General features: G+C 45.7%; 1 protein-coding gene and 3 long non-coding RNA genes across 7 annotated transcripts; 1 reads left to right on the plus strand and 3 right to left on the minus strand.

The window, feature by feature from the left end:
* Nucleotides 1-7945: 7945 nt before the first annotated feature.
* Nucleotides 7946-68148, minus strand: LOC310922799. 4 transcript variants are annotated; one of them, XR_014592495.1, is made up of 6 exons: nt 67936-68148; nt 66962-67034; nt 64928-65834; nt 64634-64824; nt 64514-64554; nt 63913-64428 (listed from the first exon to the last, which is right to left on the minus strand). It is a non-coding gene; the product is annotated as an uncharacterized lncRNA (long non-coding RNA). The 4 variants fall into 4 exon arrangements; XR_014592493.1 differs by lacking the exon at nt 63913-64428 and adding an exon at nt 7946-8045 and having other exon boundaries at nt 64634-65834; XR_014592496.1 differs by having other exon boundaries at nt 64634-65834.
* LOC310922802 lies at nt 42526-44862 on the minus strand. The gene is made up of 3 exons (XR_014592498.1): nt 44756-44862; nt 43590-43798; nt 42526-42609 (listed from the first exon to the last, which is right to left on the minus strand). It is a non-coding gene; the product is annotated as an uncharacterized lncRNA (long non-coding RNA).
* A 16539-nt stretch (nt 68149-84687) lies between the features above and the next one.
* LOC310922801 lies at nt 84688-91929 on the plus strand. Its single transcript, XR_014592497.1, has 3 exons — nt 84688-84749; nt 87819-87950; nt 90799-91929. It is a non-coding gene; the product is annotated as an uncharacterized lncRNA (long non-coding RNA).
* A 1980-nt stretch (nt 91930-93909) lies between these two features.
* LOC310923126 (alpha-protein kinase 2-like) lies at nt 93910-112839 on the minus strand (the record flags this gene model as incomplete). Its single annotated transcript, XM_083884258.1, has 10 exons — nt 93910-95461; nt 99028-99076; nt 99913-100130; nt 100378-100466; nt 100587-100861; nt 101823-101858; nt 101955-102082; nt 102751-102898; nt 104843-107684; nt 111469-112839. The coding sequence occupies 10 exons, from the start codon at nt 112837-112839 to the stop codon at nt 95227-95229; spliced, it is 5391 nt and encodes a 1796-aa protein (XP_083740384.1). The 3' UTR covers nt 93910-95226.
* Between the last annotated feature and the right edge of the window lie 7821 nt (nt 112840-120660).

Raw genomic sequence — 120660 nt, forward strand, 5'->3', positions numbered from 1 at the left:
CCCTAACCCTAACCCTAACCCTAACCCTAACCCTAACCCTAACCCTAACCCTAACCCTAACCCTAACCCTAACCCTAACCCTAACCCTAACCCTAACCCTAACCCTAACCCTAACCCTAACCCTAACCCTAACCCCACCGATAACCCTAACCCTAACCCTAACCCTAACCCTAACCCTAACCCTAACCCTAACCCTAACCCTAACCCTAACCCTAACCCTAACCCTAACCCTAACCCTAACCCTAACCCTAACCCTAACCCTAACCCTAACCCTAACCCTAACCCTAACCCTAACCCTAACCCTAACCCTAACCCTAACCCTAACCCTAACCCTAACCCTAACCCTAACCCTAACCCTAACCCTAACCCTAACCCTAACCCTAACCCTAACCCTAACCCTAACCCTAACCCTAACCCTAACCCTAACCCTAACCCTAACCCTAACCCTAACCCTAACCCTAACCCTAACCCTAACCCTAACCCTAACCCTAACCCTAACCCTAACCCTAACCCTAACCCTAACCCTAACCCTAACCCTAACCCTAACCCTAACCCTAACCCTAACCCTAACCCTAACCCTAACCCTAACCCTAACCCTAACCCTAACCCTAACCCTAACCCTAACCCTAACCCTAACCCTAACCCTAACCCTAACCCTAACCCTAACCCTAACCCTAACCCTAACCCTAACCCTAACCCTAACCCTAACCCTAACCCTAACCCTAACCCTAACCCTAACCCTAACCCTAACCCTAACCCTAACCCTAACCCTAACCCTAACCCTAACCCTAACCCTAACCCTAACCCTAACCCTAACCCTAACCCTAACCCTAACCCTAACCCTAACCCTAACCCTAACCCTAACCCTAACCCTAACCCTAACCCTAACCCTAACCCTAACCCTAACCCTAACCCTAACCCTAACCCTAACCCTAACCCTAACCCTAACCCTAACCCTAACCCTAACCCTAACCCTAACCCTAACCCTAACCCTAACCCTAACCCTAACCCTAACCCTAACCCTAACCCTAACCCTAACCCTAACCCTAACCCTAACCCTAACCCTAACCCTAACCCTAACCCTAACCCTAACCCTAACCCTAACCCTAACCCTAACCCTAACCCTAACCCTAACCCTAACCCTAACCCTAACCCTAACCCTAACCCTAACCCTAACCCTAACCCTAACCCTAACCCTAACCCTAACCCTAACCCTAACCCTAACCCTAACCCTAACCCTAACCCTAACCCTAACCCTAACCCTAACCCTAACCCTAACCCTAACCCTAACCCTAACCCTAACCCTAACCCTAACCCTAACCCTAACCCTAACCCTAACCCTAACCCTAACCCTAACCCTAACCCTAACCCTAACCCTAACCCTAACCCTAACCCTAACCCTAACCCTAACCCTAACCCTAACCCTAACCCTAACCCTAACCCTAACCCTAACCCTAACCCTAACCCTAACCCTAACCCTAACCCTAACCCTAACCCTAACCCTAACCCTAACCCTAACCCTAACCCTAACCCTAACCCTAACCCTAACCCTAACCCTAACCCTAACCCTAACCCTAACCCTAACCCTAACCCTAACCCTAACCCTAACCCTAACCCTAACCCTAACCCTAACCCTAACCCTAACCCTAACCCTAACCCTAACCCTAACCCTAACCCTAACCCTAACCCTAACCCTAACCCTAACCCTAACCCTAACCCTAACCCTAACCCTAACCAAACCTAACCCTAACCCTAACCCTAACCCTAACCCTAACCCTAACCCTAACCCTAACCCTAACCCTAACCCTAACCCTAACCCTAACCCTAACCCTAACCCTAACCCTAACCCTAACCCTAACCCTAACCCTAACCCTAACCCTAACCCTAACCCTAACCCTAACCCTAACCCTAACCCTAACCCTAACCCTAACCCTAACCCTAACCCTAACCCTAACCCTAACCCTAACCCTAACCCTAACCCTAACCCTAACCCTAACCCTAACCCTAACCCTAACCCTAACCCTAACCCTAACCCTAACCCTAACCCTAACCCTAACCCTAACCCTAACCCTAACCCTAACCCTAACCCTAACCCTAACCCTAACCCTAACCCTAACCCTAACCCTAACCCTAACCCTAACCCTAACCCTAACCCTAACCCTAACCCTAACCCTAACCCTAACCCTAACCCTAACCCTAACCCTAACCCTAACCCTAACCCTAACCCTAACCCTAACCCTAACCCTAACCCTAACCCTAACCCTAACCCTAACCCTAACCCTAACCCTAACCTAACCCTAACCCTAACCCTAACCCTAACCCTAACCCTAACCCTAACCCTAACCCTAACCCTAACCCTAACCCTAACCCTAACCCTAACCCTAACCCTAACCCTAACCCTAACCCTAACCCTAACCCTAACCCTAACCCTAACCCTAACCCTAACCCTAACCCTAACCCTAACCCTAACCCTAACCCTAACCCTAACCCTAACCCTAACCCTAACCCTAACCCTAACCCTAACCCTAACCCTAACCCTAACCCTAACCCTAACCCTAACCCTAACCCTAACCCTAACCCTAACCCCTAACCCTAACCCTAACCCCCTAACCCTAACCCCCTAACCCTAACCCTAACCCTAACCCTAACCCTAACCCCCTAACCCTAACCCCCTAACCCTAACCCCCTAACCCTAACCCTAACCCTAACCCGCTACCCTAACCCGCTACCCTAACCCTAACCCTAACCCTAACCCGCTACCCTAACCCTAACCCGCTACCCTAACCCTAACCCGCTACCCTAACCCGCTACCCTAACCCGCTACCCTAGCATAATTAATTAGTATAATACTAATTAATTTAATTATTTTGTATTATATATTTTATATATATTTTTATATATTTATAATAAATATAATAATTATATTTATAAATTATAATGTATATTATATTATAAATATATTTAATATATTTATATTATAAATAAATATATTTAATATATTTAAATTTATATAAATATGTATATATATTTATATAAATATATATTTATATATTTTTATATATATCATATATACTAATTAATAGTATAATAATTACTAATATATATAATTAATTAGTATAAATAATTAGTATAATTAATATAATTATAAATTATAATTCAACCCTAATTGAATAATTAATCAGATCAGCTGCATAATTAATTGAGTTATTTGCATATCTGTGGGTAATTAATTGATCATTTGCATAATTAGGGTAATTAATTATGCAGCTGGCTAATTGGGTCATTAGTAGTCCAGGTGGGAGGGGGTGGGGGTGTGGTGATTAAGCAATTAGCTATAGTCACCTACTCCCACCTGGAGGACTAATTAGGGGGGTGGGGGTGGCTATATAGGGGGTGTACTATGTGTATAGGGGGCTATATAGTGGGTATACCCTGTATATAGGGGGAGTATAGGGTGGGTATATCCCCTATATAGGGTGTATATATAAATAAAAAAGACTAAAAATAATAAGTCTGGTGCAGTGGTAGGAATTTTCATGCGGCCAGGGAGTAAATATTTTTATTTATTTAAAGTTTTTTTTAATATTTATTCCCTGGCCGCATGAAAATTCCTACCACTGCACCAGAGTTAGAAATAAAGTTAAACTTTATTTCTAACTTTTAATTACAAAGGAAGAGAAAGAAAGAGAGAAAAACAGAGAGAGAGAAAGAGAAACAGAGAAAAACAAAGAGAGACAAAGAGAGAGAGAAACAGAGAAAAACAAAGAGAGACAAAGAGAGAGAGAGAAACAGAGAAAAACAAAGAGAGACAAAGAGAGACAAAGAGAGAGAGAAACAGAGAAAAACAAAGAGAGACAAAGAGAGAGAGAGAAACAGAGAAAAACAAAGAGAGACAAAGAGAGAGAGAAACAGAGAAAAACAAAGAGAGACAAAGAGAGAGAGAGAAACAGAGAAAAACAAAGAGAGACAAAGAGAGAGAGAGAAACAGAGAAAAACAAAGAGAGACAAAGAGAGAGAAACAGAGAAAAACAAAGAGAGACAAAGAGAGAGAGAGAAACAGAGAAAAACAAAGAGAGACAAAGAGAGAGAGAAACAGAGAAAAACAAAGAGAGACAAAGAGAGAGAGAAACAGAGAAAAACAAAGAGAGACAAAGAGAGAGAGACAGAGCGAAACAGAGAGAGACAGAGAGAGACAGAGCGAAACAGAGAGAGACAGAGCGAAACAGAGAGAGAGCGAAACAGAGCGAGACAGAGCGAAACAGAGCGAGACAGAGCGAGACAGAGCGAGACAGAGCGAGACAGAGCGAAACAGAGCGAGACAGAGAGAGACAGAGCGAAACAGAGAGAGACAGAGCGAAACAGAGAGAGACAGAGCGAAACAGAGAGAGACAGAGCGAAACAGAGAGAGACAGAGCGAAACAGAGAGAGACAGAGCGAAACAGAGTGAGACTTCGAGAGAAACAGTTGTTAGAGTGAAAATATAAGAGAAACAGCATTAGACTGAAACTGAGACAGAGTGAGCGTGAGACAGAAACAGAGAAACAGACTGAGAGACTGAGAAAGAGAAACAGACTTAGACTGAAACAGAGTTACAGTGAAACACAGGGAAAGAGAAACAGAGCTAGAGAGAAACACAGAATGAAAGCAAAAGAGAAACAGCTAGAAATAGAACAACAGAGGAAGATAAAGAGTTTAGAGAGAAAGAAGCAGAGTGAGAGAGAAAAGGAAATAGCGTGAAGATATAGAGAGGAAAATAGACTTACCTGGAAATAGGGAAATAGAGTGAAGGAAAGCAAGAAATAGAGTGAGAGAAAATGACTCAATGACACCAAATAAAGACAGGAGCCAAAGGGGGGCAGAGGGGGCGGGGGGGAATCTTTATTAGGGTGAATTCAACTTTTATTGAATGAATATTTTTATTTACACTTCAGCAAAACACATGGAAACAATATATACAAATGCAAGTACAGATACAACCCATACACACGCTGATAACAGTACAGCTTCGTACAGAGCGATACATGGACACACAGCAGCAAATGCAAATACGGAACAATACGGGGAACCACAATCCAAATACATATTGAGACAATAGAACAGTTTTTCTACTTTTGAAACATTCATTATATCTCATTTTATTGGTACAGGAAATGCAAAACAAAAGCAGCACGTGTAAAATAGAACAGTCATCCACCACATGCACCTCCTTCAGCTTGCACGCAAACTCATCTCACCTCTCATCTCAACCGCTCAGTTACACCCCAGCCCTCGCTGGTCCTCGGGAACGTGGTTCCCGGGAGCCTCGACACAAACCGGCCTGCCTGACGAAAACCCCGGTCCCTAGGCCGTCGGCACCCAAACTTTGGCGATGAACATCGCCTCGCAGACCGGCCGGGACCGAGGAAAAAAAAACCCAGCCGGGGGGGAAAATTAAAAAAAACCCCCCCAGCTGGGGATTTTTTATTCTAAATTTAAAATGTGTTGAAAAACCTGAAAGGCAAAAGTCACGCACACAAGGTTAGAACCGGTCAACACATGCACCTCCTTCAGCTTACACACAAACCCACCCTCGCTCTCACCTCAAAGCACCTCCCAACCATCGACACACACTCGCAGCACTCCTCGGGAACGTGGTTCCCGGGAGCCTCGACACAAACCGGCCTGCCTGACGAAAACCCCGGTCCCTAGGCCGTCGGCACCCAAACTTTGGCGATGAACATCGCCTCGCAGACCGGCCGGGACCGAGGAAAAAAAAACCCAGCCGGGGGGGAAAATTAAAAAAAACCCCCCCAGCTGGGGATTTTTTATTCTAAATTTAAAATGTGTTGAAAAACCTGAAAGGCAAAAGTCACGCACACAAGGTTAGAACCGGTCAACACATGCACCTCCTTCAGCTTACACACAAACCCACCCTCGCTCTCACCTCAAAGCACCTCCCAACAACCCCCAACCATCGACACACACTCGCAGCACTCCTCGGGAACGTGGTTCCCGGGAGCCTCGACACAAACCGGCCTGCCTGACGAAAACCCCGGTCCCTAGGCCGTCGGCACCCAAACTTTGGCGATGAACATCGCCTCGCAGACTGGCCGGGACCGAGGAAAAAAAAACCCAGCCGGGGGGGAAAATTAAAAAAACCCCCCCAGCTGGGGATTTTTTATTCTAAATTTAAAATGTGTTGAAAAACCTGAAAGGCAAAAGTCACGCACACAAGGTTAGAACCAGTCAAACCAGTCAGCACACACACACACACAGGGGCAAACACAAGCAGACACAGACAACTCTCATACACACACAGTCACTCTTCAGCGTATGTAGTAGATTCCAGGAAACTTGTAACATCAGCAACCGCAGAGATGCTAATCCTCCTCAGAGACCTAGAAGACAATAAGAGGTGGTCAACAAGGGCTTATCTGACAGCAAGTTATCCCCACTCCAGGCCCATATCTCTTATGCCCAAAACTCCACAGAAAAGAGGTGAACTGTGAAGTTTTACAACTGTTCTACCTCACTAACACTATGTGCCAGGGCAGGGCAGCTCATACATAAGTGGCATAAGATAGCCTGGTACAACATAGTCACATACAATAGGATACAGCATAGTCACATACAATAGGATACAGCATAAGCCAGCATAGTATGATACAGCATAGTAACATACAGTACAATACAACATAAGCCAGCATAGTATGATACAGCATAGTCACATACAGTACAATACAACATAAGCCAGCATAGTAGGATACAGCATAGTCACATACAATAGGATACAGCATAGTCACATACAATAGGATACAGCATAGTCACATACAATAGGATACAGCATAAGCCAGCATAGTATGATACAATATATTCACATACAATAGGATACAGCATAGTCACATACAATACAATACAGCATAAGCCAGCATAGTATGATACAGCATAGTCACATACAGTACAATACAACATAAGCCAGCATAGTCACATACAACATATTCAGATACAATGTAGGCACATACAATATGAACCAACATAGTGAGATGCAATAGACTCAGATACAATGTAGGCACACACAATATAAGCCGACACTGAGAGACGCAATATTGGCGCATTCAACGTTGGCACATACAACATGAGCAGAGACAGGTAGAATACAAGTGCTGACTTCAGATAACTCTGCAAGATACTGCAGGCACATGAGGGGAATCTAATACCCTCCCTATAAAAGTCCAAGAGAATGGCATCTGAAAAGGCAGTGCTACCGAAGCTGAGAATAAAAATGGATGAGAACGCTCGAGTGTACATGTGCCGGCCTCGAAAAGTCAAAATGTAACGAGGCCAGAATAAGGATGATCCGGGAAAGTACACAAGGAGAGTATGGCCGACGTTGGCCGGAAGGATGCAGATAAAGCGTCTGGATGTAACAAAGGCCTATCACACAGAAGATGAGGGACACAAGCGACATAATGCAGACGCAGACAACACAGCAGACACAACTTGAAACTGCCAGGCAGCTTCACCTTATGGACCCAAGACTCCTAGCACAAGATGAGCCACAGGCTGATGACACCAAAAGAAAGAAAGCTTTAAGGCAATAGCACGTGATGATGAAACAGAACTCCTTACAAGAACTAGTGCCTAAGTTGTTAATAGGATGCTCGAGAAGCTGGATAGGCTGAGAGAAGGAAGCGATGACTGCCAGGTGACGGTGGCAATAGCTCTGGACCTGAAGGCGAGCTCCTCGGATGAAAACGTCCACGAGGATGTTGAGACTCGAAGACTGATGACGGCGCAAAACACGCAAGGACGCGGAACTGCCCTGCCCGGCAAAGCCTCCGGTGAGGCCGAGGTGAAACCCTCTCCCGTTACTTCCCACTAGGGCCCTCTCCTCTAAGCTAACTCTGAATTGCCTCCTTTTGCAAAGCTTTTTCCCCTTAACCCAAACACCAGCCCAAACACTTATCTTTCACAAGATGAGCGGACAAAAATCCATCTTCAATGAAAAAGAACACATCCACTTCAGTGCTGCCAGATCCAATCTTGGGCTCCGCACCTCACGGTACCTAAGACAACAAAACAGAAAATGTGACAATTGCCTGACAGAAAACATAATCCCCAGGCTTCCCTTGCACCACTACCCTGGCTCACCTCAGATAACCATTTGACTCCTGAGGCTGCCCGGAGGGTACCTGCAAAAGGAAAAGGTACACATTTAGCGTGCTGTTAGACACAGCTCACCTGAGTCATCCTGCCAAAGTGTCAACTCACCTGCTTGCCTCTCTTCCCTGGTATCTGTAGGGCCGCAGCAGCGCCTACAAAGAAACAAAGCAAAAAGCAGGCTGAGTTACTGTGAAAACACAATTGCTCCAGTCTGACAGAACTCTGAAACATGTATATCTTAAACTTGTACCCACCAAGCTGCTGGGATCCAGGACTGGAACACCTTGCAAGTGGACCACCTAAAAAAAAAAAAAAATCATCAACAGTGTATGCTTAGAGTTGCACCAGAAATTGAGACCTGAGCAACAACTGCTTCCATCCACCAGTCAACACTCACCTTGTCTGCTTCACCTGGACTGCCAGTATCCCATGTTACCTCCTAAAAATAAAGACAAAGAACAATGCTGTAACAGAGGCACCATGTACACGGCCACTGCAGAGACAAACAAGGACTGACTTAAACTCACACCCACCTGGGCACCAGCATCCAGAACCAGGACACCTCACACACGAACCACCTGAAACAAAAAAAACAAGAGGGGATGATTAGAATTGCACCAGAAATTGACACCACAGCAATAACAACTGCTCCCATGCAGTGTCTCACCTTGCCCTCCTCACATAGACTGGCGATATCCCGCTTGACCTCCTAAAAATAAAGACAAAGAGCAGTGCTGAAACATAGCCACCATTTACTCCTCCCCTGCAAAGACCAAATAACACTCACCCTCTCAGAGCTATGGACTCCACCAATACAGAGTGCCCCACTTTTAATCCATCTGACTTGATCCATCAGCAACTGAAAGAAAGTTAGGAAGAAAGTCAAAGTGCTGCAGGATAACTTGACAGCTCCAGGCATCTTCTGTCAACCTACAGATACCACCGATAATCCAATGGACCCTACAACTCAAATTTCAAGACCCCTAAACCCAGCTGGGCGGCAGGGCAGAGCAGCTCGGGGCCAAATATCACCAACACCTGTGACACAGGAGACAACAAACAAGGAGACACAACAGGGACAAAAACTCTGAGCCAGAAGAATGACCATGAGAACTCAGAATGAGATGACCAATGTAAAGACTAATGGCAAGCTGACCAGGCTCAGAAAGCCCTGCAGGAAGAAGATGAAGCCAACGGGATGACTTGTCCCAAAAATCACAAAGATGGACGCCTGAGAACACTCCAGTTGCAATCTTCTACCTCACTTTGCAGTCTTGCAAGACCTAATCCGCCGGAATGGATCGTTGCGGTGCACGGCTGTCGATACAGCTCAGAACAAGACCTGGAATGGTATCTGTCTGGATGCTTCTGAAGAGACATACAATTCCCATGCCTACCTCAGCTCCCAAGTAAACTGTTCAATGGTATCGGCACTTGGCCAATGAAAGGAGGGACCGGAGATGCTCAGAATGATGTCAGGGTTTTTGACGCACCCCTTGAAGGGCTAAGGGAAATGACATGAAACACTGAGTGCACAACAAACAAGTGACACGACAACCACCGGGACTGCTCTGCCCTGCACACCTCAGCATTGACATCAAAAGTGAGACTTTCCCTTTATGCAGCCTAAAGGGGCCACTTCTTGGACAGCCCCGTCTCCAAAGCGGACTCAAAAATCCCTCTCAGCCACAAGCCAACCCAGCACCCCGCTTCCATCCCCTCTGTAGCTCATTAGCAGTCTACTTATCTCTGAGACAGCTGGAGATGCAAAGTCCCATCCAGTGCAAAAGAAGGCTGATGGTCCCTCTGGGAAATTCCTGCTATCACCAGGCTGCTCTCCCTTAGTCAGCTACAATAAATAAAACCAAACATCACTGCATGCTCTTAGCAGCACATTGCCCAAAACCCAACAACTCTGCTACTCACCATCTCCTAAGAACACCCAGGTCCTCAGGCCACACACTTCAGCCAGGTTCAGGAGGCCGACACCAAGGTCACAGGGTATACCTGGGTTTAAGTGCAGACAAGGTAATGCGGCATTGTTGAAACTTGAGAGGACCTTCGTTCCTACTCCCTACCTCCCCAACTCCTCAGCTGTTAGCAAAGCCTACCTGGAAAAGCACCTTCAAATGGAGAAGATCAAGGCTTCAGCACAGAGTCCTGTAATGCTTCCAGAGGGCTCACACCCAGGTCCATCCTCTCGTTGGTGGGGGGAGTTCAGCACAATGAGAGTGCACTGTCTAAAACACACAATAATAGAGGCTTAGAGTGGCACCAGAAACTGACACCACCACAATAACAACTGCTCCCATCCACTGGTCACCGCTCACCTTGCCCTCCTCAGATTGACTGGCAACATCCTGCTTTACCTCCTAAAAACAAAAACAAAGACCAGTGCTGTAACATAGCCATCATTTACACCTCCTCTGCAAAGGCCAAATAACACTCACCCTCTCAGAGCTATGGACTCCACCAATACAGAGTGATCTGTTTTCAATTCATCTGATTTAAGCCATCTGCACCTGAAAGAAAGTTAGGAAGAAAGTCAAAGTGCTGCAGGATAACTTGACAGCTCCAGGCATCTTCTGTCAACCTACAGATACCACCGATAATCCAATGGACCCTACAACTCAAATTTCAAGTCCCCAGGCCTTGTTCTATTACCCCTACACCCAGCTAGGCGGCAGGGCAGAGCAGCTCCGGGCCAAATACCAGCAACACCTGTGACACAAGAGACAACAAACAAGGAGACACAACAGGGACAAAAAACTCTGAGCCAGAAGAATGACCATGAGAGCTCAGATTGAGATGACTGAGGTAAGAACGATGGCAAGCTGACCAGGCTCAGAGAGCCCTGTAGGAAGAAGATGAAGCCAACAGGATGACTTATTCAAAGGACTGGAAAGATGGATGCCTGACAGTGCTCTGGTCAAAATCCTCTACCAAGCTCTGCAGTCTTGCAGGACCTAATCCGCCGGAATGGATCGTTGCGGTGCACGGCTGTTGATACAGCTCAGAACAAGACCTGGAAAGGCATCGATCTGGATGCTTCTGAAGAGACATACAATTCCCATGCCCACCTGAGCTCTCAAGTAAACTGTTCAATGGTATCGGCACTTGGCCAATGAAAGGAGGGACCAGAGATGCTCAGAATGATGTCAGGGTTTTTGACGCACCCCTTGAAGGGCTAAGGGAAATGACATGAAACACAGAGTGCACAACAAACAAGTGACACGACAACCACCGGGACTGCTCTGCCCTGCACACCTCAGCATTGACATCAAAAGTGAGACTTTCCCTTTATGCAGCCTAAGGGGCAACTTCTTGGACAGCCCCATCTCCAAAGCCAACTCAGAAAACCCCTCTCGGCCAGAAGCCAACCCAGCACCCTGCTCCCATCCCCTCTGTGGCTCATTAGCGCTCTACTTATCTGTCAGACAGCTGGAGATGCAAAGTCCCATCCACCACAAAGGAAGGCTGCTTCTCCCTCTGGGAAATTCCTGCTATCACCAGGCTGCTCTTACTTAGTCAGCTGCAAGATAACTTGACAACTCCAGCAATCTTCTGTCAATCAAACAAATCCAAACATCAGGGCATGATCTTATCAGCAAAACCCAACAATTTCTTTCTCAAAACCCAACAATTCTGCTACTCACCATCTCCTAAGAACACCCAGGGTTCAGGTACCTCAGGCCACACACTTCAGCCAGGTTCAGAGGCCAACACCAAGGTCACAGGATATACCTGGGTTTAAAAGCAGACAAGGTAACGCGGCATTGCTGAAACTTGAGAGGACCCTCGCTCCTCCTCCCTACCTCCCCAACTCCTCAGCTGTTAGCAAAGCCTATCTGGAAAAGCACCTTCAAATGGAGAAGATCAAGGCTTCAGCACAGAGTCCTGTAATGCTTCCAGAGGGCTCACACCCAGGTCCATCCTCTCGTTGGTGGGGGGAGTTCAGCACAATGAGAGTGGACTGCCTAAAACACACAATAATAGAGGCTTAGAGTGGCACCAGAAACTGACACCACCACAATAACAACTGCTCCCATCCACTGGTCACCGCTCACCTTGCCCTCCTCAGATTGACTGGCAACATCCTGCTTTACCTCCTAAAAACAAAAACAAAGACCAGTGCTGTAACATAGCCATCATTTACACCTCCTCTGCAAAGGCCAAATAACACTCACCCTCTCAGAGCTATGGACTCCACCAATACAGAGTGATCTGTTTTCAATTCATCTGATTTAAGCCATCTGCACCTGAAAGAAAGTTAGGACGAAAGTCAAAGTGCTGCAGGATAACTTGACAGCTCCAGGCATCTTCTGTCAATCTACAGATACCATCGATAATCCAATGGACCCTACAACTCAAATTTCAAGTCCCCAGGCCTTGTTCTATTACCCCTACACCCAGCTAGGCGGCAGGGCAGAGCAGCTCCGGGCCAAATACCAGCAACACCTGTGACACAAGAGACAACAAACAAGGAGACACAACAGGGACAAAAAACTCTGAGCCAGAAGAATGACCATGAGAACTCAGAATGAGATGACCGAGGTAAGAACGATGGCAAGCTGACCAGGCTCAGAAAGCCCTGCAGGAAGAAGATGAAGCCAACGGGATGACTTGTCCCAAAAATCGCAAAGATGGACGCCCGAGAACACTCCAGTAGCAATCTTCTACCTCACTTTGCAGTCTTGCAAGACCTAATCCGCCGGAATGGATCGTTGCGGTGCACGGCTGTCGATACAGCTCAGAACAAGACCTGGAAAGGCATCGGTCTGGATGCTTCTGAAGAGACATACAATTCCCATGCCCACCTGAGCTCTCAAGTAAACTGTTCAATGGCATCAGCACCTGGCCGAGGAAAGGAGGGACCGGAGATGCTCAGAATGATGTCAGGGTTTTTGACGCACCCCTTGAAGGGCTAAGGGAAATGACATGAAACACTGACTGCACAACAAATAAGTGACACGACAACCACCGGGACTGCTCTGCCCTGCACACCTCAGCATTGACATCAAAAGTGAGACTTTTCCCTTTATGCACCCAAAGGGGCAACATCTTGGAAAGTTGCATCTCCAAAGCTGACTCAAAAACCCCTCTCAGCCAGAAGCCAACCCAGCACCCTGCTCCCATCCCCTCTGTGGCTCATTAGCCCACTACTTATCTCTGAGACAGCTGGAGATGCAAACTCCCATCCAGTGCAAAAGAAGGCTGCTTCTCCCTCTGGGAAATTCCTGCTATCACCAGGCTGCTCTCCCTTAGTCAGCTACAATAAATAAAACCAAACATCAGTGCGTGCTCTTAGCAGCACATTGCCCAAAACCCAACAATTCCACCACTCACCATCTCTTAAGAAGGCTGAGGTCCTCAGGCCATACACATCAGTCAAATTCAGAGGCCAACACCAAGGTCACAAGGTATACCTGGGTTTAAGAACAGACAAGGTAATGCGGCATTGCTGAAACTTGACAGGGTCCTTGTTCCTCCTCCCTACCTCCCCAACTCCTCAGCTGTTAGCAAAGCCTATCTAGAAAAGCACCTTCAAATGGAGAAGATCAAGGCTTCAGCACAGCATCCTGTATTGCTTCCAGAGGGCTCACACCCAGGTCCATCCTCTCGTTGGTGGGGGGAATTCAACACAATGAGAGTGCACTGTCTAAAACACACAATAATAGAGGCTTAGAGTGGCACCAGAAACTGACACCACCACAATAACAACTGCTCCCATCCACTGGTCACCGCTCACCTTGCCCTCCTCAGATTGACTGGCAACATCCTGCTTTACCTCCTGAAAACAAAAACAAAGACCAGTGCTGTAACATAGCCATCATTTACACCTCCTCTGCAAAGGCCAAATAACACTCACCCTCTCAGAGCTATGGACTCCACCAATACAGAGTGATCTGTTTTCAATTCATCTGATTTAAGCCATCTGCACCTGAAAGAAAGTTAGGACGAAAGTCAAAGTGCTGCAGGATAACTTGACAGCTCCAGGCATCTTCTGTCAATCTACAGATACCACCGATAATCCAATGGACCCTACAACTCAAATTTCAAGTCCCCAGGCCTTGTTCTCTTACCCCTACACCCAGCTGTGCAGCAGGGCAGAGCAGCTCCATGCCAAATACCAGCAACACCTGTGACACAAGAGACAACAAACAAGGAGACACAACAGGGACAAAAAACTCTGAGCCAGAAGAATGACCATGAGAACTCAGAATGAGATGACCGAGGTAAGAACGATGGCAAGCTGACCAGGCTCAGAAAGCCCTGCAGGAAGAAGATGAAGCCAACGGGATGACTTGTCCCAAAAATCGCAAAGATGGACGCCCGAGAACACTCCAGTAGCAATCTTCTACCTCACTTTGCAGTCTTGCAAGACCTAATCCGCCGGAATGGATCGTTGCGGTGCACGGCTGTCGATACAGCTCAGAACAAGACCTGGAAAGGCATCGGTCTGGATGCTTCTGAAGAGACATACAATTCCCATGCCCACCTGAGCTCTCAAGTAAACTGTTCAATGGCATCAGCACCTGGCCGAGGAAAGGAGGGACCGGAGATGCTCAGAATGATGTCAGGGTTTTTGACGCACCCCTTGAAGGGCTAAGGGAAATGACATGAAACACTGACTGCACAACAAATAAGTGACACGACAACCACCGGGACTGCTCTGCCCTGCACACCTCAGCATTGACATCAAAAGTGAGACTTTTCCCTTTATGCACCCAAAGGGGCAACATCTTGGAAAGTTGCATCTCCAAAGCCGACTCAAAAACCCCTCTCAGCCAGAAGCCAACCCAGCACCCTGCTCCCATCCCCTCTGTGGCTCATTAGCCCACTACTTATCTCTGAGACAGCTGGAGATGCAAACTCCCATCCAGTGCAAAAGAAGGCTGCTTCTCCCTCTGGGAAATTCCTGCTATCACCAGGCTGCTCTCCCTTAGTCAGCTACAATAAATAAAACCAAACATCAGTGCGTGCTCTTAGCAGCACATTGCCCAAAACCCAACAATTCCACCACTCACCATCTCTTAAGAAGGCTGAGGTCCTCAGGCCATACACATCAGTCAAATTCAGAGGCCAACACCAAGGTCACAAGGTATACCTGGGTTTAAGAACAGACAAGGTAATGCGGCATTGCTGAAACTTGACAGGGTCCTTGTTCCTCCTCCCTACCTCCCCAACTCCTCAGCTGTTAGCAAAGCCTATCTAGAAAAGCACCTTCAAATGGAGAAGATCAAGGCTTCAGCACAGCATCCTGTATTGCTTCCAGAGGGCTCACACCCAGGCCCATCCTCTCGTTGGTGGGGGGAATTCAACACAATGAGAGTGCACTGTCTAAAACACACAATAATAGAGGCTTAGAGTGGCACCAGAAACTGACACCACCACAATAACAACTGCTCCCATCCACTGGTCACCGCTCACCTTGCCCTCCTCAGATTGACTGGCAACATCCTGCTTTACCTCCTGAAAACAAAAACAAAGACCAGTGCTGTAACATAGCCATCATTTACACCTCCTCTGCAAAGGCCAAATAACACTCACCCTCTCAGAGCTATGGACTCCACCAATACAGAGTGATCTGTTTTCAATTCATCTGATTTAAGCCATCTGCACCTGAAAGAAAGTTAGGACGAAAGTCAAAGTGCTGCAGGATAACTTGACAGCTCCAGGCATCTTCTGTCAATCTACAGATACCACCGATAATCCAATGGACCCTACAACTCAAATTTCAAGTCCCCAGGCCTTGTTCTCTTACCCCTACACCCAGCTGTGCAGCAGGGCAGAGCAGCTCCATGCCAAATACCAGCAACACCTGTGACACAAGAGACAACAAACAAGGAGACACAACAGGGACAAAAAACTCTGAGCCAGAAGAATGACCATGAGAACTCAGAATGAGATGACCGAGGTAAGAACGATGGCAAGCTGACCAGGCTCAGAAAGCCCTGCAGGAAGAAGATGAAGCCAACGGGATGACTTGTCCCAAAAATCGCAAAGATGGACGCCCGAGAACACTCCAGTAGCAATCTTCTACCTCACTTTGCAGTCTTGCAAGACCTAATCCGCCGGAATGGATCGTTGCGGTGCACGGCTGTCGATACAGCTCAGAACAAGACCTGGAAAGGCATCGGTCTGGATGCTTCTGAAGAGACATACAATTCCCATGCCCACCTGAGCTCTCAAGTAAACTGTTCAATGGCATCAGCACCTGGCCGAGGAAAGGAGGGACCGGAGATGCTCAGAATGATGTCAGGGTTTTTGACGCACCCCTTGAAGGGCTAAGGGAAATGACATGAAACACTGGGTGCACAACAAACAAGTGACATGACAACCACCAGGACTGCTCTGCCCTGCACACCTCAGCATTGACATCAAAAGTGAGACTTTTCCCTTTATGCACCCTAAAGGGGCCACTTCTTGGACAGCCCCGTCTCCAAAGCCCACTCAAAAACCCCTCTCGGCCAGAAGCCAACTCAGCACCCTGCTCCCATCCCCTCTGTGGCTCATTAGCCCACTACTTATCTCTGAGACAGCTGGAGATGCAAACTCCCATCCAGTGCAAAAGAAGGCTGCTTCTCCCTCTGGGAAATTCCTGCTATCACCAGGCTGCTCTCCCTTAGTCAGCTACAATAAATAAAACCAAACATCAGTGCTTGCTCTTAGCAGCACATTGCCCAAAACCCAACAATTCCGCCACTCACCATCTCCTAAGAACAGCCAGGTCCTCAGGCCACACACTTCAGCTGAGTTCAGAGGCTGACACCAAGGTCACAAGGTATACCTGGGTTTAAGAGCAGACAAGGTAATGTGGCATTGCTGAAACTTGAGAGGACCCTCGCTCCTCCTCCCTACCTCCCCGACTCACCCCAATGCCTTGGCTGTTACCAAAGTCTACCCAAATGACACCTTCAAAAGGGAAAGGATAAGGCTTCTTCAGACAGTCCCTGAACGCTTTCAGAGGGGTCATGAGAGAAGCCAACTGGGTCTGTTGGCCAGTTGATGAGGGGGGTCTCAGTGTAATAGGATTGGACCACCTAAGACACACAAATGACAAGAAATTGTTAGACTTACACCACAATGTGGTCCTATCATTATATCTCCAGACTGTGGCCCCTGACTTATCTTTGAGGTGAACCCACTTTGGACCTGAAATGAGTCTGCCTCAGAAGACCCCGCGCTCGCCGGTTAGCCTCAACCGGCTACAAAAAAGAAAGCGAAGATCAATGTACAAATTTAGTGGCATGTGGGCCAAACCGCAGTGAGGTGGCTACTTGCCCTCTGCTAAGTGTGCCTGGGCCCTTGAGTCTGTGGTTTCACCCCACTTTGAAGGCGAGGGCTGTTAGAATGTTTGATACCCAGGTTAGTGAAGGGCAAAATTGCACAGCACTTCTCTGAACATGGTGGATGTGCTGTAAGACACATCAACAAACCTGCTGTTTCTTGTGAAAAAGCCTTGGGGGAGGCCCTCAAGTGAACACCCTTTCTCACTTTGTGGTCTTCAAAATCCCCGAACTGTAATTCCTAACCAGGTACCCAGCTCACAATCCTTGACTTACCTATTAGAAGCCTTGATCACAAACATCACCTTTGACACAAACCCTTTTGTGGTAATGAATCTGCTGAAAGAATCTGAAGTATCATACTTGACACAACCTGGAATTTCAGGAGCTGCACTCCTCCTAAAAAAAAAAAAAAAAACAAAAAAAACCCAGAAATTACAAAAGCACCTTACCACCCCTGAACACACAACCCAAACCCCTAAACTTAAATACTCCCTGTATTCAATGGTGTCTTCTTCATGGAGTCTTCAAAGCCTCCCTTACTTGCAGGTGCCCAAAAGCACCTACTGAAAAGAAGCTGAGACAAACTGAAAGAGCCCCTTCACTGAAAAGAGAAGAGAGCTCTTATCCCAGCTGATCCCCAGGAGGGAATGAAGCCCTTAGCAAAAGCTGGGGTTTATATACCCCTGTTGGGGGGCCGCCTCCCTTTCCCACAATTCCCTGGGAAAAGGGAGGAGACAAATCCCACCAGGTATAAAAGCCTTGGGAAAGGCTGTTGTTGTTTGGCTCCTCTGACTTAAATTCCAGGTGAGTAAAGGGCCCCATGTAGTGATAAACTCTTCAGAGAAATAATAGTGCTTTCTTTTTTGCTGGAACAACTTTGAGCAAAAGGGCAGAAAATGGGTGAAAAAGAAAGCTTTGTGTTTTGGTAAGGTAGCTAGATAAATTGGATAACTTGTTGCTGACTTGTGTTATTATTCCTAAGTGATTACTAAGTGGTACTCCACATGTGACTAAATAGGAGGGAGAAGATTAATGCTGATAAGAATGGTATAAATCTCATTAGGACTTTTAATTAGGGTCCCCTTAGTTGTATCTACATTATAGAAAAAAATAAGAAATAATAACAGACTCCCAGGCAGCATTATGTGCCGGACTCGCTCCCATCTGAGATATTTGGGACCGGGCTGTGGGTAAAAGTGCCCTGAAATGCTGTTTTAAAATGCTGAAAAGGGACACCTTCTTCTAACTGAACCCATTAAACTGAGGAAATGGGGGAGATGCCCCCCTTAAACTGACACAATGGGTGATAAAAGGCTTCTCCCCTTTGCTTTAGTCCCCTAAAATATTGGCAAAAGAGGAGTTTTCCTGTGGGAAGATAACTAGGAGTAATGCTAAAGGCAATCCTAGCTCTGCTACACTGCAGCTGTGTTAATTATCAAAGAGTGGGAACAGTCTAGCCCTCCCAGTTATGGGTGTGATAGAGAGTGAGTTAGCTGGGAGGGGGGTCAGTTGGAGTCTGCTAGCCGTGCTGTGCGGAGGAAAGGACGGGAGGTCTGTCGAGGGAAAAATGACATAAGCTACTGTATAAGGGACAGAAGGGGATAGGCAGGTGTGCTAGGGACAGAAAGGAGTTAGCTGGAGAGCAGAAGTCCCTCTCACCTACTGGTTCCCTGTGTGGGCAGGCAGAGGTAACCCCTTAAAAATGACCCCTGGGGGACCCGGTGCCTTGTAATCCTTGCAAATCACACCTGGAACTGCTTGAACTTGGATGGCTGGGGAGAGGTAAAGAAAAGTCCTGGAGGTCATTGGCTTCGCTGCACAGCCTGGTGTCTGCCTCTAAAGCTTGAGGGCTCTGGGGTGTCCACACCATGGAAAACAGCTGTCCCTTGGGTCCAGGGGTGATTTAGAAAGATTTGGGAAGGACATGCAGTTGCTGGGATAATTTCAGTGGTTTTAGGACCAGGTCTGGGATGCTTAAGCTTTTTAGGAGCTGGTGGAAATAGTTTAGGTGTTCTGAATCAGGCCGGTCAGGATTTAAAGAAGGTGACTGTGGATTTGGGGGCTTCTAGAGGCCCCTGAAAAGTTTGTAGGACCTCCTAAGTCCTCCTAGGCCCTGGAATACCACTCAGAAACCTCTGATGGCCTGCTAGAGGGACCTGATGACATCTATGGTATCCCTGGAGGTCATGAGGTCCCTGAAACTTTGCCAAGACTTAATGGAGCACCAAATGTTCTGGTCTGCTGGGATAGGGATGATTCTGAACAGAAAATTACTCCCCTGCCAGGCGCACGAGTTGTAACATAATGTGCCTCGTGGACTCTCCTGATAAATTGATGTTGTGAGCCCCTCGGGGGCTCAGGGATAGAGAGGAAATGAGAATCTGAGGCCACCCGGAGGTGTACTGTGGGGATACAGATAGAGACAGGGTAAAGGCAGTCTTGCCTCTCATATATTGCAGCTATGTTAATTAGTCAAGAGTGAGACCAGCCTTGCCCTCACAGCTATGGGTGCAATAAAAGAGTGACTTACCTGGTAGACGGACAGTTGGAGTCTGCCGGCCGTGCCACGAGGAGGAGGGGACTGGAGGGCACGTGAGGGACGGACGGGGTTAGGTGGCCGTGCTAGGGACGGGAAGGAGCGAGCTGGAACTGCAGAAGGACAAGAGAAGAAAGAGAAAGAGCCAGAGCTGTGTGGATCTGCTCATGGGAGGCTACATAGAAGAGATATGAAAGACTTCTAGATAACAAGGTGCTGATGCCTGAAGCCTTCTGAGGTTTTAAAGAAGCACTCGGGGTGTTGTGGCTGTCTCAACAACGGCGGTGTACCATCTGCCAGTCCCGGTCCGGTAAAAATTGTCTGACATTTGCAATTTTGATAAGCGCATTCCTGGTTTTCTACAATAGCACCTGAGTAGAAAAGTGGCTGGATTCCACAGGTAGGAAAGATTTCTGATTGGATCTTTATGGGGTTTGAAGTAGCCTTCCGAATACCTAAGGCCAGCGAGAAAGCTGTCCCTAGCGGGCTTCACCTGGGAGAAATCCTCTGATGATCTGAACTTTAAGACGTGTAATCCCAAGGTCAGATCTGGGCTCCTGGCTGTAAACAAGGGCTATTTGGCATATTTAGGAACTTTCCAACCTAGTGTCTAAAGAGCCATTTAGAGGAGGCAACTCTAAGGCCAAAGCAGGCTGGAGCTTGTGTTCTCAGCACCATTCATTTAGAAAAACTCTTGTGATATTTGCAAATTTAAGAGGTGACACCCACTTTCACACCGTGGCTCCCGGATGCGAACGATAAGTCCTTTCAATGGTAAGGAAATCCACACACCCTGGGGTCTCGAGGTCGCTTCACGTGACGGTTGCAGGAGCCCAAATCCAGCCAGAGACATAGCTCCCAGGAAACTTCTACTATAAGAAATCCTGCAAAATTTGCAGTTTTAGGAGGGGAACCCCACAGGACACACGAGGCTTCTGACTCCAAATGGGAGCTTCTTTCCCCATGATGGAAAAGTCAGCGAGCCGTCCTGGCGAGACCGGTTCGTGGGAAGTGCGTGACGCTCGAGGGCTGGGCAGACCTGACTCCACAGAAGCTTTAATCTGAAAGAACTCATGTAATGTTGGTATTTTTGAAAGGTAGAATTTAGACCCTGGCTGATGCATCAGAGTGATTCTTTTACACAGTAAATAAAGATTTCCATTCCGGTGTCTGTAGGTGGCTTTGGAGACGGCCCCTGAACTCCGTGACCGAGCAGAGCCATAGTTGCTGGCAGCTGTCATCCGGGAGGAATTCTGTGACGTGCACGATTCAAGAAATGCAAAAGTTCAACACCTGATACGTAGATGCAAAAGACTGCTGTTTTCCTGAGGTAAGAAATACTTCAAACCTGACATTCGGAAGGAGTTCAAAATATACACCCGGGACTGCCGTGATTCACAAAGAGCTACATCCTGGCAGATGGTCTCTGTGGTAAAACCTGAAACACTAGAAATTTTAGGAAGCAGAATCCAAACTATGCCACCTGTAAGGAAAAGGTACCTCTGTTCAAGAGCTAGAATAACTGGCACCTGAATGTTTCACAGTAAGTTGACGAGAGGGCTGAAGGGATGCCAAGGCCACCTACCCCTTAACTTCCTAGAACGGCTGATGTCAGACGAGCACTGCGATTTCACAAGCGGAACTAAAACTGGTTCTGAGTCGGGGGGCAGCAGTACCGCTCTCTGTCCACGAGGGGGCGACACTGCCGCTGAGGTCGGCCGGGGACTGCGGCGAGCTTTGGGGGCGGGTGGAGAACGGAGACAAAATTTGCCGGAGAGCCTGTTTTATTCCCTTCAGCCTCAGCATCTGTTCTGATGGTTTCAAAGCACTTGATTGGATCATTCCTACACAAAACCAATAGGCATTATTTTCAAAACTATTACCCATCCCTGGTCAGAGTTTCCTACATTCCTGTGTACAATAGAGTGGATAGAGAGAGGGTTTCTTTCCAAAAGAATTTAGAGACAAGCTCCTATTTTTGACAATATCTATAAAAACAAAAATTTAACAGGTTTTAGTATTCTACAACCACCCGTGCCTGTGAATTTTCTGGCAGCTTTGGGATCATCCGGGGGAGGGCACCCAGCATGACTCCTCCTCATTCCTCACTCACCTGCTCCTCCACTAACAGGTGGCTTCCTCTTGGTCCCAAATGGTGCCCCAAATGACATCAGAGCCCCCAAGTCTCCACCCCCTCCCCCTCAGCTTTTTTTCCTCACCCCCAAAGAAGGCAGAGAATGAGTCAAACTGCCCTGGACAGCAGCACGGTGCTTTATTCCAGCCCTTTCCGAGTGTACATCCCCCCAAAAAGGGACTTTGCTGCAACAAGAAAGGGGAACAGCCCCCAGAAGGGTTGCGGTCCCTCCTTACCCCTGCAGTCACAGGCAAGAGACACAAAGGATTGGCAGCAGAGAAGATGGGGGTGGGGGGGGGAAATTAAGATCAGGGTGCAGGATGAAACTTTAAAAAAAAAAAAAAAAACACCAAACAAAAAACCTGAGATGGCCAGCAGAGCATAGAGGGATTTAAAAAGAACAGAAATAGCAAATGGGACACCAGGATCCCAGATTTCCTGTGGGAAAGTGGCACAAGGAGCACCACAGAGCCACAGAGAATAAAAAAAGGAATGGGAGTGAGGCATGGAAAAAGACAGAGAAAAAGACAGAGTGCCAGACACATGGCAAGGACAGATGCATATGGCGACAAAGAGGGAAACGAGGAACCGGAGAGGAAACGACCACGGCAGGTGCTGGTGGGGGGAAGACGGGCAAGGCACAGCGCAGGGATGGAGACGGAGAGGTGTGGCTGAAAGGGGGGAGGCTTATGGAGAGAAGGGTACAATAAGTGCAAAGGACTGGGCGACAGGTGCAGACGGGTACGGGCAAAAGGATGACGAGAGGGACAAAGAAAGAGTCACAGTGAGGGACAAAGGGAAAAGAGGAATGAAAAAGGAAAGACAAAGATGTGGGGAGTGAGGGAGGGAGACAAAAAGCAGGACAGAACAGGGAGAGGGATTGAGCAACATTTATTAAATAAATATTGAGGATTCGTTCCTTACAAGAAAAAGAAGAACAAGACAGAGTGAAAGGAAGTGGGAGGGAGAGCACACAGAACAAGGGAACACAAGACACATCTATACGGGTGTCATCAGCAAAAAGAACCTGGCTGTATTCTTCTGAATTTCCCACTTCTCAGCATAAAGCTGACGTACATCTTGGGTAGCACTACCTGGCCCTACCGACCAAGGCTTTCCCAGACAGGCACCGATTGTTACCTGGAATGCATCACCGAGGTGTTGCTGTGGAAAAAAACGGTAAACATTAGGAACTCGAAAAACCCTCATCCTCTGAAAACTAAAAAGTCAGAAATAAAAAGCAAGCCTCTCCCTGCTCCAGCTGTAAAACACACACCTGGTTTGTGCAGGTGACCTGGCCTGTGCTGCACAGGTGCTTTGTCCAGGTGTCCCAGGACAAGTGCTGGTCCCTGGAGCGCTGTGGGCTGCCTGGGGGGTGGTACCTGTCAGGAACTCCTCTATTTGTCTTTGGTGGGTGATGTGCTCACAGCTGTGCAGTCCCACAGGGTCAGTGTCAGTCCCTTCCAGCCTGATCAGACAGCGGCTGAATACTTGTCCTAGGTGTCATTTCCAGGGAACCCAGCTCCTGGCACCCCTGGGATGGGCTAAGGACCCATGTCAGTGTGTGCTGGGGGGTCACGGCTAACCTGTGTCCCGCTCAGAGCATCCCCAGCTTTGTACTGTGCTCCAGGGTGCGTGTCCTGCTCCCCTGGAGCCCCTGGGGTACACTCAGAGTGACAGCTGAGTATGAGTGCAGAGAAAAGTCCTCTCAAGTATAAATAAAAGACTCAGAGCAGGCATGCAATAAAGCAGTGACACGTTATTGAGCATCCATGTACTTGTAAAAGTTAAAGTTCTAATTTGGTGAGGATGACTGGGGCGGTAACAGTACAGGCAGCACAGAGGGTGGAGGTTTCCTCCAAGATGGAGTTGTAGGCTTAAAAAAATCTACTCTTTTCTTTAGCTAAAATCCATTAATTTTTTTCTTTTTTAGCAAATAGTTTTACAATTCTCTGAGCAAAAGAGTTTCCATTAAGAGCTGGTACAGTGTTTAGCCTTCCTTAAGGAAGATGCTCAGAGGTTTATCTTATAGACTATCTTTTTTTTCCATTTGATTAAGTGTTATCACTGACAAAATGAGCGCATGGAACATGAGGAGGTAATAGTGGCAAAGTACATTATAATTACACCTTTCTTTTAATGTGGTATTAAAGCAGTAGAGTTGGCATTTTGTAGCTTGTTGGGCTTCCGCAATCACCGGTGTGTCAGTGGGAGGGTTTAAAATGACTTAGCTCCTATTTCATTTCATATTTGAATATGAGATTATGCAATGTGGGTACGATACCGTAGGAAGAAAGCTTTACGCGCAGGTCCGATAGGTTTTGGACGAGCGCTGGGCCGTCCTTTAAAGGTTTTGTTCCTGTTCCAAAGTTCTCATCGTCAATTTTCCTACCACAAAATTTGAATTCAAAGACACAGAATACCAGTCAAACCCGCAGATTTTTATGATTTACATAAAGAGCTGATCTGTTTTTACTTACTATTTCTCTCTTTCCCCTTATCAATTCTTTATTTCAGCATACTGTTTATATATTCTACCCCCAGGAATGTATGTCCTCTTTTTACCTCAGACACTCCCTTTCTGGTACCATGTGTACTCACCTCCTTTGGAAAGCTCTTTACTTACTCCTCAGTTATGATGGAAAGTGAGTCACTTGAAGGAGTCTTTTTGCTTTGTAGCTTTTTGGGTCCCTGGTACACCGTCAGGAAGGTGAGCGTGGCTGCCCTGAGCACGCTCTGTTCTCTGCTGAAGAGGAGACCCCACCAGGCTAAACTCAGTTTCCTCTCCACTGTGGGTATGCCGAGCCTTGCCATCCGAGTGGGAAGAGGAAATCCAGTGGCTGAACTACCTTGGAAGGCAAATTGGCTTTAAGTGTGGCTCTGGAAAGTGTCTCTTCCAGCACCCTGCAGAACATCAGTCACTTTGGCTATAGCTTTGCCTTGTCCTCTGGCCCTAAACTCTTACCTTAAAACCTGGACATTATCGCTGGCCCGTGAGCTGTGGCCTGGTGTCTAAGCCTGGCCTAACCCAGTTTCATGGGACTGCATTTCATTTTTTTTACAGAGATTCTGAAAGAAAATTTACACCGCACCGTTCGAGTCAATGCACATGATCTCTGGCTCGTGTCACAGAAACTGCAGGAAAAGCAAAAACTCGGGAATTGAAACAACAATTTTTTGGGGCTTAGAGAATCAACGCGTGATTTCTTTCTAGCCAGGACGTGCAACGGGAATCATTTTATCATTACGTTGCCTGGCTCGTACAGAGAAAGTCATTCCATCACGCAGGATTTTTACTGGCTTTTTCACAGACTGGTGCAGTCAAAATTACCCAGAGAAAAGCATTGGTTCTGTGCTCCTTGGTCCCAAGTTACAGAGTCCTTACTTCTTTGCTATCCTGTAGGTTATTAATCTCTTTGCCTCCCAGGTTCATTAGGTTCTCATCCTTCCTTCTCTTGTTTCTCTTTTCCCAGACCAGGAGTCTCAGACCGTGCCAGGTCTGATGCCTCCTCTGCCACCAGAGGGGCACCTGCGGCTCTCAACTGCCGGGGCTGGTGAGGGGCAAACGCCCACACCTGGCTGGGTGCGGACGTGGCACGGCTCAAATGTGCTCCGGGAGCGCCTCTGGAGCTGACTGAGGGATGGCACCGAACGAGACTCACCAACAGGCACTCGCAGAAACTCTCCCGACGTCTGGATCTTCTGCTTGTCTCTTTCTCAGGGCCCCGAGGAGTTTTGGTTCCTTCTTGTCTGACACTTGCCAGAGACCTGGAGAAGATAAAAAAAGGCACAGTTGTTACCCTTACCTGTGGTCTTCAAAGGCTTTGGCTTCCATGGTGGGTGCAGCCTCCCAAAAACAGCGGCAGACGCTCGGGTTCAGGGGCTCGGTTTGATTGTTTGAGACTCGTCCTGACAGCCCAGGCCAAATCCTAATACCCAGAATGACAGGGAAATATTAATAGAGTTCATACATAGGCCTCTTCCCTGTAACTCAGGATTTGCTCCATCTTTTCTTCCCAACGGCACCTCTCCAGCACAAATCCCAACTCTCGCAGACACAATCCAAACAGAAATCTGCTACGGGTGTTGGATTAGAAAGTAAAAACCTTAGTACAGCTGGCTACAAGATTAAAACGCGTGCATGCCTTGGTGGTCGTAGGTGGAAAACTTTCCATTGGAAAAAATAGCCATTGGGGTAGCACACTTTCACACACCTTCAGAAAAAGCAGAATGAGCACCGACTCCCAAAACCCCTGCTGAGGAACCCCTTGTGACACCCATTGCCACATATATCAAAAAACCAAGGGAAAAGCCAAGCTTGAAGCAGTAAAAGACAGGGTAATACATGAGCCTGTAAAAAACCTTCATGTTGGGAACAATGAAGGTTTGCAGGTAGAGTTTTACAGCTATGAATGCTTAGCAGAAGCTCTCTGAATGTAGAACCTGAAAGCAGAATAGAAATGAAAGCAAATTTTGATACAGGAGAATAAAAAAAAATGTTTAAGTTAGGGATTGCTGAGTTAGTTGTTTCTGAACAAAGGTTAGGATGAGTTGGAAGAAAACATTTATGGTTGAGAGCAAAGGATAAGTCATCTACAAACAATAACATGCTTTTGCCAAGTAAAGAGAGAAACCCAGCTGAACAAAACCATGTTTTTACCAAGTAAAAAAAGTCAAAGAATTTTCCACTGCAAGAAAAGAGAAAAAACAACTTTAAGCTTAAAATGTAACATGCTAACTCAATGTGATTGGATAGTACTAACCATGATATGGTAATAATAGTAGTTGTGATAGGCTACAAATTTAAAGGTCTTCTGTATGATGCTGATTGGATTTTATCTGTTAAGATTCTCAATAAAGAAAACTATATAATGCATTGTAACCAGAGCTAAAGTGGCTTCAAGTTTGCCTGTAAGCTGATGCTGACAGCTATAGGCTTGGCTCTCTTACCCATGACCCATGACTGCTGTGACTTCAATCTATGAAATAAAACAGCACCTTTAAAGAGCCACCTGGAGTCCCCTCTCTCTCATTCAGGCTCTGTCCCGGGTTGGAGTGTAGGATGTACTAAAGTATTTATTCCATCACCATCTTCATGACCTGTTGGAACCAGGTGGGGCAGTGTTTTCCCAGGCCCCTCCTTTGGGCTCTTCTGCTCATGGCCCATCAATGCCTTGCCCAGGACTCACAGGGAACTCCCTCCAGGAGCGCTTTCTGTTTAATGGGCCATCAAGGACCCACTTCATGACTCCTCATCCCATTGGGAGATGCTCCACCCAGGGGGAGGAGCCAAGCATTCCCACCTGGAGAGAATCTGGGATTTGGGACAGTACAAGCAGCCCTGACCCACTGGATTCCCAGAGGAGCAGAGCTCCCAGACCTTTCTACGGGATCACAGACCACCTCATCTGGACTGCTCCACCACCCTGCTCAGGTTGTATTCTGACTCTGTCAGTGGTCTTAGGTATTATTGCTTTTATTTTATTTTATTTTATTTTACTTTTTTACCTTTCTACCTGTTAAATTGTATTTTTGACTTGGAGGCTCTCACTCACTTTGCTTTCAAACCACAACAGGCTTTTTTACATCTTCACATTGCAAGAGTGGGAACCAGTCACATTTACATTCCTTGCTTTTTGTGATGACATAAATATGAAGTAAAAACACATTAAACACGAGGCAGTGCTAGGATTGTACAGATCTTTAGTTTGGATGAGAAATGTCTCTTCCTCGACTAACTCCATCCTTAGCCCAACCCTTCCTCACCTCCCATTTCCCACCATGCCGCTCAGACCTTTGCACCTCAAGCTCTTTCCTCCTGTGATGCAGCAACACCGCAACATAATGCAGCGGGGCAAACCAGGCACCCTGCTCCGCACCCCTCGCCTCCTGGCAAAGAGAGCAGCCACCTCCTGGCTGCTGGGAACAGCACGGGGGAGAGCTGCAGTACCGCTCTGTGCCCACAGGGTGGCAGCACTGCCACTCACCTCAGCCCAGGGCTGCTGCACACATTAGGGACAGGCACGGGGGAGAGCTGCAGTACCGCTCGGTGCCCACAGGGTGGCAGCACGGCCGCTCACCTCAGCCCAGGGCTGCTGCACACATTGGGGACAGGCACGGGGGAGAGCTGAAATACCGCTCTGTGCCCACAGGGTGGCAGCACTGCTGCTCACCTCTGCCCGGGGCTGAGCTGCAGTACCGCTCTGTGCCCACAGGGTGGCAGCACTGCCGCTCATCTCGGGCCAAGGGGACAGGCAGAGAGTGGAGGCAAATAAGAACTTGGCCAAAAATGCCCTTCCAAACATCTTTTAAAATAAATGCCCCAAGAGACCCCCAACCCCAACTCCAAGAACACCCTGCCATCAACCAAAGTGAAACCAAAAAAGCCTTTATTTTAAGCTATATTTCAATGTTTTTTATATTTATAATTTTGATATGTATATTTATCATTACAAATTATCCTTTATATTGATATCTCATATATATTATACATAACACGTAATAATTTATTTTATTGATATTTTTCATATATTTCTATTTTTGTTACTTATTTGTATTTATTTTTTAATTCCTGTTTGTTTATATTTTCCACTATATTTTACACTATATAAATTCATTAACACCTCACAACTACAATTAATTGGAATTAAATTAGCCTGGTTTTCTAAGGGTAAAAGATTTAATTTTCATTAGAATAATAGTGGCATATTTTCTCTTTCTGTGTTTTCTTGGGGGGGGGGGTTGTTTGGGGGGAGTTTTGGTGGGTTTTTTTGTTTGCTTTGTTTTGGATTTCTTTGTTAATAAACAAGGAGGTTCAGAGAGTAACAAAATAAAATGTGTACTTAGTTTTACTGCTACCTCTGAAAAAATCTCGACATCAAGTTACTCCTGGTAATACTGTACATGGGGAGAATGAGACTTGAAAGGAAAAAAATGGCACCACAGTGTTTACACCACAGTGTTTATTTCAGCAGAAAATAGAGGGGTTTTGCTAACTGCACTCTCAATTGTATCCAGACATCCAGTGGACATGGAGGTTATTTTTCAACTTCTTTCTTCCTTACAGCCAGACTTCCACATACTCTGGGTAAGAAAGAGTATGGGAAAAAAAAAGGAACAAAGAAAACAAGTAAAAATAAAATAAAAATAAATAAAATTGAATAAAAGTTAATAAAAAATTAAAATAAATACAAATTAAAAATGCTAAATAAAACATGAAAATAAAAATATAAATAATCAAATAAAAATCTAAAATTTAGAATTTAAAAATTTAAAAATAGAAGAAAAAATATAATTTTTTAAAGAATACAAAACAAACAAAAAACCCCATAAAAACCACAATAAAATAAAAGAGCATAAAAAATACAAAAAAAAAAAAAAAAAAAAAAAAAAAAAAGAAAATAAATAAATACAGATCTCCCCTCATGCCACTGCCTAGCACAGTTCCAGGAGTTTCCTCGATTATGCACTGATTGGAAAAACAAACCCAGTGCCTCCCAGAAAATAAGGTTTAGTAGACAATTCCCAGTTTTGCTTGGAAAACAAAATCTGTTTTATCGGGAAGTTCACTTTGGATGAACACCCACATGTGCCAAGGCAGGAAAGAACCACCCCCTCGTGTCCAAGGAACAGCAACTAGGCCAGGATTTAAGTTTTAATGGGATTTATGTAATTAACAATGCAGTAAATTTAACTTTACAAAGAGATGAACCATGGCAATTAAAACTTAGGAAGTTTTCCTGGGAATTCCCAGAATTCTGTGGATATGGTGCTGAACAATTCCTGATTTACCATCCTTATTTTGGTAAATTTCCTTGGAAATGTCCCCTAAGAAGTACCAAAATTCCAATTAGGATGGAAAATTGGAAAAAATAAATATTCCCTCACTAAAATCAGAGAGAGGAAAAACATCAAATAAAAGGAAGGAATAATATCTAACGCCCAGCTTGCCTGGAAAACAAGCTCAGGAATTTCTAACATTGAAAACTTTTGGTGGAAGTTCATGGAACGATGATTTCAAATCTGCTGCCTCTGCTCTGATTTTAAAGGGAAGTGGGAATTCAACAGGTCTAGTTACTCCTGTCCAAGAATTATCTGCATTTGTGGGAGTAACAATCAAAAAACCCTCCAATCTTATTTTTATTTGGCAGCTGAAACTCTCAGCAGAGTTGGGAAGTTTCAGTGGAACAAAAGAGTCACAATTGCTGGAATAACAAAATTCCACTTAGGAAAAAACAGGAATTCTATTTACAAATCCATGGAGGAGGAGGAGGAGGATGACACCAGGAACACATTCCAGCTGAAGGCAAAAATTTATTGGAAAAGGCAGGAAATCAAACCGAGTCTCTGGTTATGGTCAAGCAATTATGCAGGAGTCAGAGAGAAAAGTCCTTCCAGGGGCTCCACTTCCTACTGGCTCTGTCCTTTTTTGCCAAATACCTGCAAGAGGAAAAACAGCAGGAATAAAGTTTCAAACAGGAGGTCCTTGGTTCAGGCAGACTGAAGTGCAGCTCCCAGGGAGCGAGTCCAGGCTGTGCCCAGGGGAGCTCCGGGAATCTGGGATTGCCCGTGGGATTAAAGGGCTGGAAAAGCAGGACCCACCTGCCGGGTTTAGTGCTGGGACACAGCAAGGCCTCAGCTCAGGGGCAGCAGTTGGAGCTGGGACTGCAGGAGAACACCCCAAAGCCGGGTTAAACATCCAGCATGACACGCAACACGCTCCAGGAGAAACTCAGGTGGGAGAAGCCCCCGGATGCTCCGTGTTCCTTGCCCTTGGCAGCTTTGCCAGGGCCTCCCTCAGAATACTTGACCTCACCCTCCAGCTCCTACAAAATAGGAGAACTTATGGAAATCACCCAGCAATCCATGGATTTCCAGGTATTAAGAAACCAAAGCTGCAGCAAAATGTGCCCAAACTCTACTGCAAACCAGCAGCTCTGAGGAGACACAGGGATTTATTCCAGAGGGGACACAACTATCCCTCAGCCAGCCAGTGTTTCTCTCAGGCTCTCCCCACTGCTCTCTGAGGACACAAACAGCAGTTGTTCCCTGCTGTTCCTCTTTCCACCAAAGACTTCTGTTCTCCTCCAACTCCACATTCAGGAGGGAAAATAGGAATATTGTCATTGCACAGACTGTCCAGGGGAGTGTGGCTGAGGCAGGATCACCAGCTCCCAAACCACTGCTGCTGCTGAATTTCTGAGCAGTTCTTTCCCATCCTGCCCTCCCCAGCACCATGCCCTGGGTGCCGTGTCCACAGACACCTTCTCCATGCAGCTTAAAACCCATAGAAATCCAAAGAAAGGAGATCAAAAATCAATTCACATGTTTCTAGTCTGGAGAGAATGAGGGAGGTTTAAATTCTGTATTTATTTGAGAAAAAGTAGAGCAATTTTTTAATGACCTTGAGTATCACCAAAGGGCAGCAAAAGCTGATAAACACCTTCATTAACTTTTTTAGCAGCAAAAAAATGAAGTTTTAGCTTTAGTAAAGATCAAGTTTTGCTGCTAAACATTAAGGTGGGGGCATGTTGGTGTTTGTGCTTTAGTCTTCTGACATTAAAGGTATTTTTACAATATATTTCTAATTGAAGCAGCACATTTCAAAATAAGGTTTTCAACAAAAACGTTGGCCATGAAAGAGAGTCTGAAAATCAAGATGTAAGTCTCAGAGCTATTAAAAACAAAAAAAAAAAAAAAAACCCCAAAAAAAAAAAAAAAAAAAAAACAAAAAAAAAAAAAAAAAAAAAAAACCAAAAACTGTCTCTAGTGTGTATTTTTACCAAGTTGATGGTTAAAACCTAATAGAAGGTGAAAAAAAATTTAAAAAAAAAAAAAATCCTGGACAAAGGCATTTTCCCAAGCCCCCTCAGTGTGGAGCTGTGTCACCCCAAGTGTCTGCTCCCCCAGCCCAGCCCAGAGCAGGCTCCAGCTGCTCCCCAGGGGGGGTTACTAAGGGACTCACTTCTTTGGAGCTGTAAATGCAGGTGCCCTGCACTGGAGTGTCAATAAATGTGAAAGATGGGACTCTCATCATCAACGGTGACTGACCGTCTCAGGGGAGCCCCCTCACACAGGATGGGGCACTCTGCCATGGCTTTAATCCATCTGCACCTGAAACAAAGTCAGGACAAAAGTCAAAGTGCTGCAGGAGAACTCGACAGCTCCAGACACTTTGTGTCAACCCGGGAATACCCTCTACAGTCCAACTACACCCCACATGACAAATTTCAAGCCCCCAGGACTTGTCCCATTCCCCCCACACCCAGACTGAGCAACAAGGCAGAGCAGCTCCAGGCCAAACACACCAACACCCGTGACACAGGACAGGACAAAAGGGGGGACACAACAGGGACAGAAATATCTCGGCAAGAAGAACGACCCTGAGGACCGACAGAACTCGCAATGAGATGACCGAGGTCAGACCGATGGGGAGCTGACCAGGCTCAGAGAACCCTGCAGGAAGAAGATGCCAACGGGATCACTGACCCCAAGAAACGCAGGGATGGATTCCTGAGAATCCTATGGGCAGAATCCTCCACTCAGCTGTGCACTTCTAGAAGACCTAATCTGCCAGAATAGATCACAGCAGTGCACAGCTGTGGATACAGCTCAGAACAAGACCTGGAAAGGCACCAGCCTGGATGGTTGTGGAGAGAGATGGATTCTGATGTGTGTCTGAGCACCCGAGTCAAAGGCACCTGGCTGAGGAATGCAGAGATCAGAAATGCTAAGATTGATGCCAGGGGTTTTAAAAGGCCCCTTGAAGGGCAAAGAGAAAAGACATGAAAGAGACGAGTTGCCAAAAGACACAGAGTGCACAACAGACAAGGGACACGACGTGCCCTGGGACTGCTCTGCCCTGCACACCTCAGCACTGGGATCAAAAATGAGACTTTTCCCTTTACACAGCCCAAGGGGTCACAGCTTGGACATCTCCATCTCCAAACCTGATTTAAAAACCCCTCCTGGTGACCCCTGACCCCACACCCCACTTTCATCCCCTCTGTGGCTCCCAGCCCTCCACTTATCTCTGGGACATCTGGAGATGCAAATCCATGTCAGGTACAAAAAAAGGCCGCCTCTGCTTCGAGGAAATTCCTGCTGTCACTGGGCTGGTGTCTCGCACTCAGCTACAATAAAGAAAAGCAAATGTGACCGTGTGATCTCAGCAGCACATTGGCCAAAAACCAGCAATTCTGCTACTCACCACCTCCTAAGCACACCCAGGTCCTCGGGCCCTGTGCTCCAGCTCTGCTCAGACACCAACACTGCGGGGTGTGCCTTGGTTAAGAGCAGACAAGGTGATGTGGCATTGCTGAAACTTGAGCAGAGCCTCGCTCCTCCTCCCTGACACACCTCAACTCCTCGGCTGTTACCAAAGCCCACCTGGATGGCCCCTTCAAATGGAGAAGGTCAAGGCTTCACCACAGAGTCCTGTAATGCTCCCACTGTCTGGCTGGTGAGGGGAGCTCGGCATCATGTGAGTGGAACACCTAAAACACACAGCACTGGATGCTCAGAGTTCCACCAGCAAGTGAGGCTGGAGCAATAGTAACTGCCTCTGTCCACCCATCACTGCTCACCTCGTCCACTTCACCTTGACTGCAGAGACCCAGCTTTGCCTCCTAAAAAAAAAGAGCAGTGCTGTAACATGGCCACCATTTACACTCCCCTGCAAACACAAACAGTGACTGACCTTCTCAGGGGAGCCCCCTCACCAGGGATGGGGCACTCTGCCATGGATTTAATCCATCTGCACCTGAAACAAAGTCAGGACAAGAGTCAAAGTGCTGCAGGAGAACTCGACAGCTCCAGACACTTCGTGTCACCCTCACTCTTTTTACTCCTGAGGGGTCCATCCCACAAGGGCCCTCTCCTCTCTAAGGTAACTTTAAATTGCCTCCTGGGACTGAAAAGGTTTCTCCCCTTCTCCCAACCACCACCCCAACAACTTAACTTTTGGAATACAAGCAGACAAAATCCATCCTGGACAGAAATGAACGTGTTGGCTCCGTGGATTTGGAGATGTTCTCTCAGTGCTGCCATATCCAAACTCCAGCTGTGCACCTCCTCACACGACCTGGGACCACAGAACAGAAAATGTGACTATTCCCCTCCAAAAGAGTCACCCCGGGGCTCCTCTGCACTGCTGTCCTGGCTCCCCCTCAGATCTTCCCCCACTCCAGAGGCTGCCCAGAGTGAACCCAGCAAAAGGAAAAGGGACACACTGAGCACGGCACTCACCTGTGGGCCACCTGCACAAGTGCCAACTCACCCCCTCCCTCTATTCCTTGGCACACCTGGGGCAGCAGCAGCACCTGCAAAGAAACAAAAAAGGAAAAATCATGCTGAGTTACTGTGAAACAGCAACCTCCCTGCTCTGACTGAAGCACAGCACAAGTGAACCTTAATGTTGCACCCATCCGCCCTCCTCTGGCATCCTGGGCCAGCTCATCTGCCAAGGGGACCACCTAAAATAAATTAAAAAAAAAATAACAGTGAATGCTCAGAGTTCCACCAGCAAGTGAGGCTGGAGCAATAGTAACTGCTTCTGTCCACCCATCACTGCTCACCTCGTCCACTTCACCTTGACTGCAGAGATCCAGCTTTGTCTCCTAAAAATAAAGACAAAGAGCAGTGCTGTAACATGGCCACCATTTACACTCCCCTGCAAACACAAACAGTGACTGACCTTCTCAGGGGAGCCCCCTCACACAGGATGGGACACTCTGCCAGGGATTTAATCCATCTGCATCTGAAACAAAGTCAGGACAAGAGTCAAAGTGCTGCAGGAGAACTCGACAGCTCCAGACACTTTGTGTCAACCCGGGAATACCCTCTACAGCCCAACTACACCCCACATGACAAATTTCAAGCCCCCAGGACTTGTCCCATTCCCCCCACACCCAGACTGAGCAACAAGGCAGAGCAGCTCCAGGCCAAACACACCAACACCCGTGACACAGGACAGGACAAAAGGGGGGACACAACAGGGACAGAAATATCTCGGCAAGAAGAACGACCCTGAGGACCGACAGAACTCGCAATGAGATGACCGAGGTCAGACCGATGGGGAGCTGACCAGGCTCAGAGAACCCTGCAGGAAGAAGATGCCAACGGGATCACTGACCCCAAGAAACGCAGGGATGGATTCCTGAGAATCCTATGGGCAGAATCCTCCACTCAGCTGTGCACTTCTAGAAGACCTAATCTGCCAGAATGGATCACAGCAGTGCACAGCTGTGGATACAGCTCAGAACAAGACCTGGAAAGGCACCAGCCTGGATGGTTGTGGAGAGAGATGGATTCTGATGTGTGTCTGAGCACCTGAATCAAAGGCACCTGGCTGAGGAATGCAGAGATCAGAAATGCTAAGATTGATGCCAGGGGTTTTAAAAGGCCCCTTGAAGGGCAAAGAGAAAAGACATGAAAGAGACGAGTTGCCAAAAGACACAGAGTGCACAACAGACAAGGGACACGACGTGCCCTGGGACTGCTCTGCCCTGCACACCTCAGCACTGGGATCAAAAATGAGACTTTTCCCTTTACACAGCCCAAGGGGTCACAGCTTGGACATCCCCATCTCCAAACCTGATTTAAAAACCCCTCCTGGTGACCCCTGACCCCACACCCCACTTTCATCCCCTCTGTGGCTCCCAGCCCTCCACTTATCTCTGGGACATCTGGAGATGCAAATCCATGTCAGGTACAAAAAAAGGCCGCCTCTGCTTCGAGGAAATTCCTGCTGTCACTGGGCTGGTGTCTCGCACTCAGCTACAATAAAGAAAAGCAAATGTGACCGTGTGATCTCAGCAGCACATTGGCCAAAAACCAGCAATTCTGCTACTCACCACCTCCTAAGCACACCCAGGTCCTCGGGCCCTGTGCTCCAGCTCTGCTCAGACACCAACACTGCGGGGTGTGCCTGGGTTAAGAGCAGACAAGGTGATGTGGCATTGCTGAAACTTGAGCAGAGCCTCGCTCCTCCTCCCTGACACACCTCAACTCCTCGGCTGTTACCAAAGCCCACCTGGATGGCCCCTTCAAATGGAGAAGGTCAAGGCTTCACCACAGAGTCCTGTAATGCTCCCACTGTCTGGCTGGTGAGGGGAGCTCGGCATCATGTGAGTGGAACACCTAAAACACACAGCACTGGATGCTCAGAGTTCCACCAGCAAGTGAGGCTGGAGCAATAGTAACTGCCTCTGTCCACCCATCACTGCTCACCTCGTCCACTTCACCTTGACTGCAGAGACCCAGCTTTGCCTCCTAAAAAAAAAGAGCAGTGCTGTAACATGGCCACCATTTACACTCCCCTGCAAACACAAACAGTGACTGACCTTCTCAGGGGAGCCCCCTCACCAGGGATGGGGCACTCTGCCATGGATTTAATCCATCTGCACCTGAAACAAAGTCAGGACAAGAGTCAAAGTGCTGCAGGAGAACTCGACAGCTCCAGACACTTCGTGTCACCCTCACTCTTTTTACTCCTGAGGGGTCCATCCCACAAGGGCCCTCTCCTCTCTAAGGTAACTTTAAATTGCCTCCTGGGACTGAAAAGGTTTCTCCCCTTCTCCCAACCACCAACCCCAACAACTTAACTTTTGGAATACAAGCAGACAAAATCCATCCTGGACAGAAATGAACGTGTTGGCTCCGTGGATTTGGAGATGTTCTCTCAGTGCTGCCATATCCAAACTCCAGCTGTGCACCTCCTCACACGACCTGGGACCACAGAACAGAAAATGTGACTATTCCCCTCCAAAAGAGTCACCCCGGGCTCCTCTGCACTGCTGTCCTGGCTCCCCCTCAGATCTTCCCCCACTCCAGAGGCTGCCCAGAGTGAACCCAGCAAAAGGAAAAGGGACACACTGAGCACGGCACTCACCTGTGGGCCACCTGCACAAGTGCCAACTCACCCCCTCCCTCTATTCCTTGGCACACCTGGGGCAGCAGCAGCACCTGCAAAGAAACAAAAAAGGAAAAATCATGCTGAGTTACTGTGAAACAGCAACCTCCCTGCTCTGACTGAAGCACAGCACAAGTGAACCTTAATGTTGCACCCATCCGCCCTCCTCTGGCATCCTGGGCCAGCTCATCTGCCAAGGGGACCACCTAAAATAAATTTAAAAAAAAATAACAGTGAATGCTCAGAATTCCACCAGCAAGTGAGGCTGGAGCAATAGTAACTGCTTCTGTCCACCCATCACTGCTCACCTCGTCCACTTCACCTTGACTGCAGAGATCCAGCTTTGTCTCCTAAAAATAAAGACAAAGAGCAGTGCTGTAACATGGCCACCATTTACACTCCCCTGCAAACACAAACAGTGACTGACCTTCTCAGGGGAGCCCCCTCACACAGGATGGGACACTCTGCCAGGGATTTAATCCATCTGCATCTGAAACAAAGTCAGGACAAGAGTCAAAGTGCTGCAGGAGAACTCGACAGCTCCAGACACTTTGTGTCAACCCGGGAATACCCTCTACAGCCCAACTACACCCCACATGACAAATTTCCAGCCCCCAGGACTTGTCCCATTCCCCCCACACCCAGACTGAGCAACAAGGCAGAGCAGCTCCAGGCCAAACACACCAACACCCGTGACACAGGACAGGACAAAAGGGGGGACACAACAGGGACAGAAATATCTCGGCAAGAAGAACGACCCTGAGGACCGACAGAACTCGCAATGAGATGACCGAGGTCAGACCGATGGGGAGCTGACCAGGCTCAGAGAACCCTGCAGGAAGAAGATGCCAACGGGATCACTGACCCCAAGAAACGCAGGGATGGATTCCTGAGAATCCTATGGGCAGAATCCTCCACTCGGCTGTGCACTTCTAGAAGACCTAATCTGCCAGAATGGATCACAGCAGGGCACAGCTGTGGATACAGCTCAGAACAAGACCTGGAAAGGCACCAGCCTGGATGGTTGTGAAGAGAGATGGATTCTGATGTGTGTCTGAGCACCTGAGTCAAAGTTCAATGATATCAGTGCCTGTCCAAGGAACAGGGAGATGTTAAGAACGATGCCCGGGGTCTCCAAAAGACCCCTTGAAGGGTTAACGCAAAAGACACACAAAACAAAACACACAACAGACACAGAGGGCACAACAGACAAGGGACACGACGTGCCCTGGGACTGCTCTGCCCTGCACACCTCAGCACTGTGAGACCTTCCCTTCACGTGCCCTAAAGGGGTCACATCTTTGACATCCCCATCTCCAAACCTGACCCAAAAATCCCTCCCGGTGACTCCCAACCCACACCCCACTTTCACCTCCTCTGTGGCTTTGAGCCCTTCACTTATCTCTGGGATGTCCAGGGATGAGAATCCACATCAGGGGCCAAGGAAGGCTGTCTCTGCCTCAGGGAAATTCCTGCTGTCTCAGTCAGGTGCCATAAAGAAAACCAAACATCCACGGATGATCTCAGCAGGGCTGTTGGGTGAGAGGATCTCAGTGTGAGACAAGTGACCACCTGAAACACACAAACAATAAGGGATGCTCAGAGCTGCACCAGAAACACCACTGCCCTGACCACACAACTATATCAATTGTAGAAAACACAAATAGAAGTCCAGCAAAAAAAGCCAACTCTTATTACTGATATTCAAACTGCCTAATACAATATAATACAATATAATACAATATAATGACGTATACTATAATATAATATATATAATATATTATATAATACAATATATATAATATTATATAACATATAATATAATAATGTATAGTATAATATAAAATATAATAAAAATAACCCCATCTCCATTATCCTCAAAAGAACTCCAAAATACACATCCAGAACTCCCGACTTAAAGACCTGCCTCTTACTAAATAAGCATAAAACCTACGCCTTTTAAACTATATAAATTCATTAATCTAATGCATCAAAACCACAGAATTTTTAATCCTTAGTCAACACCATATACACCAATCCCATCACTATATACAAAAACAAATCCTATTTTCCATTAAGAACATAACAAAAAAGCCACAATCTTTATCTACAATAAAAACTAAAAACACCTAATTAAAAATACAATAATCTCATTATAACTAAGCAAAAACTTCAAACAAACTTCCTCCAAAACAAATATTTTAAGTGCCAAAAAACCTCAAAGATTTAAAATAACTACTTCAAAAATGCCTTCTGTACCTTCCAGACTGATTTTGAGAGCAAAGCAAGGAAAGAAAAAGCATGCAGCCTGTTTTAAGAAAACACTGTTCACTCCTGTGCATTCCCTGTCCAGTGTGTTCAGCCCAAGCACAGACAGACTGCAGCACACAGATCTCCTTTGCTCTTTGTTAGTTTTAGCCAGCCAAAGCAAAGAATTTTTTTTCCTTTTTCTTCAGACTGCTTAAACCTGCTGCAGACTAAAAAACCCAGAGAAGCACAACAATAAACAAATCAATGCAAAAAAATAAAAAATAGCACAAATATACTCAAATTAACAGCACCAAAAACAATTACTCCTAACTCAATAAACCCATAATTCCTCAAAACCATCAAAACAAACAGACCACCTATAAATACACACAAAACCAAAAGATCCATTTGGCTACAAACAATAACTCCTAAATTATCCAAAACTATAAAATGTATACTGTAGTTAAGCATGCTATATAAAAACCCCTATAATATAATAAACAAATATCTAATTATAAATATTAAGAAACCTTAAAAATTACCTAACTCACACTGTCTCAAACCTACTAAAACAAACACAACACACTCATTATGATAAAAGCCACCACTAAATAAATAAAATCCTCCCCTACACCTCACACCACAGCCTATTACACCACTGTAAACCTTAGAAAACAAACCCTGGAAAAACACAATATCCCCAAAAAACGATTCAACAACAAAACTCAGTTCAAAAATACTCTGACCAATGTGAACTATGAATTCTAACATGAAATAAATACACCACATATCCCTCATCACACCACCTATAAACAGAATAAAGCCACACAATAAATCATTAAAAACCACCAAAAAGAAAAAACCAGCTCTACCCAACCTGAATCCCTCCACACAACACACAAAACCCCAATAACACATTTCAGAAGTCCCTCAAAAAGAGCTACTTAAATTAATTCTACCTCAAATACAAACAAACCTACCCATAAAGTTACCTTCACTCAAAAACCCAATTATATATAACAAATAATACCAAAAAAATCACACAAAGCACCACACACAACCTAAGAACATATAATTGAATAAAAACCACACAGAACTACAACTATTCCTTAAAATTCCACCTGAAGAGAAGTTCCCTCCAGTTCAAACACAGAAAACAACAGAAAAAGGAGTTTCTTCAATCAACTTGAACTCCTTTTGTCTCCATAACTCCTTTTTCTTCTGGGAGCACCGGGGAGGGATTGGTGAGACGAAGCTGAAAAAGAAAAAAAAATTCCCCCTATAAACCCACACTGGTTTACCTTCTGCTGCTGCTGGGTATAAAGGTTTGTCCCTCGTGGCCTCCAGAAGTGACGCTCCAAACCCACGTGCTCCTGCCTTCACTCCAAGAACCACAGCCAGGACCTGAGCACTCACTGCTCTCAGCTGGATACCGAACTGAGCTGAGGCTCCCCCTCTTAAACCGCCCCCTCGTTATCCATTACCGCTCCCACCTGTGCCTGGCCTGTCCCCTCATTATCCATTACACCTCCACAGTGCCGGGGGATCGGGGCCGGGGGGGGGGATCGGGGTCGATGCTGAGCGTGGGGCGGAGCCGGGGGCGGTTCCCGGGGCCCGCTGTCCAATCAGCGCCGATGCCTCAACGAGCCCGCCAATTGGGAGCCGGGCGGGGATTCAAATCGGTGCCGGAAAAAGCCGATGCTCTATGAGCTCGGTGTGGAACTCTCCGGTGGGGTCCGGGGTCCTGGCACCTGGGACCCACCCCGCGCCCGTGGAGCCCCGCCCCCGGCACTGCCCGCCCCCGCCCCCGGCCGCCTCTGGGCCCCGCCCCCGTCACTGCCCAGCCCCGCCCCCAGCCGCCTCTGGGCCCCGCCCCCGGCACTGCCCGCCCCCGCCCCCGGCCGCCTCTGGGCCCCGCCCCCAGCACTGCCCGGCCCCGCCCCTGGCCGCCTCTGGGCACCGCCCGGCCCCGCCCCCGGCCGCCTCTGGGCCCCGCCCCACAGCGCCCCGGCTCCGCCCCGAGTCCGCCCAGCGCCCCGCCTTCTTCAAGTCCCATTTAACCAGAATGAATTTTTGGGGATAGGAGCACCCAAAGCCAGCAGAACTGACCTTAATCACTTTTGGGGATCTCTCTTTTCTTCCTCACCAAACTCTCACTGTCAGAACCCACCCTGAGGCTCAGCTCCCCATCCTTTCAATCTCTCCAAGGACCTCGGCTTGGATTTCCCAATCCAACAAGGCAGAAATTCTGCTGTCCTCATTGTATATCCTAATTGCAGTAATTGCTTAAGAAGTAATTGAAAGAGATTAAAGGAATGAAGAGAAATTAAACAAGAGCTGCCAGCTCCAGGGGCCATCCCAACGGTTGCTCCAAACCCTCAAACCAATAATTTTAATTAACCAACTCAGAGCAACTAACACCACACTGACAGAATATGATTCTTTTCAATTGAGTTACAGGTAAATATTGCAGAATGTAAAAACCTTTCTAAACCCAGAAACTCTTTTAAGAGACACACAGGGCACAGCTGCAGACAGAGTCTGGTGATTCAGGGGAAAAACCCCAAAGTTTTCAGTCTTTAGCATCTTCCACAATGTCACCGTTGACAGCAAACGTGGCTTCAGCCTCAGCAAGACAGACTCAGAGATTTTGCAGATCCTGGTCTCGCCTCAGGCTTTCGCAGGTCCAGTCTGCAAGGAGAGAGAAGAAAATGGGTCAGAATGGACAGCCTACCTCCAGAAAATCAGCATCATCCACAAAGCATTAAATAGAGCTGTAAGAACTTCCCCAAAGGTCCATTTCCCTGTGGACTGAGGGCTCCAGGTTGAAGCACAGGCTGCACCTGCCAAGGGCAGACTTTGGGAACCCCAGAAGTAAAAGCTGCTCGATATTTCAATACAAAGTGACAGCAACAACATTAAGTCCATTTGCACAAAAGGCAGAAGAGACGTGACTCAAAGTTAAGTCAAGATCTGGAGAAGTGAATCAGAACTAGAAACAACCCATCAAATTATTGAGACACAAATAGGAACCTGATGCTGTGCTGGATAAACACAAAATGCTGATCACCATGAAAATTGAAGGAAAAGTTGCTGAAGATCTTCCATGACACAAGATAGCAATTACATGAAGCAGTGCAGTACGTTTACAATGCACTGAAATGCTCTGGGTGAAACCATCTGTTCTGCAGAAACTGCTGAAGCTTATTAAGGTTTCACAGAAATGATTAAACAAAGAATGATATCAGGTTAAATCTCACCCTTTGCAGCACCTCTTGCAAGACAGCTCGACTTTCAAGAGTTAACGGTTCCTCATGAATAAGAACTTGCTTTTCCAGGGTTCCTAGAATAGAGCCCAGATGCCACAGTTTAGATCCTGAAGCCAAAAATCCAAATACAGCACTCCTTCAGAACCGTGAGGGACAGCCACGGATTCTGGGGCTACAGGAAACAGTGAAAAATGGCACCAAGAACAGTGAAGTGCTGGCTGGGAGAAGCAGCATTACTCCCTGAGAAAATGCCATTCTGCAGCCGGTTTAGTGCTCCAGAGAATTTTACTGCCATGGGAAAAAAAAAAAAAAAAAAAAAAAAAAGGAAAAAAAAATGTATTATAGCTGGGGAATGAAGGAAAAAATCCCCAAACTGCTGTCCAGAGTACGAGGGTGAACATCCACAACAACACAGCAAAATAAATGAGAAGTTCAGAAAATAACAGAGACATTAAATCCAGTTCAGAGGAACAACCACCCTCCATTAGAACAATGCTTGCACCAAAGAACTCTGGCATGGAGCCTTAATTCAGGATACAGTTACTGAGGAATATCTGAAGACCACTTTTAAGTGCTGAACACCAAACTAAACCCAAGCCTGCTTCCATTTGCTAGACAGATTCTCCGACAGCTGAGTGAGAGGCTCAAGCACACACTCAGTTGTCAGATTTGCCTTTGCCCACCTGAGCAAGGACAGAGCAGACATGGCCAGTGCAGGTCAGACCCACCCCAAGCCCTGCCTGAGCCCCTCTGGCCACCCTTCCCGCTGCTAAGGCTGACCCCAACAGGCTCCAGCCAGGCCCTTTATAAGTTTGCTTTGTGCACCCTCCTGATCTAATGGGAATGAACCCTCCTGTGCCCGGGGCCTGGTGAGATTTTCCTGGACAAAATGCAATTTCTCATACAAAAGGCAGTTTTGTTTGTTTGAGTTTTTTTTCTAGTATTTGCCTTACACAGGTGATGTTCCTCACAACTCAGCACTACGATGCCAACAGCAGCAATACAGAAAACCCCTCTGGGACAGAGCAGCAGAAAAACCCACCTCCAGACTCACCAGAGAGATGACAGGAGCGCCCTCCCTGCGATGCCTGCTGAGCCAAGTGGAGCTGGCAGGGTGACCCATGGACATTCTGCGTTCACCTTTCAACAGAGTCAATGCGGAAACAGAACAAATCTCTCTCGGTGTGGAGATGCCTTCAGGTGCACCTGGAGATGATCTGGGGTGTCCTTCAGCAGCCAGAGCAGAACAGGGTTTCTACAGGGCTGTAAGTGAGAAATACAATTTAATCAGAAGAAAATAAAAGGAAGCACCTCTCCTTGTATTTTTATATTTTAAAAAATCATGCATTAGAATTTTTTTAAGTGTTCATTCTTGCTTTTATGCAAGTGTAAGTTATGAGCACTCACCTTCCAGCCTGAAATTGAAACAGCTCCTCAGGCTGACTGACCTCAGCCAGACCACCAGAATCACTGAATTGTGGAAGGGAAAGCTCATCCCATTCCAGCCCCACCCAGGGCACGGACACCTTCCACCAGATCCAGGGGCAGCCACAGCTTCTCTGGGGAACCTGTGCCAGGGCCCTGCCGCCCTCACAGGGAACAATTCCTTCCTGATATTTAATCTAAACCGGCCTCTGAGGCATAAACTGAAAAATCACAACTAATCCTTTATAGTAAATTAAAGACCGTATACATTATGTATATTAGTATAGTATATAGTATATTATATAGTATATTATATAGTATATAATATAGTATATTAGAATACATTCCAAGTAGTATTTTAAAATATATAAGATATAATCATTATTATATATTACATATATATATTATATATATATTATTATATATATTAATATACTAATATATTTAGTAACACTGTGCTTATTACTTTTTTGCACATATTTCAACATTACAAATAAGAAACCTTCAAATAACCAGACAATGAACTAGAAGAACTAACCTAAACAACAGAATAACAGCATTAAGAGCACAAATAAAGAAAAGAACACAGACTCTAAAATAATATGTTCTCTTAAAATTGCCCCAAAAAAAGCCAAAGCACACATGAGAAAGATAAAGGTGAAAAAAAGAATAAAACAAGACACCCCCCCCCACGGCCTGGAGACCACCACCACTAAAAACTGAGCTTGCCCAGAAAAACATAAAGTAATTGCTATTCCAAACGAAAATAACCAAGATCAAAAAATAAATATGTACGAAGAAAGTCTGTAAGACATTATGCATATGTAAAACCTCAGAAAATAAGAAAAGGTACAAATCCGGCCCGGAACTGCCCTGGGCTCGTTCGGTTCGGCTGAGGGGGCGACGTTCAGGGAAACTCGGCTGGGTTCGCCTATTCGGCGATTTCCGTCAGCCGTCGGCTCTTCTCGGCTGTTCGGGGAAACTCAGCGATTTCCGTCAGCCGTCGGCTATTCTCGGCTGTTCGTCAACATTCGGTCATTTTAGTCACACCTCGCCTTTTTTGGTGGCAGAGAGCATTACGTCACTTTCGCCCCTCCACGCTGCCATCTTTAGAAGGTCAACCGCAGCGACCCGAGGCGCCATCTTGGTTGTGGCACACTTAAGGCCCCTATCGGTGACTACAACAGACGCCTGACTAAAACGTCTACCCTGAACCTGCCCGCGGCGCGGCTGAACCCACAGCGCGTGTCCCTACACCTGGAAACGCCACAGAAAATTGTCCCCGAGCGGCGCCGTGGTCGGGATTTTTATGCAGGCAGTCAGATAGACACACATGAGGTCCTCTCAGTTTCCCGCCCTTTTGGCCGCCATCTTTAGAAGGTCAAGCGCCCCGAGCCGTGCCGCCATCTTGGTTGTGGCATCCCCCCAAATGTCCCCCTCGGCTGCTCGCACAGGCGCCTGACCACATCGCCTGCCCGAACACTGCCGTGGCGCCGCTCAGCCCCCATCTCGTGTCCACACACCGGCGTACGCCGCAGAAAAATCGCTCCCGGGCGGCTCCGTGGTCCAGGTTGCGCGCAGGGAGCCGGCTGCCACGTGTCCGGGGTCTTTGCACTTTTTTCTCGCCTTTTTGGCCGTGATCTTTCGGTCCTCGGGCAGCAAAACTGCCCGTGAGCTCAGCTCGGGGCTGATACGGCGGAGAGCTGCAGTACCGCTTTTTATCCACGAGATGGCAGCATTGCCTTACAGTTCACAGCCCGGGGCTGCTACGGGCACGGGGGAGAACTGCAGTACCGCTCTATATCCACAGGATGGCAGCATTGCCTTACAGATCACAGCCTGGGGGAGAGCTGCAGTACCGAAATTTATCCACAGGATGGCAACATTGCCTTACAGATCACAGCCCAGTGCCAGGCAGGGGGAGCTGCAGTACCGCTCTGTGTCCACACGGTGGCAGCGCTGCCGCAGGGAGCGGAGGCAGAAAAGAACGTGGCCAAAATTCCCCTTCCAAACATCCCTGAAAATAAAGGCCCCAAAAGACCCCCACCCACAACAACTACGAAAATCCCACCATACACCAAGCCAAAGCCAAAAAAGCCTGCATTTTAGGCTATATTTAAATATTTCTTCTATTTCTTATTATGATATTTCCATTATATCATGTATAGATCTACTATAATTTATCTATTTATATTACCTATTTCTATTATTATAATTTACCTATCATATCATGCACATTATATTAGGTATACATTGCATATTATAATATATGGAACATATAATAAGAATATAGTGTATCTATTGATATTATTTTTCATATTTTCTAGTATTATTTTTGTTACTTATATTTTTCTTATTTTTTTGTACTTGTATTTTTTCTATTTACTTCTTGGTATTTTAAACAATATTCTAAATTATGTGAATTCATTAACGTAAGACACCAGAACCACACTTAATTAAAATTGAATGACCTTGGTTTTCTAAGGGGTAAATATTTAATCTTTATTAAAATTATAATTAATAAAAATAACTTTAAAATAATTAATAATAATAAAATAATTTTCTTGTGCTGCGTCCTTTTGGGGAGGGGGTTGTTTGTTGAGGGTTTGTTTTGGGGTTTCTTTTTTTTGCTTAATTTCGGATTTCTTGGCTAATAAACAAGGAGGTTTGGAGAGTTACAAAATAAAATGTCTGCATTGTTTTATTGCTGCCACTGAAATACACCTCGACATCAAGTTCCTGCTGGCAATACTGTGCATGGGGAGAATGAGACCTGAAAGGGAAAAAAGGCACCACGGTGTTCACAGCTTTCTCCATTCAGGTTTTTTAATTCAGCAGAAAATACAGAGGTTTTTCCCTAACTGCCCTCTCAATTACATCCAGACACCCAATGGACAGGGAGGTCATTTTTCAACTTCTTTCTTGCCAACAGCCAAACTTCCACCTACTCTGGGTAAGAAACAGAATGGAGAAAAAAAAAAGAACAAAGAAAACATAAAAAATATGTGGAGGGAAAAATAGGATAAACAAGTTAATGGTTTCTGTGTAGAAGTCCACCAGAAGGGTGGTCAGTGTGCAGAGAATGGGAGTCTCCTAAAAAACAGAGAATGGTTGGTCTTTTTTCATGTTATGCTTTATTTTTTTTATATTAAAGTGCGGCACTAATGAATTTAGTGTTCTTGGATGTCAGTCTTTTCCTGGTTTTTCTCTCCTTTAGGGCCAAACTTCCACGTACTCTGGGTAAGAAATAGTATTTAAAAAAGGAACAAAGAAAACATGAAAAAATAAATAAAACTGAATAAAAATTAAGAAAAAGTTTTTAAAAATTAAAAAAATAAAAGAATGAAAATAAATAGAAAAATTTAAAAAAATCTAAAAATAATATAAAATAAAGTAAAAAAAATAAAAACAGAAAAAATATAAAAACTTTTAGAGAACACAAAACAACAGCTGGACTGGGATGAGGCCTTCCAGGGGCTCTGCTTCCTACTGGCTCCATCCTTTTTTGCCAACTACCTGCAAGAGGAAAAACAACAGGGATAAAGTTTCAAACAGGATCTCCTTGGATGAGGCACTTCAAAATAAGATTTTGAACAAAAACGCTGGCCAAAAAAGAGAGTCTCAAAATCAAGATATAAGTCTCACAGCTATTAAAAAAAAAAAAAAAAAGAAAAACATGTCTCTGGTGTGCATAACCTGCCAGCCCCTCATGTTTTTAGTCCTTACCATTGATTTTTAGCAAGGAGAACTTGACAATTCCAAACACTTTGTGTCAATCCAGGAATACCCTCTACAGCCCAACTACACCCCACATGACAAATTTCAACTCCCCAGGACTTGTCCCATTCCCCCCACACCCAGACTGAGCAACAAGGCAGAGCAGCTCCAGGCCAAAAACACCAACACCCGTGACACAGGACAGGACAAAAGGGGGGACACAACAGGGACAGAAATATCTCAGCAAGAAGAATGACCCTGAGGACCGAGAGAACTCGCAATGAGATGACCGAGGTCAGACCCATGGGGAGCTGACCAGGCTCAGAGAACCCTGCAGGAAGAAGATGCCAACGGGATCACTGATCCCAAGAAACGCAGGGATGGATGCCTGAGAATCCTACGGTCAGAATCCTCCACTCAGCTGTGCACTTTTAGAAGACCTAATCTGCCAGAATGGATCACAGCAGTGCACAGCTGTGGATACAGCTCAGAACAAGACCTGGAAAGGAATCAGCCTGGATGGTTGTGGAGAGAGATGGATTCTGATGTGTGTCTGAGCACCTGAGTCAAAGGCACCTGGCTGAGGAACACAGAGATCAGAAATACTGAGATTGATGCCAGGGGATTTCAAAGGCCCCTTGAAGGGCAAAGAGAAAAGACATGAAAGAGACAAAATGTCCAAAACACACAGAGTGCACAACAGACAAGTGACATGACGTGCCCTGGGACTGCTCTGCCCTGCACACCTCAGCACTGGGATCAAAAATGAGACTTTTCCCTTTACACAGCCCAAGGGGTCACAGCTTGGACATCCCCATCTCCAAACCTGATTTAAAAACCTCTCCTGGTGACCCCTGACCCCACATCCCACTTTCATCCCCTCTGTGGCTCCCAGCCCTCCACTTATCTCTTGAACATCGTGAGATGCAAATCCATGTCAGGTACAAAAAAAGGCCGCCTCTCCCTCGGGGAAATTCCTGCTGTCACTGGGCTGGTGTCTCGCACTCAGCTACAATAAAGAAAAGCAAACATGACCGTGTGATCTCAGCAGCACATTGGCCAAAAACCAGCAATTCTGCTACTCACCACTTCCTGAGCACACCCAGGTCCTCGGCCCCTGTGCTCCAGCTCTGCTCAGACACCAACATTGCGGGGTGTGCCTGGGTTAAGAGCAGACAAGGTGATGTGGCACTGCTGAAACTTGAGCAGAGCCTCGCTCCTCCTCCCTGACACACCTCAACTCCTCGGCTGTTACCAAAGCCCACCTGGATGGCCCCTTCAAATGGAGAAGGTCAAGGCTTCCCCACAGAGTCCTGTAATGCTCCCACTGTCTGGCTGGTGAGGGGAGCTCGGCATCGTGTGAGTGGAACACCTAAAACACGCAGCACTGGATGCTCAGAGTTCCACCAGCAAGTGAGGCTTGAGCAAGAGCAACTGCTTCTGTCCACCCATCACTGCTCACCTCGTCCACTTCACCTTGACTGCAGAGACCCAGCTTTGCCTCCTAAAAATAAAGACAAAGAGCAGTGCTGTAACATGGCCACCATTTACACTCCCCTGCAAACACAAACAGTGACTAACCTTCCCTGGGGAGCCCCCTCACCCGGGATGGGGCACTCTGCCATGGATTTAATCCATCTGCACCTGAAACAAAGTCAGGACAAGAGTCAAAGTGCTGCAGGATCACTTTACAGCTGCAGACATTTCATGGCAATCTAGGAACACCCTCTACAGGCCTATAAAGCCCTACATTAAAAATTTCAACTCCCCAGGACTTGTCCCATTCCCCCCACACCCAGACTGAGCAACAAAGCAGAGCAGCTCCAGGCCAAAAACACCAACACCCGTGACACAGGACAGGACAAAAGGGGGGACACAACAGGGACAGAAATATCTCAGCAAGAAGAATGACCCTGAGGACCGAGAGAACTCGCAATGAGATGACCGAGGTCAGACCGATGGGGAGCTGACCAGGCTCAGAGAACCCTGCAGGAAGAAGATGCCAACGGGATCACTGATCCCAAGAAACACAGGGATGGATGCCCGAGAATCCTACGGTCAGAATCCTCCACTCAGCTGTGCACTTCTAGAAGACCTAATCTGCCAGAATGGATCACAGCAGTGCACAGCTGTGGATACAGCTCAGAACAAGACCTGGAAAGGCACCAGCCTGGATGGTTGTGGAGAGAGATGGATTCTGATGTGTGTCTGAGCACCTGAATCAAAGTTCAATGATATCAGTGCCTGTCCAAGGAACAGGGAGATGTTAAGAACGATGCCTGGGGTCTCCAAAAGGCCCCTTGAAGGGTTAAGGCAAAAGACACACAAAACAAAACACACAACAGACACAGAGGGCACAACAGACAAGGGACACGACGTGCCCTGGGACTGCTCTGCCCTGCACACCTCAGCACTGTGAGACCTTCCCTTCACGTGCCCTAAAGGGGTCACAGCTTGGACATCCCCATCTCCAAACCTGACCCAAAAATCCCTCCCGGTGACTCCCAACCCACACCCCACTTTCACCCCCTCTGTGGCTTTGAGCCCTTCACTTATCTCTGGGATGTCCAGGGATGAGAATCCACATCAGGGGCCAAGGAAGGCTGTCTCTGCCTCTGGGAAATTCCTGCTGTCTCAGTCAGGTGCCATAAAGAAAACCAAACATCCACGGATGATCTCAGCAGGGCTGTTGGGTGAGAGGATCTCAGTGTGAGACAAGTGACCACCTGAAACACACAAACAATAAGGGATGCTCAGAGCTGCACCAGAAACACCACTGCCCTGACCACACAAATATATCAATAATAGGAAACACAAACAAAAGTCCAGCAAAAAAAAGCCAACTGTTATTACTCCTAGTCCATCTTCAAATATAATAAAAATATAATAAAAATATAATAAAAATAACCCCATCTCCATTATCCACAAAAAAATTCCAAAATATATACCCAGGACCGCCCAATTTAAAGACCTGCCTCTAACCAAATAAGCATAAACCCCACATCTTTCAAACTTTATAAATTCATTAAACTAATGCATCAAAACCACAGAATTTTTAATCCTTAGTCAACACCATATACACCGATCCCATCACTATATACAAAAACAAGTCCTATTTTCTATTAATAAAATAACAAAAAAGTCTCAACTTTTAACGACAAAAAAACCATAAAAACACCTAATTAAAAATACAATAATCTCATTATAACTAAGCAAAAACTTCAAACAAACTTCCTCCAAAATAAATATTTTAAATGCCAAAACCCCTCAAACATTTCAAATAACTCCTTCAAAAATGCCTACTGTACCTTTCAGACTGATTTTGGGAGCAAAGCAAGGAAAGAAAAAGCACACAGCCTGTTTTAAGAAAACAGTGTTCACTCCTGTGCATTCCCTGTCCAGTGTATTCAGCCCAAGCACAGACAGACTGCAGCACACAGATCTCCTTCGCTCTTAGTTAGTTTTAGCCAGCTAAAGCAAACACTTTTTTTCTTTTTCTTCTGACTGTTTAAATCTGCTGCAGACTGAAAAACCCAGAGAAGCACAACAATAAACAAATCAATCCACAAAAATAAAAATAGCACAAATACACTCAAATTAACAGCACCAAAAACAATTATTCCTGACTCAATAAACCCATAATTCCTCAAAACCATCCAAACAAACAGACACCTATAAATACACACAAAACCAAAAGATCCATTTGGCTACAAACAATAACTCTTAAATTATCCAAAACTATAAAACATATACTGTAATCAAGCAGGCTAAATAAACAAACCCCTATAACACAATAAGGAATAATTAATTATAAATATTAAGAAACCCTAAAAAATGAACTACCTCACACTGTCTCAAACCCACTAAAACAAACACTAGATGCTCACCATGATAAAAGCCACCACTAAATAAATAAAAACCTCCCCTATACCTCACACCACAGCCTATTACACCACTGTAAACCTTAGAAAACAAACCCTGGAAAAACACAATATCCCCCCAAAAACAATTCAAAACCAAACTCAGTTCAGAAATACTCTGACCATGTGAACTATTAATTCTAACATGAAATAAATACATCATGTGGCATCTACAAATTAAATAAAGCTACACAATAAAACCTTAAGAACCACCTTAAAACCACTAAAAAAAACCCCAAAATACCCCATCCAACCTGAATCCCTACATATAACACACAAAACCCCAATAACACATTTCAGAAGTCCCTCAAAAAGAGCTACTTAAATTAATTCTACCTCAGATACAAACAATCCCACCCATAAAGTTACCTTATCTCAAAAACCAAATTATATATTACAAATAATACCAAAAAAGGCACACAAAACACTACACACCACCTAAGAACACAATATTGAATAAAAATTACATAAAAGTACCATAATTCATTAAAATTCCAGGTGAAAAGAAAACCCATCCAATTTAAACACAGATAACAACAGAAAAGGAGTTTCTCCAATCAATTTGAATTCCTTTTTTCTCCATAACTCCTTTTTCTTCTGGGAGCACCGGGGAGGGATTGGTGAGACGAAGCTGAAAAGGAAAAAAAACCTCCCCCATTAACCCAAAGTGGCTTATCTGTTTAGTATAGAAGTTTGTTCCTTATCATCCCCTGAGGAAATGCTCCAAACCCAAATGCTCCTGCAGTCTCTTCATGAACCACAACCTCAGGATAAATTCCTCACTCCTCACAGTTCGATACCGAATTGAGCTGAGGCTCCCCTTTTAAACCGCCCTCTCGTTATCCATCACAGCTGCACCTGTGCCTGCTCTGTCCCCCCTCACTGTTCCCAGCTCACACCCGGGGCTGCTCTCTCCCCTCACCATCCTGTGGCATCTCTCACCTGCAGCTGCTGCCCGTCCCAGGGTGAGGGCAGAGGGGACTTGCTGTTCATTCCCGGGACGGTTCATTGTCTGCACCTGACACGATGGGGCACCGGGCTTCCCTTGCTGTGGATAAGGACCCCTCTTCTCCTGCAGGTGCCCGAGGCTGAAACGGGGATTCCACCTCCGAAAGGCCGTATGCATGAGGTTTATAATTCCTAAGGAAATTCCCCAGAAATCGTTACCCTTCATTTGAAATATTTCCTTTGGAATCACTCCTGACTTGTCCTTCTGTGGAAGCGTTTCAAACATTCACTGGAGAGTTGAGGAGCCGAGTTGGCTTGTTTGTAACTTGGCTGACAAGCCCAGACAAAACCCAAACACCGAGAACTCCAGCACTGCTGGCCCCGCCCCCTGGAACGCCCGGCCCCGCCCCCGGCCCCGCCCCCACCCGCCTCTGGGCCCCGCCCCCGGCACATCCCCCTGCTTCTCCAAGTCCCATTTAACCAGAATGATTTTCTGGGGGCAGGAGCACCCAAAGCCAGCAGAACTGACCTTAATCACTTTTGGGGGATCTCTCTTTTCTTCCTCACCAAACTTCCACTGTCAAAACCCAGCCTGAGGCTCAGCTCCCCATCCCCTCAGTCTCTCCAAGGACCTCGGCTTGGATTTCCCAATCCAACGAGGCAGAAATCCTGCTGTCCTTATTGTATATCCTAATTGCAGTAATTGCTTAAGAAATAATTGAAAGATATTAAAAGAATGAAGAGAAATTAAACAAGAGCTGCCTGCACCAAGGGCCATCCAAGGGTTGCTAAAATCCCTTACCAATCCCTTGGCCCTTGGGGAGGGGGAGCGGATTCCTCACCAAAGCTGGTGGGAAGGAAAGGGGAGTTGCCAGGCCCACCCCCAGGTGTTTAGAGCAGAGTTGAGGCTCCCCAGCCATGTCCTAGCTTGGGACTAGGCGGAACAGCTTGTCCCTTCCTCCCCGGGAGCCCCATCCCCAGAATGAGGTAAGTGATGCAGGGGCAGCCTGAGCTGGAGATGACAGGAGTAGGAGGGGGGTGACCCAAAGTATCCTTTCCCCCTGTGTAGGGGTTGAGAGGACAGAAACCATCCTTCCTGGTCAGGTCTGAAATCCAAAAGCCGTTACCTGCATTAGTGCTGATGCATCTGACAGGAACAGGGATAGGACAGCATAGTATTAGTGTGGAGGGGGCGTCAGGAAAACCCAGCTTGAATATCTTTTTTCCTAGAGCTGCTTCCTGGAATTTTTTTCCCCTGTCTTCGCCTTCTGACTGGGCTTTTCCCAGCTGCAGCCTGTCACCATACTTCATGCTCAAGACCTTATTTCAGCTTTTGTCCCTCCCACACATCTCCAGCCTTCAGCTTTTGGACCTATGGGCCCCTCCCTGACACACTGATTGGCCTCTGCCATTAACAATCTCTATCCCACCTCTCTGCTGATTTCATGTGTTCAGAGTTCAGGTGTTCAGCAGTTCTAGAAAGCCCTTCCCAGCCCCAGAGTTTTCAGCTCTTGACCCACAAGCTTTATTTCACGGCCAGCCCGGTTCTTCCACCTCCACATTCATTTTTTCTGCCTGTCTTCGCCAGGTGTAGCTGCTCCAGGTTGAGACAACAGGGTCCTTTTTTTGTCTCTAGTTGTGCGGTTTCAGCTTCAGCTCTAGAAATGCTATTCCACCTCCATCCCATTAATCTTTATTCCATTACCAACCCCTGGGCACGTGTCCCATTTCACAGTCGCTTCCCAGGTCTACACTCATTATCCCCTTTGAACTGTGATTGCAATTGCAGCACTGCAGTCCCCAGTGATCTCAGCTTCAGGCCCACAAGCTTTATTTCACTGCCAGCTCTTCTGTTTCAGTTCTGTCTCCACATCTTCCCAGCAGTGGCACAAAATGCTGCTGCTGGTTCTCAGAGTACGATTTTTGCTTTTGCTCTAGCTTTGTGTTGTTTCAGCTCAGCTCCTGTTCCCATAGTCCAGCCCCAACCTGCCAATCCTTACTGCAGCAACGGCCCTCCAGTCCCTACCCCAGCCCTTACAGCGATTTCAGCTCCAGCCCGCAGTTCCCGTCCCGGCTCCATATTCCCTAGAGCAGCCCCCCAGGGGTTTCACCCCAAAGCCTACCATCTTTGTGTCTCCTCCAGCTCTGCTGTCTCAGCTCCAGCTCCTCAGCTTCCCACTGCCTGCAGCTAAAACTGCTACTGCTTCTCACTGCAGCCCGGGGCTGTTGAGAAGGCCACAAGTCAGTCATTGTCATCACTTCAATGTCTTTAGGAGTTGTATCACCCACCCTCCTGGGTTCTCAACCTTGGGGACACTTGAAGCCCGAAGGCCAACATGTATCTGCCCCCTTCCCCTGGGTCTCAGCCCAGCACTTGTCCAAAAGCCCCCTCAGCTCCCCCAGGCAGCACCAGGGGCTGGAAAGAGCCACTGGGCCCCTGCTCCCTCATCCCAAAAGGTGTCCACAGGTTGGTTCTCGGGGCCTGGAGCCCTCCGAGCCCCCACAGCCTCAGCCTCTGCTGGGTACCACGGGGCAAGGGCTGGTAACCCCCCAGGCATCTCCTGCAGGCCCTGAGCTGCAGCTCCATCCCCTTCTCCCGTGGGGAGAACTCTCCAGCCCCAGCATTTCCACTGTTCCACACTGTTTTGGGCCTGCCTCTAGTGCCAAGGGCTTTATTCCACATCCTGGGGCTTTATGTCTCTACTGGGCTCACAACTGCTGTTTCAGCCCTAGCCCTACAACCTTTACTGAATTAACATCAGATATTTAGGAAAAAAAAAAAAAAAAAACAAAAAAAACCAAAACCAAACAAAGAAACAAAAAAACAAAACAAAAAAAAAAAACAAAAACCAAAGAAACAAAAAAAACCCCAAAAACAAAACAAACAAACAAACAAAAAAAACCCACGAGCCAAAAATAGTGCATTGAAACAAGCAAAATAATGAAAAGATGCAATAAATATGAAAAACATAGTTACTTCTAATAAAAGCAAAATAAAATAACAAAAAATGCAAAAAACGCTGCTTTATTTCTGATCCTGTAAATGCTGCTTTAAATCCAGAAGCTACAGAAGCGCTTCTCGCCGGCCCCTGGTAGCCACAGCCGGTCCTCCTGCGCCGCACCAGGCCCCGCACCGGCCTCCGGCTGCCCTGGGTACGGCTGGCGCCACTGCCCCAGGACACCGCCGGCCCCCAGACACTGGCGCAGGCGGACGCGGGAGTCGCGTCCGTGCTCACCCTCGCTCCCCGGGCCGGCAGCTGCGGACATCCCGTCCCGGCGCAGTGGCGCTCCTCCCGACCGACCGACCGCGCAGCTCCAAACGCCGCTCCGCGTCCCGCCGCCGGACTGACACCCCCCGGCCCCTCAGGGCGCTATTTATGCCCCAGGGCCGGCCAGCTCAGCCAATCACAAGCGGAGGCAGCGCCGGCCCCGCCAATCCCTGTTGAGGAAGCGCCGGCCAGCTGAGCCCAACGAATCACAAGCGGAGGCAGCGCCGGCCCCGCCAATCCCAGCTCGGCTCCGCGAGCCCGCCCCCCGCTGTCCCCTCACGGCCCCGTTCCCGCCAGGGCCGGCGGATCGGGGCCGGGGGGTTCGGGGCCCGGGCTGAGGGCGGGGCGGCGTTGCGGTCGCGATCGGGACCGGGAGCGCTGCGGGCGGCAGGAACCGCTCCTGCTCCGCCGGCAGCCGGCGCTGCGCCGGCGTCCTGCCGGGGCTCCGGGCACGAGAGGACGGCGGCGGCGATTTCCTGGTGCCGGCAGGGCTGTTGGGTGAGAGGATCTCAGTGTGCGACAAGTGACCACCTGAAACACACAAACAATAAGGGATGCTCAGAGTTGCACCAGAAACACCACTGCCCTGACCACACAAATATATCAATTGTAGAAAACACAAACAAAAGCGCAGCAAAAAAGCGCCAACTCTTATTACTCCTAGTCCATCTTCCAAATATAATAAGAATAACCCCATCTCCATTCCCCTCAAAAAACTTCCAAAATATACACCCAAACCCCCCCCAACTTAAAGACCTGCCTCTAACTAAATAAGCATAAAACCCACATCTTTCAAACTATATAAATTCATTAACCTAATGCATCAAAACCACAGAATTTTTAATCCTTAGTCAACACCATATACACCGATCCCATCACTATATACAAAAACAAGTCCTGTTGTCTATTAATAAAATAACAAAAAAGTCTCAACTTTTAACGACAAAAAAACCATAAAAACACCTAATTAAAAATAAAATAATCTCATTATAACTAAGCAAAAACTTCAAACAAACTTCCTCCAAAATAAGTATTTTAAATGCCAAAACCCCTCAAATATTTAAAATAACTACTTCAGGAATGCCTTCTGTACCTTTCAGACTGATTTTGAGAGCAAAGCAAGGAAAGAAAAAGCACGCAGCCTGTTTTAAGAAAACAGTGGTCACTCCTGTGCATTCCCTGTCCAGTGTGTTCAGCTCAGACAGACTGCAGCACACAGATCTCCTTCGCTCTTAGTTAGTTTTAGCCAGCTAAAGCAAAGACTTTTTTTTCCCTTTTTCTTCTGACTGTTTAAACCTGCTGCAGACTGGAAAACCCAGAGAAGCACAACAATAAACAAATCCATCTACAAAAATAAAAACAGCACAAATGTAAATTAACAGCACCAAAACCAATTATTCCTGACTCAATAAACCCATAATTCCTCAAAACCATCCAAACAAATAGACCACCTATAAATACACACAAAACCAAAATATCCATTTGACTACAAACAATATCCCCTAAATTATCCAAAACTATAAAACATATACTGTAATCAAGCAGGCTAAATAAACAAACCCCTACAACACCACAAACAATAATGTCATTATTAATATTAAGAAACCCTAAAAAATGAACTACCTCACACTGTCTCAAACCCACTAAAACAAACACTAGATGCTCACCATGATAAAAGCCACCACTAAATAAATAAAAACCTCCCCTACACCTCACACCACAGCCAATTACACCATTGTAAACCTTAGAAAACAAACCCTTGAAAAACACAATATCCCCCAAAAACAATTCAACAACAAAACTCAGTTCAAAAATACTCTGACCATGTGAACTATGAAACCAAACACGAAATAAATACACCACATGTCTCATCACACCATCTACAAACAGAATAAAGCTACACAATATATCATTAAAAACCACCAAACAGAAAAAAACAGCTCTACCCAACCTGAATTCCTCCACACAACACACAAAACCCCAATAACACATTTCAGAAGGCTCTCAAGAAGAGCTACTTAAATTAATTCTACCTCAAATACAAACAAACCCACCCATAGAGTTATCCTCACTCAAAAACCTGATTATGTATAATAAATAATACTCCAAGAAGTCACACAAAATACTACACACAACCTAAGTACATAATATTGAATAAAAGCCACATAGAAACATCATTATTTATTAAAATTCCAGCTGAAAAGAAAATTCCTCCACTTCAGACACTGACAACAACAGAAGAGGAGTTTCTCCAATCAATTTGAATTCCTTTTTTCTCCATAACTCCTTTTTCTTCTGGGAGCACCGGGGAGGGATTGGTGAGATGAAGCTGAAAAGAAAAAAAACATTCCCCCAATAAACCCAAAGTGGCTTATCTGTTTAGTATAGAAGTTTGTCCCTTGTTGTCCCCCAAGGAAATGCTCCAAATCCAAATGCTCCTGCAGTCTCTTCATGAACCACGGCCAGAACTCAGGATAAATTCCTCATTCTTCACAGCTCGATATCGAATTGAGCTGATGCTCCCCTTTTAAACCGCCCCCGGCTGGAACCAGCCCCTCGTTATCCATCACAGCTGCACCTGTGCCTGCTCTGTCCCCTCTACATTAATTCTAATTTACCAGTTTCTCCTCGCTGCCTTCCCCGGGAGGCCCCGGCGCGGCTCCAGCGGCAACAGCGAGTGCTCCAGCTCCGGGCACAGCGCCAGCGTGTCCCGCCCGCCCACCCGCCCGCCGGGGGATCGGCAGCGGCCCCGACACCGCCTTGAATGGCCCGCTGAGGAAGCGGCAGTGAGGGCGGACACCGGCCCGGAACTGCCCCGGAACTGCCCCCGGCTCGTTCGGTTCGGCTGAGGGGGGCGATGTTCGGGGAAACCCGGCTGGGTTCGGCTGTTCGGGGAAACTCGGCTGGGTTCGGCTATTCGGCGATTTCCGTCAGCCGTCGGCTATTCTCGGCTGTTCGGCAACACTCGGTCATTTTTGTCACTCCCCGACTCTGTTCGGTGACGCCGCGACTTATGTCACTTTCACCCCTCCCCGCCGCCATCTTTAGAAGGTCAGCCGCAGCGAACCGGGCCGCCATCTTGGTTGTGGCACACGTAAGGACCCCATCAGTGTCTACAACAGGCGCCTGACTAAAACGTCTACCCTGAACCCGCCCGCGGCGCAGCTGAACCCACAGTGCGTGTCCCTACACCTGGAAACACCGCAGAAAATTGTCCCCGAGCGGCGCCGTGGTCGGGATTTTTAAGCAGGCACTATGATAGACACACCAGAGGTCCTCTATTTTTCCCGCCCTTTTGGCCGCCCTCTTTAGAAGGTCAAGCGCCACGAGTCGCGCCGCCATCTTGGTTGTGGCATCCCCCCCCAAATGTCCCCCTTGGCTGCTCGCACAGGCCCCTGACCACATCGCCTGCCCAAACACTGCCGCTGCGCCGCTCAGCCCTCATCCTGTGCCCGCGCACCTGCGTACGCCACGGAAAAATCGCTCCCGGGCGGCTCCGTGGTCCAGGTCGCGCGCAGGGAGCCGGCTGCCACGTGTCCGGGGGTCCTCGCATTTTTTCTCGCCTTTTTGGCCGTGATCTTTCGGTCCTCGGGTGGCAAAACTGCCCGTGAGCTCACAGCCCAGGGCTGCTACGGCGGAGAACTGCAGTACTGCTTTTTATCCACGGGATGGCAGCATTGCCGCACAGTTCACAGCCCGGGGCTGCTACGGGCACGGGGGAGAACTGTAGTACCGCTCTATATCCACACGATGGCAGCATTGCATCACAGTTCAGAGCCCGGTGCCAGGCAGAGGGAGCTGCAGTACCGCTCTGTGTCCACACGGTGGCAGCGCCGCCGCACGGAGCGGACGCAAAAAAGAACGTGGCCAAAATTCCCCTTCCAAACATCCCCGAAAATAAAGGCCTCAAAAGACCCCCAACCACAACAACTACGAGAACCCTGCCATCAACCAAGCCAAAACAAAAATAGCCTTAATTTTATGCTATATTTCCATATTTCTTCTATTTCTTATTATGATATTTCTATTATCTCATGTATTTATCTAGTATAATTTATCTATTTATATAATCTACCTATTTATATTATTAAAATTTATTTATTATATCATGTTCATTTTATTAGGTATATTTTACATACTATAATATATGGAACATGTAATAATAGTGTAACTAAAGATATTATTCTTAGATGCTATAGTTGTCTTTTTGTTATGTATATATTTATTTTTTTGTATTTTTATTTTTTTTGGTAGCATTTATTTCTTGATATTTTAAACTATATGACTTCATTAACCTAACAGATCAAAACAAGAGTTAATTCGAATTGAAAGACTGGTTTTCTAAGGGGTAAACACTTAATCTTTATTAAAATAAAAATAAATTCTAATAAATAATATAAAAATAATTTAAAAATAATATTATAAAATGAAATAATTTTCTCTTTCTGCGTGCTTTTGGGGGGATTGTTTGTGGGGCCTTTGTTTTGTTTTTTTTTTTGTTTGCTTAGTTTTAGATTTCTTGGGTAATAAACAAGGAGGTTCAGAGAGTTATAAAATAAAATGTCTACTTAGTTTTATTGCTATAAACCCCTAACCTTAAGACCTAACCCGCTACCCTGACCCTTGAGCCCCTGACTCCTGACCCCTGACCTTTGACCCCCGGACCTATGACCTTTGACCTATGACCCTTGACCTTTGACCTATGACCCCCTGACCTTTGGCCTTTGACCTATGACCCCCTGATCTTTGACCTATGACCCCCTGACCTTTGGCCTTTGACCTATGACCCTCTGACCTTTGACCCCTGACCTTTGACCTATGACCCCTGACCCCTGACCTTTGACCCATGACCTTCGACCCCTGACCCCTGACCTTTGACCTATGACCCCTGACCTTTGACCCCCTGACCTATGACCTTTGACCTATGACCCCTGACCTTTGACCCCCTGACCTATGACCTTTGACCCTTGACCTCCTGACCTTTGACCTATGACCTTTGACCCCCTGACCTTTGACCCTTGACCTATGACCTTTGACCTTTGACCCCTGACCTATGACCTATGACCTTTGACCCTTGACCTATGACCCTTGACCTATGACCTTTGACCTATGACCTTTGACCCTTGACCTATGACCTTTGACCCCTGACCTTTGACCTATGACCCCTGACCTATGACCTTTGACCCTTGACCTCCTGACCTTTGACCTATGACCCTTGACCTATGACCTTTGACCCCTGACCTATGACCTTTGACCTTGACCTATGACCTTTGACCTATGACCTTTGACCCCTGACCTATGACCTTTGACCCTTGACCTCCTGACCTTTGACCCTTGACCTATGACTTTTGACCCTTGACCTTTAACTTTTCACCTACGACCCTTGACCTTTGACCCCTGACATATGACCTTTGAACTATAACCCCTGACTTACAACCTTTAACCTATTACCCCCTGACCCCCGGCCTTTGACCCTGACCCCCTGACCTTTGACCGTAATGCATTCTGAACCCTAAAATCAACCCCACATGTAACCTTATATGTAAATGTAACCCTGCATAATTAATTGGGTGGTTTGAATATTTAATTAGATCACCTGCATAATTAATTGAGTGATTTGCATATGTGTAGGTAATTAATTAGGTTATTTGCATAGGGTGATTAATTATTCAATTGGGTCATTAGTGGTCCAGGTGGGAGTGGGGGGTGTGGTGATTAAGCAATCATCTATAATCAGCTGCTCCTACCTGGAGGACTAATTAGGGGGGCATACAGTATGTATACCCTGTGTATAGGGGGGCTATAGGGTGTATATATAAATAAAAAAGAATAAAAATAATAAGTCTGGTGCAGTGGTAGGAATTTTCATGCGGCCAGGGACCAAATATTTTTATTTATTTAAAGTTTTTTTTATTATTTGTTCCCTGGCCGCATGGAAATTCCTACCACTACACCAGAGTTAGAAATAAAGTTAAACTTTATTTCTAACTTTAAATTACAAATAAAGAGAAAGAGAGAAACAGAGAAAAACAGAGCGAGAGAGCGAAACAGACAGAGAAACAAAGCAAAAAAGAGTCAGAGCAACAGAGAAACACAGTGAGTTAGAGTGAAAGAGAGACTTGGAGAGAAACAGAGTTGTTAGAGTGGAAGTAAAAGAGAAACAGCATTAGAGTGAAACTGAGACAGAGTGAGCGTGTGAGAGAAACAGAGAAACAGACTGAGAGACTGAGAAAGAAAGAGAAACAGAGTTACACTGAAATAGAGTTACAGCGAAACACAGGGAAAGAGAAACAGAGCTAGAGAGAAACACAGAATGAAAGCAAAAGACAAACAGCTAGAAATAGAACAACAGAGGAAAATAAAGAGTTAAGAGAGAAAGAAGCAGAGTGAGAGAGAAAAGGAAATAGCATGAAGATATAGAGAGGAAAATAAATAGACTTACCTGGAAGTAGGGAAATAGAGTGAAGGAAAGCAAGAAATAGAGTGAGAGAAAATGACTCAATGACACCAAATAAAGACAGGAGCCAAAGGGGGGCAGAGGGGGCGGGAGGGAATCTTAATTAAGGTGGATTCAACTTTTATTGAATGAACATTTTTATTTACACTTCAGCAAAACACATGGAAACAACATATACAAATGCAAGTACAGATACAACCCATAGACACGCTGATAAAAGTACAGCTTCGTACAGAGCGATACATGGAAACGCGGCAGCAAATGCAAATACGGAACAATACAGGGAACCGCAAGCCAAATACATATTGAGACAATAGAACAGTTTTTCTGCTTCTGAAACATCCATTATATCTCATTTTATTGGTACAGGAAATGCAAAACAAAAGCAGCACATGTAAAATAGAACAGTCTCAACACAAACCGGCCTGCCTGACGAAAACCCTGGTCCACAGGCCGTCGGCACCCAACTTTGGCGATGAACATCGCCTCGCAGACCGGCCAGGACCGAGGAAAAAAAAATAAACCCAGCCGGGGGGGAAAATTAAAAAAAAAAAAAACCCAAGCTGGGGATTTTTTATTCTAAATTTAAAGTGTGTTGAAAAACCTGAAAGGCAAAAGTCACACACACAAGGTTACAACCAGTCAAACCAGTCAGCACACACACAGAGGCAAACACAAGCAAACACAGACAACTCTCATACACACACAGTCACTCTTCAGCGTACGTGGTAGATTCCAGGAAACTTGTAGCATCAGCAACCGCAGAGATGCTAATCCTCCTCAGGGACCTGGAAGACAACAAGAGGTGGTCAACAAGCACTTATCTGACAGCAAGTTATCCCCACTCCAAGCCCGTATCTCCTATGCCCAAAACTCCACAGAAAAGAGGTGAACTGTGAAGTTTTACAACTGTTCTACCTCACTAACACTATGTGCCAGGGCAGGGCAGCTCACACATAAGCGGCATAAGATAGCCTGATACAACATAGTCACATACAATAGGATACAGCATAAGCCAGCATAGTGTGATACAGCATAGTCACATACAGTACAATACAACATAAGCCAGCATAGTCACATACAACATATTCAGATACAATGTAGGCACATACAATATAAACCAACATAGTGAGATGCAATAGACTCAGATACAATATAGGCACACACAATATAAGCTGACACTGAGAGACGCAATATTGGCGCATTCAACATTGGCACATACAACATGAGCAGAGATAGGTAGAATACAAGTGCTGACTTCAGATGACTCTGAAAGATACTGCAGGCACGTGAGGGGAATCTAATACCCTCCCTATAAAAGTCCAAGAGAATGGCATCTGAAAAGGCGGCGCTACCGAAGCTGAGAATGAAAACGGATGAGAATGCTCGAGTGTCCGTGTGCTGGCCTCAAAAAGTCAAAATGTAACGAGGCCGGAATAAGGATGATCCGGGAAAGTACGCGAGGAGAGTACGGCCAAAGGGGGCCGGAATGGTGCGGATAAAGCGCCTGGATGTAACAAAGGCCTATCACACAGAAGACAAGGGACACAAACTACATAATGCAGACGCAGACAAAACTTGAAACTGCCAGGCAGTTTCACCTTATGGACCCAAGACTCCTAGCACAAGATGAGCCACAGGCTGATGACGCCAAAGGAAAGAAAGCTTTAAGGCAATAGCACGTGATGACGAAACAGAACTCCTCACAAGAACTAGTGCCTAAGTTGTTAATAGGATGCTCGAGAAGCTGGGTAGGCCGAGAGAAGGAAGCGATGACTGCCGGGTGACCGTGGCGATAGCTCTGGACCTGAAGGCGACCTCCTCGGGTGACAACGTCCACGAGGATGTTGAGACTCGAAGACGGACGACGGCGCAAAACACGCGAGGACGCGGAACTGCCCTGTCCGGCAAAGCCTCCGGTGAGGCCGAGGTGAAACCCTCTCCCGTTAGTTGCGAGGGGCCCGTCCCACTAGGGCTCTCTCCTCTAAGCTGACTTTGAATTGCCTCCTTTTGCAAAGCTTTTTCCCCTTCACCCAAACACCAGCCCAAACACTTATCTTTCACAAGATGAGCGGACAAAAATCCATCTTCAATGAAAAAGAACACATCCGCTTCAGTGCTCCCATATCCAGTCTTGGGCTCCGCACCTCACGGTACCTAGGACAACAAAACAGAAAATGTGACAATTGCCTGACAGAAAAAGTAATCCCCAGGCCTCCCCTGCACCGCTACCCCGGCTCACCTCAGATCGCCATTTGACTCCTGAGGCTGCCCGGAGGATACCTGCAAAAGGAAAAGGTACACATTTAGCGTGCTGTTAGACACCGCTCACCTGAGTCATCCTGCCAAAATGTCAACTCACCTGCTTGCCTCTCTTCCCTGGTATGTGTAGGGCCACAGCAGCTCCCACAAAGAAACAAGGCAAAAAGCAGGCTGAGTTACTGTGAAAACACAATTGCTCCAGTCTGACAGAACTCTGAAACATGTATATCTTAAACTTGTACCCACCAAGCTGCCGGGATCCAGGACTGGAACGCCTTGCAAGTGGACCACCTAGAAAAAAAAACCCCAAAAAAACTCAACAGTGTATGCTTAGAGTTGCACCAGAAATTGAGGCCTGAGCAACAACTGCTTCCATCCACCAGTCAACACTCACCTTGTCTGCTTCACCTGGAGTGCCAATATCCCATGTTACCTCCTAAAAATAAAGACAAAGAACAATGAAATACACCTCAACATCAAGTTACTGCTGGTAATACTGTGCATGGGGAGAATGAGACCTGTTAAGGGGTTGAAAGGAAAAAAAAAAAAAGGCACCACAGTGTTCACAGCTTTCTCCATTCAGGTTTTTTAATGTTGCAGAAAATACAGAGGTTTTTCACTAACTGCACTCTCAATTATATCCAGACATCCAATGGACATGGAGGTAATTTTTCAACTTCTTTCTTGCCAACAGCCAAACTTCCACCTACTCAGGGTAAGAAACAGAATGGAGAAAAAAAAAAAAAAAAACAAACACAAAAACAAACAAACAAACAAACAAACAAAACCCCAAAGAAAACATAAGTTAATGGTTTCTGTGTAGAAGTCCACCGGAAGGGTGGTCAGTGCTCAGAGAATGGGAGTCTCCTGGAAAACAGAGAATGCTTGGTCTTTTTTCATGCTATCCTTTATCTTTTTCATATTAAAGCATGGCACAAATGAATTTAGTGTTCTTTGATGTCAGTCTTTTCCTGGTTTTTCTCTCCTTTAGGGTCAAACTTCCACATACTCTGGGTAAGAAATAGTATTTAAAAAAGGAACAAAGAAAACATGAAAAAATAAAAATTAAAAAAAAAAATTGAATAAAGTTAATAAAAAGTTTTTTAAAAATTAAAAATACAAAAAATAAAAACATGGAAATAAAATAAAAATCTAAAAAAAATCTAAAAGTAATATTAAAAAAAGTTAAAAATTAAAAATAAATATAAAAATTTTTAAAGAACACAAAACAACAGCTGGACTGGGATGAGGCCTTCCAGGGGCTCTGCTTCCTACTGGCTCCATCCTTTTTTGCCAACTACCTGCAAGAGGAAAAACAACAGGGATAAAGTTTCAAACAGGATCTCCTTGGTTGAGGCACTTCAAAATAAGATTTTGAACAAAAAGGTGGGCAAAAAAGAGAGTCTCAAAATCAAGATGTAAGTCTCACAGCTATTAAAAAAAAAAATAAAAGAAAAAAAAGAAAAACATGTCTTTGGTGCGTATAACTTGCCAGCCCCTCATGTTTTCAGCCCTTACATTGATTTTTACCAAGGAGAACTCGACAGCTCCAGACACTTTGTGGCAACCCGGGAATACCCTCTACAGCCCAACTACACCCCACATGACAAATTTCAACTCCCCAGGGACTTGTCCCATTCCCCCCACACCCAGACTGAGCAACAAGGCAGAGCAGCTCCAGGCCAAACACACCAACACCCGTGACACAGGACAGGACAAAAGGGGGGACACAACAGGGACAGAAATATCTCGGCAAGAAGAACGACCCTGAGGACCGAGAGAACTCGCAATGAGATGACTGAGGTCAGACCCATGGGGAGCTGACCAGGCTCAGAGAACCCTGCAGGAAGAAGATGCCAACAGGATCACTGATCCCCAGAAACGCAGGGATGGATGCCCGAGAATCCTACGGTCAGAATCCTCCACTCAGCTGTGCACTTTTAGAAGACCTAATCTGCCAGAATGGATCACAGCAGTGCACAGCTGTGGATACAGCTCAGAACAAGACCTGGAAAGGCACCAGCCTGGATGGTTGTGAAGAGAGATGGATTCTGATGTGTGTCTGAGCACCTGAGTCAAGAATTTGATGCCTGGCCTGGTATCAGCACCAGGAACAGGGAGACGTTAAGAACGATGCCTGGGGTTTCCAACAGACCCCCTCAAAGGGATAACACAAAAGACACAGAGTGCACAACAGACAAGTGACACGACGTGCCCTGGGACTGCTCTGCCCTGCACACCTCAGCACTGATCAAAAATGAGACTTTTCCCTTTACACGGCCTAAGGGGTCACATCTTGGACATCCCCATCTCCAAACCTGATTTAAAAACCCCTCCTGGTGATCCCTGACCCCACATCCCACTTTCATCCCCTCTGTGGCTCCCAGCCCTCCACTTATCTCTCAGACATCTGGGGATGGGAATTCACATTGGGTGCCAAAGAAGGTCGCCTCTCCCTCTGGGAGACTCCTGCTGTCACTGTGCTGTTGTCTCTCAGTCAGCTACAATAAAGAAAACCAAATATCAAAGCATAATCTCACCAGCACATCCCCCAAAACCAGCAATTCTGCTACTCCCCCTCTCCTAAGCATGCCTGGGTCCTTGGGCAGCACACTTCACTTCAGCTGTGCTCAGAGGCTGACTCTTGCAGTGCCAAGGTCTTAGAGACATTATTGGTACTGAGCCCACCCACCACAGCCTCCATTAGGGGTGTGAGCAACCCCAGTTAGAGCAGGAAGGGAATGCAGGCTGGACATCCCCAGTGAACCCAAACCCTGTGGACTCTGCCCCCCACTATCACTTCCTGCCTGGCCCTTGCCTTGGGCTTACTGCCTGCACCTCTCAGGGCTTCTGGCATTGTCCCGCATTAGGATTGCTGCCTGCACCTGCTCTCAGGGAAACAGTGTTGGTAGCAGTGCTGTGAGGGCTGGTACACCTGTACTCTGACTTGTATCCCAGCCTGGGCCCCTGATTTTCACTGTGTGCTCTCTAGCCTGTGAGTCCTTTGCCTCTCAAGTCCTCCCACAGCCTCTGTGTGTGTCACTGTAAACTCCCCCTGCTGAACTCTACTACCCCACACCTCACAGCCTGCATTACTCCTGATCAGGAGTAACCTGGGACAGGGATCTCAGGGTATGCTGGGCCAGGAATCCCCCAGTGCACCCCAACCCGCTGGAACCCAAAAGGCGGCCAACAATGTGAAGCTCCCCAGAACACAGAGACAGGTCAGAACTGCCCTGCCCAGCAAAGGCTCTGGTGATGCTGAAGAGAAACTCTCTCTCTTTTTTGCACCTGAGGGCTCCATCCCACAAGGGCCCTCTCCTCTAAGGTAACTTTAAATTGCCTCCTGGGACTGAAAAGGATTTTTCCCCTTCACCCGACCACCAACCCCAACAACTCAACTTCTGAATATGAGCGGACAAAATCCATCCTGGACAGAAATGAACGTGTTGGCTCCGGGGATTTGGAGACGTTCTCTCAGTGCTGCCGTATCCAAACTCCAGCTGTGCACCTCCTCACACTACCTGGGACCACAGAACAGAAAATGTGACTATTCCCCTCCAAAAGAGTCACCCCCAGGGCTCCTCTGCACCCCTGTCCCAGCTCCCCCTCAGATCTTCACCCCACTCCAGAGGCTGCCCAGAGTGAACCCAGCAAAAGGAAAAGGGACACACTGAGCACAGCACTCACCTGTGGGCCACCTGCACAAGTGCCAACTCACCCCCTCCCTCTATTCCCTGGCACACCTGGGGCAGCAGCAGCACCTGCAAAGAAACGAAAAAAGAAAAATCATGTTGAGTTACTGTGAAACAGCAACCTCCCTGCTCTGACTGAAGCACAGCACAAGTGAACCTTCATGTTGCACCCATCTGCCCTCCTCTGGCATCCTGGGCCAGCTCATCTGCCAAGGGGACCACCTAAAATAAAACAAAACACACCAGTGAATGCTTAGAGTAGAACCAGAAAGAAGACTACAGCAATAATAACTGCTTCTGTCCACCCATCACTGCTCACCTCGTCCACTTCACCTTGACTGCAGAGATCCAGCTTTGCCTCCTAAAAATAAAGACAAAGAGCAGTGCTGTAACATGGCCACCATTTACACTCCCCTGCAAACACAAACAGTGACTGACCTTCTCAGGGGAACCCCCTCACACAGGATGGGCCACTCTGCCATGGATTTAATCCATCTGCATCTGAAACAAAGTCAGGACAAGAGTCAAAGTGCTGCAGGAGAACTCGACAGCTCCAGACACTTTGTGTCAATCCAGGAATACCCTCTACAGCCCAACTACACCCCACATGACAAATTTCAACTCCCCAGGACTTGTCCCATTCCCCCCACACCCAGACTGAGCAACAAGGCAGAGCAGCTCCAGGCCAAAAACACCAACACCCGTGACACAGGACAGGACAAAAGGGGGGACACAACAGGGACAGAAATATCTCAGCAAGAAGAATGACCCTGAGGACCGAGAGAACTCGCAATGAGATGACCGAGGTCAGACCCATGGGGAGCTGACCAGGCTCAGAGAACCCTGCAGGAAGAAGATGCCAACGGGATCACTGATCCCAAGAAACGCAGGGATGGATGCCCGAGAATCCCAAGGTCAGAATCCTCCACTCAGCTGTGCACTTTTAGAAGACCTAATCTGCCAGAATGGATCACAGCAGTGCACAGCTGTGGATACAGCTCAGAACAAGACCTGGAAAGGCACCAGCCTGGATGGTTGTGGAGAGAGATGGATTCTGATGTGTGTCTGAGCACCTGAGTCAACGTTCAATGATATCAGTGCCTGTCCAAGGAACAGAGAGATGTTAAGAACGATGCCTGGGGTCTCCAAAAGACCCCTTGAAGGGTTAACGCAAAAGACACACAAAACAAAACACACAACAGACACAGAGTGCACAACAAACAAGTGACACGACGTGCCCTGGGACTGCTCTGCCCTGCACACCTCAGCACTGTGAGACCTTCCCTTCACGTGCCCTAAAGGGGTCACAGCTTGGACATCCCCATCTCCAAACCTGACCCAAAAATCCCTCCCAGTGACTCCCAACCCACACCCCACTTTCACCCCCTCTGTGGCTTTGAGCCCTTCACTTATCTCTGGGATGTCCAGGGATGAGAATCCACATCAGGGGCCAAGGAAGGCTGTCTCTGCCTCTGGGAAATTCCTGCTGTCTCAGTCAGGTGCCATAAAGAAAACCAAACATCCACGGATGATCTCAGCAGGGCTGTTGGGTGAGAGGATCTCAGTGTGAGACAAGTGACCACCTGAAACACACAAACAATAAAGGATGGTCCGAGCTGCACCAGAAACACCACTGCCCTGACCACGCAAATATATCAATTGTAGAAAACACAAACAAAAGTGCAGCAAAAAAAAAGCCAACTCTTATTACTAATAGTCAAACTACCTAATACAATATAATACAATAATACAATATAATACAATAATGCAATATAACGATGTATACTATAATATATATAACAATATATAATATATATAATATTATATATATTATAATATAATAATGTATAGTATAATATAATAAATAATAAAAATAACCCCATATCCATTCCCCTCAAAAAACCTCCAAGATGCATATCTTATATATCTGGGTATACCCCCAATTTAAAGACCTGCCTCTAACTAAATAAGCATAAAACCCACATCTTTTAAACTATATAAATTCATTAACCTAACACATCAAAACCACAGAATTTTAAATCCTTAGTCAACACTCGTACACCATATACACCAATCCCATCTCTACATACAAAATCAAAACCCATTTTCTATTACTAACATAACAAAAAAGCCACAACCTTTATCCGCAATACAAACTAAAAACACCTAATTAAAAATAAAATAATTTCATTATAACTAAGCAAAAACTTCAAACAAACTTCCTCCAAAACAAATACTTTAAATGCCAAAAACCTCAAATATTTAAAATAACTCCTTCAGAAATACCTTCAGTACCTTTCACTCTGATTTTGGGAGCAAAGCAAGGAAAGAAAAAGCACGCAGCCTGTTTTAAGAAAACAGTGTTCACTCCTGTGCATTCCCTGTCCAGTGTATTCAGCCCAAGCACAGACAGACTGCAGCACACAGATCTCCTTTGCTCTTGGTCAGTTTTAGGGCAGAGAAGTTCCTGCACTGATTTTTTTTTCCCTTTTTCTCCAGGCTCATTAAACCTGCTGCAGACTGAAAATCCCAGAGAAGCACCGAGAGCTGCACCTGCAGCCACGGGGCCTGGACCTCAGCATTTTATCAACACAGAACAGCTGATAAGAGACCAAAGGAGCTGAGCTACAGCCACAGCAAGGGCTTCCTGAATTCACCATCTCCCTTCAGAAAACCAAAGTGTTTTATTATTTTATGTTATTTATTCTTTATGCTTGTGAGCACTTTGTTTGTTAAAAAGTTTTTTCCTTTTTTTCTCTAAAGAAATTCTTTCCCAAACCAATTTAGAACAGAGACTATTTTAGTTTACTCTCTAAAAAAACCCTATTCAAGAGTTTCCGCCTATGTTTACCCTAAACTAAAACAAGTAAATCAATCCACAAAAATAACAATAGCACAAATATACTCAAATTAACAGCACCAAAACCAATTATTCCTGACTCAATAAACCCATAATTCCTCGAAACCATCCAAAGAAACAGACCACCTATAAATACACACAAAACCAAAATATCCATTTGGCTACAAACAATAACCCCTAAATTATCCAAAACTATAAAACATATACTCTAATCAAGCAGGCTCAATAAACAAACCCCTATAACACAACAAATAATAATTTAATTAAAAATATTAAGAAACCTTAAAAAATTAACTACCTCACACTGTCTCAAACCCACTAAAACAAACACTAGATGCTCACCGTGATAAAAGCCACTACTAAATAAATAAAAACCTCCCCTATACCTCACACCACAGCCTATTACACCACTGTAAACCTTAGAAAACAAACCCTGGAAAAACATAATATCCCCCAAAAATAATTCAACAATGAAACTCAGTTCAAAAATACTCTGACCATGTGAACTGTGAAACCAAACATGAAATAAATACACCACATATCCCTCGTCATACACCACCTACAAACAGAATAAAGCTACACAATAAATCACTAAAAACCACCAAACAGAAAAAACCAGCTCTACCCAACCTGAATCCCTGCACACAACACACAAAACCCCAATAACACATTTCAGAACTCTCTCAAAAAGAGCTACTTAAATTAATTCTACCTCAAATACAAACAAACCCACCCATAAAGTTACCTTCACTCAAAAACCAAATTATATATAACAAATAACACCAAAAAAGTCACACAAAACACTACGCACCACCTAAGAACATCATATTGAATAAAAGCCACATAGAAGTGCCACTATTCATTAAAACTCCAGGTGAAAAGAAATTCCTCCAGTTTAAACATAGACAACAACAGAAAAAAGGAGTTTCTTCAATCAATTTGAACTCCTTTTGTCTCCATAACCCCTTTTTCTTCTGGGAGCACCAGGGAGGGTTTATTAAGATGAAGCTGAAAAGGAAAAAAAAGTCCCCTCTATAAACCCACACTGGTTTACCTTGTGCTGTTGCTCAGTATAAAGGTTTGATCCCCATCGCCTCCCAAGTAACGCTCCAAATCCACGTGCTCCCCATGACCCACAGCCAGGAACTCAGCGTGAGCTCCTCACTCCTCAATACCAAAATGAGCTCAGGCTTCCCTCTTAACCTGGAACCGCCCCCGGCTGGAACCGCCCCATCATTATCCATCACAGCTCCACCTGTGCTTGCTCTGTCCCCTCGTTATCCATCACAGCTCCACCTGGGGCTGCTCTGTCCCCCCTCACTGTTCCCAGCTCACACCTGGGGCTGCTCTCTCCCCTCCCCATCCTGTGGCATCTCTCACCTGCAGCTGCTGCCACTCCGAGGGTGAGGGCAGAGGGGACTTGCTGTTCATTCCCGGGACGGTTCATTGTCTGCACCTGACACGATGGGGCACCGGGCTTCCCTTGCTGTGGATAAGGACCCCTCTTCTCCTGCAGGTGCCCGAGGCTGAAATGGGGATTCCTCCTCCTAAATTCTGTACGTGTGAAGTGCATAATTCCCAAGGAAATTCCCCAGCAATCGTTACCCTTCATTTACAAATATTCCTTTGGAATCACCCCTGACTTGTCCTTCTGTGGAAGCGTTTTAAACATTCATTGGAGAGTTCAGGAGCCGAGTTGGCTTGTTTATGACTTGGCTGACATGCCCAGACAAAACCCAACACCGAGAACCCCGGCCCTGCCCCGGCCCCGCTCCCTGGACCGCCCCGAGCCCGCCCAGCGCCCCGCCCTGCCCGGGATGGGGGCGGGACCATCACCCGCGGCCCCCGCCCCTCTCCCTGGGCCGGCCCCGCCCCTCACAGCTCAGCCGAGCCGGGTCCGAGGGGAGAGAAGAGATTCTGGTATAATTTCAAAATGCATTGGGGAAAAATAAATCTATGGAACAGCTCATTTCCTCTCCCAGATTGGCTTCTGTGTGATCGTCTGTGACTCCAACTGCTCCGATGGGATTTTCAGCCTGTGGGGCTGCAATGATCTGCCAGAGTCTGAGCACCACAGAAAATAACAGGAGAACTCCCTGGATCAGACAGTGGAGCCCCTCCGTCGTGTCCCCAAGGCCCAGCAGTGCCCAGCACCTCTGGCTGGAATTTGAGGGGTCCCAGCACAGCCCCCCTGCACATCCCCCTGCTTCTTCACGTCCCATTTAACCAGAATGATTTTTTGGAGGTAGAAGCACCCAAAGCCACCAGAACTGACCTTAATCACTTTTGGAGGATCGCTCTTTTCTTCCTCACCAAACTCCCACTGTCAAAACCCAGCCTGAGGCTCAGCTCCCCATCCCCTCAGTCTCTCCAAGGACCTTGGCTTGGATTTCCCAATCCAACAAGGCAGAAATTCTGCTGTCCTTATTGTATATCCTAATTGCAGCAATTGCTTAAGAAGTAATTGAAAGAGATTAAAGGAATGAAGAGAAATTGAACAAGAGCTGCCAGCTCCAGGGGCCATCCCAACGGTTGCTCCAAACCCTCAAACCAATAATTTTAATTAACCAACTCAGAGCAACTAACACCACACTGACAGAATATGATTCTTTTCAATTGAGTTACAGGTAAATATTGCAGAATGTAAAAACCTTTCTAAACCCAGAAACTCTTTTAAGAGATAGACAGGGCACAGCTCCAGACAGAGTCTGGTGACTCAGGGGAAAAACCCCAAAGTTTTCAGTCTTTAGCATCTTCCACAATGTCACCGTTGACACCAAACATGGCTTCAGCCTCAGCAAGACAGACTCAGAGATTTTGCAGATCCTGGTCTCGCCTCAGCCTTTCAGCAGATCCAGTCTGCAAGGAGAGAGAAGAAAATGGGTCAGAATGGACAGCCTACCTCCAGAAAATCAGCATCATCCACAAAGCATTAAATAGAGCTGTAAGAACTTCCCAAAGGTCCATTTCCCTGCGGACTGAGGGCTCCAGGTTGAAGCACAGGCTGCACCTGCCAAGGGCACACTATGGAAACCCCAGAAGTAAAAGCTGCTCGATATTTCAATACAAAGTGACAGCAAAAACATTAAGTCCATTTGCACAAAAGGCAGAAGAGACGTGACTCAAAGTTAAGTCAAGATCTGGAGAAGTGAATCACAACTAACTAGAAAGAACCTGTCAAATTATTGAGACACAAATAGGAACCTAATGCTGTGCTGGATAAACACAAAATGCTAATCACCATGAAAACTGAAGGAAAAGTTGCTGAAGATCTTCCATGACACAAGATAGCAATGACATGAAGCAGTGCAGTACGTGTTACAATGCACTGAAATGCTCTAGGTGAAACCATCTGTTCTGCAGAAACTGCTGAAGCTTATTAAGGTTTCACAGAGATGATTTAAAAATACGATATAAGGTTAAATCTCACCCTTTGCAGCACCTCTTGCAAGACAGCTCGACTTTCAAGAGTTAATGGTTCCTCACAAATAAGAGCTTGCTTTTCCAGGGTTCCTAGAATAGAGCCCAGATGCCACAGTTTAGATCCTGAAGCCAAAAATCCAAATACAGCACTCCTTCAGAACCGTGAGGGACAGCCACGGATTCTGGGGCTACAGGAAACAGTGAAAAATGGCACCAAGAACAGTGCAGGGCTGGCTGGGAGAAGCAGCATTACTCTGTCCAAGAAAATGCCATTCTGCAGCCGGTTTAGTGCATTAGAGAATTTTACTGCCATGGGGGGGGGGATGACAAAAAACCAGTATTATAGCTGGGGAATGAAGGAAAAAATCCCCAAACCGCTGTCCAGAGTATGAGGGTGAACATCCACAATAACACAGCAAAATAAATGGAGACTTCAGAAAAAAAACAGAGACATTAAAACCAGTCCAGATGAAAAGCCACCATATATTAGAACAATGCTTGCACAAAAGAACTCTGGCCTGGAGCCTTAATTCAGGATACAGTTACTGAGGAATATCTGAAGACCACTTTTAGGTGCTGTACACCAAACTAAACCCAAGCCCGTTTCCATTCTCTAGACGGATTCTCAGACAGCTGAGTGAGAGTCTCAAGCACACACTCAGTTGTCAGATTTGCCTTTGCCCTCCTCAGCAAGGACAGAGCAGACGTGGCCAGTGCAGGTCAGACCCACCCCAAGCCCTGCCTGAGCCCCTCTGGCCACCCTTCCCGCTGCTAAGGCTGACCCCAACAGGCTCCAGACAGGCCCTTTATGAGTTTGCTTTGTGCACTCTCCTGATCAGATGGGAATGAACCCTCCTTTGCCCTGGGGCCCGGTGAGATTTTCCTGGACAAAATGCAATTTCTCATACAAAAGGCAGTTTTGTTTGTTTGGGTTTTTTTTCTAGTATTTGCCTTACACAGGTGATGTTCCTCACAACTCAGCACTACGATGCCAACAGCAGCAATATAGAAAACCACTCTGGGACAGAGCAGCAGAAAAACCCACCTCCAGACTTACCAGAGAGATGACAGGAGCACCCTCCCTGCGATGCCTGCTGAGCCAAGTGGAGCTGGCAGGGTGACCCGTGGACATTCTGTGTTCACCTTTCAACAGAGTCAATACGGAAACAGAACAAATCTCTCTCGGTGTCGAGATGCCTTCAGGTGCACCTGGAGATGCTGCAGTGTCCTTCAGCAGCCAGAGCAGAACAGGGTTTCTACAGGGCTGTAACTGAGAAATACAATCGAATCAGAAGAAAATAAAAGGAAGCACCTCTCCTTGTATTTTTATATTTTAAAAAATCATGCATTAGAATTTTTTTAAGCATTCATTCTTGCTTTTATGCAAGTGTAAGTTATGAGGACTCAACTTCCAGCCTGAAATTGCAACAGCCCCACAGGCTGACTGACCTCAGCCAGACCTCCAGAATCACTGAATTGTGGAAGGGAAAGCTCATCCCATTCCAGCCCCAGCCAGGGCACGGACACCTTCCACCAGATCCAGGGGCAGCCACAGCTTCTCTGGGGAACCTGTGCCAGGGCCCCGCCGCTCTCACAGGGAACAATTCCTTCCTGATATTTAATCTAAACCGGCCTCTGAGGCATAAACTGAAAAATCACAACTAACCCTTTATAGTAAATTAAAGAGCATATACAGTATATTAGAATATATACCAAGTACTATTTTAAAATATATAATATATATAATATATACATATATATAAAATATATAATATATAAGACAGCATTTAGTAACACTGTGCTTATTACTTTTTGTGCATATATTTAAACATTACAAATATGAAACCTTCAGCATAATCAGAAAATGAGCTAGAAGAACTAACCTAAACAATAGAATAACAGCATTAAGAGCACAAATAAAGAAAAGAACACAGACTCTAAAATAAATATGTTCTCTTAAAACTGTCCCAAAAAAAGCCAAAGCACACATGAGAAAGATAAAGGTGAAAAAAATGAATAAAAAAAGACCCCCCCACGGCCTGGAGACCACCACCACTAAAAACTGAGCATGCCCAGAAAAGCGTAAAGTAATTACCATACCAAAGGAAAATAAGCAAGATCAAAAAATAAATATGTACGAAGAAAGTCTGTAAGACATCATGCATATGTAAAACCTTAGAAAATAAGAAAGGGGGCAAATCCACCCCGGAACTGCCCTCAGCTCGTTCGGTTCGGCTGAGGGGGGCGACGTTCGGGGACACTCGGCGATTTCCGTCAGCCGTCGGCTATTCTCAGCTGTTCGGGGAATCTCGGCGATTTCCGTCAGCCGTCGGCTATTCTCAGCTGTTCGGGGAATCTCGGTCATTTCCGTCACTCTCCCTCTATTTTCGGATGCAGCGAGCATTACGTCACTTTCGCCCCGCCTCGCCGCCATCTTAGTTGTGGCTGAGGCCAATTCCGGACGAGCCGCCATCTTTTTTGTGGCACACTTAAGGCCCCCGTCGGTGTCTAACACAGGCGCCTGACTAAAACGACTAAACTGAACCCGGATGCGGCGCGGTCGAACCGACAGCCGGTGTCCGTACATCTGGAAACGTCACAGAAAATTGTCCCCGAGCGCCGCCGTGGTCGGGGTTTTGTGAGGGCAGTCATTTAGACACACCCAGGGTCCTCTCTTTTTCCCGCCCTTTTCGCCGCCATCTTGAAAAGGTCAAGCGCCGCGAGCCGTGCCGCCATCTTGGTTGTCCCACCTCCCCCAAATGTCCCCCTCGGCTGCTCGCACAGGCGTCTGACTACATCGACTGCCCAAACACTGTCGTGGCGCCGCTCAGCCCCCATCCCGTGTCCGCGTACCTGCGTACGCCGCGCAAAAATCGCTCCCGGGCGGCTCCGTGGTGCAGGTCGCGCGCAGGGAGCCGGCTGCCACGTGTCCGAGGTCCTTGCACTTTTTTCTCGCCTTTTTGGCCGTGATCTTTCGGCGCTCGGGCGGCAACACTGCCCGTGAGCTCACAGCCCGGGGCTGCTACACGCCTCGGAGACGGGCACGGGGGAGAGCTGCAGTACCGATCTAAATCCACACGGTGGCAGCATTGCCGCACAGTTCACAGCCCAGTGCTGTTACACACCTCGGGGGGAGAGTTGCAGTACCGCTTTTTATCCACAGGATGGCAGCATTGCCGCACAGTTCCCATCCCGGCTCCATATTTCCTATACCAGCCCCACAGGGTTTTCACCCCATACCCTACCATCTTTGTGTCTCCTCCAGCTCTGCTGTCTCAGCTCCAGCTCCTCAGCTCCCCACTGCCTGCAGCTAAAAGCTGCTGCTGCTTCTCACTGCGGCCCGGGGCTGTTGATAAGGCCACAAGTCAGTCATTGTCAGCACTTCAATGTCTTTAGGAGCTGTATCACCCACCCTCCTGGGTTCCCAACTTTGGGGACACTTGAAGCCTGAAGCCCAACATGTATCTTCCCCCTCCCTCTGAGTCTCAGCCCAGCACTTGCCCAAAGGCCCCCTCAGCTCCCCGAGGCAGCACCAGGGGCTGGAAAGAGCTACTGGGCCCCTGCTCCACCGTCCCAAAAGATACCAGTAACAGTGCACCATCAGCAACTCTTCATCATAATATGAATTTGCTGTGGAACATCTCAACAAGAGCAAAGTACTAATTTTTTTCCCCCTGAATTAAAACAAAATGGAAACCTAAATAAGATTTATCTCAACTTGTCTCTGGATTCCCAGCCAGGAGATGATTTGGGAACTGGCGAGCCAAGGGGTGGTCAGCAAGGTTCTTTCACCCTTTAACAGCCCCATAGGGCCGGTGCCTAAGTCCAGTGGAGAACGGAGCCTGACCATGGACTGCTGTGGCCTGAATGTGGCCAGGCCATCACTGAGGTCCAGACATTAGGGAGTATTTTCAAACTAGTACAGGTTATTAAGGTCATTTGAGACCCTGACCAGGGTTACTTGAGGTCAGGATCATGGTCATTTGAGGTCAGATTAAGGTCATTCAATGTCATAAGGGTCATTCAAGGTCACAGAGATTACTTGAGGTCATTTGAGAATTTTTCGATTTTCCAGCAACTTTACCCAGTCTCAAAAAGGAAAGATTATTTGTACACAGAATTTATGCACAGCTTTGTTAAACTCCCATTAAATCAGAAAAATCTGGAAATCCTGGAGGTAGAAAAGGCAAGTGAATCAGTTCATCTGTTATACAATTTCTGGCACATAGTGGGGGGTCAAAGAGGGTCAGTTGTAAACATGGGCAGAAATGGTGAAATGTAGTTAAGAAGTGCATTTAAGTATGCAGCTGCATTCCAATAGATGGCATCATCCAGGCAGTGATAGAGGCCCAGACTGGAAATGTAATGTAAGCAATTAGTTTTGGCAGCTACAAAGGAACTGGTGAAGTAGAAAAATCAGTCTCAAGAACTAATCTGTATCTGCACACTAGCAATGTCTTGATAACACAGCTGAAACATGGCAGTTTAAACAGGCAGGGCAGAGGAGCTCTATGGATGCCTCAGAGAGCTGTCATCCACTAATGACTCCTAGAGCCAGGTGGAAGCAGGGAATTATCAACTGGAAAAGCTGGGAGGGAATACAGGCAAACCACCTACCACTAAAAAAAAAAAAAAAAAAAAAAAAAAAGCTTGAGTGAAAAAAAAAAAACCTCATCATTTACATTTCAATTTTACAGAGCAATTTTCCCAAAGAACGCTGTTTGCTATTCATCAGTAAATTCAAAGCACTGTGTGCAATCACAGTACACACTGGCTCTAAGCCCACAAATCACTTATATTTAAATTAGTGCAGACGCACCTTTCCAACATAATTGCAATTTGTCTAAATGATTATGTTTTTCTGTGTTTTTACAGTACCTACAGTTTGCACTGTGAACTCCTTTATGGACTTTGTAAAGGTTGAGCTCATGCTGCTTCCTGGGACCTCCCAGGATCTCCCTTCTTTGTTCAGCTATTTCTCCCAGAAATAAACAGAACATCCTGGACACACACCTCTTGTAATATCAGACCAAAAACTGGTCAGCGGTGTTGTAGATTTTAGGTAAAGGAGGGTAGAAAGAAGAAGAGGATTACAAATTAAATGCAGATAAATCTTGCTGCTTTAACAAAGCAGTCTCAAAAAGGGCAGGTACTTTTACAAGTCTTCAGCAGGGGAGGATTGTACAGGTGCTGATTTACACACAGTGAAAGCTATTTTTAAAAATCACACATGTAAGTATCCCAATATAACTTGCACAGAATTTTTCCAATACAGGAATTTTTAAAGGCCTACTGGTTTGAAATTGCAACAGAATTTGTAATTGCACAAAGTAAAAAGTATGCCTGGTGATAGCAAAAGACTTTAGAAACCTATTTGAAATTTATCTTTCATTTACTATAGTTAACTGGAAAGACAGAAAAAGGAAACTTCAGATTATTTGATCCAGTGGATCATCCTTGTTTCGATTCAGCCAGCTCAGGCTATGGATCTCCGAGTGGCATTTACGTAAAAGCTAAAAAGCTTTCTTCTCTCTTCCCTCTGCTACCAGCCAGAAAGAGAATGCCTTGCATAAGATGTCAGATCAATTTCAGATTTATTTTGAGAATTATCACAGCTTCTCTTCATTTACTTCCTACCTTTTTTGGTTTGAATATCTTAGCAAAGTACACAATAAACAACTACAGAGGCTGGAATAATTTATAAATTCAGCTATGGTAGGACATCACAGCATCATTTCCCACAGGAACTTTGCTGAGGGAAGAAAAATGTTGGTTCCCTGTGACAATGACATCCCACAGCATGTGGCAGAATACCTCAGTCACCCCGTGCCATTGCCCATACAAAGCAATGTGTCCATTTGTCCCAAAGGGGAGGTCACGAGCTTGACCATGCACCCACCGTGGGTTGTCTGCTCTGCCTCTCCCCTGTGCCTTCCAGATCTTCCTCCTTTGACACATACAAATTTCCTGCAGAACAGCAGGAATGACCTTAAATTCTGGATGCTGTCTTTCCTCACCTAGATTAGTAGCCTTCTTGCAAAAAATGCTTCTGCAAATGTCATGATGCCCTGGAATCATTTCTAGTACATACCCTTTAAATAAAACAACAAAGTAATTCCTGAGAATTTGAATCTCCACCAATGTGGATTCCTAGAAGCAAGTTTTTACTTCATCTCTCACTTAGATTAAAAAAAAAAAAAAAAAAAAAAAACCAAAACAAACCACACAACAACAAAACTGTCCCTGTTTCCCTAGGAGACCAAATTTCCTAAGGAATTTGTGCTTTTCTGTGTAGTGTCTCTCAGGGCTTAAACGCAGGCGCCAGGAAACTCAGTTCAGAGCCAGTTCCTCAATCTCTGGCCTCCGGTGTGTTCACCTCAAGCATGGTTTGGTAACACATACCCACTATATAGTATATTTACAATACATTTATTGTAAACAAACGTAGGTGTGTGGAGTACACAAATCATCTCAATTCCCCTTATTCTTGCTACCGAGTCATCATTTGTCATGTGGCAAACACAGTCTTCTATCAGCATCAGCACAAGTACCCAGTCTGAGATTTTTCTTTCTGGTGATAAACCCCTATTTTCTCCCCAGGCAGCCACTTGGAGCAGTGCACAGCTGGGCCTGGTTCTGACAACACTGATGGAACATAGTTTCCAAGTTTGCTTAACATGACCTTTCAGAGTTTTCACCTGGTACCACGCCAGAAGAAAGTGCCACATCCACTCCTAAACTCCTTTCAGCTCAGCAGGAAGGAGTCTGCTCATATCAGCAGGGAAAGGGGCTGCTGGGGAAACAGCCTGGGAGAGGCACAAGGTAACGCAAGGCCTTGCAACACCTTCTGTGCACACAGAAGCCAGAGCATGTTCTCAGTTTACGAGCATAGCTGTGGAAACTTTTCTGTCAGTAAAGTATAGTTTCAGACATGTAGCAGAGCACCAAAATCACAATTAATCTGGTACTGAAAATAACAGGATGCCTTTAGAAAGTGCTCGGGGGGGGGGGGGGGCGGGGGGGCAGGGGGAAAGACTAAATCCAGCACCCATTACTTCACTAGGTGCTGGATCAGCAAACACACATAAGCTGCACACAGTAGCCCTCACTCCCTCACTCAGCTTCCTCCTTCTCTTGTCCTCAAACCATACTATCTAGAGATGATTTTTTAAAAACGACCAACCACAAACAGCCGAAGACTTCATGTAAATAAAAGCATAACTTTAAATGACACTTAAAAAGCGACGTTAATTCAAGTGCCGTACTCATGCCGGCTTTCAGGAGTTAAATAAAAATGCGATTACAAATTAAATAGAAGCTTTTTTAAGTTTGACATTTTCAGCCAAGTGGAAATACTTTGTGAAATGATGCATTTCAGGAAAACTTCATTTGATGAAAAATTCCCAGTTTGGGTAAAGGTGAGCCAGCCAGTTCTCACAAACCTGTGGCTGCCACTGCCTGACTTTGAGAGAACTCTCAGCAGGTACGGTCATTAATCTTTATGCTTTTCAGCAAAATCCTTTACTTCACACAATAAGTGCTGCACTAGTACATACTGGGTGAAATCCAGGCCCTGTGGAAACCACCAGGAATTCTCCTGCCATCAGTGCTGCTGTTTGTTAGATTTCCTGCCACTGATGATTGCCCAACATTCCACCTATCTAGCTCCCTCTGCAAGGCCTCCCGTCCCCCAAACCCACAGCACCTCCCACTTCAGCATCCTCAGCAAACTCACTCCTGGCGCATTCCACTTCTGTACCCAGATCCTGGGCAACAGCATTGAACTGTACGAGCCCGTGGATTGAGACCCAAGCACTCCACTGGCAAACCACAGCTCTCCTCTTGCTGTGACACCCGGCCTGGCTTCCAGAGAGCCAGGAGCAGTGTGCCACATTCAGCCATGCTGGCAATCTACCCCACCTGCATGGCTTCTGCCTTAATGGCATTGCCTCTCCTGCACACCTTTTATTTAAATCTGACTGGCACTCGGGGCTCCCTGGCGGCTTAAACTTTGTTCTCTTGAAATCCAGGGTGACAACTCTGCTTTTTGTAACTACACCAAGAAATCTAAATCAAACCATTTCATGGTCACTGTGACCAGGACCATCACTCCTGCCCTGAGTCCTCTATTCACAAAGCCCCATGGCAGAGCACCTTTCCTAGCTGGCTCACTGAGCCCTTGGGATGAGAAATTATCCTCAACAAACTTCAGAAATTTCCCAGACTACTTGTCACAGCAGCATGGTACTCATGCCTAGTTAAGTTACTCACTGATCCTAAATTAAAACTGGACTTTACATTCCACTAGCACTCAGGAATGTTCTACTAGCATTTAATAATTGTGAAACATATGGCATCTTGCCACACGACCACTTAGCTTCAAACATGGCCCCAGAGCATTGTCCATTGACCTGGGCAAAACAGAGCCCTGGCCCACACCCACCAGAGGCTTGAGAGGAATGATTAATGTTTAACGTGCTCCTGCTCACGTACGTGAAACAGCTTCAACACGCCAGCCATAGGCAGATGGTACCTTCATTCACCAGGCACACTGGGAACACACAAGTTGTGTCACCAGCAGACATGTGTCACCACACCCACACACCCGTGTCCCTGCCACCCTGGAGTCACCACAGCCCAGCCTGGCCCGTGGTCAGACCCCACAGTCCCAGCCCTTCTCAGCCAGGCCCCAAAGATCTCCGTCCACGTGTCCCCAGCAGCTGTGGACCCTCCTGTGCCAGGCCCTGCAGCCGCCATGGGCGGTCCATCCCAGGGCACAGAGCAGCCCAGGTGCCAGCCCTGGGAACACTACCCACAGTGCTGAAGAGCTGGGATCTCCCGGGATCATTGGCAGAGCCCAGCTCCAGGCACGGCCCATCCAGCTCCACAGCCACACCTGCAGCTGGAGCTCTGGCAGGCACCAGGGCCATCCCATCCCATGACAAAGACAGCTCCACAGCCTGGGCAGTGGGAGAAATCACTCATCTAAGTTGGAAAAGCATCAGCTGATATCTGGGGGAAATGACTCGCTTTCCACCGGAGATAAAGATTCAGATTTGTATATGTGGTGTTTTGTTTTTTCCATAATAAACTTCTGAGGAAGAAAACCGAGTTTTCAGGAGTATTCTAGGAACAGCAGGTGAGTTCTAAACTTCAGTTCATACAGAATTAATCCTGCAAGCATTAATTAAAAGTTGTGTTTTTTCTTGGTAAGAGGAGAGAATAATCTCTGAATCCCTGAATAAGCTTTGGAAGCAAATAATGTTGAAATGACTGCAAACCGCATAGTTAAGAGTCTTCACTTGGACATGAAATTACGTAATTGTTTCTTGATCTCTAAATGGGCACATTCTATCTCCTTTTTAATAAAAATAAAAGTTAATTCACCAAGATCATTAAAACAAGAATTGCACGTATTGAATTGTTCTCCAATACAACAGAAAAATTCCAAGAGGCTGGAAAGTGTTTTGTTTTAGAGCTAGTAGAAAATTTTAGCTTTTAAAATAAAAACACTCCCAAACACAGCAAGCTGATATCAATATCAGCAAAAGGGGGGCCCTATACAGCATTAAAGGGCTCTGCAGTGGCTGTGACATATAACCTCTGGTGAGACTGATACAGATTGATAGAGCACGTACTTTTGGTCCAAAAAAAAAAAAAAAAAAACCTGAAATGCCTTAGCAGTATCTCCAAATAAGAATATCAACACATAGATATTTAAAGTGGGCATTTGCTGGAAATCAAACAGAATTTCCCTCCCTTCTCCCCTAGTTTGTGTTTCTTTAAAAAAAGGTTACTTTTCACTGTTGGATCTCATTTCTTCATTCAAAATTTTTTAAAAAAATCATTTAACCAGCAAATAAGTTCTTCTCTCAAACACCAATACTACTAGCACTGTGAAACAGTAAGAAATTAAACACAAAAAAGGAATTATCAAAATAATTTTTCTTTATCTGTGTTCTGAGGACAACATTGTGTAACCGGGAAACCTTGAGAGGTTATGGCAATAGATTTCAAGCTCTGGTGAGCTGAACTGGTATGTGATTACACGGGCAGGTCGTGCATGCAGTTCCTAGTGGTTAAAGACAGCCAGATGTTTCCTTACAGTGCTGGGCACTCCTCCCCTCCCCACCCAACAAGAACCTGCGTCCTTTTAAGCCCAGCTCAGCCCTGGCCAGCCCCGTTTGCCCAGTGACAACTCCACGGTGTGCGGGACAAAGGCGGACACGGAACAGCAGGTTAGTGACTGTGTCTGTTTTCACAGCGAGGGAGAGGAGAGAGGCTGTTCTTTGTTCTCGAATGCCAGCGAACGCATGCCCCGAAGCCTTGTGGACACCCCTTTCCCCGCGGGAGCATTCACTGCCCAGGGGACAGAGCCAGCAGCCTGCCCTGGCTACCATTAACCAGGCAAGTGCCTCAGTCCCCGGGGCAGCACAAGGCTCCTCGCGGGCCCTACTCTGCCTCAGCCCCCTGAGCCTGCCTGGAAACACAGCATGGCCTGCAAGGGCTCCCAGCCCTCCCTCAGCTTCACAGCACACCCTGAGTGGGCGCCGGTGGCAGCTGGCACTCTGCAGCCACCCTTCGACCACGCAGTGACAGAGCTCCAGCCAAGGACTCCCAAAACAGAGAGAAGGTAACCTCTTGTCCCAGTTACTGGGACTCCAGTGCTCACACTGGTCTTGTTTCTCATACACTAAAGCTGCAGATGCTGGTACAAACATCACGTGGGGGCTCTAAAGTGCAGGCACGTGAATACCTTAACCTAGTCCATTACACAGCATTTGGGATTACACTTTAGCTAAGGACATTTCGGAACTCTGTGCCACGGTGCTCAGTGAGGACAGTACAAACCCACTGATTTCCAAGAGCTGATCTTGAAAATGCCCTGGAACACAAAACAGGCACAAGTGTCCAGGATCCAGAGACCGTCACCCTTGATCATCCAAAGGCTGAAACACGAGGCCACCTCTGATTCACTAACCACGCCCTTTTTTTTTTTTTTTTTCTATTTTCTATTTCTAAGCTATCCTCAGAGAGCATAAAGATGCTGGCAGGCAGGCAAAAAATTTTCTAGTGAATTCTTTCTGATCCATCACTTTCCCAGAAATAATCATTCTATAAAGCTCACCAAATCTAATCCATGCCAAGGTACAGCACCACCTATTTTAATTGCTGAGTACAGGAACCTCAGAGTCATCCCATTCCAACCACGGACTAGAAGTCCACTTACTTGTCAGTTTTAAGTTTCTCCGGGTAAGTCAGTCTAGAAGAGCAGTCTTAGGATCTCCAGAGCTGTAAATTTAACACCCAATGCAATGGGTGAACTTCTCTAACTTGGCAGAACCCACTCTGAAGCCCTCACCACACTGAGAATCACTTTACACTGAAAAACCGTTACAACATTCCTGAGCCACCCTCACACCTGATCTCAATCAGGACTAATTAACTCCCAGCGTGCCTGCACACAGCGTGCAATCCCCACGCCTGTTTCTACAGCCTGTACAGTAGATTAAGGAGCCTTCTTTCCATTCTTTTGATACATAATGTTGCAGTTCCCAGTGCTAGGTCAGGAATTGCCAATGCTCGCTTTATTTTGAGCTCAAGATCCATATTTTGCCCCCCTGCTGTTTCTGTGTGCAGGTTCCCTGCAACACAGCAGCCTTGCAGCACCTAAGGGGCTCACAGGAGGGATGGGGAGGGACTTGGGACAAGGGCCTGGGCTCACAAGACACAGGGAATGGCTTCCCACTTCTGGAAGGCAGGATTAGATGGGATATTGGGAAGAAATTCTCAGCTGTGAGGGTGGTGAGGCCCTGACACAGGGTGCCTAGAGAAGCTGTGGCTGCCCCATCCCTGGCAGTGTCCCAGGCCAGGCTGGACAGAGCTTGGAGTAACCTGGGAGAGTGGAAGGCATCCCTGCCCATGAGGGTGGAATGAGATTATACTTAAGGTCCCTTTCCACTCAAGCCATTCTGGGACTCCCTAGTTTTGACACAGAAAGTTCCCACTTGTCCCTGGCCAGTTAACATGTGCTCAGGTTGCCACCAACAACCAACCTCTGCCCACTGGAAGCAAATCTATTCTGCAGGATTCTCCAGTTACCAATGCTACAAATGCTTTCCTTGTGGAAAGAGAGTACTTCAACGCTCACAAAAGCTGCTGCCTCACTTTCCTCCCCACTTTAGTCCTTCTTTTCAGTCAAACTATCTTTGAACACCTAACGATGCCTAATGCTCAGCACCTGCACCAACCCAATTACAGACCAGCTGCACCTAAGCAGCCACAGCCTGCCCCTCAAACCTGTTCGTTTGGATTACCCACAGGGACAGACTGACAAAAAGTAACACTTTTTTTTCTCTGAGGTCTTGAAATCGGGCTTCTGTGAAAAATGCTTCAGTTCAGCAGAGCCATAGCAGACAGGACTGGAATAGCCATGGGAAATGCAATTTCATACTATGTAGGTTGGTAAATGAGTTGGTAAAACAGGTTAGACTAAATATGGAATCCGTGTGAAGTTTCCATTTAGCAAGGAAAGTGCCTGCAATGTCACACAAAACACTCAATGGCTCATTCTTTATTGCTTTCTCACCACTGTCTCCAAAACATTGTCATCACAGCTGCATTGTTTTTCTGTGTAACTGGGAGATTAGAAGCAGATGAATATAGAAGAGGAAAGCCAAGTCCAGCCCATGCCAAGCTGGGTTTAACTGGCCTTATCTTGGCTACTTCTAGGCCCTGACTTTAAGCCCTAGTGGTGGCCAGGCTAGCTGTTGGGAGCTCCTCCAGTTGCCACTAGGCCAGGGGAGGGTAGAACATCAGTATGGAGCTATAAAACCACTATAAAAACTTTGTCTTTGCAATTTTTCAAGGGACCAAACTGATTTTTTGCTTTTCTCGAAAGAGCAAAACTAGCACCTGTGTGAGATGTTGACAGGGCTCTCCTGAGAGATGGGCAGCCACGCTGGGACCGCTCCTGGCTGTATGGCAGCGCTGCAATTAAAACAACTAACAGTTCATTACACCTAGCTGCAGCATGCCAGGGGCACCAAGTGCCCTGTCCACCCTGCCCTAAACTCTGCCTCAGACCTGCCCCAGGCCTTGTTACTGGGGCTGGGCTCATGGAGGGACAGGGGCAGGGCACAGGGCCCCTCAACAGAGCCACCCTCAGCCCCCGGCACAGGGACTAGGGACTGACAGAGTTCAGGTCACCAAAGTCTCTTCAAGTTCTGAGAGGTGGACTTAAACGGGAGTTTCACTTGCAGAAACAAAAAAATTAATGAAGTTGCTTATCCTCCTGTGCGGCCCAGGTGACACTAACAGAGCTGGAAGCGCTCCTTCACACTCACCCTATGGCATCCCTCGCACCCTCGTGTGCCTGGCACACCTGTCTGCAGAGCCAGCATGTCTCCTGGGGGAAGGGGAGTCGGCCTGAGGGACTGGTAAATACAAGTTTTTTGTGTTAACCTTCTGATTACAGGAAAATTGCTTAAATTCTGCCCACAACTTTTTTTGCTATGGAAACAGCAATGTTATGGATGGGTACATTGTCAGCCAAACCTTACTCTCCTGAAGAAAATTCCCAACCTGGATTCTCTCTGTCAGAGGGTGAATGGTTACAGGAAACGCCAGGACGATCCAGAACTGACGCAATGAGTTTGATGATTGGGAAACTCAAATCAATTTAGTTTACTGATCCGCAGCAGAAATCAGAAGAGATCATGGCTTCCAGGTTAAAGACCTTTGCTCAACTGTCTGCTCCTCTGAGTTAATCTTTCTCTACCCAGCCATCAGAGTGACCAGCACAGGTAATATTTAACCAGTAGCCATTGACTGACAAGGATCACAGCATTTCTCCTCTGGGATCTGAGCTGTCCCAGCACTCATAGCCCTTACCTCTGTCCATGAGATTGTCGTAAATGTGCCCCTTGAATGCTGCAGTACTCTGGAATAAGCTGATAAACACCACCTTTGTCTACTCTGACCCCAAGAATTCTTGTAGCAATGTCCTCTCAAAAATTATATGGCCATATCCAAAAGTGATGAGAATCAGCACAGTCACTGACATTACAAAAGCAAAGGGATAAATTCAGTTCCACTGTTGGATATGTGTAATTTTTCTCCATAAAAGATTCTGGCCAAAATCTTTGACCCAGATTTGTCTGGAAGTTTAAGCCAAGGGAGCCATGCCCACGGCTGGTGGGACCGTGACAGGATTTTTCCATGGATGAAGTTGCCAGTCTCAAATCAGTTGAAGAGTATTGATTATGTGCTGGAGTAAAGCCACAAAGATACAGCTCAGGGTTTTGCCCCTGCAGTTATTCCTTCAGTTTTGAAGCTGTTCTTCCTCTGTTTCCGCACAGAAAAGACACCATCCCTGTGATTTCCATTTCCCTCAACATATCCTCTCCATTGTATATAAGAAAAATGAGAGGAAAGAACTTTTGTAGGGACCAAATCGTGTCCTTTGTCTAGTGACACCAGGAGCTCTGCATACAAAATGGAAGCAACAGAATAATTTAGGCTGGAAGGGACTTTAGGGTCTCAGTCCTCTGCTCCGGCAGTGCCAGCCTCACAGTTAGACTGCACTTCAAAGTTAGATGATTTTGCTTGGGGTCACAGCTGCATATTTCCAAGGGAAGAATCTGGCCCTCAGGTGTATGTGCAACATATGTTGCATTATCTGTCCCTATGTCACCTTTAGTAACATTTAAACAAACCAGTTCCTTTTGTTTTTCCAGGAATTTCCCAATACTTTGGCATTTCATTTCAGAGAACTGGACCCCAACCAGTCTGCAGCAGTACTGGATGTTGCAATGCAGTTCCAGACTTTCCCCAGGCTCCCTGTGGAGTGACCAGTGTACAGTTGCAGACCCCCATTTTGAGGGAAACTGCTCTTTTTTTGTTCCCCAGAAACACAACCCACAAATACCAAGTTTTTTCTGCTAGTTTTGGACAACATGTGGCATTTTGGTTTTGGGTTGATTGTTTTCTTTCTAATATGAGGTCTTTTGTCCTCTTTTTCTGATGAAGCATAATGTCAGGTACCTTCTGTAGATTCCAAATGCACATCCATACTTTCAGAGTAGCATAAGCAGTTTGCACACAGAATGCTGATATAATTGTACAGGTCATTTTTAGATACCTACTTCTCCCAAAACTTGTTCTACTACTAGGGCAGACTCTGAACCAGTAGTAGTAGTAGTAGTATTTTTGTCATCTTTACACTGTGTGCACACACCAGTCCCAAACAAGAAATTACTATTTACATAACAGGACTGGGATTAGAAATCAGCATTTTAGGGAACAGTAGATTATTCTCACCATGACAGATTTGCAGTCCAAGACAGCGGTAAGCAAAAGAGATGTATCATCAGCTGGTAACAAAGAGGGTGTAAGGAGAAGAGGGCAAAACACAGAATGTTTTCCACATTTGATTTCATGGTGATTTTCTGCTGCTGGATGGACACATCCAGCCAAAATTGGTCAAGTGACCTGGTTCCTCGCTTTTGTGAAGTATTTATATTGAAAACTTTGCTTCCTAAACCCCCAAACTATTACTTCGGACAGTTCCAAAATGTTCTGATGAAATAGAAGTATGGTAATGGAAGTAAGTGATGAAACACCTAACTAGCAAATGTTCTCATACCCAAAATGTGACTTTATTTAATGTTCAGAGAAAATCTCAGGTCCAAATCCTATTTAGCCTTCACAAAAAAATGTGAAATTCATCAGTCTTCAAATGTGGAGGTTTATGCAATGGTCTCGTTGTTGGATGAGGTCCTGGGAGGTGTGTACCGTTCCTGGGTTTGCCAGTGGCGTTCAGACAGGCTCAACCAAAGCCAGGCTTTCCCCCCACCTCCTAGGCGTGCTGGAAAGTAAAATCTGAAAATTCCCAAGCAAAGCAGACAGTACATCAAAATTTAAGAAAGAAAAAAGATTGGCAAGCCCCAGCAGTGAACATGAGATGAGCACTGTGACCTGAGGAACTGATGAAATCAGTCTCACTGGCAGAAGTAAGCAATTAATATGCAGCCAGAGTAAACACTCTTCATCTCAGGCTTCAGCAAAACAAAGAGCTGAAACCCCCTTATCTTTTGTATTTTCCCCTCCCCACATGTGCTCGCTGAAGGAACAGAGAAAATCGAGGTCTCAGAGTTTTTTTTCCATTCTTTAGTCTGATTAAAGGTGACTCTGGCTCAGTGCATCAAGGGTCATCTCCCTCCCCCAGATCAATATTTTAATATGACTTATCAGAACAAGAATGAACTGTTTACTTTAAAACCTCAGGATCCCATAAAGGGAGAGGAGAAGGTGTCCACTGGAGGCAGAGGCTTGTAGCAGCTGCCCACTGCTGGGAACTCAGAAAAGAAACCAGGACTCCAAAGATTCAAGTACAGTCAACAAAATGTCCTGCAAGAGAACCTCGGTTCTGCCAAGCCCTAACAGCACACCAGAGGATCCTTTGGCTGTTGCCTCCGATGGTAAGTGCCTTCCTGTGCAAAATTCATGTGAGGAAAAGGAAATGCTAAAAGATATTAACAAAAATAACATAGTGCAGGTGAATTTCCAACACTAAGCAGTTCAGCCTAGCAAAATACCATACGTGCCCAGGGCTCAACTGTGTAATTTATCAGGATTTAATGTCTTCGACCTAGGGATTTCTACCTGCACTTGGAAAGAGATTAGGCTTTTATTAGGGCAGTGCAAACCACCCTGAACGTTTATTGTTTTTAAAAAATGCAGTGGTGGGGAAGCTGACAGACTTCCCAGGGGACCAGGAATGCCTCCAGGGAAGGACAGGTTCTGTGACTCATCTCAAAAAACCCTCTTGAAAACTTTCTTGCTCTTCACAACGTTCCTCTGCATTGGAACATCCCAATAATGTTCTTTACACAGATGTCCAGCAGAAGAGAAGCAAAAAGGGGATTTTTCTCTGATGATTATGCTTTGTTTTCTCCCTGTAACTTTCCCATTATTTTGGGTTTTTTCCCCTTGCAGTGCCAAAAACTAGTAGCCATTTCTCCTTCCTCCATTATATTTTGTCATGGTAATATTCCTATTGATTTGCTGGAAGCTTCCCTGTAGCTGAGGGACTATAAATCGCCTGTTTGCAGTGGCATCAGCTGCCTTGCTTTCTCCTTACATGATCTGCAGTGAAGTCGAGTCCTTCTGTCAGGATTTCTGGGCTCCCCTGCTCTGCACAGGATTGCCAGGTTTTTCCTCAGGGAGCTTCATTAGTAGGATCTTGCCTGATCCTTCCCCTCTGCTGCAGAGAGAAAGCTGAATAAAATGTATATGAGGAAAGGTAAGGGAAGACACCAACACTGGGGTGAATTAGAAAGCCAGGTACAGCGCCTCTGACCCTTTGGCATTCATTTCTCACTCTCACCAGCTGCAGCAGAGGTAGATTTACCAAAACCAGCCCTATGGACCTCAGGGCTACAGCTGCATCCTTATTGACAGAATGTTCTAGCATGACTGGGTCTTTGTTATCATTAATTCCAAAGACTCTTCCATGTGATGCTCAGGGTGTGCTGCAGGTCCTCTCCTCTTTCCAGAGATGCCTCCTTCATAGCTGGGATTGCGCAGGAGCTTCACATGTAGATCTGCACATCTGCCCGTTCCCTGTGTGTGTTCAAATGCTCAGCTCCGTCCCACTGCAGTACTACAGGCTCAAAACACAGACAGGACCAGTGGGACATGAAAATTCCTTGGATGTCAGCCATGCCCAAGCATTCCTAGGCTTGCCTTCTTGGCAGGGATGAGAATGCCAGATTATTACTGTTGTAATAATCACACTGGAGAAATGAAACAGTCTGATCTGGTAACCAGACACTGAAGGTCCATTTCTCTGCTGTTCTGTCCACCATCAAAACTCAGAACCCAGCTTCTACTGCCAGCTCGTGGCACTGAGTTATCACAAATCCTTCTCTGAGGTTTGATTAGATGTAAATCAAGAATTAAACCAATCCAGAGCCCTACTAAGTCCGCCCTGACCTATCAACACTGGTTGAACTATATTACAATTGGGAAGAAGATCCAGATAAGATATCTAGATCACCAGGGTGAGGAGACCCCTGTTACACTGTGAAGAGCAGGCTGGTGGTTCAGGTGGGTCAGTACAGGTGGGCACCGAGGCAGGTGACTTTGGTGTCACCCCTATGTGGGCACTTTGACATCGGATGCTGATCTGTGAGCACTGTGCTCCCTACACAAAAAGGGATTGATGAGAAGGCTAAACCCAGGGAAGAGTGCTCAGAGAATGAGCCTTTTGTGGGCTTTAACTTCCATGACACTCTGTTGCTAAAGCAGAACCAGATTCAGAAGACTATTGGAGAATCTGGGTTTCCTACATATGGGGAGCAAATTCTTCCCAGTAAGTAAAAGGAGAATGCATTTCTGAGCTTAAAAATAAATGAGAAGGGAGTTGAAAAAGCACTAAAATGAGACATTTCATTCTCACCTCTTGGCGCAAAAAAGACAACCGCATCCCCTCCCAAGGGGCTTCTAACCAGTCCACAGAAAATTCTCTTTTGAGCCAGAAAGTTCAATTTCAGTATTTACAAAAAAGGAAAAGCTACTGCTGTTCATCCCAGTCCTGGTTTCTAACCTCCTCCCTTCCATGTGCTCCTTCTCTGTTTTCTCTGCCTCTCTGCAGCATTCAAACGTGATGATGGCATATAACTGAATTTCCATGGGTTAAAAATCCCTGTGCAGCATGTTTGTATGCTCTCAGTCCACCGCTTAGTCCACATAATCTTTCATGGGATGTTTTCTACTCACTGAGAGTGTGCAGAAATGTTATTTGGCTAGCAGGCTAAACACACAGAGAAACACTCTGAAACACCCAGGCTGTGTAGAGATGAGCACCACAGCTATGGAACCTAGATCTTAATTCCCTGATGCACAGGTGCTGATGTGTCCGAGAAGAACATGCATGGAGTAGCACAGGGGCAGTGGGACCAGGAGTACAGACCAACTCAGCTGTCATATATGTGGGCTTGTACTCAGAAATGCTGCTAAAACCAAGTATATGAAAGTCAAATATAATCCCCAGCATCGTGATTCCTTGGGCCTGACATAGTGTGGTGCTGATTCTGGGCTGTCTCCACCAATTAGAGGAAGACACAGGCCTGTGCAGAAATGTCTCATCCCTCTCCTCAAGAATTTGTCCCTAGAACAGATCACTTTTTCAGGTGCTGTCCATCTCCCTTGTCTGTAAGGGCACTCAAAGCCACTGAGCTTTTACATTCCCACAGCTAGCTGAGCCACGATGTTCACCTCAAAGCAATTCAGGATCCCGTGTCCCGCGTCCTGCCTCCATGTGAGAACCCCAATGTGCCACATGTAAATATGTGCAAACCTGGTCTTGTGTCTGTTTTGCAGGTCTTTGAAACCCCCTCTGCTGAAGCTTGCAGTGTGCCTCCATCACTCCTTCCACAGGCTAAGGACCTGCTCCCAGAGCTGTGGAGTGTGACAATGGTGTTTGTGTCCAGTCTATCAAACGCCATTATCACACTAAATAGTTCCTGGCAGACAAGGCATCAGCTCAGGAAGCTTTGGGATCTCTGGCAGTACATTTTCCCACTGTGCTGAGCAATAAACAAACGGGATATGTGCCCAGAAGGATGACTTTGCTCCTTTTAGAGGCAAAAGCACCAGAATATGTGAGGAATCCATACTCTGACACACGCACTTCCAGATGCCCATTGCAAAGCACACCCAACACCTTAAGGAATCATCACTGTCATCATTAGGAATGTGGATTTCCTTGGCATTAATAGGGCTGTGTTTACCTCTGAGAGGTCAGCTTGTGATTTTCATCCTGGTCATTGAACTGACCAGGGCAATAAAACTGAAGGCAAGTAGCAAATAGAGCGAAACTCCATCTCTGACTTTGAGACCAAACTACAACATACATTTGGAATATTAATTGGCTGAGATGCTCATGGTATTTTTCAAACAGAACACTTGCCAAAATTCTGATAAAAATCTATTGCCTCTTACTTGAAACACTATTTATCCAATGCTTTTAGCTTTGCTCCCATTCCACCACGCTCAAGCCCTTTGCCTTATGTTCTAAGCCTGTTTAGGGAACAGTCAAAATGTCCTTACAGAAATTCTTCTGAATACTATTGTAAAAAATAGGCGTCATCTGCAGGCACTTCCAAAGGCCTAATGAAAGCCGGGTACCAGCAGCGCACTGAGGAGCCTAAATCCCACTGAACAGTCCAATATTTAGGCTCAAAGGATGTTACGTTCTGATTTACAATGGAAGTGGTAACTTTAATATTCATCAGTGTGTTCCAAACTTTACCTTTCCTGACTTCCAAGTAACCCAGCATGCATATGCATATGCAATACTGAGCAAAACTTGTACTTAGCATCTTAAATATATTGACGTTTCCATAGCAGCTGAACCACAGGACCATGGATGTAGACACAGAAGAAGATGCTTTTCTCCAATACCAATCCACAGAAGCCTGTAAGAAAATCCAGGAGACGGCTTAGTTTGTTTTCAAAACATTGCCCCAGTGTTAAATCTCAGGCACCAAGAGCACAGGATCAGCGCCTTCCTTTGTTGCTGTCATCAGCATCAGGATGATTCCAAAACAATGTCAAAAGGCAAAAGACTAAAGTTATCCCCTCAGGTCACTGGTGCTTGTCACTCCTCCACGTCCTCAGGAGTAGTTTCACAAGGTGGGATAGTGAGATTCAGTGCTCTGAAGAAATGAAGTCTCTAGGTTCTCTTGCCTTCTTAGGCACCATTTTCTTTACTGTTGATGTGTTTGGCAGATTTTTGCTTTTAGTGGATGTTGCTTTCCTTTGTTTTTGATGAGTGGTTCGGAGAGATTTCAGCCCCAGCATCTCACAGTACTCATTGCACTGGTGGAGGGCTCTGAACTGCTCAATGAAGGAAAAGGAGCAGTTGCCTTTAAACCCCTTGTATCTGCAGTAACAAAGAAAAAAAAAAAAAAAAAAAAAAAAGGGAATTCAAGATTCATTTTCAGCAGAGGGAGGCAGAGTATGACTGCTGACTCATAAGCAACTTGAAAACATTAAGCAAGTCTCTTCTACCCCTGCTGGCTTGAGAAGCATTGACTGCCACAGAAACTCAGACTGGGTCATTGGGAGGTGAGGGGAAGCAGGTAACAAGTGGTGCCAGAAGAAGGAAAAGCATTAGAGGCAAGGCTCTGTGGGCTGGGTCCTGGCACCTGTCTTTCATGGTATTAAATTCGGAATAAAATTGTCTGCTGGCTACCTTTCTTGGTAACACAAATGAAATCCATGCTACATCATTCTCTGTGATGGCCACCATGAAGAGACAAGGTTGTTGCATGAGGTGTTTCAGAACTGGAATCTGTTTCCATCTAAACGTGTACATCATTACCATGCTATGCCACTCCCCTCCCCTGGCTGCCTACAAGATCTCAAGGAGCCAAGCCCCTCAGGGAAGGATGGAAGGAATGTTCCTGAAGAAGGCAGTCTCATCCAGCCTCTACAGTTCCCAATCCACCACTGTAACTCCCACCATCAGAGGTACAGGGCATGTGTATCCCTTTTCTCCTCACCATGCTGCTGGTTGCTGACAGTCCTCCCAGGGCCTGTTTTTTAAGCTGCATCAGCTTATTTTAAAAGGTGCACCTGCTCTTCAAATGAGTAATTTTGCTTAAATTCTCAACATGGAGAAGGGAGAAGAAAGGCCAGGGTGCTCCTCACCTTTTTTCATCTTAATCAGTGCCCATTCTACCCTGTTCTCTTGGTTTGCCAGAGAGCCAGTGTCCTCAGAGGTGAACTGTGAGTTGTGACTACACAAAACCAAACAAACAATATTTGGTACTGAAATGAACAGAGGATGCTCATTCCCAGCATCCAGAGACCTTCCTTCCTCAGACTGCACAGTGCTAAAGAGAATACTGCTGCTCTGAGAAGGTCAGGTTCCTGCTGACAGACAGGCCCTGCTCTGGAGACCCCACCCAGCTGGTTCTGAACAGCCGATGAACCTCAAAGGGATTTTCCTCCGCTCTCCAAGTAAAGTGTGTGTTTGTTTAACCAAAGCAGGTTGAAGAGGTGTGTCATTTTTACCCCAAGACTATTTACTGGAGTCCAGCAAGATCAACGGTTCTCTTGCTCCCTTGGAGAAATTGGAGACTTCAGACTCTACTGAGCTGCTCTCAAGAGCTCTCAGGTATGTCTTGTGTTGGTGGATGCACCAGACACGCCCACAGGAGTTCCACAGGCAAACACACCTGCCCTCCGAAAGGGAATATCTTCTATCCAGCACCAAAACAAACAAAATCTTCCTCAGATCTGAAGGGGAAATGTTGGATTTGCCCTCAGGCTTAAACTCCCCAATGCCTCTTGTTACCACGCGGAGGAAAGCTAAACTTGTCAGTGCCCTGGAACCAGGCAGTTTTAGATCCAGACTCGGCAACCAGCGTTTCTGTTAATGACCATAACTGTGGGTTACTGTGCTCCTGAGTCCCTCCTTTGTGTGCACCATTCCTGGATAAATCCCTGGGCCCTCGTGCACAGTTCTACTCTGCTCTCTGCGTGCACAGAGCACTACACGGCTGCTGTGGTACTTTTGTTTCCATTCGCCACAGAAGCTACAGAGTGGCTGATTTTAAGGCTCAGGCGCCGCACTATGGTCACATTAAAAATGCTTCCCAGGCGTTCCTGTTCCTAGGTCCACTTCGCCCTCTCCTGACAGAACTGCACCGCAGCTCCCGCAGCACATTGACTATACCGCTGCTTTGGGCTCCTCTGCTTTTCAGTTCCCTGGTAAAACACACAGAGCAAGGACAAAAGATCAAAATCTCCTCCTCCACACATCGCGGACTCTGTTTTGGAGCACAAAAGAGATGTGTTCTATGTCTTCTCTACCAGCACAGTTCAAGCCACACCAGTCCCACTCTGCATTTCTGGCTCTGTAGGACCATGTGTTCTCCCTTCATGGGACCAGGCTAGCTCTCAGCAGCTCGGCTGAACACAGCCCAAAGCAGCAAGACTCAGCAATACACAGGAGCTCTGGGCACTTAGTTGAGTTTCCCCACCCACGTTCATAGAATTAAAAATCCAACCGCAGACATTAATACAGAGATCTTCTTTCCAGGAGAGGAGCATGAAAACAAAATATAGGACGAGGAAAAAATCTGTCATCTTGCAGGAATACCATTAGCTAAATAACAAACAAAATGATACTTAGCATTTTCAGGAGGTTGTTCATTTAGGGAAATTATTTTCCTTTCTATATGCCTGAGGTGATCCTTACTACAGCTTGCATTGTGTGCTCACTTCCTCCTCCCCAACACAATGTGTGTTTTTATAGGATTCATTTCCCACAGTAAGCTGGACAACATTCAGTAAAGCATTTTTATAAATCTTCTGATTCCTGAGAACAGCGTTGCCTAAATAAAACATTTATTACTTTTTTGGTTTGTAACAGGATGATATACACTCATTTCAACTGCTTTTACTTTGGATCCACAGCTGCAAGAGTAAATCAATCTAACTGAATGGATGCCGGCCTGCAGGTGTTCAGAATATTCTAGAGTCACATTTTTAATAATTTAGATGATGTTGTGAGGTTTCTTTTTGTATCCCAGATATAAAGACAGGTCCAACTTAAAATAAAGGCTGAACATATGATCAGATCTTTTTTCTCATGCCAGATTCTCAAAGGAGAATACAAAATTAAAGCACTTACCCTCATCCCCTTTCCCTGTCCAGAAGCCACTCCCTACTCCTATCCACAGCTCTGCTGGCCTGTGGTATAACTGAAAGCCTTAATTAACTTAAGAGAAGCAGACTAAAGTTAAAATATTACAGGCCTACATCTTTTCACATATGCTTAAATCTCCCCCAAAAGAGCTGAAGCCTTTGCAACACCACTAGAAAACAGACTCTAGAAATGTCCTGAATAATCTTGTTAAGGCTCAGAATTGCTGGTTTTGAGAGGGAAATGGGAGATACCATCAAACCCCTTCACAGTTGCCCCTGTTTATCAGGGAAGTGGCCAATACACAGCATCCCACTGAGAAGAGTCTTTGTCACAAATACATATCTCAAAGTTCTGGCACTTTTGCTGGCTACAGGAGGGATTCCAGCTGGCCCTTTACCCCAGGCTGCAGCCACTGCTGGCCCCGTGTGTTCAGCCCTACCTTCCCCCAGCTGATGGATCACCAGGAGCCTTACCTGCTGTCACCAGAACCCTTCACATCACTTGTGAAATACCCTTTGGACAAGCCCATTTCAAAAGAGGCATGCAGGAAAAACAAAGCTCAGTCTACAGGGTAGCCCCATTCTTTCATAACAAAATAAATGTGTTTCCTTTACAGGTGGGTTTCCATAAATATGAACATGAAGAAGTTAAAATACTTAGACAAGGAGTGTTTTCTTCTAAAGTTATAGCAAGAATGAAATTCCAGTGCACCCTCCCCCTTCCACATTTAACTGTGAAGAGATAGATGAGTAAAGCACAACCATGGCTGCTGAGAAATCACGTTCACTCACCCTTTGGCCAGGGTTGCTATGCCAACATCAGTTAACTTCATCCCCACACCTGCAAGGCAGCAAGGAAACACAGAGCTTAGCTTACACTGGAATTTCTAGAACGATTCTTCACATATGGAGACATTAAATTTTATTTATTGAGTCAGCTTTTTAATTTTAATTATTTGTCACATTTTTTTCAAAGTGTTTTAAAGCACCCCAGTTAAGAAGATGTTCTCTGTGTCACCAGCAGTTTCTAGAAGTCAGGCTCATGACACTATCTTACAGCTGTCAGGGTGATCAACAGCGAGCTTGTTTCCTGTGCAAGGATTTTGTTCTTTCTAGTCCCTTTAAATTATTTCAGGCATCTTTTTCAGATGCCTTGTTGCTACTTTTCCTGTCTTCATTTGTAAAAGAATATAGGAAGTTTTCTAAGATTCTAGCTTTTTCTGTTTTTCTTCAAGAAGAATCTGTCTTCCCCTGACCCAAATACTTTGCAGAACTGAAGAGGAGTCACATCCATGGAAGCTGAGGTAGCATTTAGCAAACATGAGGGTGTTTCTTCACTATTCTTCTTTTTGAAGGAACATATTTCTTCAAAACTAGCCAGGACCCAAATGTGGAACATTCCACTGCTGAGTGATTGTTGAGTATACAAATACAAGAAAAAGGGGAGGACCAGGGTGTCATTAACACCTGAAGTCTTTCACGCAGCAGCCATTTCATTAACCTCTGGGTGGTGAGACAAAAAGCCAGATTTGGCTCATACTGAGTGTCCCGATTCACTAAGGTACATGTAAAAGAACAACTCCTCCATTAAGAGTGTAAGATTTGGTTTTCTTTTCCAAATTGTCCTTTTACAAGAACATAAGCTAGATAAAAATTGCCCCTAGTCAGACAACTCACCTTGCAGGTCAGTGACAAGCAAGTTCCCGTTGGTCTTCTCATACACCCAGTGCTGAAAGGTGCAACACTTCTGGCCAGCCTCTGAGTCTCTTCTCAGGAAATTCACCTCCTTGCCATCCTTGACAGAGTATTTCACAAACTCCCCAACCAGCTCCTCCTCCACTGTGGCATAGGGGATGTTATTAGCAGGTCGATGAATAAGAAAAATTGGAATGATTCTGAAATCAAGGGATAGAAACCAATAAAACCCTGAGAATTCTTTCAGTAAGGGGGTAAGAACAGACAAAAGCGGCCAGTGATCTCAGAGAGTGAATGAACAGCTACCAAGTCTAAACCAAGTTGAATACCTGTAACACTGTTCCCAGGTTTCCTCTTTCCTCTTTAGTCCTAGCAACCAGTGGGCTGCCATGGCACAGGACAGTATATATAAGCATATGTGTATATAAAATATATATTTGTACTCACTCTGGTACCTCTCCAAAGCCTTCCAAGGGTTCAGCTTCAGCTGCATATAACTTTGCATACTCTCTGGCAGTATTTTGGACGTGGCATTCCTGTAATACAACCGACATGCCTATGGGAATACTGCTCTCAACATTCAACAGATCATGTGTTTGAATATGAGGGCAGCTTTCGCCCACAACTCTGGCTTACAAAGCCCAGGGGCAGCTCACCTGCAGGGCCAGACTGTAGTTCTTCTGCAGCAGCTCGTCCCTGCTCTTGGCGCCGTAGGTGAGGGCGCTGTGCACCTTGAGCACGCAGGCGTGGCCGGGGGGGAAGGCGGGGGCCAGGCCCTGCAGCACGCGGCTGCGGAAGGCTCTGCGGTGCATCCCCTCGCCAAAGTGCAGCCCCTCCGTCATTATTGCTCCGTGCAGCGTCCCACCAAAGTAGCTGGAGCTGAGGGGATCTTCTCTGAACATCAGCTGCATGAATTCGATTTCTTCCACACCTAAAACGTAACAGGATTTTCTGCAGGCACAGGGAGGCGTGGGCGTGGGAGAGCAGGTGCATCTCTCCAGAGGGGAGGAAAAGATGCTCAGTGGAAGCACAACTTGTGTTACTGAGGGCTGGGAGGCCAAGCAGCTCCTGAGAGGCAGCTGCTTGCCTGTACAATCCACAGCCAGCCTGGAGAAAGGTAGCAGCTCAGGATCATAAGGCGAAAAGACAGAGTGTAGCAAACAAGACTGTTATAGATGAAATCAAGGAAGATTCTGGATTTCACCCCTTTAAATGATCACCGTAATCCAAATGCAAAAGAATTCATCAGGGGAAATAAAAGTTAAGCACTGAGAGGAACGAAAAAATTAACTGCACTTCAAGTGTCATAACATTTCAAGGACCACCAGTAAAGAAAATAAATAGGAGAACAGAACTACACAACAAAGAAGTCCTTCCAGCTGCCCCTTCCAGTTACCTCTGGTTTAGCCTCTGTGTACTATTGCCTCTCTTTGAAGCACAGAAGAAACACTGCACAGAGAAGGCCAGAATTAGAACACTCCTTAATTCCACCTAAAATTCTCTGATTAAGTTATACAGTGCTGTTATATGAAAAGTCCTGTCTTTGTTTGCGCAAGGAAATAAATGCCTAATTTTAATTCTTCAAAGAGAAGAAAGAAAAGTCACTATGCCAACTGAAGGCCTGGATCTCTGCAGGCTGTTAAGGAATGACAATCCCACTGGCAAGGCACTATCTTTAGCTGCAGCACAGGACACATGCCAGGCTGTCACTGAACACCAGTTAACACACAGGGAAAGCATTCCAAAGCTTCATGCCTGCCTTTCTCCTGGAGTACAGTTACACAGCAGGTGACCTGCGAGAACCATGCGTTTGTGCCAAAGAGCTGCCAGTGCTCTGTGTGTATATGTGTCTCTGTGTGATGCCATGCAATGCTACTTCACTTTATATTTACCTCCATAACTCTGACAACTTGAGAGACGTTCCAATACTAGGAGGAAACAAATAAATGAATTTTGTAGTAAAAAAACTGAATGGAAAGTGTCATTGTCATTACTATTAATCAAAACTGTAAACTGAGGCTTACCTGCAGCAGTCAGATGAAACTCAGCAGTCACCTTTCCATACATGTTATTCAAGCAGCAATAATACATTCCCTGGTCTTGGTAACTGGCTTCAGCTATTGCCAGAGAGACAGGAGAGTCATCCTGGGCACTGAAACAGAGCATTTTGTGCTAGCACATATTTTACTTGTTATCATTGGAAAAACTGATAAATTTGATCGCTCTGCACTGTTTATTTGTTAAAACACAGCACAATCATTTAGCAGAAAATGATCCGTATTAATACTACAATGGGTATTGCAATACAACAATCAAAATCAGAAGAGTTAAAACAAGAAGAATCAGAATGGAAAGTTTAACCAATTCATGCAACCTTTTCTCTCCACCTAAAAGAACATCTAAAAAAAACCCTTCCTACAAAATTTTTCATCTTCTCAGAAGTGTGCATTCTGAAAGAAATAGCTTTTATTTTTTTTTCCTTTGAGTAATGTTAACTTTGTATTTTTGAAACATTCTAAAGAGTTTCTTAGATCAGAATATCATTACTGCTACAAGGAAGATAACTCAGTTCATTAAAATGGAAAAGCTAGATCCTGTTAATTGCCTTAAGAAGCTTTTATTTGCACCCCTCTCTAGGTTAACTGAGGTTCAAACTTGTTTTGGTATTTGTTTGAAATCTGGATGACACTGGTTTATGAACAGGCTGAGAGGTGATGGACCACAAACTATGACCAATATCAATGCATTGCGAGAAGATCTGCCTCCTGTGAATAGCCAAGTTACCCTGAAACTCCCAGTCCTTCAGAAACATCCCCTTACCTTCTCTGCAGCCGAGCCAGCACCTTGGAATCTTTAGTCCACGTAATGGTGGAGTCACCGTGAATGTCACCAAACTGACAGCACAGCTTAATACTTCCAGAGCAGTCAGGGAATAACTCTGCTTGGATCTTCTTCAGCAGCCTAGGGGCTTGAAACAGAAGAACCACAATTTAGGGTTTGAAGACAATTACATTGTTTTGGCATTTTAATATTTCATGTTAAAACCATGAACACTGAAATCCCTGGTACGTAATTATGACTTCTTGTGTCTCGGTAAACTAGTAGAATTTTTTAGCTGATCACAGCCGGGGAGAAAGTCCCAGAAGGTCCTGCCAGCCTGGATCTCTGCTAGGACTTTTCACTGCCTCACAGAATGCTCCAGTGTCTCTGCACATGGGCACAGCATGAGCAGGGGACTGGAAGGACTTGGAAAGAAAGGGAATCGACATATACTTAGAGAAAGGTTTTGGGATCACGACACAGCCCCGCCTCAAGTGACACATCCCTGCTCGATGTCAGAGATTTTAGTAAAATGCAAGATGTTTTGTTTCCTACTGTGTTAATTCTGAGCTCTTGCACTCTAAATGAGGTAGCATGGCACACGTCCCTTGGGGATCCCATTCCTGCAGTGATATTCCAGTAACACCCAACTCGAAGGGACAGGCACACTGCTGTGGTTTGCGGCATCCCCTGTCCCAGGCCCCACCCAGTCCAGGTCTCCCACCTGGACTGGCAATCCCTGAGTCCTGGACCATGTGAACCTTGCTGTATCAGGGCTAAAGTAACACAGACAGGACATGACAGCTCTAGAAATAGAACTAATGGCTCCAGGTTCCTGCCCTGGCCACAGTCTTACCTCCTGCAACTGAAATAATGCAAAAGAACACTGAATCTATTCCACAGCAACCAAACCAGCTTTCCCATAATGTCAGGGAAAGGGCCACAACAATGCTCTGGAGCACAGACATACTTCAGCCAAGTCTGAGGCAGAGCAGAAACAGGTGAAGAAAATTCAGTGTTATCTGATGCAGCCTGAATGCTTAAAACATTTTTTCAAGCATGGCATCAAGTAATGGAAACAGGTCAGGCATTGCACAGTCACTGCAGTTTGCCTGCTCCGCTTTGAAGGAATGTGTCTCTCCTCCCACACATTTGGTTCCCTGGCAAAGGACACATCTCTGAATGGAGTAAAGTCTGGGGTTTTCTAAAATGTGATTAGAAAAGCAGAAGTCTCACAAGACTGCACAGTAATTAGAGTATGTGAAAAGCTCCACTGATGTGTAGCCTACCTTTAGTCACTGTTCAGTCCTGCGCTGACCTATTAAATAATTTTATTATATGAATATGAAATATCATGTCAAAAGCAAAAAATAAGATGTTGGTCCTTGCAAACTACCCACAGAAACAACAAATCCCTCATCCGCCCAACTGTCGCAATCCTGCTAGTGTTAGCAACCTTCTAGAGACTGACAGCAAGTCGGATCTCCTTTCAATTATATGTTTCCCGTATCACTTAAATATTGCTCGTTTCATCCGTGTCATTTTTGCAGCAAGGCAAAGCAATGCAGAACCAGTCAGAAGTCAGCACATAGGACCTCAAACATTGTTTATCTGTGGTACCCTACTGCTAACAATAATACTTTGCCAGTAATAAATCCTTTGGTAACCAAGAGGGGACAGTTGGACTTGGGAGCTGCCATGCAGGAACATAACTGGGAATGCAGCCCCATGGGAACAGAACAAGTACTGGGCTTGCAGCTGCTAGATGGTGTGCAGCTATGTGGTACCATTATACTTTTCATCCGTGAAAAGTTACTCCAAGAGGCCAATGAGGCAGTGACTGTTTCAAATTGGTTACAAAGTTCATGAATTGAATATGCTTTCCAGCGGGGAAAAGGGTTCATCTCTGTTCCATGGGCACAGCACTCATTACTAAGTGCATAAATCTAGAAATAAAGCTCCATGAGGACAGGACACCTTTAGCTAACTGAGTCAGCCTGAAAGAGGCTTGCAATGCCTTTCAATAATCTGAATTTTGTACTGTAGCCAGAATGATGGGAAAGGACAGAAAAGAAAATCCGTTTTCTCTTACCTTTGCTATCCTTTTTCAAAATGAGTTTCCTTTGCTCTTTTCGATCCTCTTTGTGAATCACGCCTCCCTCGCTCTTCCCAGACTTTTTAACACAGCTGGGATCCTTGATGACACTTCCCCTCTCCTCCAGCCTGGGTTTTTTGGACAGAATTGCTGGTGGTAATTTCTTCTTAGCTCCAGCAGCTACGTGCCCGCTCTTTGTTGTGTCCTCTTTACACTTGATGGGCTCAGGCTCTACAGCAGCCAGTGGTGTCTGGCAGGATTTTGACCCTTCCTGATTTCTTTGACTTTCTGTATTGACTGGGAATGGATCAAGTGTGGTCCACGCCACAGCGAATGATGGAGTTCTTCTGTGGGGTGGTTGCTCTTGAAAACATTGGTTGTTCCCTGAATCAACTGTTGGCAAATTATCTAAACCACTTACTACACTCTCTGATGTCCTGACTTTCTCCTTTTTATCATACTCAGTGGACTTAATTGAATTGTCAGCCTCAGTTATCTTGCTGGAAGCTATCAAGTTGGGACAAGACTCCTCCGTACTAATATTCATAATCTGTTTCAGAGCCTGGGAGCCAGTCAAAGTGTGCAAAGGAGCCTTTGTTTCAGCTTCATCTGGGTTATATTCAATAGCTCTTGGAATCTCACATTCATTTTCACACAAAGCTGCTTCTTCTCTGGTTTCTCCAGGGACCTTCTGGAACAGACCCTGCCACAACTTGCAGGAAATTTCCAATGTAGTTAAATTTCCGTTTACTCCTACTCCAGCTTGTACGGATCCAGTTTTTCCGTCACTGCTTGTGCCAGGACGCGCCACTGCAGATTCACTGGGAAAGCCCTCTGAGTGGCTTACAGGTGTGAAGAAGGGCAGGGTTTTGTTTTCAAGCAGTTGTTGGGGATGTAGCTGATTCCCAGAATCTCCATCCTCCCCACCTGCTGTGCTGTGCTGCTCACTTTGAGCCTCCCTGGGGTGTGGGGCACTGGCTGATGTTACACTTCCAGCTACATAGGTGGGATTTTCACAAGAATCTGTTTTTAACTCTTTATCAGACTTGAAGGTGCTGTCAACCAAAAATGAATGTTGTTCTGCTGTATTACAAGGGGAAGCTGCAGTCTGACTCTCTGAAACCTGACTAACTCCTGAGTCACAGGAAGTTTCAGCCCTGTGTTCCTCAGGTATGCAAATCTCTGTCTGTTCTCCTGCCTTACACGGTTCACAGCTGGGCATTTCTAGATAAAAATCTCTTAAAAACGTCTCCCCAGAAGGGGAAGGGACTGACCCTTCTTGTTTTGCTGTTTCTGTCAGTTGGTCTGTATTTTGGGGTAGGTCCTTATGTGTTATGGTTTCGTGAATCTGAATTAAAGTAGGTGATTGCATTACATTCCTGTATTTCTGTGCATTAGAAAGAATTTGAAAATCCTGACAGCCATTATTTTTTGAAAGATGGTAGCTGTCAGAATTAGTGTCCTTTGGTGCATTCAAGCCTGAGTGATTCCCTTTTTCTTGTAAATTCACTTCATAACTCTTGTGTATGGCGTTAACAGAAGAGTGCCCTGCATGTGTAAACTGACTGGTGTTTTCACTGGGGAAAATGTCTTCCTCTTCAGGGAAATAACCCAGTTCTCCTCTCGCTGGATAACAGTCCTTAAATTGACAACCTTCTCCAGGTACAGACTCATTTGTCATGGATATGTTGTATTCGGTATGAAGTAACTGTTCAACTGTCCCATGTGACATACCTGATACATCAGCTGGGTTTGCTTTGGGACATGCTAAATTACCACTCTGAGCATTTTGTAACCTCTGAGAGGAATCTGCTTCACATGTCTGGGCAGCATGATTAACAGCAAGCTTCCCTTCCCAAGTCACAGTGGATCCATTCCTGTCCGTGGCCATTGGATTTGGCTCCAAGCTCTCCTGGGTCCTTAAGAGGACACTGTTTGCTGAAACACAAATGGATGGCGTTTCCCTCTCATTCCCAGTGCCAGCATCTAGACAGACACCATCTGTTCCTACCACTTGTGCAAGACAAATGCTTCCTATGGATGTGCTCTCACGTGCTGCAGCTCTCTGCAGGAGGATATCAGAAACATCACAGGCAGCTTTCTCGGTTCTGGGGTTATGAGCTGGTTCTGTGACGGGTTCCTGCTCTTCAATCAAATCCATTGGCAAACGATGATCGGAACAGGTCTCCCGCACAAAGTTCACTTCTGTGACTTTGATATCTGTCAGCCTCGTAGCTACACTCAGGATGCCTCTGTTTTCAAATGGGATTCTATAGTCTGAGTCATCTTCATGAAGAAGTTTCCACAGCTTGTCATGCACTGCAGATATATCAGCATCCCCTTTGCACTCAGGTTCTCCAGATTCCAGGACTGATTTGGGATTAGCTTCAGAGACAGCCTCATCGGCTGACTGGCTGCAGAGAATATCTGGGTTACTGCTATCATGTATATCAAGCCCAGACCTTTGCTCTCCCTCCCCTGGCTCATCACACAGCTTTGCAGAGGACAGAACAGCACATAAGCACTCCTGTTTATCAGGAACAGAGTCCATATCCCATTGAGGAGAAGAGGAAATGTCATTCCTTGCCTTTTTGCCATTACTAATAATTTCTTGTCCAGAGAAGACCTGTTGGTGCCAACCTTCTCTCTTTTCACAAGGAGCACAGTGAAGAGAAGAGGTCTGTAAATCTGCATGCTTTACTTGCAGCGTGTTTTCAGCAGAGAGCTGGCTGGTTCCTGCACTCTCAGAAGCCCTGAAGATGCCTTCCTTTTCTGTTCTGGGCTCCATACAGAGGTTCTCACAATTCTGGGTAACGCCTTCAAGATTAGCACTTTGACTCTTCAAAAAGGAAAATAGAGCAATGTAATTAAAAATTGGAACTACAGCTTGACACAAGTCTGAAGGCTTGCAATTTTTAATTTTTTTTAATTTTATTTTTGTTAGCAGTCAAGTTTTTGACTTGTAACTATCAACATAATGGATTGAAATCAACTTCCCTGGTGAGTCTGAAAGTGTTGCTCCTTAGAGAAGGATTTGTAATGAAGCTGATCAATTTTACCTCACAGTTTCTCACTGTTCTTTAAGCAGAAATAGTTTAGCAAGGTAATTCTTCTCTGCAAGTAAAGAGCCCATGTTACATTTATATCCCTCTGTTTGCACAAATGGAGTGTAACAAACCATCCCTAGAATACAGACAAAAAGTGTATCACAGCCTCTGCATCTCGGCTCCCTCAAATCCACTATGTTTGGGACTGCTTTTACTTTACATTGTTCTCCAGCAATCCACCTTAGTGGATTTTTCCACTTCTCTGTTCATTCAATGCCACTCAGATTCCCCGTTCCTAAAATGACACTCTGCTTTAAATGACCCACCTGCCTTGGAGTAGCTGCAATACTTCAATATCTGTAATTATTTCAACAAGTGAAACAAAAGACCTGAGCTGTGCTTTGTCCTGCAGACTGACAGGCATATCCCGCCAGCATCCTGCTATTCCTGCTCAATAGGCAGAAAAAGAGGAAGCACTACAATATTTTAAAGGATGGAGAGTGAGTGCTCTGCCAACAACACAGAGCAACAGGCTGACCATACACAGCAGGCAGGAGTCCATGCTCCAAAGTAGTACAGATTTTCTAAAGGATTTCTTCCTGATGTGTCTCCCAAGAAACACTCTCTCCACTTAAGATGTGGACAGCAAAATGGGATGTTATCTGCCATTCCTAGGGTAGATCCTACTGAACGAGAAGCACTGGTGTCATGAGTTGTAGTTACTCCAACCAGGACTCCTCTGCTTGTTCAGACACAGCGACACCCCTCTGGCATGGCTCAGGCCCGGACTGTTCCCTGGCAACGCCGAGCACTCATCTCAGCCAGGTGCCCAATCACCTGGAACTTGTGTCAGGTCTGCTTCTCTCCTTTTTGGATAACACCATTTAAAATTATCTAAAAGTGACATAAATTTGTCTCGGGAAGGTCAAACCAAGGATCTCCCAGATTTTATGTGAACAGGCTGTTCTGACATGAACAAAACCAGAATAACGGCTCTGTAACCCAGGAGTGACAAGGGTGCTGAATATTGACCACTGACAAGGATCCAAGAGTGCCAACCAATGACCACTGACAGGGACAGGGTGCTGGCTGAACACTGAACTCTGACAGGAACAGGGTGCTGAACACTGAACACTGACAGGGACAGGGTGCTAGCTGACTGCTAACAGAGACCAGCTCCACAGTGACACCCAGCAAAGCCTCCTGGCTCTCTGTACACTATGTAACATCACACAGCTGGCACTGTTGGTGTCTTGGACCTATTATTAATGGAAGCTGCTTTGAAGCACCAGGTACATAAAGAATTTCACCTGGGGTTAGGCCAAGAGGTCGTGAAAGGACTGAGGAGCCTCCCACCCTGACTAACTAACAGAAGAAGTCACCCAGCACAGCAGGCACTGCACAAGACACACTGCAAAGTTTGTTCCAGTTCGAACACTTGGCGCTAAGGGGAAGTGTAAATCCTTGGGTCATTAGTGCTGTGATCCCGTGGCTGCTCTGTACCCCTCAGCAGACCTGATTTCCACATGGATAGGGAAAATTCAACACCCTTCCAAAGCAGTCAGCTATGGGGTTTGCTGCGAGCCCCTCCCCTCGCTCCTGCAGAGCTGTCTCACGATTGGCTCCAGCAAACACCCCAGGGCACTTTTACAGAAACCCACGTGCAGCAATAGATTCTTTCTTGCCTCTCTTAGATTACACAGGCAGAATTCTGAGGAGTTTCTGGCTTTACCACATGGGTGCTGGGAGAAGCTGTCCACATTTTTCTAGTGCCCCAAAAAAAGGAGCAGTATTCAGGCAGGATGCTTTTGCTTGGCTCATTTTCAAGACCACATAATTCTGAACCTACACCTGAATTTCACTGTCATATACACATGTTTAAAAATTGGGGTTTGGTCTGTGCCCACCTCTTGCCCTTTCATGTACACCAATACTAATTCTTTTATCCAATGTAAAGTTTTGGCCAGGGAAATGCAGACATACTGACTACACACAACAAGAGTCTAATTGGCCACTCTGAAATTTATGCCAGGCTCCTGACAGCTGCTCTTGGCTAAGAGGCTTTTGGGATTTAAATTATTGCACTGCACTTGGGGAAAAAAAAAAAAAAATCAAACCAGGCCTCTGGGAAACCACAGCCATACACCTTGTCAGGAAGCTCTGAGGATATTAACTCCTGTGAGAGGTATTCCGCATCATAAGGACACCATGCGCTCCTCAAATGGGATTGGAATTTTATGTATCATTGTAGCCCTGGTTTCATGCCTGAGATGTTCTGGTTTTCTGAAATTCTTTTCCCAGGGAATTTTCTGTAAACACGAAATATGTTTTTGTAACTGCAATTTTGTTTTTCATTCCTTTTCCTAAGAGGGACTTCTTCTTGATGTCCCTCTAGGTCTGACCAATGGGAGTAAAAAAGTTTGCCTTTGTATCACCAATCAAATTGGTCTATGCAAAATAGTATATAAAAAAGACACATCCCAAAATAAAAAAGTAATTTTCAGCCTTCTGAAGTCAAAGTCTCTGTCATTGTAGTATAAAACAATGTCATACCATAAAACCAGAAAAACCTATGAACACTGTTCAGGAAGAAGAATTCAGTGACTTTTGACTGCTGAAGATGGTGATATTGAAGTCACTCTAACTGTGACACTACACCCAGAACTGAGAGATGTTTTTTGCCCAAATAATCAGATGAAGAAAAGCATGTGCAACTGGTAAAAACTTTTGTTGTGACAAATGGGTTTTTTTCCTGTGGAATTAGCTACACACCTTCAAATCAGAAAAAATCGTGACAATGAGATTATTCATGACTTAATAGTATTTATATATTTTGAGTCTTTACTATGTGAAATAAAAATGATGATTCAATTTTCCCACTTAGGAAAACTGGTAGAGCATCATAGCAGTCTCTACAACTGTAGTGATTAATCCAGCTGATTTTCTACCAACAGCATAAAGTACATAAGTACATGGAGAGTACCATGGAGGTTTGATCTTTTAATTGGTTTGTAAATTTCAGCCGGAATATCCAACTCTTTCATTGTTTTATTTTTAAAAAACACCGAGCTTCATTCACCTCTGTAACATGAACTCTCTGCATTGAATTCCCTTCATTGTCATGAAACCAGAGCAAATCCCTGTTGAATTGGTTTAGGTTTCTGGCACCAGAAGTGAAGGACAGTTTTGCTTGTTGAATATAGATTGAAAAGAAAGTAAATCAAAGCATTCTCTGCTCACAACAGGTATTTGAAAAACTTGCTGGGTTGAAAGAAGCATTACTTTGCTAAGACCTGTGCAACAGCCTCCATATCAGATTTCCCTATCCAGCTGTCCAGAGGCCCATTAGTGCCTCTCACCATTATCAGGCTCACTCTATAATTAGAACAGCTTAGGCTTTACTTGGGCCTTTTCTAAACCCAGATTTCCCTCCCAGCCGTAGCTGTCATTCAGAAGTAGATGAATAGTATTTTTTAAAGTAATATTGATTTTACACTATTTTGTGACAAACAGGAATAAATTGCATTGAGATGAGCAGAGCAGCTCTTTGTGTTAAACAATAAACATGTTACTTACCCCCAATGAGATGTTCTCATCTGGCATCTGGTTTTGCTCAGACAGGCCCCAAGTCCTTTTCCTTTCCCAGTGACTGTCTTTATCTGCCTCCTCTGTTGGACACAGACTAGCCTGCATTTGCATGCTTTCTGTCTCCTCGGGAACCTGTGTTGAACAGACACCTTCCAGATGGGGAGACGGAGCTCTGGATTCCCCACCCTCTGCTGCAGCCTGGAAAGACTGTCCTATAGTACTTACATATCTGCAAAGTTCTATAGGGTTTAACAGCTTGAAAAGGTTTCTCCTCAGACTTTCTGTTAAGGTACAGACAGCATGCCGTGCATTTCCCTCTGGCACATTCCTTCTCCCCTCCTCCAGCAGCAGAGAGCTTTCCCCCAGCACGGCCTCGTCAGGGCTGGTTTCTGTCATCGTCCCCAGATCTTGATCTGTGCAAGCAGCACCTATACCATTGGCAGAGGAGTCTACCTGGGCAGGGACAGAGTTCTTGGGCTTTGGTTCGTCCCGTGAGGAACCTGCAGCCAGGTGGTCTCTTCCATTAGACTCTTCTTCACTTCTGGGATGTTCATTTCCAGTGGCTGCAGAAGCAACAGGCACTTGATTCTTCTCTTTGTCTTTCAAAATGGTACTTTTATCTCGGTGGTGTCCAACAGTGAGAGTCATCTCTGTCTGCAGAGCAGACTGGCTGTACATAGAGGGGTCTCTCCTTACATTTACTCCTTTGATTTTTGACTGATGCCCACAGAAGCCAATGGGGGTATCCATAGGCGTAGTGTTATCTGACACTTGGAACACACAAGGCATTTCGCTGAGGAAGTAAGCACACCCATCACAATCCTTACTTAGTTTTAGATCATCTTCATCATCACTTTCTAATAAAAATTGTAATTTCTTTTTCCAGATTTCATCTTCATGCATTGTAAGCACATCTGAACATTCAAAGTACTCCAGGTCATCATCCGAAAAGTCATCACTTACACTTGTTACTTTCTCTGCATAAATCTCCAAAATAGCGGCAGAATTTTCAGAGTCACCTTTTCCAAAATCTGTGTGATTACTTACAGAAGTGTCTGCCTGCTCACAGAGCAAGGAATTTGTGGTTAGGGATCTGCCCAGCCCAATCGTTTTACATGCCTGGACATCTGCCAGAGACTGAGGAGATCCAGAGTCTTGTGTGTTAAGGCAATAGTTGCCTGTGTGACAAGTGGTTACATCTGTGGGGTGGGAAGGCAGCTGTCTGCTGCAGTATTCCTCTGCTCTTCCAGCAGTAACATCAATCACACCGTTAAAATGAAGCAGGTCATCACCACCCTCTGAAAAATCCTTTAGGCAGGAAAAAGTTGCCTGGGATTTAACTACGTCTTTAACATCCATGCTTGTATTCTGTGTTAGACAAGTGTCTGAGGGATTTCTCAAGTGGAGGCAAAACTCCTGCTTTGCTGAGTTTCTTAAGCAGTAAATGAATGATTTTTGAAGAGTCAGAACCCAATGAAATCAACACAGGCTCACCCTCACAGAGGGAACTCTTGCACTGTGCAAAATGTTTCCCATTTTGCCCACTCTATCCTGAAGTCTGCCACGAGCTCATTTAGGACAACAACAAATTCTTTTTTTGTTCTTTGCATCTGGTTCTGGGTCAAGAAAAGTCATTCTAGCTGTCAATGAAGTGCAGACCTTGTTCTGTGCACCTGCAAGTAAAAGAAACACAAAGTTTAAAATTACTTCTGAAATAGCTATAGGTATTTTCTAAAAGGTAGCCAGTTGACACATACTTGCAAGCACTTTCAAAACATGAAATCATTATTTAAAACCCAAGATCAGACATTAAGGCAGTACCCCTAACCTGGCTGTCTATGCAATGGCACTTACTGGCAGCACATTGCAACTGTCCGGAGTGATCTGTCCCAGGAGAACAAATCCTTCAGTGCAGCCACACACCCGTGTGGCACCTCGACGGGGGCTTTAGTACACAGCCTTTCAACTTTCCTAAATGCAGGAACCTGCAGACAATGTACATTTCCACATGGACACCGCTGCTAGAGCTACCTGCTGTTTTAGTAGTCACATTGGCACAACAGCGGGCTATTCCTTGATTTGGCATCATAGGGACATAAATCCCAGACTCTGTTTGTAAAAATACCCAAAACAACCCGCCTGCTTAGACTTTATAGGGCAATTTCTGTTTAAAGCAATTCTATTATGCTCTGGCTTGATATTTGTCATTCCTGTGCTGAAAGAACAATAAAATGAGGCGGGTTGGCTTCAATTTCCTGCTCATCCCGAGTTTTCCCCACAAGGGGGTGTGCAGCAGCACGGTGGTGTGGCAATTCAAATAAAATCCAAGTGAAATACACCAAAAAGCTTCTGCTAGCTGAATCCAAAGAAATGTGGAATCATCTCTCTCTTCCTGTAACAAAGCCCTTGTTTCCTCAGCATTCCCAGATTTTAGGACTTTAGATACTTGAGATGTTTTTGTACACTGCTAAGGGCACTCTGGTTCGTCAGTCACCTTGGAAAAGGTGTGACACTGGTCATACTGGAAAAGTACTGCAGCAGTTTCAAGTAAATTCGACCTCCTGGAGGATGCCAGACTAACAGCTCTGAAAAAAGTGGCTACATTTATTCCAGAATTGGTGAAGAGCACCAGGAAAAGCTTTCTTGCCACGTAATCCGACAAAGCCATTTAAAGACACCTCTGCTCATTCTCCTTTTTTTCCTTTTCTGTGCTTCGGCTGTAAAGATGTTTCCAGCCCGCGTCCCGGCCCTGGTCCGGGAAGCACAGCCCCCAGCCCCCAGCCCCCAGCCCCGCCGTCCCCGGCACTGCCGGCAGGGCCCCGGCGCTCGCAGCTCCGTGCCGCAGGTAGCGGGGCTGACCCGAGGAGCGAGCGGGGAGCGGGACTGGAGCCCGGCGTGGAACGGCAGCGGCGGTGTGGCCGCTGCACTCGGCCTCTCCTGTAAGAGCACTAAGCAACCAGAGATATCTTTGTTCCCTTTGGACAAACCTGCCACCAACACCTTTTCCATAGTCACCCGGGTGCTGAAAAGTAGGGAACAAAGTTGCCCAACAGGAAGGACACAAGATTAGATGTGTGACTTAACAGTTTGAGTCCAGGTACGCCAAGGAGCACAAACAGCACCTGGGGCGACCAGGCGGCCTTCCCGATCACACTCGGCTTTTCTTTTCAACTCTAAGGAATATATTAACAGAATGAAAATGGAGCAGTAGGGACTAATCTTTTCCTCATCCATTTTAGTACCATGGAATTACCCTCCAGAGTTCAGCCTCTCCTCTTGAATATGCATTTGCCTAATGTTTCCTGTTGCATTCTTTCAATGCTTCTCTAATCTTCGCTTTTCAGAAGACCAGATGTCTATCTCTTTTTTGGAGGTCGTAAATTATTTAAAAAGCATGGTAATTTCCCCAGCTGAAAAGAGGTTTGGCAACATGTTTTTAATGTATATTGACTAACGAAGGGCCTTTACTAATGCCATTGTACTAGACAGTTATCGTTGTCTCAGTTTGGCTGCACTCTGACATCGACGGGAAAAGAGCTGTCAGATTTCCCCACATGAAAATTACATCGGATTTCCATGCACTGTCAGATGCAACCACAGAAATAAAAGCAAAATAACGTTCCAGGAGGAAAGCTGCAATAAATTACGGGGTTTTATCCAAGACAAAGAGATACTATTTTTTTTTTTTTTAATCTGGGAAGAAAATAGAAGGTACTAAGATTTTCAAAAAATTCAATTACTGAATTTAGGTAGAAACTGGAAAGAGAACTTTTAGTATAATACCCTCTCAGGTCATCAGAAAAACTTGTGACAGAAAATGCACAATGAAATTTACAGAGGGAAGAGGAACGGGAGAGACCAGGATACTTTACCATCAGCTGTTGACTAGTAACCTGAAAATTAACTCACTTCCTGAGAAACCGGGAGTTGAACACTTGCTGGCAGAAGACATGAGAATATTCAAACATGCCAGGGTGTTGTGGCTGCTTGTCCCAACTCACTCTAAAAACCAATGATGAATCAGGTCCTGGCTCACAACAGGGGACACCAAAGCACAGCCACACAAGAGGAATTCACACACCAGGTTCGAGCAGGTCATGGGAGGAAATATGCCTGGTTTGGCTCTCTAATCTTCTGTAAACAGATTTTCCATTTTCTACTGACCAGAACTAAGGAGAATTTTTGCCCTTGAGGCAAATGAAACACACGTTTATGCTTAGCAGGGTCTGTTGCAGCCTGAGCCCAGTGCCTGGGAACTGAGATTAAGGGAGAACAAAGCTGGGAGCAGCGTGAGAACAGCAACCTGACCACTGTGCTTGGGTGTGATTGAGGAGAAATACTGAACTGATGCAAACCTGCAATAGTCAGATTAACAAGGAAGCAAGAGACAGATGGAGCTGCTTCACCAAAACCCTTTGATGGCAGGAAATTATCAGTGTTTGTGAAAAAACAATTCATTTCAAATAATAAACAAAAGAATGGCTGGGAAAAGTATCAAAAAATCAAATATATTTGCCTTACAGAAACAATCATCCAATGTCTCTGTAAGGCAAATATATAATAAAACAAATTCAAGTCAGAAGAGATTTTTAATTTAAAATTCATACTCTGTCATAATTCCACACTGGTTGTGAAAAGCCTATTCACTATTCATAGTGAAGATACTCTGAAATTCCAACTCTAAATATAAAATTTGACTGTTCAAAATTATTGTCCTTGAAATGACATCTTTCCCAATTTGAACCTTATTTTTATACGTTTTAAATACGTCCAGTATTTGTACATTTCAATTAAGACCAAAACAGTTTTGAGTTACACTAACATGGAAGGAAAAAATTTAAATTATTTCATATTTTGTAGGTAGTTTTGGTGACAAAGCCACTTCTAGTGATTTTAGAAGGACCTATGGGATTATTCCTAATGTCAGAAAACAAATTACCTGACAAAAATATATAAACGTGATTAAACTTAAAAAGTGGTCATTAAATTTCCTCTCTTGCATCACATTTTTCCTACTTTATTAAATTATAACCAAAACGAAAATCTTCCTTTGTAAACGACTTTATATTCACAGAAATTATTTATACAGGAAGCTTATGCATTTTAGCAACCCAAAAGTGAATTTGTGCCTTTCTGTGAGGTTCTCTAGAGTCAGTGGAAAAAATCCTTTTATGACTTCTCTGAAGCATTTTTCTCTTACTTATGATCTATTCATGGAGTAATCTCTGTTTTGTGCACAGGCCCTCATCAGCCCACACCCTTTTCAGTAGGATTCCTTCCTATCTTTCAGCAGCACTCACTCGGCCCTGACCTTCCTGGAGCTCTCCGCCCACCCAGGAATCGCGTCCCATTGTCTGCCCCACGCATTCCCTTGGCACAATGAGCACCTGGTCAATGCCCACCCCGAAAACTCCCACTCAGAGCAGGGCCTGCCAGGGACCTGCCCCACGCCCACCCAGCCAAAGGAGTGGAAGGGAGAGGCTGCGTGAGCCACACGGGGGATATCTCAGCAGAACACCGGGGAGTGACACTGATAATGCCACAATGGTTCGCATTGGGAAATAGCCCTTCATCAGCCAACACTTTGGGCTCTTTATACGGAGCTGACAGGAGGTCAGGGATACCTGAAACATGAGAGAGAGCTCCAGAAACACCGTGTACCTCAGAGCACATGGACCTCAGAGCTGCAGGAACTGAACTGCTGCTGGCCACACCAACTCTGTCAGAACCCTTCGCCTTAAGTGATTGAGGATTAACTTTCACCAAAGTTGTACACACAAAACGGTCAGCCCTGCTCCTTTGTACACAGGTGCACCTGAGGGTGTGCATGTGAACCACATGCAGTCTGCTCACCTGTTCTTCAAACATTTCTCCAGCAGACAGACCCTGTTTAGAGAGTCAGCGCTTGCATGCTTTGCTTTTTTTTTAATCTAAGCTTTTTCGTGTGAGACAACTCTCCAACTGCCAGCTGAGCTTCCTACTATGGCCTCCACTCCAGAGGATGAACTTTAGGATCTGGAGTTATCCTTTTGCAACACAATTATATCCTAGCCTAGCCTAGCCTGCCCTGCTACTGTTCTTAGGTATAGCAAAAGCTCCTTCTCCACCTGCCTGAGCACACTATATACATGCATCCCTTTAAGAGATGTTTTACTGGCAGGTAGCTAAACCACGAAGAAAGCTGGTCAATATAATTAGACTTAATTTAACATGAATATGAAATACCTCCAAACTAAACCACCAATAACCACAGAACTCATCTTGATGATGAACAGAAAGGGTCATATATTACATAGATACAACTAGAAAGCTTGCTGGTATGAACAGCAGTATGTAAGAAATACTGATTAAAGGAACAGAAAGCAGCAAAAGTAGAACAGAAAAAATACAAAAAAGCAGAAAGAACTGCTATACGATTAACACAGACATTACACACCTATTTACATTTCTTAAATGAAGTATTATATGTTCTGTATGGAAATACATACTATATATTTATTATCTGAAACATAACTTTATCTTTCCAAAAAGGTTGCTGTGAATGTTTTGCTATGTTTAAATGCTTTCCCTTATGTTCTCTGTTTAAAATTTGCTTTAATAGAAATCAAAGATTTCAAAAGTTTCACCAACACTGACACTGTGAATCTTTTAAGCTCAGTGCATCCATAAGTACTAATGGAACCAAGTTCCACATGAAATTTCAGATCTGCCATTCCTGGTCTATACAAGCTTTCCAACTTGGAACACCATAAAAACATTTTCCAAATGTGTTGTGATCATGGTTACGTTCTTACAATGTTACCTCGTAAAAGTAACAATCTCCAAGAGAACAGAAACCAGAATTCACTGTAACTTCGTGATCTCTACTCACCACAGGGCTATAGTAAGGATTTATACAGCAGTGAGCCTACTACAGAGTGAAACATTTGATGGGGTAGTAATGAGAACCCACAGGTGCACAGATTTACAAGGATGCATCTTCTACTTGTTTCTTCACCTCACAGGAGTTCTGTCTCGAACACAAACAATAACTGTAGCCACATTATTCTTCTCCAAGACCTTCAAGATACCACAACCAAATGGAACCCCTCAAGCAGCATACTTGTCCAAGAGTGCACAGTGCCAGAAACCGAACTACAGAAACGCTGTATTGTCTAAACCAGTTATCACACCATCTATTAGATTAACAAGGTCTAGGTAAAAAAAATATCAGTGAAGTTGTGGCTGTTCAAAAAGGAGATGACTGGAAAATACGCCCTTGCCAAAAATTCTGTGATATATTGCGGTTCTTCAACTGCCAATATCCAAGGCTTTTTGACAACCTTTTGATTAGTGCAATACCCACTGTAAACAGCACCACCGTATAAAAACGCCTCAGCCGTAATTCATCAGCTAAATGGAATAATAAATGACTGGCTCTGCACATGTCAAACGAACACCTTAATATAGAGCAATTAAAATAAGCAATCACAGCACGACTCTTAACACTGATCTGTCTTAATCTATTTTTAACATCTGTCAAGCATCTGACCCCGTCAGACTGAGCAATTCATGAAGCCTGGGAATCATCTATTGCTACCAAGAGACCAGATCTTTTTCTCAAGAATGGAGAACTTTTTACCTAATGAGTATTAGACCATGCAATAAATTTTGAGAATGAATAAATGTGTTTTTCAGGATACCTGGTATCACTTCCACACTCGTTAGAGAAGGAAGTTTGCTTTCATAAAATTTTTGCAATTTTGTCTTACTGAGATTTGGTGGAATTGGTGGTACTATTACCAGAGTGTAGTTTCAGAAACAGTGAGCAGAATTCTAAATGCAACATGTTTAAAAAACCCCAAATCTATCCGGATAAACAAAAATGGGTCTTCTTTAGCAGAAGGAAATAACAAATCCCGCTTCCTGGTCAATAGCAATATAAATATAAACATATCCATGTAGTGCATTGATAATAAAGTAACTTGCTCTTCTTCCTTCATTTGTCTTTTATGATACACATTCTATTTGCGCACATGAGAATAAAGCAGACAAGTAATTTTCAAAGTGCAAACACCCCGACCCCTCACTTACCCTCGAGCTCTTTGTGGACGTTCTGGGATAGGCTGATCCTGGGCTGGGCCTCCTTGTTAGAGACAAATCGGGCTGAATTTGTGCGTACTGTTGGGAGCTGCAAGCCAGCCGATGGCTTCAGTGGTGTTTTGGAGTGTGACCTCAGGATACGGAGTCTGATCACTGAACAGTCTGACTTTTAAGAGAGACGATTTCATTACATGCAGCAGATGGCCCTTCCTGGGAAAACCTCTGCCAGACAGGGAGTTGGCAGTGAGGAGAGGGCACATCCTACTTTCACAGAAGTCCATAGGAATTTCCTAATGGCCTTGAGAGAGAGGAAGTGTTGGCCTTAGCTTTTCATAACAAAGCACTGCGTTGTTTTTTGAAGCACGTGCTCTCCTAGGCGCATTTGGAATTTCTTACCTGCTGGAAGTTAAGCACGCAAAAGTTCTGCTGAGCATGAGAAATTCCACAGTGCCTAACAAGCAGGCTGAGAAAATCAAAGGTGGACCGTGGATATTTCATAATCTCTACACAGAAATTCACCCAATGATTCTCACCCCTCAAAGGCAAATAAGTGAATCCTGAAGCAAGAAAGTATTTCCACTCTTAGAACCCAAGGAGACAAGTCTCACACAGGACGACAAACTGGAATGAATTGCACAGACTGCCCTGAGCTCAAGGGGTCTGGAAGAGGCTGAAAAGCAACTTTTGTGCCAAGTTTTTTCTTAAGCATTTTGTAGGACGCGCAGCGAAACTGGCTATGAGATACTACTGTGCTAAATACTTTTTGCTCCCAGTGTTATCTAGACTGGGGTGTTGAGCAATAAATATAGCACCTCCAACCACCCTCATTCAGGAATAGCAATAAGGATATCTATGTTTTATATAAGAGCCTAATAGTCAAAATAACCCCCAAATAAATGAGAGATAGCCACATTCAAATCAGAAACAGTTTGGGTTGGAAAGGACCTTAACACCATTCAACACCAACATGAGCAGGGACACCTCTCACCAGACCAAGTTGCTCCAAGCCCCGTCCAACCGGATCTTGAGCACTTCTAGGGACGGGGCATCTATCACCTCTCTGAGCAACCCAAATGTTTGATCACTGATTAAAAATAT

This window comes from Zosterops lateralis (genome assembly GCF_965231275.1).
Source record: "Zosterops lateralis genome assembly, chromosome: Z".
In the NCBI taxonomy this organism is placed as follows: Eukaryota; Metazoa; Chordata; class Aves; order Passeriformes; family Zosteropidae; genus Zosterops; species Zosterops lateralis.